Source organism: Numida meleagris, chromosome 19 (genome assembly GCF_002078875.1).
Source record: "Numida meleagris isolate 19003 breed g44 Domestic line chromosome 19, NumMel1.0, whole genome shotgun sequence".
In the NCBI taxonomy this organism is placed as follows: Eukaryota; Metazoa; Chordata; class Aves; order Galliformes; family Numididae; genus Numida; species Numida meleagris.
In genome coordinates, this window is record NC_034427.1 from 3,433,013 (window position 1) to 3,574,177 (window position 141,165).

At 48.0% G+C, this 141,165-nt stretch overlaps 3 protein-coding genes across 13 annotated transcripts in view; 2 read left to right on the forward strand and 1 right to left on the reverse strand.

Annotated features, from left to right (window-relative positions):
* ARHGAP40 (Rho GTPase activating protein 40) lies at window positions 18,748-58,201 on the reverse strand. 6 transcript variants are annotated; one of them, XM_021416521.1, is made up of 15 exons: window positions 58,111-58,201; window positions 35,414-35,616; window positions 30,902-31,119; window positions 29,876-29,951; window positions 29,053-29,204; window positions 28,428-28,593; window positions 27,978-28,069; window positions 27,771-27,848; window positions 27,360-27,519; window positions 26,561-26,643; window positions 25,185-25,391; window positions 24,764-24,904; window positions 22,974-23,134; window positions 22,192-22,247; window positions 18,748-21,393 (listed from the first exon to the last, which is right to left on the reverse strand). In XM_021416521.1, exons 2-15 carry the CDS (start codon window positions 35,592-35,594, stop codon window positions 21,287-21,289), a joined length of 1,878 nt encoding a protein of 625 aa, XP_021272196.1. In that variant the 5' UTR covers window positions 35,595-35,616; window positions 58,111-58,201; the 3' UTR covers window positions 18,748-21,286. The 6 variants fall into 6 exon arrangements, with proteins under 6 accessions (XP_021272196.1, XP_021272194.1, XP_021272193.1 ...); XM_021416519.1 differs by lacking the exon at window positions 58,111-58,201 and adding an exon at window positions 56,588-56,890 and having other exon boundaries at window positions 29,053-29,201; XM_021416518.1 differs by lacking the exon at window positions 58,111-58,201 and adding an exon at window positions 56,588-56,888.
* Window positions 63,309-82,068, forward strand: ACTR5 (ARP5 actin related protein 5 homolog). Of its 4 annotated transcripts, none has more exons than XR_002444158.1 (11): window positions 63,309-64,432; window positions 65,072-65,301; window positions 66,149-66,318; window positions 67,167-67,384; window positions 67,720-67,902; window positions 70,480-70,602; window positions 71,101-71,240; window positions 72,568-72,700; window positions 73,774-74,061; window positions 77,080-81,332; window positions 81,655-82,068. XR_002444158.1 is itself a non-coding variant. In XM_021416524.1 (10 exons), the coding sequence occupies exons 1-9, from the start codon at window positions 64,052-64,054 to the stop codon at window positions 74,026-74,028; spliced, it is 1,833 nt and encodes a 610-aa protein (XP_021272199.1). In that variant the 5' UTR covers window positions 63,309-64,051; the 3' UTR covers window positions 74,029-74,061; window positions 77,080-82,068. The 4 variants fall into 4 exon arrangements, 1 of the variants encoding a protein (XP_021272199.1); XR_002444159.1 differs by having other exon boundaries at window positions 77,080-78,758; window positions 81,052-82,068; XR_002444160.1 differs by having other exon boundaries at window positions 77,080-77,284; window positions 81,052-82,068.
* Window positions 92,722-141,165, forward strand: part of PPP1R16B (protein phosphatase 1 regulatory subunit 16B) — a 49,858-nt gene continuing 1,414 nt past the window's right edge. The window contains exons 1-11 of one of the 3 annotated variants that reach the window (XM_021416458.1): window positions 92,722-92,814; window positions 107,586-107,985; window positions 128,732-128,802; window positions 131,029-131,174; window positions 132,225-132,328; window positions 132,626-132,750; window positions 134,016-134,141; window positions 134,498-134,573; window positions 135,669-135,798; window positions 136,340-136,547; window positions 137,469-141,165. The exon at window positions 137,469-141,165 is cut by the window's right edge and continues 1,414 nt beyond it. In XM_021416458.1, coding sequence (XP_021272133.1) covers window positions 107,739-107,985; window positions 128,732-128,802; window positions 131,029-131,174; window positions 132,225-132,328; window positions 132,626-132,750; window positions 134,016-134,141; window positions 134,498-134,573; window positions 135,669-135,798; window positions 136,340-136,547; window positions 137,469-137,990 — 1,755 coding nt within the window. In that variant the 5' untranslated portion in view covers window positions 92,722-92,814; window positions 107,586-107,738 and the 3' untranslated portion in view covers window positions 137,991-141,165. Of the gene's footprint in view, window positions 92,815-105,326; window positions 107,493-107,585; window positions 107,986-128,731; window positions 128,803-131,028; window positions 131,175-132,224; window positions 132,329-132,625; window positions 132,751-134,015; window positions 134,142-134,497; window positions 134,574-135,668; window positions 135,799-136,339; window positions 136,548-137,468 lie in introns of those variants that run through there. The other 2 variants (XM_021416456.1, XM_021416457.1) reach the window with 2 other exon arrangements.

The window sequence follows — 141,165 nt, forward strand, 5'->3', positions numbered from 1 at the left end:
GCCTTGTCACCTTCCTGGGGAGGGGACCTGGGATGTGACATGAAGAAAATGAGGAGGAGGAGAGGGAGAACATGGCATTGCCCTCAAGGAGCCCCATACACTGGAACATTGACTTTGGGGTCCAGACACCTTTTGGCTGCTGATGGAGCCCGAGAGTCACAAAGAGCCCTCTAAAGGGCACTGGAACCCTTCTTGGCCAGACAGGGCTGAGCAAACCTGGTCTGTGCACAGCATTGAAGCCTGCGATTCTGTGATTTCTCATCCCCAGTGTCTCCATTTGGCTCAGCAGTGAGGACAGCCCTGGGACAGGGCATCCCAATGGATGCTGGGAAGCACGGGATGCTCACAAGATTTGCAAAGAGCCACATCTGGCAGCAACAAGCTGCGGAGGAGCAGCGTGGCACAGCTTGCAGACGCTCACCTCGTGGCACCTCAAGGCCACAATGCCTTCCCACCAGGGATGAGGCCACAGACTGGGTGCCAGCCCCATCCCGGCACGGCCCTCTCAGGGCAAATCAGGAGTTGTGGGAGAGAAAGCCAAAAAGAGAAGCCTCAGGAGTGAGATTTATTGCAGGGCTAATGATATCCTTCCCTTCCCAATGACCTCAGCAAAGAAAGAAAGAGCTGAGTGGCTTTATCTTTATTCAGCACCGTGGTCCTTCTGGGACACTTGACCATGATTGCATCGTTTGCAGTGTCAGACTCGATAACACGCCGGCCGCATCTCTGCCCGGCAGAGAACTCCCCTGGCAGCCAGGCTGGTTAATGGGAACCGACGGGTCCTGCGGCCGCCTGCGCGTTCCCTCGCTTCCTGCTGCAGCACATTAACACGACAAATTAACATTGTAATTGCCTTTTAACTATTTATCGCTGTGGAAAAGAGGGGGGAAAAAAAATGAGAGACCGACCACAGGCAGGGACCCAGGAGAGAGCTTAGGCAGGCAGGTCTCCGTCTGCACCTCCCCGTATTTCTATTTATAGCCAGCCATTAAGCTATGCTAATAAACAGCCAACCACGGGGTATGGCAGATCCCTTGCTTGGGGACAGGAGAACAGCGAGTCAAATATATTCAGTGTGCTCAGCTCACGGGAGCAGCACGCGACTGCTGCCAAAATCACAGGGATCGAGCAGCAACCTTTGCAGCTTCCAGCTAGGTCCATCACAGCCTCATCACGGGAGTATGTACATTTGGCACATAACCCCAGTGAATTAATGAAAGGATAAATAAAACAGGGCAAATTCAAGTCTGATGACTCAGATTTAATCAATTATTTTGGGAAAGGACCATTCACGGCAGTGCATAAAGCTATTTGTGTGGAGAACCCTTTATCCAAATAGCAGCACAACGCATCTGCCACCGATTCGCCTGAGCAATTGCATCAAGAATAGCATTTATTGTCATTCTCCTGCTCATGCAGTTGACTGTTATGCCATTTTCACATGTATGCAGCAGCTTCTAAGGGGAGTTGAATCAAGTCCTCACATAACCTATATATTTAATCAGATTATCCAATTAAATAATATTGCCTTAAATGGAAAGTCTGCCATTCCCTCAAGCATTTCTGGGAGAGCTTTCATTGCATGTTCTTTTGCTTGAAATGCCTGAGCAGTGCTGCCTTCCACAGCTATTTTTAGATACCGAGATGTTTGTAAAGCACCCACCACTCTGATTTCTAGACTCCAATACCTCACGTTCCTCATCAAATTACAGGAGCCAGAAGCGTCACGTTAATCTATCAAGCTACAGAGCAGATAAAAACAATGATTGCAGCTTTGTCTCCTGACTGCAGGCAAGCACGGGAGGAAAAAGTGCTCATTTGTCATGTAGGGAACCCCAGAGGGCACTGTGCCACTGCCCCAAAGCATGGCTGAACGCACCTGGGTGAGGAGAGGCTTGGGACAGGCTATCCCCTGCTGTCTCTGCATCTCCCCTTGCATCTGTCCCAAAATTATGCAGTGCCACAGGTTTGACTTTGGTCCCTCCTCACTATGAGACCAACGCCAAAACTAAACCTACCCCTTGTGGTGCTCCAGCCCTCCTGGGTGGGGATGCTCCAAGCTTAAGTCTTTCCAGCAAGGAAATGCAAGCAGGGCAAGGTCTCTTATCAGCGCTGAGCAGTAAGTGCTGGAATTGGACAGTCTGGGAGGACCTTGCAGGTTGAAGGTTGTTGCACAGCTCTGCCACAAGGAGCAGGTTTTGCAGCAGCAAACCCTGTGAGGGCTGAAACACCTCTGGTCATCTCATCTCATGGTCCCCTCTTTTGATAGACACGCTGCTCTGTTATTGATTTATGGCTTAATCCAATGTCTCCACATCAGTTATTTAGCAATGATCTAACAGGTCACAAATATGACCAGGAAAATGGCTCGGAGGTGTTCCAGCACGGTGGTCTCTGGAGTAGCAGAGGTGCAATGTGGTGCTTCAGCACTATGCTTGAGGGAACACAAACACCATGTGTTACAACAACACAGTGTTTGCCCAAGGGCAAATTCAGGGAAAAGCAAGAAATTCAATCAGGACCACGCACTGAGCAGCCCGGCTCAAGGCTATGCTTGTGCCCTGAGATAGGACCCTGCAGTGGAGCTCCCCTGGTGCTCAGGGCTCTCCCAGCACACCCAGGCTTGGTGTGGAGGCACTGGTAACAGCTTCAAAAAGCTGCGTTCAGGCACCAGGGTCAGCAGACCCATCCCAACCCAGGCAGTTACCTCTACAAGCCACTACAGAGGAGAACCAACAACCCCTTTGCTATCGCCTGCCACTGAAAGGCAATCTAAAATTAATTCAGTAATTAAAATATCTATTCAGTTTATTTGCCCTTCCTATGGCCATGCAGCCCCAGTAAAACAAGCAGGAGGCATCCCCTTCCTTGCACAGCATCACATGGACAGTCCCCAGCTCCCAAAGCTTCCTCCAGAGGGCAACTGGGTGGAAAAGGGGACATTTTGCAGTCATTAAAGTTTCATTTTGTTTTGCTATGGATGAGCTACTGTCTCCAAAGCTCCTGGCGAGTGGAGGAGTGGTAGTGCAGAGCCATGCAATGCAGCCGGGGCTGGAGCAGTCACGATGCTCTCAGAGTGGGGGCTCGGCCCCCTGCCAGCCCCCTCTGCTGTCTGAAGAACAGCAGAGCTAATAACCTCAATTACAGCCCGGTCTCTCCAGGGGTAAGCGACAATGCCTTTGTTTATCTGAATCCTGATGTGAAAGCAAAGATTGTTTTCTGTCTGCGGGGGCTTATGTTGTAGAGACACCAGAGAAATGAGCAGCCTGCGGAAGGAAAAGGAAGGTCAGATGGGCTTTCTTCCAAAATTCACCTTAGATGTTGGCAGCTTTGACATGCCCTAAGTTCTGGTCCCTTTGGGACCCTGACTCTTTTAATTTGGCAGCCAGAAGGCAGCAAGTCACTGCCCACGCTTCAGTCTCAGCTCCTGGACCTGGACCAGAACTTGGGGTGACCTTAAACTCATTGGTGTGAGGGCTCCAAGAGGCTTGGAGCTGTTCTGTAACATCATGTGGGGCCCGATTACCTACATATTTATTTTGTGAATGTATCACATGGACAGGGATGCCCAGAAGCAACAGGAAAAAAGACAGATGTTGCTGTTGAGATACGGCTCAACAGAGCCCCACCTCAGTGGATACTCAAGACCGAAGCAACATTGGATCTTTTGCAATTTTCCTCCTTAGCTACAAATCTAAAACCTTACTGATGTGATTGGAAACATTCCCAGAAATACAAGGGAAACTCAGAAACATCAGGCAGAGAAACTGCTGCCTTCATCACCGCACAAAGGACTGCAATAGAGAGCAGGCAGCATCCACGCAGGGATGAGAAAACCACAGCAGACGTAGCAGAGAGGTTTGCCACAAAGAGAAATTAATGACAGAGGACTTCACAGAAGATGACTGTTGCTACAAAACCCTCTGCTGTATCTAAGCACCGTCCCTGCTGGCAACACGAGCAGCCCCCGCTCCCTCGTGGCTCCCTCCACGGGTCAGTGGGTGCAGGGCCCTGCAGGCCCGGCCAGGCCGTGGGACCCCACAGATGGCTGCAGCTGTGAGGTGATGGCTGTTTTTAGTGCAGCTTCACTTCTTTTTAACACAAAAAGCAACACAGAGTGCTATTTCAGTCCCAGGTCCATTCAGCACGCCCAAGCAGAGCTGCCACCCAGCGTGCTGTCAGCAAAATGCCTTCAGGTTGCGTTTGTGTAAATTGCATTGTGGCTGAGTGTATGTAATGGAAATTAAATTTTTGCAATTCCCCTACGAAGCGGAGGCCATCAGTCAGCACTCGTGGCTGTGTCATGAGTCAAGTATACGTCCTACATACACACTGAAGAATCCAAAATTTTGTTCACCTGCGGTGGCATAAATCCAAAGGGACATCCAGCAATTCCTATTCCCTCTTGCAGACACGGGCAATTCCTCCTGGTGTAACAGTGAAAGTGCACAATGCAGCTTCTTTCTGACAGCCCAAAGTTTGATGGAACAAGTTACGAGGGTGGGGGGGGGGAATCACAGTCACACATTTGGGCTAAAACCTCACAGCAAGGAGCAACGTGGGGTCACAGTGTCCAAGTGTTAGTCTCTGGAAAGCAGAGCCTAACAAGACACACAGCAGCGCAGGTCGGACACCGCTGCCCCAGGCTGAAGGTCACATCTTCCCCTGGCTAAGAGAGCTTTGCAATTTAACCTTTGCCTGATTTCACACATGACCGGCTCTCGAAAAGAAAATTACAGCAGAGCAACTGCGAAGAGAGAAGTACGGTGCCTCTGGCCTTGACTGCTTGCACTGAGGAGACACGACAGGAGGAGGCTGGGCTTCAGCACAACCACCTCACCCTCACTATGGGACACGCTAGCCCCAGAGGCATGTTTTGTTAGCCACAGAAATATCATAGGAACCAGACACACGGGACCCATAAGGAGGTGCCACTGCCTCGTCATTCTGTGGAGTTGCCATTGCTGCACTGCACCTGCACCGTGCACCTCAGCCTGGCCCTTCTGAATTCAAAGCATTTTTCCTCCTTTGAGGAGATTAAAAATTGCACAGAGCTTAGAGCTAGCAGTTCACCCTGCCCACATCCCCCAATTTTTTCAGTAAAATCACAGCAATCTCATACAAATGCTTGGGTTCATCAGCCAAATTGCCTTGACACCTCCTCCAGTCCCAGGACCCGCTCCCTTCCTGTCCCCCATGCCATTCTTGCCACATTTTGGTATTGTGATAACAGCTGTGACATTAATGGCCCAGGCAAAGGCAGCCAGAGCAGGAGAAGAAATAGCAGTGGCCACAGAAATATGAAAAAACCACGGCAGTGACCAGGGCAGGCTGGAGCAGTGCTAGTGCTATGGTATGGGTAGACCTGGCCTTAACGACAGGAGGCTGAGTATACATCTGCACACTCTATCACACTGAATTTTATTAATTTTATGATTAAAAATAAGGTGCAGCCAAATAGCTGTGTAGCAACACACCAAGCATATTAGGCAGTGCTTCATATTTTGAGCTTGGGGAAATTACAGACAATAAAGGATGCTTTCCCTCACCCCATCCCCATAGTATGAGAGAGAAAGGATCTGGGGGAACAGCATGGATGCTGTTGATGTTTCTGGAGACCTCGAGGCAGGGAGCTGAGGAGGGGTTGGCAGCATGCTCTGTGTGTCAGGGAGATAAGCCGGGAGCAGAGCCCTGTGGGCAGCTGATAGCACAACTCTCAGCTCAAGGCTCGCAGGGCTGAGGATGAGGAGCAGGGAAAGATCTCTCAGAGAGAACAGCTTATGATGCTGAGTGGTTCTGAAATTTGTGCAAAGCGCTCTGAGCCTACTAAATAAATCATGTCACCAAGATCGTCTCATCCCTACAGACAACAATTTTGCTCTGAACAGAAAGAAGCATCCCCCAGCTTTAAGCCCAGATCAATGCGAATTGTAATTTAGTTCGTAATTAAGCTATTGCTTACAACCCTAACTATTTAAAAGCCCTCAAGTTTCTTCTTGAGAACATCATCAATTCTGCACTGCCTCGCCCTACATTATCAATAACAGGACATGGATTTTATTAAAATCAATAATTAGTTTTAAAACAAAACAGTCACGCATGAGCTGCCTGGAGCTTTACATGGGACATAAGGTGACTGTATGGACCTAACCTATACAGATTTATTTTCAGTCTCTTTAAAATATCGATTTAGCATGAAAATTTACAGTAAAATTAAGCACCACTGTTCAGAGGAGCATTGCTCAGGCTGGTGGTTTCCAGGGAACTTTCTTCAGAGGGCGTTGTACAGAGTTATTGTATGTTACAACAGTTCAGAAAATTCAACCAAACGTAATGCCTCTTCGTATAATGCTGCACACACACTCTTCTGCGAGAGATCTTATAAGCAGTACAGGCCAGAATACACCAAATAGTATTTGTATCCTATTCTACAGTGGTATCAGAGATGCTCAGAGGGACAGGGATACTTTTAGGCTTGCAATGTCATTTGTAATCAGAAACAAGGCTCAGCCCTTGCAACTTGCCCATCCCAGCCCAAGGCTCCCCTGCTCTGCACACCAGTACTGCTGGGCATGCCCTCATTCTCAGCTCTCTCAGCACTGCTTCCTTCCCTTTCCTTTGCCTTGGCATTTCTGAGTTTTTCAAGGGAAGCCACAGCTCGAACCATTCATGACCTAGTCCTGCAGGGCCTCCAGCTCTGCACTGCTGACTCTGAGAGCACGGGGAGCTGGGGAAAGGCTTCGGCTAGCACCAGGAATGTCACTTCTTCCCGGCATCAGCAAGCTCACCTCCAGCTCACCACTCACAAAAAGGACAGAGATGGAACCCAGCCAGCCCCTCGGTCCTGCAAAGCACTTCAAACCCTCAACTGTCAATAAAATCAGGGGAGCAGAGTCCCCAAGCCTGAGCAGGGCCACTTCCCCCCACCAGCTGGGCAGCAGAGGGGCTTTGCTTTGCAGAATGAGCACACACTCATTTCATGTAATAGCGCTGTGATTTATATATCCAGCCCAGGCCAATGAGGGCTCAGGAGCAGCAATCACTGCGTTTTCAGCCTAGCACAGAAACCCTCCTGTAATTCCCTCTTCCTAGCACATTATCTTTAATCATAGGCATAATAGAGATTCAATTTGAGCCCTCAGCTGCATTTTGTTCCTTATTATTCACAGTGCTGCATTTTCTTCAACAATAAACAAATTTTCCTCCCATTTCATTTTGCACTGATCTACCTCAAAGTTCAAAGAGAACCTTTTCAGGTTCTTACATTCCTGCGTGGAAGCTCCTGGCCAGTAATGAAGACAGAAACTGAGGGCTTTTACCCAGAAAATTGAATTGCACAAACCAGCTGTCAGCAGAGCACCAGCTTTCTTTGTTCTCTGTCAGATAACATCCCTGGAAATGTGACAATTATTTGCAGTCATTTTCAACACCTTTTTCATTCAAAGCCTACCGCCAAGGGTTGCTCTGCCAGTCTCTGCCAGTCAGCGGGTGTCTGGTCCCCCTCCATAGTTTGGTACCAGAGTCTGTGCTCTATCTCCTTACTCTTCACCTCCTCCAGCACCTTCTGAACGAGCAGCCTCTTTAAGCAATGCCAGTAGGCTCAACTGTTTCAAAAGAAAGTTGCCGAAAGGCAAAATTAATCCAGCCTGTGTAAATACACAGTTTTCCCTTAATTGACTCTTTAAGTGCACCTGTGTCGATGCCGGCACCACAGCAATGTATCAGCTTGAAAGACTGAAAGGTCTACACCCCCCTAGAGGCATCTGGGCTAACATTTCATAAATTACAACCATGTTTTCCTTTTCTGTTAATATTTTCATTCCAAAGGTCATTTAACACAAACACACACTCCCAAAGCACAGGAAGGTGAAGGAAGCCGCTTGATTCCCAGACCTGGAAATCACAGACGCTCCATCAGCAAACATAAAATCTCAGTGCAAAGATGTGTCTATCTAGCAGCTAGCTCACTCACCTGCAAACAGCCTATGACCATCCAAGCAGTGGGGATGGGTGGGAGCCACTTTTCCAGCCTCGCGTTTGGCTGCTGAAGACATCAGATCTCTTCTGCTAAGCTGGGTGCTCGAGCTCAGCCCCGTCACAGCACCCCAAGGCAGCTCCTCCAGATTCTGACCTCATAGCACCTGCAGGCCACAGGTTCCTGGGCCACTCAAGCTGCACATTGCCCCAGCGGGCACCGCCAGCACAGGGTGCTCAGTCCCTGCCTGCCTGCTGCCCGAGCAGCACTGGGACGGAGGGAGCCCTATTTATGCACTCAGACCTGAGAGCTTTTGATGAGGGATCCATGACTGGTTAATTCACTTCCACAGATATGCGAGGAACACAGCATTGTCTTGCTACTGTCAGATTAGGCAGAGAAGGTTTATGGGCCCCAACCTAGAGGGTGTCAGAAGCTTAATATTAATTAAATAGCAGATTTAAGGTTATTGCTCATAATCACAGCTGTGATCTGAATTATTGCTTGATGATATTTCCCTTTTGCTTGCTTGCTTGCTGCTTTTGATTGATTATTTGCATTTGCTGGTTTATAACGGGCATGTATTGCTTTGGACAGAGAATTCTTTTTTGATTCTAACTGCATTACATCCTCTGGTCAGATGATGGATTGGTCTTCTGCACAGACCATAAACACCAGCCCGCTCTTGCTAGCACGATATGTATCTTATATTCCATATTCGCTCTTCAGTGTATCCTGTATTCAATCATTCCTATATTCATTTATCCTGATATTATTAGCATTAGCCTTGGGGAACTTGTTTTATAGGCTATTTAGTTTGAATTAAGCATGTACGTCAGTCATTTCTTGTTTCTAAAAATACAGATGATAAACGATGGGATTTATGCCCTTATTCGGCTTTGGACTCATGCCTGTCTATACCTTTAAGTCTTGTTGTTCTTATTACTACTTCTAGCAAAACAATGGCTAGATTCTTTATCAAAACCTTGACACCCATTTCCAAGGGCTTTAGTAGATTCATTAGGCAGAGAAAGAAAAAGCAATTTCTAACTAATAACTCTCATGTCTAAGCACAGGTGTTCTCCAATGAAAATGGCCTTTTCCCGTTTTCCTCCTGTAGGGCTCAGTGACACTTCCCAAAAGGAAATTATAGGAATGACTGAGATATTGATATTTTAGCCACATTTATCTCCATTTCAGGCTGTCTGTACACTGAGAAACTCATTGAACATTCTGTTATTTTTAACTTAATGTGGTCATCTAAGAACAAGTGAATATGCAGACACTAACAGCAGGTAAGTGTCTGATCATTCTTTCACTCAGCCTAAACAAAGTCAAACCAGCACAGTCTTGGTGTAAACTGAACACTTGTAACCTCAGATGGCCTCATCACAAGGTGCAATGAAACCTCCCGACATATAATCAGCCATTCCCCCCTTCTTCTCCCAAAACAGCCTCAACTTCAAAGCTTTATCCCCTTCCCACAAGGCTCGTGGCAAAGTATCGCTCAGATGACACGCTCCTTGGGTTGCTCCCTATCATCCCTGCACTCTTCCTCCCACAGATGACTCACAGAAGCACCTCAGGGGCATTCTCAAGCCATCAGCATCCTTTACGACAGAGGGGAGTGTGCTGTTGCCTGATGGTCTACACCCTTTTGGAGCAAGGGTGAGTCACCATCTCCTATCTTTGGCCTCAAGCCCACACATCATCTCATACAACTGAAAGCAGGGAGTTGCAGGCATAGCATGGGGAAAGTCATTGCTCAGCTCACGCAGAGGGTACTGCTCAGCCCCAGTAATTTCTCCTTACCATGACTCACACAAGTGTTTTTTCTTTCAGGTGCTATTCGTTGTGGGTTTTGTTTGGTTTTGCGTTTTTGTGGCTTTTTTGCTTTGAGTTTCCAACTCACATTGAAAATCATGACGATGCATTTACAGTGCGCCCACTTTGGAGGTGTTTGCTATACGTAACGTGACAGTCCTGTGACTCACACAGCTGAAGCCTGTATGGTTTCTTTACATACCACAGGACAAAGGCATGCATTAGTCAGATCTACAGGATGAGCAGCCTAAAGCACAGCAGAGGATTATGAAACTATTTTGTCACATCTGCACTGGAAGATTAAAAGCTGTCAAATGATTAAAGTCTTGGAAATGGGTTCTCTAGAAAAGTGAAGACTGCAAACAGCTGGGACTGCATCATCAGAGCTGAGCAGTTAATGCTGGTGGACTATCTGCTTTCTCAGCTGTTTTTGCATATTCTCCAGCCACCTGACCAGATACTCTGGTTGCAGGGAAGCCTTAAATCAGGTACAATTTTCAGCTAGAAATTTTCCTCAGCTTGTGGCATGTTTTAGACAGGCTGTTTGGGAAGGAAGGACGGACGAAGTCATATCCCTTAAAATCTGGACTGAAAGCAAAGCACTGGAGAGCAAGAACATGAACTGAAGAGTATATGCACCCATAAGCACAGGCTATGCCTGAAAACACTATGAACAATCCAGATGACAATTCTTGATCTCTGTGACTCCATGAGCAAAACGACCCGCCCTACGCACACACATTGGCAGCATGCCTTTAAATCTAAGGAATTAAAAAGCCAAAAAACAGTCAGCAAGGCGTGTGCCTGCAGCCTGCTGTAGCAGCGGGCATCCCTGCATGGCGTGCTGCAATTCAGCCGCTTGACTATGCTGGGACTCAGTTGCCCCGCAGCCAAACACATCAAGCGATGATTCAGAGATGGCTCTGAGAGCAGAGACATCCTCACAGACAGGGCTGCGGGAGGACTAGGCATCGCATTTTCTCCATTTAATCCTTGCTAGGGCAAGCAAGCTGTAGGACTCGGTTTATTACAGTAGTTCTAAAAATAATCCTTTGATCATCAAAGAACCAGTATTTGTCACCATGCACTGCATTTGCATTCTACTGTGGGTATTTACACGTGCATTAATTCACCAGGTCACAGAGATCGCAGGCTTTAGGACACAGAGGAAGAGAAGGGGGGCAGGCAGAAGGGTGAAGATATTTTTATGCCTGATCTGTCTTAGAGGGACAGGATTTAGGGAGTAATTTTTTTAAAGAAACTGATCTTGATCTCAGAAAGCCTTGCTGAAATGCTACGTGACCAAGAAATACCATTATCAGGTACCCTTGCTTGTAGGGCAATGGTACACCAAGCATCACAGGCAGAACACAGTCCAATATAAAAAGCATTATTTGGGATAACATACATTGAAGTCACAAACTAGCAGTCATGGACCTTGACAGAATTTCTCACATATTTTTCAGTTTGCATCTTCCATTATCCACACAATCACTGAAGGAAGGGCCCCTAAAACTCCAGCATCACCAGTTCAGCACCGAAGCCCATTTCAAATAAGCAAGCTCACACATAAGCTCATCAACAGGTGGAAGACTCCAGATTGTGGTGCAGCTCTGTCAACTGGATAAGGTGAGGACTGGCATGGGAAGCCTGCTCAGAGGTATGGCACAGAGCAGTGGGAGCAGGTCCCGGCGTAGGGCACTATTTCTGGACTAAAACTGTTTGAAAGGAAGAGCTGTCACCATGATTTTCAAAATAAGGATGTCACAGGAAGGCAGCGGATGTCTATTTGCAGCCTCCTCGTTAGAATAATTAGGAAGAACTATCAACTCTACAACAACCCAGGGTCTGCAGCCTGCACTCATGAGCTTCATTTGAAATACACGAACACATAAAACATTTCATGAATTCCTAGGGATTCACGGTGTGAGCTCTCTAATAAGTGAGCACTCAGGAGCATGATGGAAAAAAAGTTAGGACTCTTAAGTAACTCTTCATGCTGGGCACCTGATTTGTAACTGTTGTGTTCTGCCAAACAAAAGGCAGAGCCACCTCTGCCTCCTGCCTTCACAGCTGGTTCAGAACAAATGACAGACAGCTTTCCCACTCAGCTATTCACGGAGATATCCAACAGATAGGTGTTAAATGTTAGCGAGTTGGAGAACGCTTTAATTAAGGTTAATATTTTGAATAGCAAGGAACCATTTGTGGTATTCCGTATTCCATAGGGAAAAGAAGGGGGTATTGTCCACCAAGGAATAATCTGAAAGGAAGCTTCACCAACAGAAGCCAGTTTCCACAACCTGTATATTAATGACAATCTGGCCTTTCCATTTTTCTGAAACTTTTTTTTTACAATTTAAACCTGCTACCTTGAACATGGCAGACACAGACATTCCTGGGCTGTAGAGCCCCACATTTCTTTAAGTGGAGGAGGATACAAAGCAAAGCAATTCAGCTTCATTCTTCAGCATGTTCTGCACTAACTCAAAAACACCAACATCTGTGCTTAAATATCCATAAACAGAAGCAGGAGACAGGTGGATGCTGTTACACATTCCAGCTGACCTGCCCAGCGTCCCATATGGCTTGTAGAAGGTGTTTTCAACAAATAGTATTAGCTCACTTTGTTTCCTACAAGATACTGATTTCCAATATTTTTAACAAGTCCTTTGAAACACGCTGCAATGCTTGCATTTATTGCTTGAATAGGTCTGAGGTCTCAGGTGCAAAGCACTGCCTGGGGCTACACGCCTCTCCGCCAGGAACTCGATTAAAGAAAAAAATCCAGACCAATACACAGAACAATCTTCCTACAACAAGAAACAAAGCTATCTGGACAAGAGATTAGCAGTTTTCTCTTCTTTACCATGTACACCTCCAAACGTTCACTTCTTGCCAATAGTTCAGCAGGGAAATATTGATCTATAAGAAAACAGTTTCTCAAACGAGCCTCTAATTGTGCAGACCTAAAAGCCACGTTATTCCTTGCACTTGTATATGCTCTTTTATTTCAAATGAGCTCTCTCCTATGCCAAATCCGCCACCCTGCCTTGTTTATTATTGACCCGTCACAGTTTAGAAACACAGCTTAAAATAAATGAGCCTGAATGGCACTGGCTCTAGAGTTATTAAACTGCCTAGCATTGAGGAAATTGCTTTTCATAAACATCCTGAGCTCTTCTGCTTTTTTTCTTAAAGTGTTTAATACAGTGTGAGTCCAAGTTAATCTGAATCAGTCTGCAGACTGAATTGCTAATGAGAAGGGAAGATATATTATGGTTCAATATTGAAAGGGAGAAGTTAAAGGAGAGAGCAGAAGAAAGAAAGGAGTTTCACGCCACACATACCACATTCTTGCTGCCAATGCAGATGTTAAGAGCTGACCACGAAGAATAATACGCTGATTTCCACAGTACTGCACACAGCCATAGACATACCATAAGTATTCTGTAGCTAATTCCCAATGTAATGTCTTCCTTCAGTAGCATACAGCTAGCATCACTTCTGTGCTAGTGCTCTTAGGCATGCAGTGAGGGTGCAGCACACAGGCTTGGTCAGAAAGCCCAGTATGATGTCCTGGTGAGTGGCATGGGGACAGCATGCTGCCCTGTACTGAGTGGGCTCGGGGCACTAAGTCCAGCCAAATCTATCAGGGATGTCCACACGAGCTCTCAGCAGCCCAACTCCTCTTTCAGGATGGAGCTCTTTCAACCCCACAGCCATCATCACCCAATATACACCAAAGCTGAGGTTTGAAAAACCAAAAGTAGCAATGAAATTTCCAAATCTCATTCTCATTTTGAGTCCCAGCAGGACAAAGGGATGAAAACCAGCTGACAAAAACAACAACACCACCACCACAACAAACAAAACTGAGATTGTTCCATCTTCATTCAACCCGTGAGTCTGTACCTACACGATGCCAAAACAAGGCTGACACCGCCCGCCATCGCACTGACAGGATGTAAAATCTAGTGAGCCTCTCACTGGTAATGAATTCCTGTTTACAATGCCTCTAAATTGAGGAAAATGAGTATTTCTTCTTGCTCCGGAGCAGCAGGGCCGCAGCCTGTCAGGTTGCTACGCAACCGCGGCCTGCACCAGGCTGATAACACTGGGCATTATGTCCCCGCCTGACTGCTCCTCAGAACAAAGCCCGGGTAATGAAGCTTTCAGATGCTCTTGGCAATGCCTTTGACGGCTCAGCGCGGGTTTTCCTTGCACCAATGTGACAGTTACAGCAGCCACTCAATGTCCCCTCCAGCCACAGACGTCTCTGAAGCCAGACGGAGGAACGCCCAATGGATAGTGATGGGCAGGATGGGAGAAGAGTGGCAAAATGTCTGGCACAGAAAGCCAGCGACCAAAATGGAGGGCAGTCATGCACGCCGTGAAACATGGCCTTCAAATGATGAACCATCGGCTTTACAGACCGAGCCAGGCCTCCTCTGGTTCCGACTCATGGGACTGAGTACTCCTCTGGGTACTGACCCATGGGACATAATACCCTTATCACACCACAGCCGTCTGTGCAGCAGCAGGGTACAGGAACAGCTCAGCTGGAATATGTTTGGTGGAAACTATCTTACACAGCACATATAAGCAAACCTCTTTTCTGCTGGATGAGTGGGTGTATCGAGAACCAGCACCAGAAGGAACATCAGCTTCCCACACCCATGCGACCTCCCGTCCAGCAGCCAGCTGACGCTGGAGCAACCCCATTTTGTAACCGGAGCAGTTTCACCCTCCACCGTTGCCAGACCCAGCCTTCAAGGAGTCAATCACAGAACATTTCTTGAAGATGGCACTTAGTTGCCTTCCCCTTCTTTTCACTGATGGCCAGAGCTGGTTTCTTCTTCCACTGCACACCCACCATTTACCAGCTGGTTTCACAGGACAGCAGAACACAGAAGTGCAGAGCATCTCCTTGGCTCTCCAGTCCCTTGTCCACTGTAACAGGGTTACCTTAAATACATGTGTAGAAGCCACACAATCCTGGAGTGACAAGGCAGCTAGGATGGGCTGACAACACATACAGAGTGAGTTTGTCAATGCTTGAACAGGGACAAATCCCAGCAGCTGACTTTCTAGACAGCACATGACTCCAAGCATTTGCTCTCCTTAGGAAAGATCTGTGAATTAAATCACAAAGCCTGGTGACTGTTCTGCACCCTGGATTATTTAACCTACTTGTGACATGCAAGGGGCAACCTCACCAGAACCCAGGGCAAACCTGCAGTTGCAGAAGAGCTCTTTGAATTCCTATCCAAAGAAGACGACTACACGCAGGTACAGTTACCTAAGAGAAAAGCTGGGGATGACTTCTGTCAGTACAACATCACTGGGGGGAAGGGTCAGGGTGTAAAGGTCAGTCACAAGAGAGCACCCACAGAATCCAGCCCAGCCCTATCAAGGTTCTGGTTTAACAAATCAACCCACCTGGCCATGCAGCAGCTGCAACTGCCTCGCTGGGCAGAGCTGCAGAGAGCACAGCATGAGTGCTTTTTGTTGGAGACAAAATTATCAAATGAGAGACAATTATGTGACATTATCATTGAAAGCAGTGTGTGAAAAAGCTTTAAGCCTGTGTGTCCTGAAGTCTTCAAACCTCTTTCTCTACCTTTGTACTAAATATGTCTCATTTAGCCCGTTTGTTCTGTCCCAGCCAGCAGAGTGAAAGTAGGGTTGATCGATTTGCTAATTACAGTAATTTTATCTTAAATACAGACAGCTGAGTGTTCATCAAGTCACAAATTCGCCTGTTAGTGAGAGACCTCCCCCCAGCTAAATAATTAGGGATAATAGTAAATGGCTCATAATAAATGCAACCCACAACAACGTGCTCAGAGAACAGCACTGAACCAGGAGGGCTATTAGGAAACCCCAGGTCTATTTCTCCTGTTGAAGAAAACAATGCAATATCTTTAATTGTCTCTCTTGAAACCCTGGGACAGCTCTGCTGGTTTGTTACAAGTAAAAAGCAATTATTCCACTTTTTGACTGCCTCTTGTGTCCAGATAATGGCTTACTATAGAGCCATCAGCATAGATGATCAGCAGCACAGCAACTTCCTCTCCTTGCACTGACAAGACAAATACAAATTGCTGAGACAGGAACTAACACAGGCGGGTTACACACCACCCCACTTCTCGATGCCTTTAAAATTCTGAATAAGGCTCAAAATATTCAGTTTCAGATACCTGGGTCTTTCTCCTATATCCAAGAATATTTTCTGATCACAAACAATAAAAGCCCTGCCCAAATCTCTTTCCTATCAAAACCATAAACCAGTTGTAATCTCTGCACATCTGAACTTAACCCTGACTGTTAGAGTCTGAGGCTGAGCCTGTACTTGCACAGCAAGAACTGGCCCCAGAATCACAAATCTGGGGACATAGCAGTGCTTTTTTTCCTCTGTAGCAATCACTGTGCTAGCACGTGTGCATCCACAGCCACGTTCAGAGCCAGTCTCAGCTGCCAGCAGCGGAGGAGCTGCTGATCTTCCCTTGCATGATTACCTCACCAGCTGCAAGACCCTGCTGCATTAAGGTAACATTGACATGGGGCTCCCAACACCCTGCTCCAACATCCATGGATGTTGCCTATGCTTCCTCGCTGGTCACAAACAGACCCTGTGCTCCTTAGACTGCATTTGCAAGACAGGAGATGCTGAAGACAAGAGAAGCCTGCCTTTGTTTTTCAGACAGCAAAGGATAGGGAAGCACTGGAGCAGGTTTCTACTGCCAACAACAAGGTCTGGGATGAGCAAAGCAAGAACAGCAAAGCTAACAGCAGAGCCCACGTGCATTCACGTACCTTCCAAAGACAGAGGTAGGAAGGAGAACAACCAAAAACCCAACAACAAAAAGAAGCACGCTTCCAGAGGTACAGCTACATCTTCCATTCCTGCGTGTTTCCTTCCGTTTTCCCTCCTTTATCCCCTAATTGTTGTTTACCTCTTCAAATATACTATACCATCCAGGCATATAAGGGCAGACAGATGACAGCATCACCACTTCAGGTTTCCTTCCAAGAGTTGAGGATAAATTGATTATTACCCCTTCACATTGATTTGACTTTCCCTTAGATAGAGTTCGATGACAAAACAGTTTAAACTCCTTGAGCTCAGTAGATCCTGGCAGAGTCAACTGACCTGCCTCCCCCAGACAACGAGGAACTGGAAAGGGACAGACAATGCAGAGCTGCTCCAAGAGTTTGTCAGCATAAAGAAAGACCACAAGGCAGCCTGTAGGGTAGAGGGATGGCTGGGAAGAATATGGGAGCTGATCCTGCCACAGCCAGTTCCTGGCTCATCCATCAGCACAGGTGTGCATTTTCTATGTAATATCTCAAAACATTCAACTATGGCCTCTTATTTCTTTCTCCAAGGAGATGTCAGATAGGAACTGTGTGACCCCTTCTAGGAAATAGGAGCTGCCTACAGCAGAGCTCCATCCCCACAAGTCATGGCGAAGAGTCAGGACACTGGCTGCCCACCCAAGAGGAGAGAGCTCCAAGCACACATCTGTTCCCCCATTGGTGAAAAACGCAGCGATCACACCAACGTTTTCAAGGTTAAGATGTGGCCATGCACTGTAAGAACCTGAGTTATAATCATGTCAGTATAATCATATCCAACTGCATCTGCCTCCAAACTGGGCACTAGCTTGCACACACAGCCCTGGTGCACAGAGCCAGACAGGATTTGTAGGGAGCTTGAAAGTTTCATTCCCACAGACACAAGCCAGCAGGCAAACACAGATGGCATTTGCTTTGTTTTCAACAGACAAACAAAGAGTGCACCAGGAAAGGAAAGAAATGGACTTAATCAAATGTAACTCTTTTTGTTTGTTTGTTTTCAACTGTTTGCTGTCATTTACTTACTTTGCTCCGGGAAGCCTATTTATTTGTTCCCATCTGGTATTTCCCTCCAAGAGCTGAGCCTTCACTTGCTCTTGTAAAGATCTTGCAATGCTGCAGAGTTTGTTTTTTTTCCTGAAACTTACTTTTACAGATGTGGTATTTCAGTTCCACTTCATCCACACTAGGCTGAACCAGCATTGGCAAAATTCTTTTATGCCTCTCTGTGTTATCTCAGCACACCCAACTAAGCTGCATACAGAATAAATACTGGGCTTTTGTTCTGAGCAGGGGAGATAGCTGTGTAATGATCAATCAAAAAACGCCCTTGAGGATGAGAGAGATTTGCACTTTGATACTACTGAAGATGAATGAGTGAAATGAGCTTGATATGCTGGTGTTTTCCTCAGATAATTGCTTTGAAAGCTTTCTACCACCACTTGGATCCTCCCTTCGTTCCTTTTGTCTCAGGATAGGATAGCAAGTCCTACTGTCCTAGCATTCTGTCCAGAGTCTTCCTGATATTTTTATCGTTTTTAAATAAATAGCAGTAGATTTATGCCATATTCACTGAATATTGAACACTAAAACATTATTCATAACCTAACCACGCTCTTCCAGCTAGATTCCTGCTCTTCTTGGCCAGAATGGCCCGTCCCTCAAGCATGTATGCAGCTGAGCACATATCAACAGAGAAGGCTCTGAGGGGGTGTGGAAGACTTCTCATGGGACGTGGACATCCTTCCCTCCTCTCAGTAGAACTTCATCCTTCAGAAGCTGCTCACATTTAGTGCTTGTGAAGAGGACTTCAGCCCCCTGTCAAGAGACCAGTTCCAAACTTCCTCTGGGCTTTCTGAACCAACACTGACCTCTTCCTCCTCCTGGACTGATCTTACACATTTACCCCACAGCACCACCCAAAGAGGAACTTCAACTGAAGCTGCAACATGAAAGTCAAACTCACATAGACTCCAGGTATGTCCATCTCTCTTAAGGCAAGAGGCAAACCAAACCCTCTTGGCATTCACAGACTGCTGCCATTTACTGGGCTAACTTATTCCCCCAATGAAACTGGAGCCAAGAGGTTTGACTGCGTTTTTATTGTTCCACCGATTAAATGAATTTTAAATACAGAATTAAAAATCTGTAAAAAAAAAACAAACCCAAAAGTTATGAAAAGCCAGCATCCAAAAGCAGGTTGCACATCAGCGACTGTTTGAAATTCATACTTGCTCTTTGGTACAAAATTAGGGGAAAAAGGAAAGGATATCCATCGCCTGGAAAGAGATGTTTTTTGTTTGTTTTTACATTTCCAAGTATATTTGAGAACTGATATTTGTCTTGAGGTCCTCCAAGCATGTTTATCACAGTGCTGATTCACATTGTTTGGTGTTCAAAAAAAAAAAAGTAAACCCACAAAAAACCCCACCCTGCTGCTGTTCACAGAAGCATCGATGCAGTGTTTTCCATCCAGTATGAAAAAAATTTAAAAAAAATCTAGCACACGATAGAGAAGTGGTGAAGAGAAATGCAAGGATTTGCAAGGCTGCATTTTGGCCTGCAAAGTGTCGTGGAGCAGGAACAGGTTCTTCTGTCTTTCCCAAAACACCACGACACTTTGGGCATTTCCTAGAGAATAACATCTCTGGCATTTGCTCTTCCCTGAGCTTCATCACTGCAACAAAGACTTCCAAAAGAGACAAGTGAATAGGTACCTTTGATTTTTAATGCCCAATTTTATAGCAGCTCCATGTTTCAAGAGACACAGAGCATCCAATCTCAAGGACAACAATCAGGCCCTTTTAGGCCCAATTTAAAAACAAGAAAAAGAAAATAGAAGCATCTCAAGAAGCCCTGACACTGGGGTTCTGGGTTAGGGGTTGTTTTTTGTTTTTTTTTTAATATGCTATTAGGTTCTTAAAAAAAATTACTATGAAGATGACCCCTTAAGTCAGTGCATCTGCATCATCATAACCAAAAATAAAAAGCAGACTGACTCTAACATCTGCATAATTTCAAGACATCAGCATCACTCACACCATGCTCACAACAGGTTAGAAGGAACAGACTGTGGCTCACCTACTTCTCAAGGATGTTTACCGCCAAGAGAAGTTAACCACACAGACAAACCAGAAAATGAAGTGCTCTGACAATAAAAAAAATCAAGACTTGGAGATAATGAATATGATAATGAACAGGGAAAGCTAAACATCAGCCTGAGAAATAAAAACAGAGGAGGAAAAGTTCAGACTGCGATGGAAATGAGTTCAGTTAAACAACAGAAATAACACTGGAGCTTGTCACTAGTGCAGCTAGGAATTGGCAAACGAAATACTTTGAGTATACACTTGCAGGGCAGCCCTGCTTCGGCCACACGAATAAATATCCAACAGTATTTAAAAACAGCATAAAAAAGGATGTCAGGATTCTCGGAAGCAGTGCATGTTCCGCCCCCTGTAACTGCATAGTGGGATCCCTCGTGGGAGGCATTTCAGCATCGCTGCAAAAGAAAACTATTTCTGCACTCCTCTTCCAGAAATGCAGACTCGTTGGAGCTGAGGTCAGATGACAACTGTGCAGTGATACAGTACAAGTGCTCTGCTCTCCCTTTGGCTCTCTTCAGTCCCCAGTGACCACGTTGTGTGGGATGCAAACAGAGCGGTGACGGGCTCAATCTGGTACCCACTGCAGTGAGCAGATGGATGGATGCACAGACCTCTGTTTCACTGCACAGCTTAGTTTTTGCTTTAACAGTCATGTTCACACAGAACCCTCCAGAAAGAGGTTTTCACGTGGCCAGATCAGATTTCTAACCTCAGATCCTTCAGAGTATTTCCTTGGTTAACTGTTCGATACGTAGGTTGTCCAACAAAACAAACACTTGGTTTATTCTGATCAACAGTAACATACACATTTGTTCTTGCATTACCAGCAGACCTGCAAGGGACAGCCATCTCCCCATCAAACTGTACAGCTGAAAGGCTGCTATCCATCCCATACTGTTTCCCAGGGAAAGTCATTTTCTTGTGTTGCATAGATGCATTTAACTGCAGTTATTAAATACAGGATGTCAGCCTTACGTCCCGCCTGGCATTTTTGGAAGCATCCTTTCTCATTCTTCAGTAAGAAACAGTCTTATTAGTGAAACTCAGGGTCACAACTGCTGGTGACGTGCAGCAGCCAGTAGTGGACCTCACTGGAAGTATATAACGAGTACCATGGCAGCATCTGGTTGTCTCTCCTCCAAAACATAGATGTGATCAATAGGAAGAGCAAATCCAGAAGAAACAAATGTGTTTTACCATCTTCAAGAGATGCTGCTCCTCTTTGTTGTAGAACAGCTGTAGCTTTGTTGGCAGGGTGCTTGGAGGGCTTTTTATTTAAGAATAATTATAATCCCACAAATTCTACTATGTAATGATAATTGGTGCTGGTTATCGACTCCCCTGTTCACATGTGCGCTCCTGCACTCACAGCCAGCTGTCCTGGAAGTAGTAAATAGAACTGTTTCTTCTTTCAAAGACACAAGCAACATCCAGGTCTGCGACTGTACCAGGAATATCTCTATGGCTTTCTCTTGCCTTCCAAAAACTTCAGCCAAATGCTGTTTTGCTCACGCTTCCCTTAGAACATCCGAGGATATGATGGGTTTTGCTTAATTATCCACTCAGCATGAGGATTGATATGATACAAGTCTAAGAGGTAAGTGTCTGGATCCAGACAATGTTCACCTGCAACAAGAAATACAGAAAAAAAGCATTTCTTATCTCCTTAGTCCCATTGTTAGTATGTTTTCCCACTAAACTCTGGTATTTGTCCACATTCATATTAACATTACAACCACTCAGAAGCGCTTCAACAAATCTGAAAAAGTTCTAGTTCTTTATATTGAAATGAATGAGCATTTCTTACAACTATACTAAGTCCAAGCTTAAATTGGTGAAAGCTACTCTAATACCCAATCACTTTAGCATCTGAAAAGCATTATAAGATATGTTAGTGATCAAATCCAGTAGCTGAGACCAAAATGTTTTCAGTAAGATGGAGTTTTCTTTCTGCAGATGCTGTTTTAAGAAATTCCTAAGAGGTGGCCAAATCAACATCCTTTGGAACCAGCTGTAACAGGACACAGGAATTCCCTTCTATTTTCAGACCTCCCTAACCTGCTGCTGTTACAATCACATCATTTAAGTTTCCTTTCCGTTTGATGACGTTACCCTATTCATAGAGGAAATCGGTGTCTAATGAACACCATCATCTTGTTTAATTATCCACCTGGAGAAGCCTCCACCCAAGCTGGTTCTTCTGCAAGATAGTGAATCGATGAAGGCAGGCAAGTTATCTATCAGCACAAGAGGTCTGACAGTTGCTCTTTGCTGTAGGTGAGGTTCCCCCACATTTGTTCCTTTTTCTTCCAACTTTTGGACTCGCCTCTGATTCTCATTGTTTTTCATAACTCCCTCCTACCACAAGCTAGACATAAAACCCGGGTATCAAAGCGGTTGTTTTCAGTTACCACCCAGACTTACCAATATTGCCTCCCACTTCATATAGGAGCAAGTTTGTGCCCTCCACAGAGTTGTTACTGCAGAAAGAAAAAACACTGAAGTTAACAAAGCTCTGTGAGAGGCAAGTCAAGTAGTTTAGTCATGTTTCTTCCAAAACAATGGCCAGCAATGGTCAAGGAAGCTACAAGGCTATGCAGTACAGCAACCTTATCAGTCCTCCTGAAGCACGCAGCTGACGCCCAAAGTTGTGCAAAGAACAAGCCAGATATTGGTAATGAGAAGCATGTTACATACAAACGCTCTTCAACAAGCTTGAGAAGTTGTTTTATTCATTTGTTGGGTTATTTCAGCAATTCATCACTGGAGCACAGGAGGGAACTGTAGAGCTTCCTTTAGGGAACCCATACATTAACCTGTGCATGCTGGCAATACTGTTCCAGGCAAGGAATGTGCCCAGGTGATGTTTTTCTGTAGCTCTAGGAGAGCTACAGAGGGTTTCTTTTGCAGGGTCAATGTTATTCCACTTTTCTTTCTCTCCAGCAAGGCTTTTCACATACTGCTGCAGCTCATTTGCCTTCCAGCAGAGCAGGCAGGACCACCACCCTGCTGCCAGCTTGAGCACAGTGACAGAACCACTCAGTTGAACTAATATGTCTGCCCTACCCAATACACCATCTACAAATCAGAGAACAGTCTAACAGCTCAATGTGTCACCACATTAGCTCTACTGGAAGACAGAAAATACAGTTACAGCATCACCTGATACATATATGTTTTTAATAAGCAGACAAAAAGCCGCTTACCTCTTGAGGAGGTTGACTGTGTTAACAATATTCCAGCCATTCTGGCACAGGTTCTTCTGAAACTGCCTCAAGACATCAGCAACTCTAGTAGCATTGTTCAAACGCACTTCCAGCGAATCCTTCAGGAGAAGGGAAGCGTGGACTTTCACAACCTTGGAAGGCTGAACAAGGAAGGCAGAACCAAACAGAGGAAAGTGCTTAAGAATACTTTGTTATCGGCTAAAACATCGAGTTTCAAACAGGTTGGGGAATGTGAAGAATGAAATGCACCCAGCCAGCTTTTCAGAGCATTTATGTTTGCTTCTTATTTCACATAGCAGAGAATGGAAGCATCAAGGTGAGTGTGACAAATGAACCATCTGCGTTTCAGTGCTGTGGTTGGGGAGCAAAGCACGGACCTCGATCAGTGTGTTCTGGTGCTCTCTGCTGTTCAAATACAGCACTGGCACCTACAGGCTTCAATGAAATTAGGCTTGGTCAGAATAAATTTTGAAAACCTGTTTTCCACTAACCTGATAGATTTCTCTGGACATTTTAAAAGCAGGAATAGGAGCCTGGGGAGATGAACAATCTTACAGATTATTTTAGAACCAAAGGTAATTGCAGAAGGGAAGCACTGAACTGTTACAGAACAGAGGTCAAGTGTCATTTTGTCAAACTATTTTCATCAACTCCTCCCCGAACCACCTTGTCAAAGCTTTTGTGCAGAACACTGAACCATTCCAACTGGAGCTGATCTGAAGCAGGTTAATTTTGCAGTTCTACATCTTCTGTAAAAACAGCACTGCACACCGAGACAATCAGGAAGCACTGCTACCACTGCTCTAAGCACGGAGTCATCTGTTGGGCTACCACAACTGTAGCTACACTCAGCACCTTTGAGAGTGACGTGCGTCTTTAACCAGGCTAATCTGGGGCATGCAGTAGCCCAAGTGGTACAGAAGGGTGGCAGATGTACTGGCTTGTGAGAACACAAACTCTTCTTCAGCTCTGCAGATTTGAGCTCTCCGTGTATTACTCCTACTTGTAGGCTTCATCTTGCTCACATCCTTAGATGCCCCAGCATCACCACCACTGCTAATGATTCCTAACGTCCAGCACTGCATAATGTAACCTAGCTGTTACAGACCAACACTAATTCAAGTAACAGTGTTGACCAAAAAAGAACGACTGCAATGATATTCAAATAGATCTGGTAGCAGCATCCATTTAAAAGTCTCAGTTGGCACCAGCACAAGAGGTGGAATACAGCAGTTGCACTTCTCTTAGAAGAGAAGACGAAACATGTTCTCTAACCCCCCCCCCCCCCCAGATAAATTATGCATAAATTATTAGCATTATGGAGCTAAAAGATTCAAAATGTTCTTTTACACTACAGTAATAGTCGAGATTTCTTGTTTTGAGTTTACTAGAAGAATTCCACCTTTATCACAGCAGACATGTCTAAATGTGTGGGACACACAAAGCCACGTGAATTCTGTTTGCATGAAGTAAATTTCCATTATTTTTGCTGCTGATCTCTTTCCTTCTCCTCCTGAAAATATGCAGTACCTCAAGTATTTTTCAGTCTGAAATTTATCCCAACAGCAAGTGTGCTGAATCAGTTTTTGCTGGGTACAGCTTGGTCAGAAGAGTTTGGAAGCTTCTTCTCATGGTTCTGCAGATTTTTCTCCCTCTTGCTATATACAAAGCATCACTCCTTAGAGTTTTTCAAGCTCTCATGAAAGGATTTTAAAGAGAAAATATTTGTTACTTCTGAAAGGAACTGTTTTTTCTGGGTCTTATCTCACCTCTGCTTGATTCTTTTCCACTTTGTCTTTATCAGCATGAATCTTCCGTAGCAGATTTTTTAACCTTTTGTCACAGAACTGGTACCTTTTACTATTGCTCTCATTGAGTTTTCTCACTTGAGCTACCAGAAAAGAGGAGACCTGGGCAGCAAAGAAGGGAGAATTAAAGCAAACCAAGCAGAGGTGTGAATGCCACTTAAAAACCCAATCATCACTTTAGGAAGCTCCTTAAATAGACAAAACACCTAATAGACAAAACACCTACATACCTTGAAAACAGGTAGCCTTGGACTTCAGCCACAGGTTTGGTCTACAAACATTTAACTCCTCCGAAATTTCCCATACTACCCTTTCCCCTACCCCAGTTCCAGCCAGAACAAGACACTGTTGTACCATACTGCAAAACCCTCATGAAACTCACTGTCCAGAGCAAATCCTGATAATGGATCATCATCCGCACCACATCAGCTGCCCCCTCCGCCAGCTGTTTCTCCTTCCCTTCGGGAATCTTGTTTGGCAGCCCTTTGTGCATGAAGAGGTTTGGGGCCATGACTGTGGAAACGTTCCAGAGATTCATTTTGTTGTTGTTCTCTCTGGAAACTACTTTGCTGAGAAATTCAAGTAGAGCCTAAAGAGAAGGGCAGAGGCTCAAGTTATTCGTTCACAATAGCACTCAAGCAATTAGACTTGCAATTGCTGAAGAGAACAGCTAATGAGTACCTTCCCTACGTATCTGTGAGAAAACCCAGTTCTCTAGACAGGAAGTATAGTAGCCAGTTTCTAATACTAGGATAACAACAAATACCTAAACTGAGCAGGGAGATAGTCTGCCCAGCGCTCATGAATCAGAAGAGATGGTATGTTTGGGAAATAGATACGTTCTTACTTCCTGACTGGGGCAATTTACAAACTCCAGTTGTAAAAGTTACAGAATCCAAAGACAACCCTCTCTTCCACCAGTATCCTCCAAAGCTATTCTCAGATGTGGAAAAATAATCCCTTTGGATAACATCTCTTCTGCCCCACACCTTCACCAGAGCTATGATGGACTCCAGATCATCTCTGATGGTATCACGTATTCCAGCTCTCTAACCTTTGCAGGGTGCTAAGTCAGCCTTGGCATCACTATTCAGAAGTTGAACTACTAAGCAAAAAGAAAGCAGCAACAAGAAGAGGCCACACAGTTCTTATCCAACACAGTACCATGGAGATCCTACACTGCCTACAAAGCTGATCCATCAGAATTTATCCTCTCAAAAAGCAGTAGGAGAAAAGGTTTGAAGTGCCCCGATCAAAAAAGGCTAAGAAGCTATAAGCTCAGCAGTATTCTTTGATTTAAAGGGAAACTATCTTTAATAGAAAACAACAACAGCACAAAGCATGAATCAGAAGACTGAATCTCTTCCCCTATATCTTAGTGTACCCACGGACAATACAAGAGCTATGCACCTTCCACTCCCTACGGAAGAGCTTTAGTACACTGAGAAGGAAGAGCATATTTCCAAACATGTTGTAAAAATCCCTCCAAGACCGCATGGATTCCTACTGCTCTTGTGTTTGCACCCAAAAGGCAGGTGTGCTTACAGCTTATGTTCACTGCCCCACCTGGAGACTTCCCTGCTGCCCCCCGCTCCCCCTTGCCCCATTACAGGTCTCCATTTTCAAGTCAGTGAATACATAATAACTTAATGTACATTATCTATATTCCCCTTTCAAAAAGCTGAGAAGAGACCTGTGAATGAAAACATGGAACGAGAACACTGGTTTTCCAGTTAAATCAAGAACAAGTAGACTCACCTTTAGAGTGTTTCTGTTGGGCTCTGGCAGGATCAGGATCAGGAGGTTTAGAGCCTGCAACCTTTGCTTCAGGTCTGGAATATCTACAAAGGGAAAGCAACAACAAGATTCAGGCTTCTGACACGGCTCTTACTGAAAACAGAAACTGTGTTTCCGAGTCACAGACTGAGAGCAGGGATAAGGCAATTACTTAGGGTAGTGTTTTTTATCTGTAAAACTGCATCTCAAATCCTAGAAGTTAATGAAGCTCATACAGCCCTTACGGAGTGAATTATCTGCGTTCTGGAGGACCAATTTGCTTGTGAGTACACAGTCTACCAACAACTCATCAAAAGACTTCACCTTCTACATTTTATCCCAAAAAAATAAAAGTTGTATGCCATTAGCTCAACACATTTAAACCCCTTATCAAAGCACAAGCCTCAAAATAAGACACTTGCAGAACACTGCTGCTGACAGACCAAGATCAGGCACCCTGGCCAGTTGCCACAGCTCAGTCTTCATGTCCTTATTTATCACGTTAGCCTAATTCATACAGTAACACTGCAGCCTCAAATGAAGCAACGTAATTTGTTCAGGACAGTATTCCTGTACAAAGATTTTGTATATAACCAAGCACTTGCAACTAAGACTGAGGTAGACATGTATTACATGTAACACCTCACAAAGCAAGTTCATCTGGCAACGGTGCATATCCTGCTCTGTATTCCCATGCTAACAGCACGCCTGACAGGAGAGCCCAAGGCCAGAAAAAGCACAAACTCAAAAAACAATATAAAACAGCCAAAGAGGAACTCACTTTGCACAGCAGCAAAAGCAGGAAGATATTCTGCTGTGAGCAGTGGGGCAGGCAGCTCTCTTATGAATCTTTTCAGTAGCCCAGATACATCATTCTGGTGGACTTCATCCCAGCGGAAAAGGCCAGTGTAAAAGTCCCTTTCTAGCTTCTGTTCCAAGCTCTAGAAATAAAAAAAAGAATGTATTACATGCCTCAAAACACATTCTATATTCTATAGCTGAATCCATTACGTCAAAAGACCGCAGATACCCCCACTGCAGATACCCCCAGATTTCCCAGTAATGGGCGTTCTAACTGTACAGAGAAGGAAGACAAGGCAATCTGAGTTAGACTCTTGTTGGAGACTCGCTCCAGCAACATGCTCCCTCATCACCTGCAATATTTTCAAAGAGTAGGTAAAGAGCTTTGTACCTTGATTCTAGTCTGGGACCCTGAAACTCTCAAAATGCCCTCTGTTTCAAGTCCTCTCTTTTCCAAACAGGACAGCAGCTATTAAAAGGGGGAAAAAAAGAAAGCTTAGGTACAGAGGATGAGAAGTCAGCCCCTCCTTATCGAGGGCCTCAAAGGCTTGCTGGCTCTGAGGATCAGGAGTGTGAATGAAATTGTAAGAAAACTTACTGCCTGGAGTAAGAGAGGGACCTTAGTGTTGGGGAGCAGTTTTTGGTCATTTTCCAGCAAGGTGGTGAGTGGAACTCCAAAGAGTTTTTTCTCTACAACAGAAACAACATGTTTTCAGTCTGCATGACCGTTAATAATAGCGTCAATGATTCTTCCAGCACTGCAGACTAAGACAGCACATTTTATAAGCGCTGGAGAAAAAGATGAACGCTTAATAGGACAAGCAGATGAGATAGATGTGATAGATGTAAGTGTGGAGCTAGGTCTTGATAGCATAACCCAGCAATTTCAGAAGAAACTGATTAAGGCAAAAACAACTGTCACAAGGTTTCTTATCAAACACTCTCTCTGCTCTAAAACTTGAAATCCAAACTTATAAGAAGATCTCAATGTTAAAAAAAAAAGGCACAAAATGGGAGGAAAAAATATTCAAGACCACATACAACTGACCTGTTGTTTTCAGTTTTGCTGCCTTGTTTCTCTTCAATTCAAAGCCTAGAACATCACAAAGAGCTGTTAGTTCAATAAGGGCCAGCGTGGGGATCTTCTTCATGTCCTGAGCAGACAGATCTCCAATCCTGGTCACTCCTAGTCTGCCCTTGGGGATCTTAAATTTCTAAAGGAAAACACACACAAAAGGTTCAGTACAAGCAGCACTACCAATCCTTCCGACTATCAACTTTTGTTGCATTCTTATCATTCCTTACCACTAACCAAGTATCTACACATTCTCCTATTTTCAACACTAGACAAATAACCAAAATGACTTGTACTGCTACCCAACCCACAGCTCAAGAAACGCATCCTCTTTTTAGCATTACTCTTTAAACATATCGGAGGGAGATCCCAGTTTTCTACATTAATGAAAGCCCAACATCCATTCTTATCAACTTGAACCTTGCAAGATTTGCAGGAAATAAATCTCTGGCAAGATAAGTAATACAAAAGAGACCCATTGCAATACTACCACAGAAGACATTCCCAAAAGCTAATCACACAATTGAATCAAACATCTTGCACCACTCCAGGCAAGATGAGCTAACAAAGCTCAAACACAGAAAATTCCTGTACTTACAGTTAGGACATTTCCATCCTTTATTCTTTTAGATTCAGACAGGAATGACCCTTTGAGCAGGACAGCTGCTTGCTCTGAGTAGGCAACGTCCATGTTGAACACCTCCTCTTTTCCAGGGCTCCGAACTGTGCAGGAGTAATCCTGGGTATCTGCTACAGAGGAGAAAAAATCTTGAAGTTCAAAAAGCTAAAAGGGGAAGCTTAGAAAACAAGTGCATTAAAATAGCAGTTTTAAACAGATTTGGGGATAATCACTTTTGGTAACAAGGATCATATTAGCATTTGAAAAGAGTGCTGTCATAGCACAGTCCTGTGACTGATCAACAGGGTAAGTAAGATTAGTTTAAAATCATAAATAAGTCATAAATGTGATCACCAGGTCAGTAGTAAGACATGAGAATAGCCTGAAATTAAAGGACATACCTATGACCAACTTCTCTTTATGCAATTGTGCATGTTGTTTATAGAATTTCACCTGTTCTTTGCTAGAATCATTTTGTTTGCATCTTTTAATTGCTTTGTTGATGATTTAGCATCAGTTTGAGTGATAATTCCTAACAACAGTAGGTGCTGGAAAAGTTTACTGAACCCATAGCTGTGAGTAAGCATGTATTTAAAAGAAAAACACAATGTTTCAGCATTCCCAGACAGCAAGCAGCATTATATAAAGTAGCACACACTACTTAATGGTAAATGCCTTCAAAAACAGAGACAGAGCTGCTCAAGTTCAAAGCCCAAACAGCATCACTTCTTTCCAGTCCCAGTTCCACTTCAGATCCTGTTCTCTTTTCAATCCTATTCCACATTTAAAAATTCCTTCTTACGTTTCTGAACATTTGAAGTCCGCAGGTTGTGCCACAGCAGATCTGGGCTAGGCTCCTCTTTTTCTGTTACCGTCTCCTGAAAAGTAAACCACAACGTACTCATCTAAACAAAGCAGAACAGAAGCCATTATGACAACAATTTGATTTTGGGAGGAAAAAAAACCAAAATCACACAAAAAGAAACACCAGACATAGCTTGCTACTCTAAGAAAATGCTGCTCAAGCTCAGGACTATAAGATTGCTCTGAAATGAACAATTATTGAATGAATAGTAATTAGGTGATTTGAAAAGCAGGTGGAAAACAGGTGACTAGATGACTTTCATATACAGTATTCATGATGACTTTCCATGACGACTTTCCACACTATTAAGCTAATTTGTAATTTCACATAATCAGCAGCCAATTTCTTTCTTTTTATTAATGCATTGAGGGGCTAACAGTACCACCCAAACTCCACAGGAACTAGTCACTGCCTCTGACCACAAGATCTCCTTCATGCAAAAGGACACAGAAAGCAGACATCAGCTCCTAAAAGCTTCCCATTACAGGCTTTATGGTAACCTACCTTGTCAGGTCTAAAGTACATTTTTAAAAGCACAAGGAGGCATTTGGCAGTCAATTCTACTAATAAAAACCTTGCTTTCGCTGGAACTAGCCAGAATGCAAGGAAACGTATTCTGTTACCAAAGGTTAGCAACTCCCTGTGAACATGTTCATAACACAGAGAAGCTGTTGACTGACACCTGAGAGCTAAAAGAAACCTGCACAAAGTCATCACAAATTGACAGAAGGGTTGATCTGTAGAGAAGATGTGCTGTATGCTTAGAGCTGGCACTCAACTGATGCTCATCATGAAAGAACAACCAATTCATTTAGCATCTGTAGCTAAGTGGCACCGAAAAGTCACTTTAGAATACTGGGTTGGTTTAGTTGCTCTGATTTTTAAGCTCTTTGCCCTGAGCCCAACCAGCTACCACAGGGCAACAGAGCCTTTCAGGAGCTCCCACTCAATCAGCCAACGTACCCCAGAGCCAACCACTCCAAAAATGTCCCGGACATCCCTCACAGGAGGCTTGTTCTTCCTCCTCCGGGAGCGGGAGTAGGTATCCAACCTTCGCTGCACGGCAGCAGCCTGGGTCTTCGTCAGGGTGGAGAGCAGCGCGTTGTCGTTTTCCGAGGCATGGTCCCCAATGAGGTCTGAGAGCCCCGCGTCCTGGAGCCACTCCGCTTCGGCTTCTCCCTCTGTGAGGCAATGGATGAGGAGGGGGAGCAAGAAGAGAAAGAAGAGCAATTTGAGTACTTGAAACATCAGCACATCAGAAGGCTGAGCACCTTCCTCCCTAGGGGGCAGCGAGACATCACTGGGAGTCACAACTTCTGTGGGTTGCCAAGGCTGTTCTCAAAGCTCTTCTTTTATTTGCATGCACTGCCACTACTCCTTTGCTGTTTCACACTTTTAAGTACATTGCTACCCAGACAGTCACTCGACAACAGCAGAAGTGTTATTCCTACTCCACACATTGACTCTGTGTCCACGTCTATTCAAAACGTCACTACAATTAAAGACCACTTCCAAAGTGAAGTGTGAGAAGCCTGGAGACAGTAACAGCAGCATTATTCTAACAAGCTCACCCCACTCCATTCCTCAATATAAAGTTTCTCTTCAAACACAGAAGGATGCCTCCCTTATTGGATGTGCCTTTTGTGAAGTGAGAAAGCGCCCTGAGCAAGGCAGTTACTTGAAATCCCTGGATTTCAAGTAGCAATTCAGAACAAAGAAGCAGTTTAGGAGCTGGCTTCTGCTTTAATAGAGTGAACACCAGAGGGCCTGTGCCTTTTCAGTTCTAGGTACCGCATTCATTCACTGCAGGCAGCTCCAGCACGGCTCTAAGGTCATACTCGGAAAAAGAAAAATCACAACTGAACTGACTGAAAGGGAATAGCTCGTTCCCATTCTTCCTTCCTGAAGGAAAATGATATTTCCTCAACCATCACAGCTGCTCAGGCAAGATTTCATTATTGTTGCATCCATAATGAAGCCACACAGGTCGTCCTGTGAGTGAGCGAGGAGACCACTGTTTCATCACAGCACCTAGAAACATCCTCTGAAAGCTGAAAAAGAGTTGAGTGGAGCAACAATATCCTTTTGCAAGCTGCATGAAAACAGAACTCTGTTCACAGAATCATAGAATTAGCTAGGTTGGAAAAGACCTACAAGATCATCCAGTCCAACCATCCACCTACCACCAATTACCCCACTAGACCATGTCTCTCAATGCTATATCTAAATGTTTCCTGAACACCTCCAGGGACGGTGACTCAACCACCTCCCTGGGCAGCCCATTCCAGCGCCTGACCACTCTTTCAGAAAAGTAGTGTTTCCTAATGTCCAGCCTAAATCTCCCCTGGCGCAACTTGAGGCCATTCCCCCTCGTCCTGTCACTAGTTACAAGAGAGAAGAGGCCGACCCCCAGCTCACTACAACCTCCCTTCAGGTAGTTATAGAGAGCGATGAGGTCTCCCCTGAGCCTCCTCTTCTCCAGACTGAACAATCCCAGCTCCCTCAGCCGCTCCTCATAAGCCCTGTGCTCCAGACCCCTCACCAGCTTCATTGCCCTCCCCTGAACACGCTCCAGGGCCTCCAAATCTTTCTTGCAGTGAGGGGCCCAAAACTGGACACAGTTCAGCACCACACCATCATAAATAGAGCTGGACTTGCAGCAAACTGGCTAACTTTCCTGCGTGGTCTTAACTTTGGTTACTTGTCACGTTCAGTTCCACTGGTCCTGCTCGGCTGGGTACAGCTCCTCACACACGTGTAGGGTTGGACTCTTGGCCCCGTTTAGGAACTCTCCCTGTACAGCTGTTTGTCCTACTTCCACGATTTCACAGAAGCACAGTGAGCAAAAGACTTCTCAGTTATTTTTTCCTTGGGAACTACAGGAAGTTAGCGTATTGCTTGCAAGTTTAGAAAACGTCCAAATCCAGTCATAACAGGAAATGAAGGCAATACACAATACCAACCAGAAGACCATGAATCGGACATCCGCTTGAGCCTAACGCCCCATCTGATGCCAAAGCACCTCAGATGTTAATTTATCCACTTAGTATTTTTGGCCTGATCATGTTTACCGGTAGCACAAAGGGAAACGATTAAAAGAGGTTATTTATGGGGAGAAGAGGAAAGCCAGAGAGGAATGGGCCTGAACTGATAAGTCCATAGAAGTTTGTTGCAGAAGTGGCTGCAGATTGAAGTTTGGAGAGCTGTTAACATTTGCCTTGTGAGATCCAGACAAGCAACAGTCGGGGAGACATGATTGGGAATAAATATGCAAAACCAAAGAGCGTCATTTGCAAGAACTTATTTGAAACATGAGCTAATCAAAACCAGAATTTATAATAATAACTACGTTCCATTTAAAAAAAACTGAATGACAGCCAAGCATTCTGCAACATCAGAAAAAACATTACGGGAAACTTCCCACTTGTTTTTCAAAGGAAGAGGAGAATCAGTCTTTGCAGACTTCTCAGATATGACTACACGTTACAATGGGAACAACAGGTATTTCAGTGCCACCACTGCACACGGTGCATACGTTATCAATCTGCTGTGCCAACAGATCATGAAACCAACTGGAACAGACAGGGAGGAACTAACACCGCTCTTGCCTCAGGAAAATGCTCCTTTTTGCTTGTAGGTGAGGCCACAAGCACCAAACACCAACACCTTTCTGCTGACCCAGTTCTGCAAGGCTGCACGCCTGCCTCCCCTAACAGCTGGTCACAAGGCAGCTTCCCATCATGCCACCCCTGACAATGCTCATGCAGGAGACCAGCATTTCCAACTGGGTCAGCATTTTTGCAATGCCTTATCTCCACGTAGCCTCCATGCCGTCTCCTTATTGCGATTGCTATCAGGGATTTATCACACTAAGCCTTACCACCTCCAGACAGAGCTGCTAGCTGCTGCCCCAGCACGGCTTCTTGGGCCGCATGCAGACAGCCACAGCACCTTTGGCTCGAAGCATCCACACTGCATTGCCACTTGCCAGTGCTCTGATCAGAGACTGCAAAGACATGAAAGCCAGAAGGCACCAGCCAAGCCCGGCTCCCTGCATGCACACCAGTCTGAAGGTTCCCCTCGCTGCTCACGCTTCGAGCACCACGCGCATTTGACTGAACTCCTTCCCAAAGGCGCCCAGAGGCCGAGCACATCGCACTGCTTCCCCAGCCTGCTAGGAAGGCTTCGTGACTCAGAGCATTATTTCGAGTTTGTCCGGTTACAACTGCTGATTAACCAGTAAGCTCTTACCTGTGAGATTAACACACAGCATTAAAGGAAACTTTTCCTTGTGTCTCTGCTTACACGCAGCAAACAGATTGCCTCTAGCATATCAGTATTTCGGATATCCTAGACAGCCTTTCATCTAATGGCATGGGGCTTCTCCTCCAGAGTCTCCTCCCAGACGCACTCAGTTTCTGAGTCACTTCTGTATCTCTTTCAGTTCTAAAGCACTTAAATCCTTCCTGTAAGGACAATGGCAGTGGGCCTTGAAGTTCACAGTGCCTTGCTCAATGTGCTCAACACAGACTACCTTCCTACCCTGTTCTCCAGGGCCCCTTTATGATGCCAGGATAGCTGTTTGCTCTTCCCAAGGGCATCACACTAGGACTTTCACTCAAACATTTCTCCATTACACACATGGCTCTCCCCAGGCCAGATGCACAGCTGCAGGCTGTACAGGCTGCAGTCACAGCCCAGAACGAACACAGGCAACATGTGACCTCAATCCATGGGACCACCTGGTGCTCATCGTCCATCCCTCCTACAAAACCACAGGATGCTATACTTCCCACGTCAGAAGGCAAGTGGTCCAGATTCCAATTATTTCAGGACTTTGGAATCACATCTGTGTGACAGAAAACCCATTAGAAACATCCCGTGTACAAGAAGTGGTCTTTAAAAGAATAAAAAAAATAAAAAATTATCAGCAAGACCACGTGCGGATGTACCCAAGCCATTCTGGACGTTTATTATGGTTCTCTGAACAATGAATCACAGGAGGAAGTCTGCCTTCCACAACAGCAGCTCTGGTAAAAGCCACTGTGGTGAAGTCTCAGATCCACGCACACAAACAACTCCTCCTAAATGCTGCTGGCTGTCAAAGCGTGCTCACCACACAGCCACCTCACAAGGAGAGCACCACACTCAGTGGCAGCTGCTTGAAAAAGTCTGGAGCCTTGAATATATTTCTGACCACTCTTCAGAGTCAGCTTTTTTTTTTTTCCCCTTTCTTTTTTTTTTTTTTTTCCTTGGAAGCTGAAACTAGATGAGGCCAGCACTCCTTTTATGTAGGGAATCAACCATCTTCCAATGAAAAACATATAACATCCATACATAGATACATCTGTGGTTTGATAGGTAACATTCTAACCACGTGCCAACAAGTTTTTCAATCACTGAGGTGCGTAAGAGAATTTCTGAAGATGAATACCTTCCTTCCTCCCCTCACTCCCAACATTTTTGGCAACCTACCCTCTTGTGTTTTGACATCTGCAAGGCTGCATTCCTCTTGCTCGGCTTCAGTGCTCTGTTTAATGTTCTCTACTTCCAGCCAAAAGCTCTCCATTGGCAAGTTGTCCAAGGAATCTACCCTGGAAGTCATGTCCTCCGACAACGGGGAAGCCAAAGGGCTCTTCTGAGGAAGCTGGCTCATTTTGCAAGGACAAGTTCTGGTACTGAAAGAGGAAGAGATAAGGAAGAGAGATTAAGCTACACACGATTCAGGTAGGCATTCACAATACATCAACCTTCGTTGTTAAATGGCTGCAGCCAAACAGAGGTAAGTGCTAGACTTCCTTTTCTTAGTGCTTGGCAATAACAGACAAGGTCGAGATCAAATCCACCAGAGGAGGGCAGATAACTACTGTCCCAACCCACGGGAGGACACAGTCCCAGCACAAGCTTTCCCATGCTGTCCTTCCAGCAGCCTGAGATACCTCCTGTCGTTCCCAGCCTTGCTCCCAGGATCCCCCTCCAACCTTGCACAGACACTGCCTTCACAACCAAGGTGTTTCCAGCTTTGCACATGTGTGCTCTGCTTATCTGGCGAGTCTGACAGCTCCCAGCTGCAGCTCAGCGACCTCGGGAGGTTCGTCCTCTGTATGCAAAAATCAGACACGGCTCCGTACACTGCAGTTCAGTTCATGCAATAAACTGCTCGCATGTTTGAGGCCCTTTTTTTTCCTGCCCAGACCAGATTTTTCAGCTACAAAGCAGTAGAAGAGTCCTCGGAAACCCAAACATACAAAACTTTCTTATTATCCTGCTGATTAATTCATGGCCAGCCCAAGTCCCAGGCTGGTGTAGCTCAGCCAGGTTCTCAACATCTCTGAAGGAAATTGTGAGTTTCTCATTATTTAATAAAATAATGCCTCTCCTAAAACAAATTTTAATTCTCTTCAAAGGGCTGCAAGTCATTGCAATCCTGCTGCACATCTTTTTAAAAGACAAGGGAAAAAAAAAAGGAAGGGATAAGTGTACCCTACTTATAAAATCCCTCTATGGTTCAACTTACAATACACAATTCAAGAAACTGCACACTACAGCAACGCTGGATGGCTTGAAAAACATTACCAGGAATATCTATGAACAGCCAACGCCACCAAACAGAGCAGAACTGCTTTCCAGTTGCATGACAGAAAAACAGATCGAGCCTTATGCCTCGAAAAACCATGATGGCAACACTATCACTCAAATCAATTTCACCTCCCAGCTCCAGAAGGACCAAGAAAATTAGTGGGGGCAAAACATCTGGAAAGTTTAAGTTCCCTTTATGCTGGAAAGCCATTACTAGCAGTTCTGGCACTAAATTAAAAGAAGCATTCCAAATCTTGAAATATTAAATTTGAAGACCTAACAACTGGATGGCACGTGTTGTAGGATACTCTGTGCTTCTGGTTACGCGTGCACTTGCATATTATGCCCACACTTTTCTAACAAGCGTGGAAGCAGCCTCTCTTCTAAAGGTCAAACCTAAAGCGATAACCATCAGTGCAGGAACATCTGGAGCCGGCAGCAGCACTGAGAGCACAACTAAGAAGTCTTTTGTTTGTTTTACAGGGACACAAAAGTTAAAGATTGAAAAGAGCACTTACACCACACAGCCCACCTCTGACAAGGGCAGAGGTGCCTCGTTTGTTTATTATCCATCCTCATCTTTTTACCCTCCCTACTCCTGGATATCCAAATACCAGCCTTGAAGCTGGGATCCCACTCCACAGCCCGGCAGAGCACTTCAATGTTCCAACCAAGATTTTTATTTCTTTTCAGTCTTCATAGTTCACATCCATTTTTCACAGTTCTAATACAGCTACCATCCCAAATCATGATTTTCTCTTTCAACTTTCTACCTGTATCTTTCTCCATTCAGATAAGGAGTTAGGAGATGGTTACAGTTAAGATGAGGAGTCAAAATTTTAGATCACTTGGCTTGTATTAACTCTTCATCTTTACTACTCCTCTGCATCTCCTTGCATTAGCTGACAGCCTTCCCTTAAGAGGATTAGGTTTAAACAAAGCCACCTTGCTACCATCAAAAAACCCATTTCAATGTAACATTGCCATGATAGCCCATTATAATGTTATTACATGATAGCCAAGAGCAATCACCACTTGCAACAAGAGATTAGGAGGAGGATTTTTGATAGTATCGAGGAACCTGGGTTTGGCCAGTATCAGTACGAGGAGCACTATGGCAGCCAAATTTGCACTGAAGAGCAGTCCCTCAGAGCGTAACACAGAGTAGGCTAAGGAACTGTCTCACAGGCTGCCCTAGTTGTTCTGCTAAGGGCATTTAGCAGGCACATAACTACTCTTCTTGTCATAAGATGCTGCACTATACCATAGTGGGTGGGATCTTATAGATCTAAGTAGCTGTATAATGTGCTTTTCCTCCATGCTCAACCAATTCAGAGCAGGCTCATCTAGCATCCCAGGGATCTCCATGGATTCAGGCCAAAACAGAACTGATATCCAGGTTGGCAGAGCCTGCCTGAGAACCAAGCAGCAGCTTGCATCAAGTGCACGCTCAGCGGGAAGCCTGCAGCACACGTAGCTCTAACAATGCCTTCCCTGCACCTGCCACAGGCCTGCCTGGAAAAAATAAAAAAACCAGAAAAACCTACCAACATTTTAAGCCATGTTCTGCATGGCTTAACCCAGATATCCCAGATCCTGAACGCAGCATCCTGGCAATGCTTTGACTGAGTGGAGCCACACTCATGGAAAGCATTGGGGCAGATTTGTGGTGTATGTCTGAGAAGGGTCCCAACGTCCCTACAGCACAGATCATCAGGCGATACTTTTGCCACCAGCTATTTCTGATCTACCAGCACCTTCTGTCCATATCAGTACAACGTAATACTGGTCCAAGGACACAGATTTGTTTTGTTAGACCATAATGAATTGCTGTAAGCACACCTGTCCCTCTCTGTCTTGTGCTTCTGCACCATCCACCGTTAACTTCCTTCCTTCCACTGCTGGTAATTCCCATCACCTAGCAGTCCCTGCACCAAAAAGCTCCCCTGCTAACCACACACTATGTCTCTTGTAGGGGAGACATATTTGAACCACCTGTATGTTGAACAACCCAGAAGCCATCTTAACTCTTTTCTCAGCATCTCTGCAGAGTGATGCACTGGACTCTATTTCACCAAGGTGCAGGATGCTAATCTCACAAAGCAGCTCTACACAGCATTACCAGGATCCGAAGCCCAGCTCTACAGGTGCTAAGCTAACACTATTGTTCCAGTCTCACAGAACAACACCAAAGCAAAAATGAGGCCTTAAAATTTTAAAAATGGTTTATTTTCTGATCTGTCTTTTTTTCCTGAACACACTGCTTTATCAACCCAGCTAGCCAAGTGGAAGGTTCATGTGAGATTCAGTGCACCTAAGAGATTGTTCTTCCTCATTACATTCCCAAGTCAACGGAGGGCAGTCTATGACGTATAAGCATAGCAACAGTTTAGATTTAAAGTGTAGATTGTTGGCTTAAAAGGTTAATCACCCAGTTGCAACTGGGCAAAGAGTAAGTGGAATAATCAGGTTCACTCAGATGCACTGCAAACACACACACAAGCTTAACATTATAAAGTTTTAAAAATTAACCCAGCAAAAAATGAACATGGTGGAAAGATCTAGCTAAGGGCAACCATAAAGGAACGATTCTGGCAGGACCGACCATCCCAGTGGAATACGCTGCTCTTGTTGGAGGGCACTAATTGCAGTGGGGCTCCAGATTCATTCAGCTGCCTCACCTAACACACCTAGTCTGGATTCAACAGCATTACTGGCAGTTATGAGACATGAATCTAGACTGGCACAGACCTCCTATGGTTCATTTTCTCATTTCTTCTACAAATCTTCTCTGACTTGTAACATTTGGAACACTGGAAGCCCTTAATAAAGGCCAACAGAATGCCGGTGGCTCACCAGTCCTGAACTAGAATATGAAATCTCAGAGTAGGTTTCGATCTGTTCCTAGATACTGTCAACACGCCGCAAATATACTGTAAACACTCATGCAACTCTTGGCCCTCTTGAATGTCAAAATAAAATAAACACTGTTGCTATGCATTTGCTCATTCCAGGGTTGAATCATGCCCATCAGAGGCCGTCTCAAAGATCTGTGGCTGCCCAGGCTACATCACTGCTTGCTCAACCTCCTTCCCTCGCTGAAACACCTCCCAAGCAGATGAACAAATAAAGAAGGTTCTTTCTAAGTATTTCACACAAAACAGAAGGTGACCAGTGTAAGTGAAGAAAATAGAATTCCTTTCATACTGTTTCCAGAAAAAGCTTAGGTGAAAAAAAGGCAACACAGACAGAAGAATTAAGTCTATACAAGGCAGCCCTTCCACGCACAATCACCAAGTTTTAAGGACATCCCCAAAAATTTGGAGTACAAAGAAAGACACATATGAAACAAAGAAATAGATGGAAGGAGTCTGAATTAACCTCAAGAGCAAGTCAGGAACAGCACACCAAAACACATCAGTGCGCTTCAGATTCCTGGCACCAAACAAACTCTTCTGAAAGGAAAAAAGAGAGAAATTATTTTATCAACTGGTTGCAGTATTTTGACAGATAAAGAAACTGAGTTGGAGAACAAAAATATGTCAACGTCACTAAACACGCACATCTTACCAGCTTTCAATTTGCTGCAAGGTCAAAAACAATCAAAGAGCACAAGAGCACAAGATTAAAGGAAACAAAACAAAACCAGCAAGTATGCACGTGTAGGAAAAAGCCCCTCTTAATTTGCTTGCAAGATCCTGAGCAAGCAGTTTAAATCCAGCTGAAGAACTCGGAAGGTCAGACCATCACAGTTCACAATGTGATAGATTTTCTTGTTTAAAAGTCAAGCAGTAGGATAAAGGTATCAAGAAACAATGCACAGCAGTGTTTGAAAAAGAACAAAAAATCCACAAGTCTAATATATCAGTATACTTAGATAGATAGATCTTACTTAAGGAATTGGAAGTTTAAATCTCAGTCTTTCTTTCAAATACATAAATATTAATATGATAACAGAACCTGGCTGAAAGATATCAGTGCAGTTGTCAAGACCTCAGATGAAGCATGCACAATTAGCTACATCATTCAGAATTACAATTTGCAGCACACGGATAGCAAGTATAACACAAGAGACGTCCGGCGGGCAAAAGCTCCGTAACTTCTCTACAAACAGAACAGAATCGGTTCAGAAGTCACCCAAAGGACTATATCAAACTGTTGCAAATCCTTCAAGTCTGACTCTAAAGACTGACCCTTATCCTTTCAATCCTCTGGGTTTTGTGGGCAGTCTCCAACATAGGCTGCATCCCCCTCCACCCATGGAGAGGAAGAGCAATACTGGAGTGCTATTCAAGCTTCTTAGATCAGACCAGAAAAGTAAAGACAGCCTAATTATCAAGCTACCGTGGCAAAGATGAACAGAAACTTACCCCATATACTCAGCACGCTTAACTTTCACTAGCTTAACTAAGCCAAGGCTTAGAACCAGAATCAAAGCAATCTCAGCAGCAGTCTGCCACTGCTGACATACCTTTGCGTATCTCTGACCACAGGGGATTTGCTCATACATCTATCACTGACACACACTCCGTCTCAGAGGGTAACACCACAGAAAACCATAGGGCCCCCAGCCCACTTTGTGCTGCTGCCAAACCCCACCTGTGTTTGCATTAAGGCCTTTTAGCAGGGACTTCCTATCCAAGGGATGACACACTTGAAGGTATCTACAGCACGAGTGAGAATAGTTAAGATGTCACTACTACAGTTTGCTAATAAGATTACAGCTTGTTTTCAGTAACACAGCAATCAGTTCATCAAGATCTTCCATTATGCAAGCAGCTCTGGGAGCAGTGTCACTTCAGGTCGTTTTGAAGGAGCCTGTTCTGCAAGAGATAACGAGGACACGCCGGATGGCTCTGCATGGAGGAGTCACTGAGAGCAGGTCCAGCTTTCCCCTATCACCACCACAACAACACGGCCACTCCCCAGCTCCTGTCCCGACATCCCGAGCGACACCAGAAAGACAAAACAGTGGTTATCTGCCCAGCACTGAAGCGACTGAAATCCTTCAGTATTGCAGCTTTTGTGTAAGGCACTGCTTTAGCACTGCATCCTCATCACGGCTTGTGCCGGGCTTCAACTCTTGAGATAACGTCCAACACAGCACTGCAAGTTTCAAATAAAGCATAAGTTGCAATTTACCTGGAAGTAAGTGTTTAAGGGCGAAGAAACTCCTCCTCAACACTCACGTCCCAGCCCTCAATCTGAAACAGGCTTATCTCCACTCTGCCTCCTAGGTGTCTAAATAAGCAAGCCAAGGAAGAGCAAAATTTGCCTGTAATTACAGATCTGCCTGGAGGTCTCTCAGACCGAAACTGAAAGCAGAATAAACATGGGATTAATAAGCCCATGCAGATACAGACAAATCAAAAACAACTAAAGCCACGTTTAGTTCAGTCTGTCAGCTCCTGACAGACTGCTCCACCATGTTCAGATTTGCTTTGGCCTTGGAAGCCACAAGCCATGCCCTCTCTGTTTTTTGTTTCCCTGTAACGTTCCTGCACTGGTCCCTGCCCGCTGCTCACTGTCCCTGCCCCAGCAAGGTGTGCCAAGCAGGAAAGGATTTCAGCACGCAGACATCATGCTGGGAGAAAGGGGCACAGGGAGAACAACAGCTAGCAGCACTGCAGTACTCAGTGCCATTTTGGACTGATCTGTTGTACATTTACGCAAGATTCGTTAACTAAGAGGCTACTCATGCCCGTTAGTGACTTGTCTGTCACAGCCCTGCAGTGCCAGGGACTTCAGCAAGGCTGCAATGAGTCAGTGCCTCCCAGTTACTAAACCCATCCCCAAAACACGTGCCTGCTACCTTACATCAGACGAGATGCACTTCCTTTACTCCCGTCACCTGTGACTTTAGGCAAGATGCTCCACGCGTACACCTCAGCTTCCCATGTTCGGAGAAGAGCAGGAGAGCGGCCATGTAGCTTTCGGAGCATGCCTGGATCCTCTACAAAAGGCATTCTCGACTTGGTTTTGAGATGATTCATTCAAACAAGGAGTTTTTACAAAAGCACAGATTTACCTGAACATCTCACAACTGCATTAATGTTGTACTTAACTTCTTCTCATGACGAAGCCCATCCCAACCAGCTGTGCCTACATTAGAGCAAAGAACGCGCAATGATAACGCGTTGTTCCAATATATGAGAACAGGCAAGGGACTACAAAGAGGCGACAAGAGTAAGCTGCTGGTCAGCACAGAACAAGGAGGGGTTGAGAGGTACACTACAAATCGAGCTACACTTCGTGCATAAGAGGCCTAGGGGTGCCAGAACATGGAAAAATGAGATACAAAGCCCTCACTTGGATTTCTCACATGAGTTATAATGCCTAAGACAAACTGCTTGGCTATTATACTGCCATGAAAAGCCTCCACTCGCTGATGACCTATAAATAGCCCTTAACTGGAGGCCAAGTAGTGAGAGGAAGAAACGCTGGCTGCGCAGAAAGCAAGCCTTCCAAGAATAGCTACCAAGCTGGGAGTGGATCCCAAGCAGCTGCTGAGGGCAAGATAACCCCCTGCAGCAGCAGCAAGCCGGGGTCCTGCCTGCAAAGCCTGCCCCCGCACAGCACAATGCTGGGCACCAGGAGCACTGGGATGGGGAACGCTGGGGCAGCAGCTGCCTTTTGTCAGGAGCACTTTGGGGACGTGACAACACCGCACGCTCCAAACGGGAACGCAGCGAGCATCCTACAGTGACTGCTGCAAAACTGAAGAGTCGTTAAAGGTAATTAATCAGACCACGAGGATGTTCCACGCACCATTTCACAACTGCCTCATCGTACAGGCATATGACAGCTCTGTGCCACCGCAGGAGCGTGGGTAAGCGTGGGACGTATCTCACTTGCTGTCAGGGCTGGATGAATGGATACTAAGTGCCACTGGTAACAAGTCCTGGCCAAAGCTAGTGAGCAAACGGGGTGTTCTGCTGTTGCACCTCCTCAGATCCAACCACAGAGTTACTCTGGCACCAGTACACACACATGCTGGAACAAACCCAGCTCGCTTGGCATAAAACTGACATCGTTAATGGACAAAGAAACCCTGCAATAGTCTTCAAGCATTAGTTTAGCTCTCTTATGCATGGATAAGTTAAAGTAATTTACTATATTACTGCTATGTCGTTCCCCTCAAGATTTATTTTTTTAATCTCGAATTTTGACCAGGATCTTCTCAAGCCGTCCTTTCTTGCTCCTACACACGCAGCCAAAACAGACCAGGAAAAGGGAGAAGCCAGAGAGAGACATGGGGGGGGGGGGTGTGCTGCAGCTGCATTCACACAAAGCCAACCCACACCAATTAGTGCAGCAGGGAGGCATTCTGAAACTTAGCGCAATTTTCAAGCTGATGCAAACAGGCTTTAAATGCAGTCTTAAAGCTGATATCCAGTAAGCCCAGAGAGGATGGGGTTTGTAAAGTGAACTCACTCCCTCTGCAGTTGTTGCACCTCTCAGCACACAAGTTTTGGAGAATATTTACAACTGAGCAGTTCTGACCTTCCCACAGCTCTTTAAGTCACCAAAAAGCCACCAAAGCACACACGTTGCTATGGCTCCTTCACTGCCACCGGAGAAGATGCACACGGTCCCCACGGCAGCCCCCGCAGCACTGCCCCCAACACACACACACCTGCAGCTCCCACCCCCACTTTGCTGCACTGATACCAGAGGACAAAACTATCAGGTTTATACAAAAAAAGGAAAATTTAGCGCATTCGGTTTTCACAATCAAGGCAGCTGAAGCACAGTTTAAGGGAGCATTCTACAACCTGATTGCCTCTGGAAATCTACCTCCTTTCCATCTCCCCTGCCACAGGTCTCTCCCCTCACCTCCCTCCTGCTGTCTGGAAGCAATGAACGCGCACAGAGCCGTGCCCCAGCCCAAAGCCCGTACCTGCAGGAGCAGCTGGCCGGCTGCATCGGCCGCAGCACCACCTGGGGCCGCGGGATGCGGGTCCTGGCAAACCCAGAGCCCCGCTTGCCGAGCTTGTCCATGTTTGGTGGGAAGGGAGCAGCAGTCAGCCCATCCGCACCGTGCCAAGCGCTGCTGTCGAGCCAAGGAGCCCGCAACCAACTGCCAAGGGCTGCTCCTCCTCACCGGGCAGGTGTGCAGCTGATTGGGTACCTGCACCCGTTCTCTCCTCCCTCCCCATCCGCCCTCCCCAGGATGGAGCAGGAGTCACAGTAAATACACCTGGGACTTCAAGGCAGCCCCGCCAGGGCTGAGCTCCCCGCCTGGAACGCAGCTGAAGGACGCGGCACAAGGCCAGCATCCAGCACTCGGCACGGTCGGAGAATAGGAAGGAGCTATTCCAAGCCTGCGCCCAAGCTGAAGCTTGCTCAGTAATCACCGAGTCTCAGCCCTGCGAAAAAGAAACTCCCACGGGCAGCGCTGGGGAGGAGGAGTTGGTCAAAATTTTACTTCGCTTGAGACAGGAGAAAAACCAAATTACCTGGCAGGGAAAGGGGAGGGAGGGAGGCAACAAAACAAAACAAAACAGAACACACTAAGCAACAACAACCACAAAAAAAAGAACACTCATTAAAAAAGCAAATCCAGCATGCCCTGCCATAGCTTGGCACTGAGTAAGTCACGGTTTTATAGAAGACACTGGTGTTGAAAGAGCAGCATAAACCCATGACACCTTCAGAAAGCATTCTGCGAGATCCAGATCCTTCTTTAACGCCTCACCACCAAGCAGTGTAGGAACAAGCAAAGGATTAAAACAAGCACACTCCCCATCTCTCTGCTGTACCTAACAGTTCTTATCCTCCCTCTACTATTCCCATTCTCCCCACCAAATCTCCTTTCACAGTATTTCTATAACTTCCCTTTAACATTTATTATTCTCCATCCTGAAGTCGAAGTTACAAATAAGTCATTTGTTTAAAGTTTCCTTAATGAAGACATGCAAAGTTTCTTTGGCACAGGTAATAACTGCACTCGTTTCCAATGCTCCGGTAAGACTGGATCTATGGGTCAGCCTGCTTTGCCTGAGATGGCTTAAAAGGGCAGCAGCAGCTATTTTGGAGACAATCCCTCATGAAAGCATGCAAAGAAGCAATCTCAGTTTCTTCCTACCCATTAATACAGCCCTTCTCCCAGCTGCAGCATTAGTCTAGCCACTGCAACCCCACCTTGCAAGCATGCACCCCATTTGTCCCACAAGTAACACAACCCAACCACCCAAATTCCCATCAGATCCACCCCCACCCCCTCAGACAGACTTGTTTTAGGGGAGGATTATCCCAGACAGCTGAACTACCCCAGCAGTTCCACAGTCCTTGCATTTACATTCTGTCTTCCATTCCTAACGAGTTTCATAAGAGATCGGATTCACAGCTCAGGTTATCCATGCAGCTTCCCTACATACGCCCCAATCCAAGATAAACAACCCAATATATCATCCTGGAAGTCTCAGCTTGTGAAATCCACACTTGGAAAGAAAGTCCATCCAGGAGCTTTTACAGCAGCACTGAATTATATGTAGGCAACATGCAATCAGAATACATCCAACACTAAGACCTTACTAACATGCTAAAAGCCTTCAAAGCTGTTCTTACGCTTTCATTCAAGTACACGACAAGAGTTTTTGTAGGGCTACACCTGGCAGAAGTGTAAGGCACTGTATATACATTAAATTAGATATATTCTGTTGGACATTGTCTCCTGAGCAAACAAAAACACTTGGACAATGCTCTCGGATATACGGTTTAACTCTTACATTTCCCTGTATGGAGTCAGGAGTTGGTGATGATGACCCTCAGGGGTCCCTTCCAACACAGACAGTCTACGATTCCACGTGACCACACAGATGGCTCAGCTATTGAAAGACAAGAGATCAAGCAGCAGCAAAGCCAGAAACATTTGTGAGCACATTTGGCTCCAGAAAGCTTCAAACCAAGCACACCTTGCCCTAAAACAAGCAGTTGTGTTTCAGGCTGCTCCTTCTTGGTTACACAAAAGCTGCCAGGACTGGAAGTAGATGGGCACAACAGCCCAGTACTGCCTTTCTTTTATCCCTCAGCTATTTTTCTTCTCGTCCCATTTCCTTTGCTAACTCCAGCCAGCTGCTTTGATTTTTTGTTAGATTTTCAGACAGACAGAGACAGTCACAGCTATGAGCTAGCTGCATCGTCACAGGTTCCTAAAGCAACAGCAATAATTCAGCCAGGCTTGTTGCAAAGCTAAGCAGAAATTAAAGGATTCAGAATGAAAATAGAATTCTTCAGTAGTACATTTAATCACTCATATAAAGCAGTAAGCAAGCATTACAGAAAATGTAAGGCCTAATTGGATAATGAGGTGCACGTAACAGCTGTACACCACTTGGAGCCTTGTGCACATTCACTCCAGTCTGGTTATTTGTGGCAATTCAGAGGAATAATCATCCACTTTATTTCCCAGTTTGTGAGAAGAGGAGGAGGAATAGGGCACAGAGGCTCAACTAACTGAGGACAGACTCAACCAGGATAAATATTCCAACTCTGGTTTTGAGTTTCAGTTCACCAGGAGAGACCTCCTGATGTCGTTAGAGATGAGCCAGGCTAACCAGGGCGAGATCATCTTACTCAAATATGGAGACAAAGAGGCATGCCAGCGCTCCCAGCAGTTGCTTTGTTCCCATGAATCACTGGTACCAGCCCAGCACTGCCAACGTCACGGCTTTAGTGCATGAGTTATTTCTGAAGGTATCTATGGATCCTGCCAAACCAACGTGTCTTGACTTGCTCAGGAAGCCTGATTTATTTATTTTATTTCAGGACCAAAAAGGAGAGGGTAAAATAACCCTCACACTTTCAGACAGGGAGGAATTTCAGCTGGGCGTAGCACATGATGTCTGGAGACCCAAAGGCTCCAGGTCCCTCTGCCATCCCAGGGACTGTCAGTGCACAGGCACATGGCCCCAGCAGAGCTCGGTGGCAGCGCTGTGGGTCGGATGGAGCACGGTGACCAGGCCCTGCACTCAGCACCTTGAGGCAGCATTTCATTTGCCAGGCATCCCCCAAAGTAATTTGTTAGCAAGAGAATCAAATGCAAGAGAAAGACACTGCGACCTGAAGTAGAGTGCAAAATCTGAACGCAGCTCCAAGCCCTTTCATACGATCCTTTCCTCCTCTAGAAAGGTTCATTTTTATGGAGTACTGAATATTAGGAAAGCCCAAAAGTAATTTGAACCCCCTCCACTCCATCACAGATCAAGAAAATACTCAAACAGCATTACCTACTCATCACGTGGAGCCATTAAGATTAACAGATTACAGTTTCTGGAGTCACCAAGGCGGTGAGATTATCCAGGTCCCAGCTTGCTCCCAGCCTGCCATGGAGGCAGCACCCAGGCCATGGCCTGGGGCACAGCACAATGCAAAGACACATAGGCTCTCTGCTCTGCCCTGCAAGACCAAACTGGCACCTCCTGGCTCAACAGCCAGCAAGAAGCAGCAGTTCTCTTCCCAGGCCCCGGGAAGCGCAAGGCAAGACTCAATTTGTCATGCTACTGGGAAAGAAACCCCAGCTCCCCCAGGTGTGCCTGTACCAATCCAGCAAGTGATGGAGGTAAAGCACCACGTGCAGCATCACCCCTTGACCCTCCCTGCTCCGCACAGCGAGGATGGCTCAGACCCGACAGCGAACAGGTCAGGCCCTGCTTAAAGCAAAACACGAGAGCCATGAGCCCTGTGTCAGAGCACATAATCTGCTTTACTGCGCTGAGGAGTTGTAACAGAGGATTAGGACGCTGGGTGGTGGGCAAACAGCACAAACAGATGAATCCTAAGCAGAGATTGTGGGCACGCAAGTGCCTTTTAATCTCATGTTTAAAAAAAAATTTTCAAAGGGAAAAAAAAAACAGCATTTAAATGGTTCACAATAATTCAGTTGTGAGAAACTGAAACACTGAAGCCATAAAACATTAAAAAAAATAAAAAGACTTACTGCAAACACCAAAACCCAAATGATTATTTGCATGCAGTTTACTGCCTTGCCCTGAGGCTCGTGGCCACTGGACAAAAGCAAAAGGCAAACAGAAGGCAGCGCGCTGCTGTCTGCTTGGTGCTGCCATGGCCTGGGGGAGCGAAGGAGGAGGAAAAAATCCAGTGCTGTTCATGTACATGTATGTTTAGATCAGTGAACTGCAAAGTTGTCTAAACCTAATTACTACCATAAATGTAATTTAAACCACCCCAAACGTTTCCACTGCTCAAGGAAGAGCTGTGACAATGGAAGGAAGCGCTAAGACACAGCAGCTATTCTTAATACAAAAAACACTTACTCTGATGAATAACCAAGACCTACTTACCGACAGAAATTGAACATCTTTCTGCCTTCTGGGCATTTTCAACTGTATAAAATTAGAAACCACAGCGGATTTCTGAGGATGACCTTGTTGATCTCCCTATTCAAACAACGCCTGAACATTTGCTGGCTGCCAGGCCTTGCAAAAACCATATCTTTCTTGCTGGACGCTGAAGGCAGAAAAGTGACAGGCGATACAGGTCCTGGACTAACAACCACCCAGTGCTTGTTCACTTCCTCTAAACGCAGGGGTCTGCAATCACTGCAACCAGCTGACAGAGTGCCACGCACCATGTGCAAGGTGTGATGGAGAGAGGCAAAAGGGGCAGAGAATCAGCAGTGACCTCGCTGGCTGCAGTGAGTCACCACAGCAAATGGCAGCCGGGTCAGCCCAGCTCTCAGGGACCGGATTCCCATGGCAGAGCTCGCCCAGCACCAGTCATCTCTGGCAGAGGCTGCACTGTGAGCACGTTGCACCTCCTTCATTTTCATAGGAAAAGAAGAGGGAAGAGCTCAAATTCCAAAGTTTCCGTCCGTAACCATTTCACAAACCTCAATTTGATTTCTGACAGCTGGATTTCCCTTTCCCCTTGGGGAAAATGGATGGGGCAACAGTTACAAATAGCTCATTCCTGACGCTCCTCCTATCCGCAGCTGCTGCCCCAGTTCCCAGCCCAAAGGTGTGATGCACTGGGCCATCACCCTGTTTATTTCCTCATCATAATCGCAGGCAGCAGGCTGGGCTCCACAGTCTGAACTCACTATGAGTCAGTGTGTTTTTGGGCATCCCGTAGGAGTTACTGCCCAAAAAATGCCAAGCATCCACTCGTAGAAGAGAAGTCACGCACATGGCTCCACGATCAGCACAAATGCTTCAGAGCTACCAAGGTTATGAGACAGCTGAACAGCAGCTACTGATAGCTTGGCTCAGATAAGCGGAGTTCCAGCAAGGAGTGTCAGACAATGGGAGGAATAAAGCAGGAGTGATCCAATCATGGCTACACAGCTAAGTCAGTTAGACTAAAAGCAAAATGCTATAGGTCCAAGTCTGGACAAAATACAAATGAAGTTTTCCAAGTTATGTCTTTTTTTTTTTGTGGTTTTGTGGGTTCCTTACTTTTTTGAAGGGGTAGAAGAGTGTAGGGTTTAGTATTTTAAATGTGTTACATCTGCTCAGATGTTTTATATCGGGGGGGATCAGCTGAAACTATCTCATATACTACACTGCAATCCATCCTGTCTTACTTAAATTTGTCTTGTTGAATGATTTTAATAAAAACTAAATCCACTTACCTAGCTATTCCAAATTGCTTCAAGATCTAGAGAAAAACAGCCCCCGCAGAGGTTCCCTCCCACTTTTAGATACAGAGCATTTTCTTGGGAATTAAATACCCCTTAGCTCATTTGTGGGTCCCCCTCCAACGAGCGAAGAAAAGCTCACTGATGCTGGCAGGGGGCTTCTGCCTCCCGAGACACAGTGGGGCTGGAACCTGCACCAGCCTGAGCCGTCCACCTCTTCCCCATTGGTTTGGGAACCTCTCCCAGTGCAGAGATGTGAGAGCAGGTCCCTGCATCTGCAGAATGAGTGACTGCCATCCCTGCAGGGACACAGCGATACCGCCCTTTCAAAGGGAGCAGCATTTTTACTCATCCCCCTCACCCAATTATCTCCAAAATAAGATTTAATACGGCCTAGGAGCAGATGTTTTTAATTGGTAGACAATAGTAAGGGCCAATTACTCTGCTCATAAGCAACAGTTGTGCTTGTACTTAGAAGTGCCATCATCATTTATCCTAACAGGCTTCTGTTCTACTTTGTCATGTCTTCAACAGGTCCCTAGGAGAAATTCAAACTTTTCTGCATGGAGAGCTCAGAAGCAACCCATGATTTATATTTATGGGCATCCTCCTCGTTCAACCTCTAGAAGAGAGCTGGGACAGAAACAGAACTGGCATGCTTCTTTAGGAGTGCAGAAGTTAAAAAAAATTAATGGCAGCTGTCACCATTTGTGCTTCACCAGAGTCTCACTCTGCAGTCAGCACGGAGCTTGTCTGTACTAGTTTCTTCTATAAACGATCCAACAGCTGGAACAGAACTTGTTGGGAATGCTGAAACTGATTTCACAACGCAGCTAGCAGCTCTTTCAGAACTATTAGTAGTCAAGACTTCATTAGCTCATTAGGGGTGGATTTGTTTTTCCAAAATATTCATGACCAAATTTAATTACACGAGTCTTCATGAAAACCAGAAGTCTGCAGACACGATGTGGGACTTTAGGGCCAGTGAGGGGAACAGAAGAGCTTGCTGCAGACCTCAGCAGACAACTTTGTCACGCAGGATTTGGGCAGGTTCACTGAGCACTGACCATCCTGAAGGTCAATGGGAGACCATAACAGTGCCTACAAACCAACCCCCGCATGCTGCTTACTCTCACACAAAGACTCACTGCTCTGCCTGCAGGACTGAAGGGATCAGAGCTCTCATATCAACATCAAGTGCTGGTGCAAGATAGATTTTCATTCTTCGATTTACACCCAGCGTACCAGTTCTGAACAACGCAGTGCTATTTCAGAGGCACAAAAGTCAACATCATAAAATCATCCACTGAATAAACACTGTCAGGTCCAACAAATCAAAGAATCACACATTCAATCTGGACCTGCAGTTGAGTTGAAAAAACTAGAAACATTTCATAAAAGTAAATCTAAAGACATGCCCACAAGCAGATGAACTATAGCAACTACGTATTACCTCACAGCTCTACTAAATCCAAACTGACACTCTAGACTACGTGTTAGAACTGGGCTGGTCTAAGCAACCTAACTTTTGTACAACAGGCATTCTCTGGCACAGGCATTGCTTGACTGTGGCTTTTCCCACAGTTCAGGCTGTGGCCCAACACACAGTGCGCAACCACCACAGCTCAGGCTGACCAGTGCTGGAGTTGCACGACCAGGCTGAAACAAGAACTCTACAGATGTTCAGCACGATGAGATGAGGCACACTGCCCTCGCAGCTGTGCAGAATCAATGGATGGGCAGTTTCTGACAACACAGAAACTCCTCAAAATTATCTGGAACAACTCACAGGAATGGTAGAGCCCCAGCTTACACACTGGAAGGTGTAGACACATCAGCTTACCCCAAAAGCCTTTCAAGCAGAGCCAGCAGCATCCTCATGGCTGAGGCTCTCAGGACTCCCACCACAATGCAGGGGCACAGTACCACAACAGAGGAGCAAGGATGAGTTCCCACCATCAGCTAGGAAACCGACTGCTCATAAGCACATGAGTTAGTGATTTTGTAAATTAATGAAACAATGAATGAGAAAATTAACCAGTCTATTGAAAGGGGACGGAGTCCTGTTTGATTTCCACCCAAAGAGCTTACGACAGACTTTTGATTCGTATGGTACATCGTCCTGTACAGGAGAGGTCAAAACAAACCATGATATTTGGCTCAGTATTAACGTCAGAAATAATACAGGGTTAAATGACATTCACAGACTCACAGCTAGCAGCCAAGCGGCAGCTTCTCGACCTTCACAAAGACTAGCATCTCTTTGCTATCTGCTTTGTTTACACTAACAACATAAGCCAAAATTGCACAGATCCCACTAACAGAGTTAACAGAAAACCCTTAAACAATAAGTTCTCCTTGGTTCTACCTCTTCACTTGCACCCTGGTTCATATTTTTTCCTAGCTGATACATAATTCCACCATGTCCTGGTGTTTAAAAAAGCCCTGAGTCCCAAGTGACCTTGCAGCTCTGTGCTTGCTCCAAACTCTTCCTGGCCTGCAAACATCCGGCAGCTCTGTGCCTGCTTTGCACTGGCCAAGAGGGTATAGGCAGTGCTAAGTGAATGAACTCTGCAACTCTTGGATCAGGGACAGCGTTAGGATGAGTGCTCCTAGGAGAGATTCTTCCTCTCCTGCTAATCAAAGGAAATTCTCCATCTACATACAGCTGGCACCTTTATCTACTTTTACCTTTCCTGTGCACAAGCTGGAGTCAGTTCAGGATTGTATTTGACCAAAACAACTGTACCTCAGATCAGCTGCAGGGATGTATATATTGCAGCCTCATGCCTATCTTCCGCTACGAGGCATGAAAGGATTTCCTTCCACTGTGTCAGCCCTGCTGTTTTCAAACATTAACATTGTCTGAGCTTTACCTTGACAGAGAAAAACAACTTTCATCAGCAAAGCTGTATTTATTTGCTGCCAAAAGAGGATATCCTTCCAGTTCCATTATATATTGGCCACCTGCTATGGACCTACCAAGAGCTACAGGCTCCTGTTCACTCAAGAACTTACATTAACTCCTCCTGCACTACAGAAGAGCCCGACAAAGAACAGGTACCACCTTCACAATGGTACAATCATCTCCCCTCCTGGATGATAAAGGATATTTTCAATTATTGTAGCCCAGCAATGAAGCAGATTTCCAAGTTTCAGATATATGACCTTAGCCAGCTGCACGTTTCATTGGACATTGCACCCAGCCTCCCTCCCCACCGCACAAATGTGTAAACCACTTTTCTGTATGTGCTATAAAGTCACCCAACACAGTGATGTAAGGGAACCGACTTCTCACTGCTTGGGAACACCCAGCTGTGAGTGTTACCCTTTGCCTTAGGTCCAGGGCCTAACAGCCATCCAAGAAACCCGGACTCCTATTTTCAGCAATCCTTCTGGGGTTTAAACCAAGGCAACAGGTCAGTATCACCGCCCAGCCATCCTAGAGCCAGCACACTACAGTCTAGCCAAAGGAAGCAGGCTTCTCAGATGTTCTCCATGGCAGATGAAGCCCAGTAAAGATTCACCAAGAACTGAAGACGAAGGAAGAGACATCTGCCATGCCACCTCCTCCAGGAAACAGCCACTTACCTGACCTCAACTAATTGGCATCAACTAAGTCAGAAACCAGGTGCTTCAGAGAGAGAAGAGTGCAGATGTGATACACCCTCTCAGCTGAGGGAACGACGACTACTCACAATGTGTGTCATTATACTGGCTCTTGATTAAAACAGTCTCTCGTGCTGCATTAGGTGACCTGGCAGGGATAACTGAGGAAAAAAAAAAAAAAAAAAAAAAAAACCAATACAATCACTTGATCAGGAGCTTGCTGCCACCACTCCAGCAATGCCCAGGCTGCCCAGTGTGCCAGTGCTGAATAGCAAGAGAGTGATGGTCAGACACGATCCTGCTTTTGTGTTCCCCACTTCCTTGATACTTCCTTCCCAAAACACCTAACAGTAACACGTCGGTACAATCCTCCACTGCTATCCAAGTCCATCATCCTAGGAGGCATGTTCTGTACAAGGGCAAAGAGGACGCAGTGATCAGCACTTCAGTGCTACAACAATCAACAAACAGGAATTCCTGCGGTAGAAACGTGCTTGGGTCTCAGCCAAGTTGTTACAGAAGTGCACGGTCCCAGCTATACAATGTATTCAGGATCATTTCCTATGTCCAGGCTCCACCATAGGATGGCAGTGTGTTCGTTCAGGTGGACCAGCCGATGCAGTATTCAAGTAGTCTGGGACATCTCCAGTTATAAAAAAGGGAACAACTTCATATTAAATAAAAACTAAACGACTAACTCAGACCAGTGAATTAACATCAGCATTGCTAGGCATTATGCAAGAAGATTTGAGGGTCCCAGAGCTTCAACCTCTAAAACTTTAAAAGGACACGAAAGAGAGACCAGAACATGGCTTACTTTGAAAGGCCCCCAGTGAGGACTGCCCTCCTAATTTTCCACGTGATAACAACGTTTCACTCACACATAGCTAGCACAGAAGATTTAGTGACAAAGACCCTCATTTTAACAAGAGCCTCAGATTTTGCACAGAGCTCAACAGCTCAGGCACCAGTGGAATACGCTATGCAGATGGAAACAATTATTTAGGAGGGGAAGAACTCCTGCATGCACAGAGCAACATTTCACTTAAACTGAATAACCTCCCACCAACACATTCCAGACTCTTGGAGTAATCTGCTTTGGGGAATATGCTTTAAGCTACATCAGCTTTTGTATTTCTTTCTCCAAACTTCTTCGCAATCACAGAACGCGCTCCCCTGCGAGCTGACCTAACGGTCTTACCAAACAGCAAATACCAGAAAGTATTATAAACATCTGAACCTAAAACCTAGTTAGAGTCCTACATTCTCAAGCAATGGGTTCTGGTTTCAGACAAGCTTTTTCACTGCACAACAGACCTGGAAGGACTTATCCACATGATTAACCATGCTGCTGACTTCTACCTAAAGTCTAAGGCATAACGTAATGAATAAATCATACAGGCCATATTTGATATGCAGTTAGTTGTTTGTTCTTTTTTTTTTTTCCAGTAATCATTTTCTTGTTGTATTTAATATTTCACTGATAAGCAGAACTTGCACTCCTGCCTGGCACTGGTGAGCTGGAGGCTGGTTTTTTAGTTAACAAATCAAAATCACATTTCTTAGAAAGGAACAGCATTACAGAAAGGAACACTGACTGATTAGAAACATCATCTAATTACTGGCAATCCTTTCAAGTCAGCTGCATGAGGACTATTTCATATAATACGTTGCAGGATTAAAAATAACTCCACCAGTTTTCAATTAAGAATCAATGCCATATGGATTTTACATTCGCAACAGGAAAGCTCAAACACCATGTCAGGACCAAGACATTTTTATAAAGCACTTAAACTGCTCAAGTAGAAGCATGTGGGCCGTAACTTCCCCAAGTAAGCAAAAGTTTCACTGAACTAAGAGCCTAGAAGTTGTACAAAGCCAGAATACACTTCAACCTTAGTCTTACCTTGTAACCTCTGAGTCTTAAAGGATTAAAAAAAAAAAAAAAAAAAAATCCTCCCTCCTCACCCAGCCAGAGCAAGTCACACAGTTCACAAACCATCACAACTCTTGCAAGGATCCTCAGGTCACCGCCTCATCCCCCACCCTGCTTAAAGCAGGGTCAGCACCAAAGAGAGAGCAGGACGCGGAGAGCTTTGGCCAGCTGGGACTTGTGGAGGAGCCACCACTTCTGCAGGCTGCATCTCAGCACTCCCCTGTACTCACAGGGAGCAATAGCTTCCCTTACAGCACACAGGGTCCTTGCCTCTTTCAATTTATAATGCCTTGACAACTGATGTCAAGGACTGGAAAACAACATGTCTGGGTTGCGCCTTTCAGTGTTAAAAACACCACCTCAAATAAAGTAAATTAAGTTGCTCATCACCCCAAGCACTGCGCTGCTGCTGTTGCGCCCTCTTGGGGCGTGAGCCAAATCCTGAGCATTGTTTTCCAGCACGCAGCTGGACACACAAACCCGGATCCTCGGCACCAAGAGCAGATGTCGGCCCAGCTGAATCATCCCAGGTCTCCTCCAGGAGAAGGCAGCAACCAGCAGCAGCGCAGCACCCAGCTGCTGACAAGTGGTGTGTCACCGCACACGGCAATGCCTTACCCCTGCGTGCTCTGACATACTGCTTTCTGGACACATTTATCACGTAAATCCACCAAAACACATTACATCACTTCAGTTTACGTGAAAGCAGAGTCTGGGTCTTTTGGCAGTTCATTCGAGAGTTTTGAGCTCAGAGGAGAGCAAAACTGGTTGCTAACTTTTTCAACACACAATGCTTCCTGACGGAGTTTTAAGAATGTTTATCCAACCCCACCCCTGCAACATGCCTGCAAAGTAAATGCTTTACAAATAAGAAGGAAGAAAAAAAAGGGGGAGATTAAGTGATGTGCAAAAGGTCATAACACACCTACGTCTGGCATACAGCAGAGCAGGCTTCTGGCTCCCCGGAGGCTTCGCCTTGGTCAGAAGAAACTGCCAAAGTACAGCTGAGAGAGGGAACTCTCTGCCAGAAGAAACTGCCACCAGTGCTGTGCCTGAAGTCATCCCCTGGCTTTGGGAGCCACCTCTTTCAGCTTAGGAAGGGATGTACTTGGGAGAAAATGGGAGTGCCCTAGGACAGAGGCTGCCGGGTGCATACAATACAGCGTGCTGCCCCAGGGGAACAGAGCTTACCGGTGAATTAAACCCAAACCCACAGAGGAGCCTTGATTTCAAAGAAGCTTCTATTTGCAATCACTGCCAACGAACTAACACTGGAAGAAGTTCAACCGCTACCCAAATTCTGCAAGCTCCAGCACTCCTACCGATGCCCAGGAAGCAGCTTCTGCCCAATAACACAAAGGGAAACCAAAGCACAAATTCACTGATGCTGTTCAGTTACGTGCAGACCACGAAGGAGCTCAGGAGTCACCCCACATTTGCTGCGAGCTCCAAACGCTGCACAAAGACCCAGGGGCGGGCACTGCAGCCTGACTGGGAGAAAGAGACGATGTTAACAGAGAGGGACCGCAGCACCGGTGTTGCACAGTCCAAACCATCTATATGCCCAGACCCATCTCCGTGTCACATTCACACACCATTCACCCCGTGCAAAAAAGCACGCTTCCCAGAAATGACTGCCCACGTTGCTTTCAGCAGGCTCCACACCCGACAGCCGCACTGTAGCACCCGGACATTCAGCCAGGCGGTGCTTCCCGCAGCTCGGGGCCCTCAGCCCTCCCCGGGCAGCTCCTCGGGCACCGACCTCGCTGCTATTACGGGGACACCGGCAGCGCCAGCGGCCCGGCCGCGAGAAAGCTATTCCGAGAGTATTTACACAGCCTAAAAACTGCTCTGAACACATACTTTGGTGTCCTCGGGCTTTAACACATCACCACGAACGGCAATATTCAGGCAGACCTTCCCATGGGTTACCGGCCCGCCTCAGTTTCCCAACTCCTTCCCCGCGATGATGATTACATCGAAACGCCTTTAACCACGGCGGGCGGGCGACCGCCTCGGAGTACTCCGGCTCCTTTGTGAGCGAAAGCCCATAGCGGGAGCCGAGCTCCTGCAGGCAGCGGCTCCCTGCTCGGGGGCTGCCGTGCAGCGCACAGAGACCGCGTGCAAAAAAGGGAAAAAACACCGAGACCACCAACCACCGGCGCTCTCCTCCCCAGAGCTCAGCAAACAATAGCGGGCGAGGCGAGGGAAGAAGGAGAAAGAAGAGCACGGAAGCCGCAGCCGCCCGCTCCGCGCCCTGACCGGCGGTGCCCCCCGCCCTTCCCTCCCTCCCGCACCGCAGCCCACGCTCCCCCGAGCGTTACCCGCCGCGCTCCCGCAGCGCCCGCCGCCTCCGAGCTTCGCGCACTGCCCCGCCGCGACCCGCGGCTGCCGCTGCTCCGCCTCACCCCGCCCCTGGGAGCCGCCCCCGCCCGGCTCCCCCCGCACCTGCCCGGCCGCGCTGCTCGGCGAGGTGCCCGGCTCTCCGCGGACGGGGAGACAGCGTTTCCTCAGCAAACGGCTGAGGAATGGCAAGTCCGTATATATCTCCTCGAAATAAATGACCGCAGATGCAAAGACAGCGAGCAAACAAGTTTTATTTAAAAGCACGCTGCTCTGCATAAATATTTGGGCGCGTGGACATCTGTGGGAAAGACAAACGCAAACAAGGCATGCTTCGTAATTGCAGGCAGCGGAACCGTTACACAGTCTCCCCATGCAGGGCTGTGGAGAGTTTCCTTCAGCTCAGGATTAGGGACAAACGTTTTTTCCAGTGGCCGTGATGTCCTTGGGATGTGACGCCCTATTTTTAAGCTCTTCTTTTAAAATGGATTTGCGGAACTTGGGCATCGATGCAGAGAGCAAATGGCTGTTCATGAACCTTTAGGGAACAGAGCTGCAGCTTATTGCCCTCCTGCCCATTTCCTTGCAGCCCACCGAGTGCCTCTGGCAGCATAACCCAACCTGCGTGCTGAAAAGGGAGTATTCTGCACAGAAGTGAAGGAGAACACACTCCCTATATGCTAAGGGCTTAATTATTTCTTGTTAAGTAGAGGTAGACTTGTTTCATTCGTTAGACCTGAACGTTGAAGAGCTTTTCCTTACTCTGAGAGCACACACACGGGAGATCAGCAAAGTACTCACTGCAAGAGGAGCAAAATAGCCCCTGCACTTAAGCTTGAGTAGGAATGGCTACTGGGAGCCATTGCCTTGATCTCATAGGTTTGAAATCAACGAATGGTGGTAATAGAAAGAGTACTGGCAGTGTCAGTGTGGTGTTTAACCACTGTGAAAGTGATTTGTTCTTCTCTGAAGTGGGAGAATAGCAGAGCATGCTGCCGAGCTCTGTATGAGATGCTACTCGCTGTGGTCCATTTAATAACATGCAACCAGTCAGTACTGGTCACTTGGAAAGCAGCTGTTGTGACCTGAGTGTATCAGCTTAGTCTTGAGTGCATTTCTTTCTTAGAGAATTAACCTCCCTGTGCTGTGCTGGAGTAGCTTCCAGTGATGCTGAACAGGATTGCTGCTAATGGTCATACAACTACCAGCCTCACTTCTACCTCGAGGCAGTTCTCTGAGCTGCACCCTGTTCTGTTCTCTTGTATCTCGTCCCCCGGATTGAAGTTAACAGCCCTCTGCTTTGTAGCCTTGGGGAGCCCAGGATTCTCACAACATTTTCACGCAGCAAATTGCTAAGCCGAGCCACATCGACAACCAGGGAGGATGGCAGAAGCTGAATCCTCAGGACATTACAGATCTGGAGCAAATGGCTGAGAAAAGTCCAGGTGAGAGAACAAAGCATGGAGCACAACAGCTGGGGAAGGAAAAGGGGAAGAGAACTGTCACGGCAATTAGATTTGCAGAAGATGTTACATTTTCAGTAGGATTTAAGTAATGTGAGACTGTAAGGGGTCATTCCTTCTCTTGTCCACCCAATACAACTAACAAACCTGTTGGTGTTATGTCACACAAGGGATGAGTTTAAACTCCAGTTCTTCAAACTGTTCTGTACAATTGAATGCTTGCATATACAAAGAGTACTAGGAGAACCAAGTGGAAACTTAGCCAACTCCAGGCTCATTCTTTGCTTTTTTCCTTCTAGTTTGTGAGCACCAGTAAGGGCAAAATAATAATTAAAAAAAAAAAATCTTCAACACTGTTTTTGTTCTATCTTAGTAGTATTAGTGATGTCAAAAATCATTTGACTTGAGATATTCCTGGTTCCATGCTAAAGGTCAGCTTCAGGGTGTGCTAGTCAAACAGATACAGCAATAAAAGACAATAGCAGTCCTCAACAATTCTAGCTTAACAAAGCAGCCAGCAAAGCCCATAGATGTAGCCAAGGGTAACTCCACTGCTGCAGTTCAAAATTCCATGCAACATAAATAGCGAGTGACAGAGGAGGCAGAAACTAGCTTTCCCTTCTGAGCCCCTGCTGCAGAGGGCACACAGTCAGAGAACAAGGAAAGAAGGCATACACGACCCTGATCTCTTCTGCTCTTTCGGGATTTGTATGAATTTGTATGCAGTTCTCAAAGACTGTGCAAATACGTATACATACCTTAATAATACACACACAGACTTATACATACGTATGGCAGTTACTCTGTACGATTTTGTACTACCCTTAGTTGGGATACAACAGGAATCATTCCAAATAGGGATGACAGGAAGAGAAAACCTCCTGTTGGTCATTAACCAAGCAGAAACCAATCTTGTAGGTCTCTCTTATTCAAGAGGGAGGGGAGTCAGGCAGAGATGAAAAAAAAAAATAAAAAATACAAGCTGAGGCACAAAAGCAACAGATATGTTAAGATATGTTAAGAGATAGCCTGGTCACACCACTCACCATCACGATGTTACAGGGAACACTCCTTCCCATGTGGGAGGGTCTTATCTTCGGTTCTGAGACCAGCTGTCTGGGATTGCAGTTTGCTTTTGGCTTTGAACTTAGATAGGCAGGTTTGGACCTTGGTTGTCCCACAGGGCCACTTGATTGTTTGTCCTCTTCAAGTTCTGTACTTGTTGCATCATTCTGGTTCTCATCATCTGTTGGTTCACCTTCACATTTAGACTCACAATGAGACACATCAGGAGGTTGTTTCTTAGTTTCTTCTGCAGGAGGCATCTCTTCTAGAAATAGATTTTAAAATCTGTTATGTTACAGTTAGTTGTTGTATCCAGGAGCTGGGCAAGGTTCTTCTGAATCCCTTTCACCTGGAATCAAGGATTTTCAATCCCAGCTAGGCAACAAGAGGCCTGTACAAGTATTTGATTTTAACAAATTAGATTTTAATCAGCAACTACGTTAAAGGTAAAGCTGAGATATGCACCTGTTTTTTTCCCCACTTGTGCCTAGTGTAAAGTGGCATAAAATAAGTGGATATGACTTAATTAGTCAAAAAGACATTAAAGAGCACTGCTCTATTTGGTTTCTTAAGATTGAGAAATACTTTAATGCTGCAGTTCCACAAGCACAGTAGTACGTCGAAGTTTAGTAACGCATGTACTCTTATTGATTGAAATGGAATTTAGATCATGGAAGCCTGATACAAATAACAGTCATCCGAGGGCCTGGTATTATAAAGGTAAATGCAATTCATATAACCTGAAAAAAAGTTTACATCAATAGAGGCATCAATTGCTTATGCTCCAGGATTAGCAAAACCAGCAAAGCTTTATGTCCAGGGGTATATCAGCAAGCCTATTATTAGCCTAAACCAAAGCCTCTTACTAGTTAATGACATGGTAGAATTAAGAACCAGTGGCAAAGCAGAAAGAGATGCAAAATACACAAAGAAATGAAAATGCATGTCCTGCTCCTTTAAAAAAGGATTTTTATCAGAGTCAGCATTAATAAGAGAATCCCTTAACAGCTCCCCAGATGAAATCCACTCCCTCCCCAAAATACACAAAGAAGATGAACTATAATGTTGGCATTTGAAACCATACAAAATTATTGGGAAGCATTTTTTTTTTTAAATAAAAATCTACAAAAGTTATTTGACTTTTATCTTTCTAAGCTGAACTACTTTGGGGGGGGGGGGGGGGGAAGGGGAAAGAAAGAACAGCTAGCAGGAGTTAGTCTTATAAGCATTTTAACAGAAAAACATAATCATTTGATTTTCCATATGCCACCAACAGTACTAAAACCAACAAACAGAAAACCACCAAACCACTTTTATTTTCCTTCTGTGATGAGACTGAAAAATAGCTAAAAATAGCTCACAGAATGCTTTAGAGATGAATAGACAAAGCCTTTATACAAATGCATACATCCAATCAGCTGCAGAACTTACCTTCATTAAGTAAGAGCCGTAGCCAGATCACGATTACAATCAGTGTTAGTACATATGGCAAAGAAATACAAAAGAAAATAGGCAAAGTCAGCTCAGTCACCAAAGGAACTGGAGGATACTTCATTGCTAGCTTCAGGTTAATCTAAGTTTAGAACAGCTTGCTTGTTCTTCACTAACTACCTTTTATAACTCTGATTGCATCACTGTGATGATCACAAGAGGACCACTGGTATCCTCAGCATAGATAGCAAAAGGAACAGCCCTGTGAGGGCAGGGAGGGGGTAAAAAGGATTAAGCAGAGGATAAGGAGACCTGAGAAAACATCTGATTTGATTGTCATTGCTTCAGCCAGTAATTAAAGGATAAATATAAATTAGAAAGCCTTCAAGGCTTATGATAAAGTGGTAGTTAAAGGGATTCTTATATATCTAATACAGGGGGGGATAACCAAGCACTTTAATTGCTCTTTGAAACTGGTAGTGAAGGTAACTTTTGAGGAATCAGTAACGCAGAATCAGGCTTGCAGAGAGATTTAGAACATGATTACTGGCTAGTTAGAAATTACTTATCCCAGGTGCTTGTTTGACATGGAGTACGTATATGCCCCACAATAATATAGATTCCATTTTTAACCTTCTCTGCATATTTAAATCTATGAGTGAATCCATAAGGAAAATACACTTTAATATTTTAATTGCCTTCTTATTTCCCTTCACCCTAAGGAAGGCAAGCTAGTATGATTTATAGGACGTGTCTCTCTATATATTGCTTAATAAAGGAGTTCAGTAGTAATTGAAGTAGGAGCAGATACGTGGCTTTGATAACTTGGTGTTCATCACTTCTGCAAGGATGGACAAATCTGTTAACGTCTGCTATGCTTCACCCTCAATAAAATAAAACAATTTTCTATCACTTGTAATATGGGAGGGGTTGCTTGGCAAAATTAATTGTGTAGCTCCCAGAAAACCATGGATGAGAGCAGCTATGTAAGCACACATTATGAATGATTGCATACATTTAATGTTCTTACTTTTGTGCATGTGTTTTCATGTAGTAACAGCCCCTCAAAATGAGCCTTTTAATCCCAAGATCTAAATGAACTTCACAAATTCTTATAATTCACATTAATAACTCCCCTGCATGACAAAAGAAAGCTATTATACCTACTTCGTGCATGGGGTAAATGAGTGAGAAAAGCCATTAATGACCTGAGCTTCAAGGATGCTAAATATGTACAGTCCCCATTTCACAGAGTGAAAGTTGTCGGTATTTGGTATTTCTGAAAATCAGGATGCTAGTGGCTTACCTACAAAAGCAACAACAAGAGTGACAGCAAGATGCAGAATCCAGGGGGTTTGCTCTAACTATAGTTTTAATGATAATATGTTTCTCTTAGGTTGTTCACATGCAATTTTGTGGCAGTTCTGCAAGCTCTCCCTCACAGCAGTATCTTTGCCATTCTGCCCTCTGAGTAAAGATTTTTTTCCTGACATCTGACCTAAATTTCCCTTCTTTTAGCTCAAATCTGTTCTCCCTCATCCTGTCACTGCTGGACCATGTAAAAGTCACTCCCTGGTGCTCATAAATTCCCCTTGAGTCACAGAGGGCCAGAGCGAGGTCTCCCCAGAGCACTGAGATGGTGCTGCTAAATTAACTGCTGTGTGGCAGTGGAGGGTTTATGCTTCAAATTGAACTTCGCATGGTAGAAGATGCAAAAATTCCTTAATAAAAAGCGATTAATAAAAGTGAGCTCAAGGACCCTCCATCCACAGCCCACAGAGCCCTCCAAATCACTACGTGTGGACAAACAAGCACCAGAGCAGAAATTAGTGGTATTGCATCCATCTGTGGGCTTTATGCGGCCGCATCCCGCCTTACTGCTCCTTTTGAACCTCGTTATTAGGCACTACTGTGCACTGCTTAACGGTCAATGCGAGACCCTGCTGTGGCTGCTCTCTGAGGCGGGCTGCGGGCTTTCCCCACATCCATAACTCCACCGGACAGCCCTCCTCTCCTCGAGGCCCCGCTCCACCCGGAACCCGAGCGCAGCCCGCGTTGCCGCCCGGAGGCAGCGTGGAGCGCTCAAGATGGCGGCGGGGCGGGTGTTCGCCTTCCGCGACGCGCGCTGGGCCCCGGACCCGGTGCTGGCGCCGAGCGCGGCCGTGCGCAGCCCGCAGCCTGTACCGCTGGTGATCGACAACGGCTCGTTCCAGACGCGGGCGGGCTGGGCCGCCTCCGACCCCTCGGTGCCCGCCGAGCCCCTGCTGCGGTTCCGCTCGCTGGCGGCGCGCAGCCGTGGGGCGCGCGGTGGGGCGGGTGCGGAGACGCAGGTGGGCAACGACCTGGGCAGCCCCGAGCCGCTGCGCTGGCTGCTCCGCTCGCCCTTCGACCGCAACGTGCCCGTGCAGCTGGAGCTGCAGGAGCTCCTCTTCGACCACGTCTTCCAGCGCCTGGGGGTCGCCTCGCAGGTACCGCGGGGGAGCGCGGCCCCAGCCCAAGCATCCAGGATCGGTTCTTGAGACAGAGATTATACGTCGATAACTTTATACAGTTTCCCTAACTAGAAAGATGGCCAACTTTCCTAATGTTTTTTGTGCCCGGATGGCTTGCTCTGGATGTGTATGTTGTGTAATTTACCCAGGGCTGAACTAAATCTCCAGTTTTCAGTCACGCTTTGCCTCCACGTTGCACAGAGCGTGGTTAATTGGATCTTTAATCGTGGGGGTTGGGAGAGACCTCTGGAGATCATCGAGTCCACTCCCTGTGAAAAGCAGGCTCCCGGGGCAGCCGGTCCCAGGGCTCCGCCGCCCTCACGGTAAAGTTCTTTCACACGTTTGCATGGAACTTCCTGTGTTGCAGTTTTTGGGTATACTCTTGAAGCCCGTTCTTCATGTTTCGGAGCTTATGGCTTGGTTGAATTAACATGGGAAACCCACCTATAGCCAGGTGCTACCCCCTTGAGTGCTAGATGTGACGTAGGTGTCCAGTAGCCCGGTGCTCATTGCTGTTTGGGAGGAGTTGAAGCTGATCTTTAAAGGAAGGAAAAGTATCTCTGATTTTTTCTTCATCCTTTCTTGTTTTTTCTCCTTTTCTCTCGTCTCTTACAGGGTTGTGTCGAACATCCAATAGTTTTGACAGAAGCAGTGTGCAATCCTTTGTATTCAAGGCAGATGATGTCAGAGCTCCTCTTTGAATGCTATCAAGTTCCTAAAGTGTCCTATGGCGTGGATAGCTTGTACAGCTTTTACCACAACAGGAAGCAGAACTGGCCTTGCAGTGGGTTGGTGATATCTTCAGGTTATCAGTGTACACATATTTTGCCAGTCCTGGAAGGGAGGTGAGTTCTTAAGGTCCTAAGTACCCAGAAAGTTCTTTTTGTCGGTGATAAAAACACCTATTCCTTCAGCATTCAGACTTGCAGCTCCTGCAATACAAGTTCTTACTAGGTCCCAATTTATACCGAAGAGGAAAAACTAGCTCCAGGTTTAGTGCAACTTTGTTGAATTTTGAGTTGAAGAATTGGTGCTGTCCTGGTGTATATCGTATTTTTAGTCTCATACTTCAAAAGCAGATGAGGATATCTGCCCGAAGTACGACCTGGCAGCAAAAAAAAAGTGTATGAGGTTTTAAAGTAGCTTTGAGACAAAAGAAAGCATTCTGTGAGATTTCTGCAGTCCTTGAGACTTTCATCATTCTGATTATGTGGCCATGTTGCTCAAGTTTTGTTTTGTTTTGCTTTGTTTTTTTAATCCAAACTGCAGGAAAGGGCTTTATGACATCTGGCAAAGGCTTCTGATTGCAAAGGCTCACACCTGGCCAATTGCAGAATCTTATGTAGGTCGGAGGGACTACTTTTAGTCCCCTAGAATCATATCTTCCCTTCTTAAAATGGAACACTATCTTTTTGTTGCTGTAGCTAAAATTATTTTTTTCTTGTTTGTTAGTTTGTTTGCTTTTTAAAGCAGAGCCATTCAGAACGTGTGTGCAAACAATAATGTGGTGCATATGGTTGTTGCCTGAGAAAAGCAATAGAAGTGTTAAGACTTCCAGGTTCTTAAACTATTTACCCATAAGTATTCATCTATCTATTTGACCATGTTAAAATGAATAATACTGAATAGAATAGGAGGTCTGTTTTACAGTGAAGGTCTCTTCAGTTTCAGTTGTTTCTCTTGGACTTTCAGGCTGGATGCTAAGAACTGCAAACGCATCAATCTTGGGGGCTGTCAGGCAGCTGTGTACCTGCAGCGTCTCCTTCAGCTGAAGTACCCCGGGCATTTTGCTGCCATCACTCTCAGTCGCATGGAGGAAATACTTCATGAGCATAGCTACATTGCGGAGGACTATACAGAAGGTAGAGAACCAGCTGTAATTTTTTGTTTTGATCAGTAGTGCTCATTGAAACTTAGTTGTGTACCTTATATCTTTTGTTCTTGAAGGGCTGGGATTGAGGTACAAACACTCCACTGCTGGTTTATTTTTCTTATGAGGGTTTTGTAACCCATTACATGGGAAAAGCTTATTAACAGTTTCTGTAGGAGTCCATGAAACAGGACTGAATTTTAGAAATCTTTTCCTTGTTAGTTCAGACTTGTTTGTGAGTGATATATTTCTACAGAGGAAAATGTGTCAGAATGAATTTATTTTATTAGTAGTTTTACTCTGTACTTCCAACAGAAAGCTCAGTTGGTTAGGATTGTTTCTGCATCTGACCACATTTCTCTTCTCTGGGTGTTTTTGCTTATCTGTTTTAACGTTTCCAAAATTGCTGAGGAGAGTTCTTAGGACTTCTGTGAATTAATGAAGTTTTAAAATTTCCATGATGATTATCAAGTATTGGCCACAGAGTTGTGTTTTCTTCAATTTATCACATGCAAAAGAGCCTGTGCTGGTTTTAAACATGTGAGAGCTCTCCCTTAAACTGGGAAGAGAGAAGAGACTGAATGCTTCCCACTTCTCAGTGCTTTGTTTGTTGCATTCTAGAGAAGAGAGTGCTGAGAACCATTTGCACTGAGTGTGACTTGAAGGCAGTTCTCTGAAGAGGCAGCTAAATAAAGGGGTGACTGCCAAGAAGTGGGCAGAATCCAGGGCTGGATTGTTGCCTGCTTTCTCCTAAGTCTGAACTTGGCTTGGAGCGCCTACAGTGTGTAAATCATCCTGTTCAACCTGATAAAATAGTTCTTTTACTTCTCAAATATTCAGAACTGCAGAAGTGGCGGTCACCAGAGTACTATGAGAACAACGTGCACAAGATGCAGCTGCCCTTCTCTAACAAGCTGCTGGGGAGCACTCTGACATCAGAGGAAAAGCAGGAGAGGCGGCAGCAGCAGTTACGTAGACTTCAAGAACTCAATGCACGTCGTAGAGAAGAGAAGCTGCAGCTTGACCAAGAGAGACTGGACAGACTGCTGTACGTACAGGTAATCATGGCAGTTTTCTGTGAAGTCCTTTAGGAGAAGTGAAGGCTGCCCTCACAGCTTTTCCAGAAGGTTCTGCATCACTAAGGAAGCTATGACTGTCCTCTGCCTCTCGTGATAGGGGATCTTTAAGGTTACTTGCAGCATAAAAAAGAATTAATTGATGCAGGGGATGCCTACAAGTTCTGAATAGCACTTTTTTTTTGTGAAGTATTTTGCGTGCTGCAAAGCCTGCACATCCAGAGTCTCTTGTAATGAGGGCAAAGTATACATACATAGTTAGTACATGTTTGATTACCACGTATCATCCATCACAGCCGGCTCTGATCTGTCTGTAGGAACTTCTGGAAGATGGTCAAATGGATCAATTCCACAAAGCTTTAGTGGAGCTGAACATGGACTCTGCAGAAGAACTTCAGTCTTACATCAACAAGTTGAGCCTGGCCATTGAACAAGCAAAACAAAAAATCCTCCAGGCAGAAGTCAGTATTGAAGTAGATGTTGTGGACAGCAAACCAGAGGTATGTTTTCTCCAAGTTAATCTCATTCTTATCTGCGAGAAATGAGTTTCTGTCTTAAAATGTTCCCCATCTGTGAATATCTGTATTATTGATGGGTTAAGGTGTTCCTTTAACACGCTCCTTGCTGATTTGGCAGCTGCTACTCTCATTTGGAGCTTTCCTGTGCGGTTACAGAAATTTAGAGTTTTGATTGTTTAAGAATATGCCTGAAACGAGTAACCCTTCTTGCAGTGTGCTCTGGGACATATCTTACGGTTTGATTCCATATAATTCTGAGCATAATCTCTAGGCTTGCTGACAGTGGTTAAAGTACACCATTATACAAAGTCAGTAAGCTTCCTCAAACATTTCAGCTGGATAAAAGAAAACAGCCCTAAAAGATAAGATCAGTCTGAAGGTACCACTGCTTCTGTTTGTACTTATTCCTGGCAGCATATGCCAGCCAGCATCCTTACTTAAGGATGACTTGCTTATAGGGTTGTAAATGCAACAGGTAACATGTTGATCTTGTTTGTACTGCAAGCTAACTTCCTGCATTACTTTTGCTGAGATAATCTATAATGCATTGGGCCCACTTTCCTTTTTGAGAGAATTGATGACATTGAATTGTAAATACTTAAAACTCAAGTTGTTGTAGTCGTAAGTCAAACAACCACACTCAAATATTGGTAACCTAGTATTAAAGGTATAGAACTATACAGCTTCTTTTGAAAATGGTGTTTGTCTGCCTTTCTGTTCTTTGCTTTCAGATGCAGTTTATGGTAAACAGCCAACCTTTTGCTTTTGTTTTGGGTATGGTTCTGGTGCAATCAAGCAGCATGCTTTATTCTTTTTACTCATCTATGACAGATTAATTACTAGTCTTGGTTGCTGGAGTTTTCTTTGAGAACAGAAAGTTACTTGTCCTCTTTGCCAGACTAACACAGGCCCAGCCCATTCCAGGGGCTTCTAAGAGGTGGTCCAAGACTATTCCTGCATTTGCTTTTAATTGCCTTTCAAGTCACGGAAGATCATTTTTAGTTTTATCTGTGTTTGCTCAGGAAAAGGTAGAGAAGAAAACAGAAGAATGAAGCACAGAGGAGAGTGGGGCCAGAAATAGCAATTCTCATGTTTGTCTCATATAGAACCTGAGACGTAGCCAACGCTAGCTGGTGAGATGGTTCTTCTGGGTTCTATCCTTTCAGGAAAGTTTATGTAAGAATCAAAACGACTACATGTGAGCAAAATGAGGTTAGGTGGTGGATTTTACCACAGCGTTAAGGGATCTTCTTGTCTTCTGTCAAAAAGAAAACGTTCTACAAAGAGATAGCCGAATGCCTGTCGGCTCCTTGTGATTCTGCCAGGTGGTTGTGCCTAAGTTCCAACACGTCTGTTTTGGATCACGCACTCCTCTTGTTTACAAGGTGTAGTCTCAGATGCTGTCATGAATTGGCAAGCCTTCTTGTTTGGTCTGGGCTTTGTGAGAAAGCTTACAGTAATCAGCGCATCCATTTGTGAAGACAGGCCATCTCTGTGGCCGCGTAAAGGAGCTAAAAGCCCATTGAGTTGTCCTAGGGTCTGTGCCAGCTCTTCAGCTCTGTTCTGGTTTTCTCTGTTACTGTTTTTTGTTGTGGTGCTTTTTTGTTTGTTTGTTTGTTTTTGGTTGTTTTTTTTTTTTGGAAGACAAAAATATTGGAGATAACTTCAGGTCACTACCATTAGTTTACTTTACCAATGAGCATATCTTCCATTGGGAGTAGTTGCCTGTCTTTTAAATGAGACAAATGAGATGCTTCAGAAGGTTTACATGGCCTAGCTTTATCTCATCCTGTTATTGCTTGCTAAATAGCACGTCAAATGTTTACATTAAAAAAAACCAAAAAGGCAAAACCAGATCTTTAGCAACAAAATTAGAAATCTACTTAATTATAATGCAGGAATAAATTAGATAATTAAATAATTGCTCCTACTTCGCAGCAATATTCTGTAATCTTGAGTGATGCTTCTCCTTAGGAAGGAGCTTTGGGAGCAGCTTGATGTCTGTGTAAAATGCAAGGGTTTTTTTTTTGTATATCCCATGTGCAAATGCTAAGCAGTTACAAACTAGGCAACTGTCAAAAACTGTGCTAGCTTTTTAGCTAGCAAATATTTGTTTTCCATTCCCACACAAGCGAAGCAGGGAATTAAATGGTAATTATAGAACAGTTAGAGGTGCTGGGAGAGCACCGAGTTTCAACCATCTATTTTAATAAGCTTTAATATGTTATTATGCTAGCAGGGTCCTGGCAGTCAACTTGTTGACTAAGGCTTTTCATTTCTGAGCTGGCTTCAAGATAAAATAATAATAATAGTAATAAAGTTTGAAAATGCTTGATTTTTATTCTTGCAGTGAATGTATTTCTCCCCTCCTGTTTTCTGGGTTGTCATCGTTTCGATTTTTGTCTTCAGTGCTGAAGAACAACATATCTATTTTCAAGCATGGCAAAGAGTTTAGATGTAAAGGAATCAGGGTTACATTTTCTGAAGGTGTCAGCAGAATTGGTGTTGTGTATGTGCCTAGCACATCTGGACTAACATATCTGAACCTTCTGTTTCCAGACCCCTGACTTGGATCCACTGGGCAGCGAGCAGTCACTGGAAGATGTCGAAAGTATTCATGAGTTTGAACCTTTATTTGCTGAGGAACAACCCGAAGTTGAGAAGCCTGTTGCTGCAGTGCAGGTTTGACTTCAATGTCTATGGCTTATGTCAGAGGTTACTGCCTAATGTTTGACTGTTTCTCCAAATACAAACAGTGCTGTCTGCTCGTGGAAGAGTTAAACCCCCTGAACTGTGCACAGTTCAGGAGTCCTCATAATCATGACTGATGGTTCAGAGCAGGAGTATCCCCACTCAGCTCTCTCTGCAGGCTGTGCATGTTGTAGCAGTGCCATGCTCTCAGGGAAACAGTCCTGCTTAAGTTTTTGTGTGTGACCCGTAGCCTATATCACATTCCAGTGTGAACAAAACTTTCAGTTTGTGAAGCTGAGCTTTAGAACTGAGTGGTGACAAATAAGTAGGTAAAAAAAATAGGTTTTTCCATATCCTTTTGGGACCTTTTGCAGCGTGATCCTTTCTCTGAGAGAATATCATCATCTTTTTAGTAGAGAATTTTCTGGAAACTTTGCTTGCTCTATTCTTTAGTGTAATTTTCTGCTTCTCAATCTCATATTTTTAAAGCCCGTGTTTAACCTGGCAGAATACCACCAACTTTTTCTTGGCACCGAAAGAATAAGGGCTCCAGAGATCATCTTCCAGCCCTCCCTGATAGGAGAAGACCAAACTGGTGTAGCAGAAACAATGCAATATGTCCTCGAAAGGTGAGTTTACAGAGATACTTGGCACTTCCTTCAAACAAGCCTTTGTTTGAATACCAGCTTTTGCAATACTGGTTGTTTAATGATGCCTTGAGAAAGTATGTTTGAGTAGTTCTTTTTGGTAGGCTTGAGCATTGAGGGTTAGGGATGCCTTCTGTTCTGAAAACCACATCTAAGTCTCTGGTCATCTGAGTCAGGGGCCTTCAAACTCTTTTCATCGTTCACTCAAAAAGTTTTTAAGTATCAACTGTCAGTGTGTGTGTATTTATAAATCAGATACACGTGCTACTCAACGAACATACGTATACGTCGTAAAACAATAGTAGAAATTGAAAAAGGATGAGATTGAGTATTTTATTAATGCTACAAAAATTAGTTTGGGGCCCCTCGCTACAACAGAGATACTGAGTTGAAGGAACGCATTCAGTGAAGAGTAACAGCACTGGGGAAGGAACCAGAAAACAAGACGTGAGGGATGGCTGAGGGAACTGAATTTAACTTGAGGAGTCTGAGAGGAGATGTCATTGCTCTCACGACTGCCTGAAACAAGGCTGCAGCAAGGAGGCTGCTGGTTTCTTTTTCTCAAGCAGCAAGTGATGAGACACAAGGAAATGGCCTGCAGTTGTGCCAGGGGAAGTTTAGATCAGATATTGGGAGGAATTCCTTTGTGGAAGGGTGGTTAGGCATTGGGACAGACTGTCCATGTAGGCGGTGAAGCTGCCATCCCTGGAGATACTTAAGAGGTGTGCGCACATGGTGCGTGGGGACATGGTTTAGTTGGCAGTGTTAGGTTGATGGTTGGACTTGATAATCATAAAATCCCTGAGGTTGGAAGAGATCCTTGTGATTCTGTGAAAAATACTTCCCACACACCAGTACGTTGTCTTGCACGCATCCCACTTTGAAGAGCACTGCTCCAAATTGTTGCAGAGGTAAGCAAAGAACCAACCCTTGTTAATATCCTTCCCCTAAAACAATGAGCTAGCAGTCTCTCTTTTTGTTAGACCAAAATCAGTGATGTTTGTAAGTTATCAAACCCTAGGAATATATGAGATTACATTTTTCTGTAAGAAAAGTAAGAACTCCAGCTCTGCTGAGTTGTTGATTGATGGGGATACAGCTCGGAGTGCTTTGAGGATTTTCTTCTGCCACCCCCTGAATTTCCAGAAACCTAATGAGCACAGGCTTTCATGCTAGCGAGGTGGAGGAAATTTCTCGAAGTGTGAATCTTGAAGACAAACTGTCAGTGTTTTCCCGCATAGCTGTTCAGTTCAGAGAAATAATGTTCTTGAAAAAGATAGAATTTGTGGGGTTTTTTTTCCTCCTGTAGGTATACAAAAGAGCAACAAGCTGTTCTTGTCCAGAATGTTTTTCTCACTGGTGGAAATGCAATGTACCCTGGACTAAAAGCCAGAGTCCGGAAAGAACTCCTTGAAATGAGGCCGTTCCAGTCGTCTTTTCAGGTATGCACACTGACATGATGTCTTCATGAACATCCTGTTCATCTGTGTCCAAAAATATTTCAGGCTGGGAGTAGTACAGAGTGGGTGTGCTCAGAGCATGGGAATGGAGAATGTTTGTTTTATGACGGGCAGATGACAGCTTTTTGTGACCTGAGAGAATGAGGGTGGAACAAAGATGCAGTTGGTCTTTCTGAATACGTTAGCAGGAGTAGAGTTGCCTTGGAAAAGCTGCTTCAGCCAAAGGACTGTGCATGCACGAGAAAGCATGTTTGGCTGGATGTCTGTAAATTCAGACAGTTACTTTCTGAAACAATCAGCCTTTGTTAGGAATTGTTGCTGGGAAAAACTGCTCGCTTGAAAATTAAGTTACTTGATATGCTTCTTACATGTGAAGATTATCTGGGATAGCAGCAAAAGAGTAGGTATCTTACAAACCTACAAAAAATAAGAGCTTTCTTCTTTCCATTAAGATGTTCTGTACTGTGGTTCCATCAGAAACTTGTCATTTCACAGATATTATTTATAGTACCTACAGGGTGTCTAGTTCAGCCATCTTATAGCTGCAGCAGGAAAGCATTTTATGCTACTGTAATAAGAGTCATTTAAATGGGAACATGAACCTACACCAGAGGAAAAAAGAGCATGTGGAAAGAGCACGTGTAGTCTTTTTCCCACATAGTGTGATTTCTTAGCCTGCAGTATTCCACCCTGCTACTTTAAGCAAGGAGGAAGCTTTGCTGGAGCACTTGATACTTGTTTTGCATTACCACCAGCTCTTCCAGCACTGGCTTCGAGCTGTTAGTGCTGTTGGCTGTGAGTGTGATGTATGAATGTGCCTTGGAAGCTGTTGAAACTCAGCAGTTTCATGGAAGATTGATCTGAAGGTGAAAACATGCTTCAAATCCTTTCCTAATTCCTCCTTCAGAAGCACTGAATTACCAGCTCAAACTGGAAATTGTGATTTGCATTGCATACTGTTGTAACCAGGGTAAAAAGGGCTTTTCTCTCCTGTGTTTAGATCTTAAACAAGTTGGTGCTGTCCTACATTTGATGTTCTCGGATTTTCCTTCCAGGTTCACCTTGCTTCCAGTCCCATTTTAGATGCCTGGTACGGGGCTCGAGATTGGGCAGTGGAACACATGACCCGTGAGGAAGGTTGGATTACCAGAAAAGACTATGAAGAAAAAGGGGGAGAATACCTCAAGGAGCACTGTGCCTCCAATGTCTACGTGCCCATTCGCCTGCCAAAGCAGGCCCCACGGACTACAGAGGCATTGACCAGCAGGGCGCTGACAGCTAGCGCGGGCAATCCTTGCGAGCAGGCGTAGCACCCAGCCTTTGTCACAGTCCCTCCCATGGAGGTAACAGTGCCAAGAAGAAAAGAGTGAGTGCTCTGCAGCCTGAGCTGTGTGTGGAGCAGAGGCCTCGGGCTCGCCTTGCTGGCTGCTCAGAGAGCACGAAGCACCTCACCTGTCACTTGAAAGGGGAGCTGTGTTACTCTGGAGCATCAGCTGGGGTGATTGCAATGGGTAGTAACACTTCTGCAGAGCACAGGGACGTGAATCAACAAGGAGGAACACAGGAAAAACGCATTCCAGAGAAAAATACTGTCTTACAAGCTTTCAGAATAAGACTCGAGGGTTTTTTGGAAATGTTTTGCGGATATTTCTTTAATTAAAATTCACTGGTTGTATACTGCTGTCATTGCACAGCCCGGAAGCTGGGCTTGTATCGCACGGCTCCGTCCAGCAGGTGTCCCCGTTGCTCGTTGCAGTGAGCTGCTGTGAAGCTGTGCTGCTGGAGGCTGCAGGTGCTGCTCAGCCTCCTCCTGCGGCCCGGCCCTCTGGGCTCTTGTCCTGATCGATGTCCATCCTGCTACGTGCTTCTGGTAAACCACTGCATGGTCAGTGGGATTTCAGACGCTTTCTGAATTTGTCAGCTGCTGCCATCTTGGTTAAAAGTCGAGGTCTGAGCACATAGAGCATGGTTCTGCTGTAAAGGAGGAGCCCTCCTTAAAGCACGGACCAGAAGGAATGCTGAGTTTTGTGAAGTCTGTAGGTGATTTTGCAGGAGTGGGGGCTGAGCAGGGCAGCTCTCCATGGGTGGGGCTCTTCTCTGCTGCTGTTGGAAAGCTGGCTGGGAGCACCTGCGTATTACAAAGCTTGTTGCAGCTGATCTGTAGCTGTATTTCATGACACACAATGCATTGGCTTCCTCCGTTAGAAGCCTCTTGGTAGCATGTTGTCCTGAAACCTTTAGTGTCAGCCCTATAATAACAAGGGTGGGAAGGAAGAGGACGGAGCATCCCCTAGCAGAAATCCCTTGCCACGCCTAACGTGGTCTCACAGTACTGTAAAGAGTGCCAACACAAGAGTAGTCAGGGTTGTTAGCTATTTCAGAGGGTCACATTTACCTTTGGACTTACGTTGCTTCTGAACTGTTGGCAGTCTGACTAAATCAGAGTAGATGGTGGTCACCAAAAGTCTTGTTAGCAATAAAACAAACTTTTTGCTTTCCTATTGATGTATGTGTTTCGGTGATTTGAGCTCTTTAACAAGTACAGTAACAAGCATGTATTTGAGTGGTTGTACGTTGCTGAAGAGCACAGGTTTGCAGCCGGGCCCCTGTCTTGCACAGCATGCTGCTGAAATGTAACTGAAGATTCAGTTCTCCCACTGAACGACTCACTGTTGCTTTCCCAAAAGAATAATTAATGCTAAATGCTGGACTGAAATCTAAGCAGACACGAGCAGTTTGGCAAGAGCCCTAAACTGTTAGGCTGGAAAAAGTAAGGCTGTGAGGAAAATATCCAGACCGTAATTGGTATCAGGAGGGTAAGCAGGTGCTGGCTTGCAGTCAGTCCCATGAGAGCTGCAGAGCATCAAGATAAGTTATCTTGCAGAGTCAAAACAAGATGCGTATTGATGCTGAAGTGCTAAGTTTATTGCCATAGGGTGTGATACACACATCTGATAGCAAAAATCTTAAGCAGACCCACAATTTTAAGGAAAGGTGAATCCATCAGACACTGATGTCCTGCACACTGAGGTCACAGCAGCGTGCAGAAGTTCTACATTCATATATTGCTCAGAGGCTGTAATGGGGGGAGTGGTATGTACCTGCTCTGCTGCCTGGCTCCTGAGGCACCTGGCACTATTTTCCCTTTGGCCTCGTCGTAACTGGGAGGGGAGGAGGAGGAAGAAAAGAGAGCTTGCTGCCTCTAGATAGGATCAGCAATCCAGGTTTGAGGCTGTCCCTAGCTGCCTCCAGGCCTACCGCTTTTCAAGAATATTGAGGCAATTCATGGTGTTCAAAGAATGTGGAAAAACATGCTGTACTGAAATGCAGAAATGTTACACCCCACCAAGGCGTCTCTTTTGGTTTCTGTTTGTATCAGTGAGCTGGGGTGGGGTGGTGTCCCATGGCTCTCTGACCCCTTTCTGACCCATCTGCAGCCATCGTGGTGGGCAGGATGCTCACACTGGAGAAACTTGTTTGGGTGCTTGGTTGCTAACTAAGAAATGGCACAGAAAGCTGAAGAATGAAAACCCGAAGGAATATCTGGAGTGGTAACGTTGCTTTCAATGCTTGGCCAAACCGTTCCAACCATTTTGCTTATTAATTGAAAGCAGAGCTGCCTAATGCAGTAAAGAGTTGCCAAGTCAGCTGCTTTGACTGCTTCCAGGAAGAGTGATTTTATAATCTTCTGAATATTAGCTGTTAATTTATTACCTTATCCCTGTAATAACTGCAGTATCTAATGAACTTGGGCAATACAATTGCAGTCACAAGCTGTGCTAAATATGCTGGTGTCATTTAATTGCTCGGAATAGCAGTGTTAAAAGGGTGGACGTTGGAAAATGGGATTGATTTTACCAGTTGAAGTTTGCTTCCCTGATTCAGTTGCTGTAGCACTGCGTGAGTGCTGGTGGTGGCACAAAGGTTGAATGAGCGTGTAGTGCTGAGGGCAGGAGGAAGCAGCATCGGTTTTGGCAGTGCTGTTGGTTGAAGTTGTGGAGGGGAAAGAAAAATAGCTCTGTGGCCAGGAACCTGCAGGTGATGCTGCCGTGAGCGCCTTCGCCAACGCTCAGCGGGCTGTGCAGAGCTGCTGTGTAAGCAGCCCTGGAGTCAGCAGTGTGTTTGGCCGCACAGGTGGCCTGCCAGCTGACAAAGGCAGTTGCCAGCCTGAGATGCTCGAGTGGTTTGTAGCTGGTCCTCAGTGCTTGAAGTTCAGAGCAGCCCGCAACCTTACTGTACCGCTGAGCTACCGCCTAATTCAGGTCAAAGAATACACAAGTACAAGCTGCAATTTATCAGGCTTGGTGAGCTTGGTCTATTTAATCTAAACGAGAGCTCAAACTGGGTTCCACCTTTCACAGGGTCCCTCAGATCTGCTCGGAGTGGAAACACCACGTCAGCGAGGAGCCCTGGAGACTAAACACGGGCCACGTGTCCCACGTCCCAGATTTCCGCCTGAGCTGCGTGCAGGGCTTGCTTTTGGTCTTCAAGGCTTCTTACGTTTCCTGTGCCACGACGACTTCAAACGCGAACCGTTCTCTGCTAAATCTCCGCTAGGACACCAAGGTTAGAACTCTTTGCTCCAATTATTAATCTCCAAAATAGTTAACGTGCTGGGTAAGACAGCGTTTCAGAAGAAAGAGAAGATGCCCGTGAACTGTCACTTAAAATTTAGGATTATCCCTCCGGAGACAGCCTGCAACGATCGTGTAGCAGCCAGGCGTAAAGCAGAACTTTTGAAGCTTGTGTGGGATGAGCAGGGGAGGGCAGACTGCTGTAATGGATTTAACATTATCCCCCAAGTCAGATGGTGGGATTTCCACCCTGGTTCAACACGTCAGGCACGGAGCAGCTGCTCTGAGTCCCATTATTCACTCCCACTGCCAGTCCCCGTGCATAAGCTTCAACAAAACTGCTTGGTCTTAAGTGGTTCAGACTGCGGCTTGCCGGCGTGGTTTGCCAGGAATTCTCCACGCTGCATTTTGCTCTCTTTTCAGGTGCTCAGCTTCCTCTGGTTAGCTGCTGCACACCTTTTGCCCCACTTCTTCTGAGCCCAGCCCTGGCTCTTAGGACAGAGAAGTGCCGTAGGTTTCTGTGTTTTCTGTTTTCTTTTTAATTGCATTGTTTCTTCTGCATCCTTCGGGATCATTTCTTCCCTTTTTTGAGCAGTGGGCTTGCTTTCCATTTCCTAAGGCAGTAGAGGCCATAATGAGAGCACTGCATCGAGAGCCAGGAGGCCTGCCTTCGTTTCCATCTCTATTTACTCCTGACAAGCCAGTTTGTGCTTGTTTGCTTTGACCTTGCCTCTGTGCCTCGGCACCTATAACAGCAAAATTAACCTGAGAGTCATGCTGGTAGAGCTGTTCACACTGTATAGCAGCTGCAGAGAACAGTAAGGGTGGTGGGAAGGCTGGAAAGAGGGCACTGGGGAAGGAGGGAGGTCAGATAAAATCCCGGGCAGTAGGTCCATGTGTGCTTCATGCTCAGGTGGGCCAGGGGCAGGTGGGAGTCTTCTAACCACTCGCTGCTGAATGAGGCATGCAGTAGTGTAAGAATCACTCTGTACATGGGTTCTTTTATTCGTTAGCAGTTGCTGCTGATCACTGTCAGAATATGGAACAAGCTGGGTTTATGGTCTGACTCAGAAGCTTTTACGCTCTCAGAATTCCTGATTTTAGGCAGGACAGGATTTCTTTACCTGTTAATTTAGGAACAAGGTGAAGAACAAAGTGTTTTCTCTCTCTATCTGCCAGGACATAAAATGAATAGAAGAGATGTGCTGGTGGGGAAAACATCTTTCATGTTGTCAGTGAGATTCCTTGTAGGCATCCAGGCTCCTGTGTTCCCAGGAGCTGTGCTCAGGCTGTTAAACCAAGAGGAGGCTCATCCCCAGGGGAAGCTCAGGGCACCGCTCTTGGCAGGTCTGGCTGAGCTTCACAGCGTGCGAGGAGAGTGTGGCTTCATTCAAACCCACTGAATTCCGGAGAAGAGGCTTGTGGAAAACATCTAAGCTCCTTGTGCTTGGAGGATGTGAGGTGGGGTACGTGAACTTGATTTATGGTAATAAAGTAAGAAACGGAGCCTGACTCACTGACACTTGTTCTGCAGCCCAAGCAGCAGCCCGACCTGTCAGGTGAGGAGCAGCCCTGGGGGTGCCCTAGGGGCTGGCAGCGACGCAGTGCTCCCTGCACAGCTCCACACGTAATTCTGTTTGCTCTCTTTATAAATCTGTTGTCAGCACTCCAGAGGCAAAATACCTTTACAATGTCCCCAGCTGTTTTGAAGGATGTATCCACAGTAACGTGGATTCCACCATGGCTTTTTAGGTTCGTGGAGGGTGTTACCAGGTAGATTCCATCTGCCGGTGCTGGCTTTGAGCTGCCAGTAAGCTTCTTGCATAGCTCGACAAGTATTAGGAAAAGCAGCTCTGACTGCTGAATGTGGCAGGGCTGCTTTTTTTGTGTCATCTTTAAACTCAGTTTTATGTCCCCTGGGTTGAACATGTGTGTTAGCAGGATGCTCCTGGCTGGCACTGCTTCTCAGCACTGCAAAATGCATTTCCAGTCCCGACCCTTAGATCACTATAATTTCATTTTCCATGCTGCAGCTTGGTTAAAATATACCCCACTCCTCCTCTCACCCCAGATTCCTGCCACATACCTGGCATTCCTTCATCTTAATGAGATGAGGGAGTGGGGGATTTCACTCTCCTGGAATTTTAGAGGAATACTAAGTGGATTTCTCATGAAAAGCCCCATTTAGGATATAAATCTCTCCAGAAGATAGCCTCACATGGCAAACCTTGCTTTTGCTCGTAATGCAAGCAGTTTTTAGCTCCTTGTTCAATTGCTGCTCTCTGCTTGGGCCGCGGTGCAGATATTGCTGTGATGGAGCGAGCTCTTGGGTGGAGGCTGAAGTCTTATCTGTTTGTGTAGGCAGGGCACCGGGCACCTCCTGCTGCTGGCACTCGGCCTTTCTGCTGGGTGCTGCAATTTGCATAGTTTTGTTCCAGGCTCAGCCACGAATTTACCCTGTATCATGAAGCTGCGTTGGACCAGTTTTCTGCAGCCCGGTCCTGGTGCTGACCCAGGAGGTGTTGGGGCAGTGGCGTCCCACGGCAGCAGGAGCACAGTGTGTTTGTCACAGCGCTCGCCTGCTCCCTCGCTGATGGAGGCCTTGCTGAGGCTGGCGTGCTGCAGCCACCTGGGAACGCTCAGTCCCTGCTGCAGGGAGGCTCCACATGTTTACACATAGCAGTGACAGCAGTGACACGTGTCCCAGCAGTGACAGCGGCGCCAGCTGCCCGGAGCAGTTTCAGGACTGCCCTGGAGCACTTTGCATCCCTGTAGGAGACAGCAGGAGCGGTGTGTGTACAACAGGAAGGGGAGGCTGCCAATAATGACGGCTGGCTGACGCCGGGTAGGCAGTGAGGCATGGAAATGCGGTGTGCCCAGAGCTGTCTGCATGGGATCCAGCTCCGTTGCGGGGCTCTGCCCTCTCCCACACATCAGAAAGGATGGATTAAGGAATACAAATCACAGAGCTCTGCACGCAGGTGGATGTTGGAGTGGCAGCACCACGCTGTGCCGTGAGCTTCTGCCCTGGAGGTGCTGTGAATGTGCTGCAGTCTGTGAGGAAGCTGCTGCGATGAGCGCTGCGTGGCTCTGAGAGTGGCTGTTCTGGAGCCGTGAGGCTGCTTTCATCCCGCTCCACGTGGGCAGGCGGCCACGGGTGTCCTGCTGCCGGAGGAACAGGGGAGAGGAAAGCTTTGATTCCCCGCGATGGACACTGCGGTGCTCGGGATGGAAGGAATCAGGGCCGGGGGCTCCTGCTTTGCTTTTATCCTTTGTGACTGGGACTTCTTGTTGTGGGAACGGCTGTGACCTCTCCTCTGGCTTTGTTTGTGCTCCTTGGCCGATATTGTTCACAGCAGCTTTGATATGCAGCTCCAAGGGGTGCAGGAAGAGCTGAGCCTGGCTGCCCACTGCGCGCTGCGGGCTGGCAGGAGGTGCCCCTGCGCTCATTGGAGCTCCCCATGCCCTGGGGAGGACAGCTGAGCCGTGTGCCATCATGGGCTGTCCCCGAGGTGATGACTTGTGCCCAGCGTCTGCCTCTTCTGGGTGTGATTTTCTAGGAAAAGAGCTGGGAGGCTGCAGAGCTGCTGCGCTGTGCTTGGGCTGTGGGGTCACTGCTGGAGGTGGGAGATGCCCACAGTGTGCAATCCACGAGGGCTTGGGGACAGCAAGGCAGGCCCGGCAGGGACAGCTCACACTCATGGTTGCTGTTCTCTTGGGTGCATTTTAAAAATCACATTGAGTTCTGTTTTTCCACAGCACAGCAGACTCCCTCGGCATCAGAGAAGACAATTCCCAGAAGCTGTAAAACCCTCAACTTGTTTACACAACTCAACATGCACTTTATAATATTGTGTCACCCTTCAACCTCCTCTGCTGTTGTTCTGTGTGCTGGAATCTGAAATACGTGTAAGCCCTGGTTACGCTGTATGCCTTACACAGGCTTGAAATGCTTTTAATTGCAAATTCGCTGCCGTTTCTATGAGCAGTCAACAACTCAATCACAGGAGCCAGCTGTCAGGAACAAGAGTTTTTATCAGGTATCAAATGCAGCCCTATGGTCAGAGATGGGGGCTCAGGTCAGGGGATGGTTTCAGGCTGTGGGGTTTGGGGATGGGTTCGGTGTGTTGTCCCTGCTTCAAGCCGAGCTCTGCCTTGCACGTGCTTCCCAGCACCCAGTGCAGGAAGCAGAGCTGGGTCCAACCTGAACCCCTCTATGCTGCAAGAAGTGGATATTAAAAAAGCAAAAACAAAGCAAACTCCTAGAATACCGCTGTTCTGACTTCAGCATTTTGCACCAAAATAACCCACCACAAGCAGTTCTCAGACGTACCAACCTCTTTCCATTTTTCTGCTTTCCAGAAGGGTGCTGGAGCCACCCCGCCTCCTGAATTGAAGGAAGTCCTTTCCTGAAGTGTGCACAGAAAGGCTCCAGGTTTCTGGCTCAGGAAGTTGCTCCTGGAGCCTGGGGCCGGCGCAGACGTCCCGGTCAGGCCGGTGGAATCGCAGCGAGTGAAGTCCTGCCAAGAGCGGTGACTTCGGTTGCTCCTGCTCTGTTTTTTCTGTGTCAGGGGATGAGCAACCAGGGTCCTCCTTCCTTTTCAGAGAAGGCGCTGTGGCTTAAATCTAGGCCGAAAACAGACATAAACCTACTTTTGTTCCTTAGGCATCCTAAAGACTTTCCTACAAATAAGTCAAAATATGTACGTTTTAAAGTGTTTTGCTCCTTGGGATTCGTGTTTCTACTTGAAAATAAAAAGCTTGTAATTGTCTAAATGTGGCATCAGCTGCTTCCAAGATGTATAATTTAAGAATTTTGAATGTTAGCGCGTGCCTTTAATGTCATAATTTCTTAATACCACTGCCACAACTGTTAAGACATAAGCAATTTGATTATAGCTTTATGCTAAATGCAGAACTATAATGAATACGATCGTGTTTAAGATTCTTCCCTACTGAACATAAAGATAGAATAATCTCTCCAGAGTAAGGAGAACTTCCTCAAAGGACTAAACTGAAAGGTTTTTAGTAATTATTTAGCTTTTGGAAAAAGGAGTTTAAGCTGATAGACAGGACTGAAGCAGGGCCTGAGATGTGAAATGCTTTGCTGCAGAGATGGAGCAGAAGCCAGGTGACCCATTCTCTGTTCCCCAATACTCCCCTTTCCCAGTTGTGATGTTCCTGGATAGAGTCACAGAACCATGTGTTGGCTCTGTCCTTTCTTCTCCTCGCAGCACCTTTCCATGGTGCAGCCAGATTGAAAAGCGTTTGATTGCCAGAGCTCTCTGGAAACCCTCCATTTTTTATTTTCTCCCATTTTCACCTATGTTTACTAGCCATTTTGGGAAGCAGAAAAGGTATACAGAAACATGACTCTCCGTGCTGTTGTGCCTGGCCCCTGGGGATGGTGCCCGACAGCTGGAGCTGGTTCCTTCTGCCCTTCCCAGTGTGACCGCAGCACCTGGCTGCTAATTCTGCTGTCCCTCTGCTATGCCTTGAGCCAGCGTGGAGGCTTGTTTTGGGAATAGCTCACAGCTGAGGCACCTGCACATTTCAGAGGGTGCTTGTGAAACACGGAAGCCTGTGTGCATGGAGATGTTTCCACACACTGCGATGCACGTCAGCGTCGGTGTGGCCATTCATGCTCGTGTGTCATGGCAGCTCCTGTACAGCACCACGGGCATCGTCTGTGCCCCACTGGGAAGCAGCCACAGTGCCCTGATGCCTCCCATGGGTTCTCACATGAGGCTGTGAAGCTGGGGAAGGCTCTGAGGGCAAGGTGTGCATGAGGAGCGGCTGAGGTCGCTGTGTTTGTTGGGCCCAGAGCAGGCTGAGGGGAGGCCTCATGGCGGCTGCAGCTCCTCACAGGGAATGGAGGGCAGCGCTGAGCTGTGCTCTCTGTCAGCGACAGGGCCCGAGGGAACGGCATGGAGCTGTGTCAGGGGAGGGGCAGGTGGGGGTCAGGGAAAGGTTCTGCCCCAGAAGGCCGTGGGCAGGCTGCACAGGGCAGTGGGCACGGCCCCCAGGGTGTGGGTGGTGCTGTGTGGAGCCAGGGGCTGGGCTCGGTGATCCCTGTGGGACATCCTGTGATCCTACGAAAGTCCCACACCATGTACGTGCCCCCTTATCTCCCGTACAGCACATCCCCTGCTGTCCAGGCCTGGGCCTTTATCTCCTCACAAGGAAATGCAACGCTAATGACTTCAGCAGGAAAAGGTTGAAGCAATCCCTGCATGCTTTTGTCTTCACCCCAGCGCCGGGCACCACAGCCGTGCCCACAGGTCACTGCTTTGCTTCAAGGCAGAGCCACAGCCCCCAGGTTTGGTGCCAAGTCACCCCATCCACACCCGCTCCTTCTGCCCCTCGCTGCCCTGCGGGGAAGGGCCGCTCCGCACTCACGTCTCACCCCTGGGAGCATACAGCTCAGCACGGAGTCATCGAGAGGGTGTTGACGTAACGTGATCGAGAACTTGACCTCCAGATTATTTGCTTAAACTTCTGAACGCAGGGGGAGGAGAATGTGTTGTGCGGGGCTGACGGAGAGACCTGCTCATGTCTGCCTGCAGCAGCTCCCTTGGTACCTCAGTGCCCAGCATCCCGCCCAGCTCTCTGCTGGCATTATTAGCAGCAATGGTCAATTAGCTGTACCAGGAAGTGAGGAAGTGGGAGTAACAGAGATGTCAATTTTAGCGCTTTGGGACAAAGGAAAATTAATGTTTGCTGTGCAAAAAGGATTTAAGAACCTAGCAGGGAAAGGGAGGAGAAGGAAAAACTGTAAGCCTTTAAAGAAAGAACTATAGAAAATACTTAACAATGCTCCTCAAGGCTCGCCAAACAAGTAAAATGCATTTTCACCTGCTGGTTCACACAGATTTGACTTTTGGTTCCTGATTATATAAAGTGCTTTTTCAGCACAGGTTTTAAGCTGGGCTTGAAGGTAAGTGGATCCCTGCGCCTTTGTATTGTTCAGGAGAGGAATGTGGTCATGCACTATTGAGAGATGCAGAAATTTGCAGCAGGTCGGGCCCGGGCTACTGAGGGATTAGGTCGCTATCAGCTCCCGATGCTGCCTTAAAGCAAATTGAAATTTTCACTGAAAAAGGAGAGGGGGAAGAAAATCATCCAACAACTGAACTAACCACCCGCCACTGGGCAAGGCAGCATGAGCCACCCAGCCCTCCACCTTGCTTAGTAACATCGCTACAGCAATTAGATGGCCTGCTTGATTGGAGCATCGCTAATTCTTGTAGAATAAAAGAGATTGTGCCCAACAGTGCATGGCTTTCTCTGGGGGCCTTGAGGGTGACCTAGTGTGGGGACAGTCGTGGTGTGGCAAGAAGGAGGAGAGTTTTAGGATGGGGAAAAGGGTGTGCACGCTATTGGGTCATGTAAAGTAACGCATTTTACATCATAAGGGTTTGATTTTGAGTGTTGGTTAGGTGTTGTGGGACCAGTGGCTGCAGGGTGGGACCAGGTGCGGTTGCCAGGTGGGTGTCACTGGGCTCTCTCCTGCCCTCCAGAGCTGCTGGCAGCAGCCCCACAGTGGCTGTGGGCTCCCTCTGCTTTGCTTGAAGGGATTCACTTCAGGTAAGATCCGCGTGCTCCAGACAGAAAGCTATGGGAGAGAAAGCTGCAAGTGTATGTAAACCAATGTTCTTATAACTGAATTTATCAGAAGGCTTAATAGTGACTCCCAGGCAACGTTTCCTGCCTTCTAGGAGAGGAGATGAGGGGAAGTGTCTCAGCAGCTTCAGCCTGCAGGGAATCAATGTCTGTACAGTGGTGAGCACTGCTGTGGCTTGATAGGGCTGGGTGCCAGGCAGGGACCTGCCGGGGGCTGCGGGATGGGGAGCAGTGCTGGGGCTGAGCAGGATCACTCAGGCATACCAGCAGCCCCAGCATGAGCCCTATCCTTCCCGGCCCTGCCAAGCCCCAGCCTGGCAGCGACTGCCTTGGTCCTGGGGATGCTGCCAAGGGCAAGGGACTGTTGTCTTGCATGAATGCACGTGAAGGATGAAGCTGGAGAGGACACAAACAAACTATTCAAGTTATTTTTTTCTGCTGGTGATGGGATGTGGTCTGTATGCCGCGCTGACCTACACAGACATGTCTGACTGTGGGCACTTGCGGTGGCAGTCATGCTGAGAGCAACGTGTCCTGTTCCAGGTTTGAGGCCGGAGGTGCCCTCAGCGTGGTACAGAGACACTTTAGACTTTGAAAGGAGGGAAAGCAAAACATTCTCACAGCAGACAAGAGGTGGAGAGGTACTGCCAGGCTTGCAGAAGGGTTAATGCTGCTGAGCCTTGGTTATTGTTACTGTGCAGCACTCCAGCACTTGCAGCCTTGAAGAGGAGTCCTCAGGGTTATTTATACATCCACAGCAAACAGGTTTCCTGTGGCACCGGGCTGAACCGGTCAGAGCCTTTGTGCAAGGTTGTGACCCATGGGGTGCGGGCCTCTCAAGGGTCTTCATTTGAGCTCATTCAAAACCAAGAGCTGCCTGCTCAGGTTGGCAAAAAGAAACAGGAGTTTTTTCACACCCCTCGCTACGCTCCCTAAGTGACAGCAGCACGTCTCACAGGTCCTGGTGCTCACAAGGAGGACCATTGTTGCAGGGCTGGGAATCCCCTGCTCTGGCACCAGTGTTGCAGCATCACACTGCTGGAGCCCAAGTATTGCTGCTTTTTCTTGGAGTATGATTTAAGGCACAGCAAAGAATCGCTTTCGCTGAGAACACTTGCTACAGCTGCGAGGCTTACTGGGTATAAATCTGCATTTCTGACTTCACTGGGGCCTTTCAGCCCCTCCATACACCCCTAAAGCACTGTCACCAGGACAGTTTAGGACCTCACCAAAGAAGCTTAGCTGTACTATTTTCTGCTATCTGTGAGAGTCGTGAAATGCTGAGCAAAGGCTTCTGAAGAGGAGCTGGGTCACCCAGTCTCCAAACTTCGGAAGCTTTTGAGAGCCTCTGTCCAAGCTGGCAAGGCTGCATGTGGGGGTCCCTCAGCGCGAGGAGACCAACATCTGCTTCAAGCCCTGCAAGAATCCCTGGAGAATAGCACAACACTGATGTCAGAGCATCTCGTCAGATAGAGGGGATCGTCGCACAGGCTGCTGCAGCCTGGTGGGAGAGGCAGAAGCACCCAAACCTTCCCGAGCTCCCTCAAAGTAGAGAGGCTGTGGAGTTGGATTTCTCTTGAATGTGGTAATATAAACATATTGTAACTCCTTGAGAAATTAAGACCACTCAGGTGAGGTACTGCAAATTCCCCCTTCCTTCATTCTCCTCCAGAATAATCCCTCTTAAAAGCCCTTAGGGAAGGTGTGGTTTGGCAGGCTCACAGGGCTGGCAGCTGACCACTTGCCTCAGGGCTGTGCTCAGTGCTGCACGTCTGCACTTCAGGCCTGCCAGCTTGCACCAAGTCACTGCAGCAGTAACGCAGCTGGGATCCTGCACTGGGAGCTCTGGGGGGGTGACGTGGCTCTCACACTCGGGCTTTTATCCCTTTGCCTGTGGGTGGCATTAAAAGAAAGAATTGGAATGCTAAGCAGATATCAAAACTCAGAAGCATCTCACGTGCTTTGAAATAGCTGATCCCAACTCCTTTCATATTTCTGTAGTGCTGGCTTCCCTTCCACCCTCGTGTTTTCCCGAGGAGTCAAGCAGTTTAGTAACTGCTTATCTCCTTGCTAACGAGTCAGCACCTCCAGCACTCTCAGAATGACAGATGCTTCTATGTTGCTTATGTAATGTAAGTGGAAAAAGCTCCGTTTTGATAAATTCATCCCTGGCAGTGTGGGTTCTCACTTGTGCAGTCACCTCTGTGGCAGCTGGGTAACTGCACGAAGAAACCCCACTGCTGCCAGCAGAGCAGCTCCCTGCAGGGAAGAGGGGATGCAGTGTCAGGGAACACTTGGAACAAAGCCCTTCCAGATCACACAGCCATTCTTTGAATGAGAACTAGAGTAATAGGTTTGTCTCTACAAAATGAGGTGTGTGAGAGCAAAACCCACCTGTGGCAGAGCCACAATCTTGCTCTTCGTTCCTTTCCTCCTGGTATTTCTCCTCCTTGTGAAAGACATCCCTCTGCCTGAACATATCAGAAAGGCACTCTGCAGGAAAGTCGTGTCTGCTATCACCTCGCTGGTACAGCTGGAGACAGATGCTTAACAGGCACTCAAGCTCTCAGAGCAGGAAACTTCCCATTAATATTGATTAGAAACAATTTTTTCCTCATTGCAACTACTACAGCACGGTGTATGTTGTCATTAGCACTTCTTGCTACAGCCGTTTTTGGGTTTTGCTTACTCATTAGAATCTGATTGAAAGATGGTCTTTCCTTTCTTCTGTAGCGTTACCAAACCTGGTTAACAGGAGGCGTATGGAAGCAGAGGTACTGTAACTCAGCCTGCAATACTGGAGCCGTGTTCAGCCTGACTGCTGGCTGCAGTGGGAAAGGAGGCAGCTTTCTGCTGTTGCTAAAAGCTCAGTGAAGGCCCCAAAGGTCTGAGCTGCTGCAGAACAAACTCTGAGCTGGTGGCAGGAGCCAGGTGTGTGTTCCAGCAGCCATCCACGTGCAGGCTTCCTGCTGCCTGTGCTGTGCCTGTGCAGCAACACCGTTGTCAGAGCACCTGAGCAGCTGGGCCACCGTTCTTAGGGAGAAGGAACTCTTGAACATGGAATGTGCATTCAGACCCCAGAGATGTGGTCCCTGTTTTGTCCCAGCTGTAGCTTTCCGTGCTCAGGCCCTGATTCAAATCCTGCTAGAACAAATAGGGCGACTTTCATTAACTGCAGAAACAGGATCTGGGGCCTAAAAGAGAGACAAAGACTTGTGACACGCCTGCTTCTGGGGAGGCTTTTATGCCCTCAGCTATCAAATGTGCGCTCTGCTGAGCAGCAGCATTAAAGTTGCATGGCTCTCCGGGATCTCCATTTCCTGACGGCTCCAGCCCTGGCTGCTCCCCACGCTCTGTTGCCCCAGCGGGACGGGACCCCCATGCAGCCCCACGGGAGGGCAATGCAGCACGTGTCTGCCAAAAGCCAGCGCTTGGGTTGTGCGTCAGGAAACCTGCTCGCTTTTTTTTTTTTTTTTCTGTTCCCAGAGGTTCTGAGGCCAAGCTCAGATGGCATTCATTAAACTATTGTATATTAAACAAACGTCGGGCACGCCCTTAAACACCCCGGCTCGTCAAATATCCGAGTGCCACTGGGGATTTTATGGCTAAACCCCGTGCACTCTGTGTACACAGCTTATCGGATGATATTTGCTTATTCTGGGGAGAAGGCCCGCAGATGAGAACAATTACGAGGTCCAAGTGCAGCGCACAGAGATAGTTTAATAAATTGCTGATCGAGTGATGTCTGGCAGGAGAAGAGAGGGCTCTGAGTGAGGTCAGGACATGACAGCTGGGTGGAAAGCATCATAGCAAAGCTACGGGCAAAATCATACTGAGCAACCCTTCCCCACAACGTGAATTATGGGCAGAATGGTATCTTCAAGGATAAAACCCAAGAAATTCAAGGCCATTATCATGGGCAATGACTTACTTCAGTGAGAGGAGGGAGCGGGCACAGCTGAAAATAACTATTTTATCTTGAAGCAGAACCATCCCTCAGTAAATGCAGCGCCGGGGTTGTCCTGGGAGTGTCTTGCTTTGACTAACGTGAGCTTTTTTCCCCCACAACACATTGACCCTTGGGCTGTCCAGAGGCTCTTCCTTCTGATTCAAAGCCCCTTTGGAGCAGGAGAGTACTTTGGAGCTGTCATCTTAAATCCCCTGCTAACAGCCTCTAATGTTAGCACGAAGAGGCCGTGCAGCACCAGAAGCATTCTGTGCCTTTGTCTTGACTTTAAGTTGGATGTAGCCCTTAAAGCCTTTCTCCCAGGCACACAGACACCGGGTTAAACCAGCTTCCTCCTGACCTTCAAAATTTCCAGCCAGATGCAAAGTTTGCACCTCGAGACAATCTTCCTAATTAATCTTCCCACCCCGCTGTGCAGAAGGTAAGTAATAGGCATTAACTGCAGCCTGAGGATTGGAGGAGAGGAACAAGGTGCAAAGCTGTTATAATGCAAAAGCTCTTCAGCCCTTGAACCGTGCTGGAAGCAGAGAGAAGATCATCGTGGTGTCGTCCAGCTGGTCTTCCCCCAAAACTGCTCGGGTCAGTGCTTGCCCCATGCAGCTCTGCTCCTCAGACCGTGGGTCTTTGCCCATCAGACCGCAGCATTTCATTCCTGCCAGGGCGTGAACCCTTCCAGCACACACATGGGTCAGCCTGGCCCTGGCTCTCTGCTTTGGAGAAGTTTACTCTTGGCCCTCTCCTGGCTTCAGTGCCTGCAGTGGCCCTTCCTCTGGGGAAATCTTGGATGTTAGAAGTGTTGCCTTGTGCTGGTGTGAAGCGTTTTACTTATGGAGAGCTGATCTTCGTGCCCGCAGAAACAAGGAGAGATGGATGCAGGCAGACAACCTGCCCCTCTGTCCCTGCCTTAGTCTGTATTTCTGCTGTCACTTCCAGGTTTCCCTCAGTGCCCTCCTGCCTCCTCTCTCCTACTGATTTCCTTCCTCCAATTCTCCTTTATAGTCCAGCCCTGGCCGTTCCACGTCTCTCTCTGTAAGACACCGAGAGCCTTCCCATAATATTAGAGGTTTGTGCTCGGCTGGGGCAGGTTTCAGCAGACAGTGACTGCTTGGGGCTTCTGGAGGCCTTTTCAGAACCTCTCACCATCAGCCTCGCATTGCGGTGATAGTGACCACCACCATCACACATCAGGAGACCTTGGAAGGTCGTGAAAGGAAAACTTTGTTAGGAAATTAAACCTGTAGTCGTGGAAACAGAAAATAAAGGGGAGAGGGAACACAGGGCAGTGCCTTTGGATGGTGCACCGTGGGTTCCAGGGCATGGGGCTGCTCCCTGCTGTGACGAGCTGCTCCTGTGTGAGTATACAACGATGCAGTGACAACAAGCACATCAGCTCTGCATGCACACGGAGCGTGGGCTGGGTTTTACCATGCCCTCACTTCGACACTTGTGACCTCAGCACAGGACTGGCAGCTCCTCCTGTGCATGCTGCAGGCTCTGCTTGCTGCCCTCCACCCTCTGCCGCAGCACTGCAGCTTTCTGCAGAGCTTTTTCTCTCCAAAAGACTCAGTTGGACGCCGGCGCCTGGTGTGCTCCCTGAGCAGCTTGCATGTTATAAAAGCATGAGAGAAAAACCCTCTTCTCAGACCTTCCCAGCAAAGAGCAAACTTACCCGAGCAAGGAACTCGAGGGCTCAGGGCTGGCTGTGAGCTTGGGCTGAAGGCCGGAGGAGCAGGGAGATGCTCAGAGCTGGGGCTTGAAACGTGTTTCATGCTTTTACTCAAGCCTTTTTATGAAACTACTGCTTTGAAATATCTTACTTTTCTCAAACCAAAATCTTTGCAACCTCTTTTTTTTTTTTTTTTTTTTTGATTGCAAACATTAGATTACCCGACCCAGTGGGATTTGGATGGCATTAAGAAACAAACAGCTGCATTTCTGTTCTATCTCCAAATCTTTGTGTTGGCAACTGAAGGGAGAGCTTTGATGTGCAGCGAGCAGCAGGGGCAGAGCCGCGTGTCCTCCCTCGGCCCTGCAGCTCCTCCAGCCTTCTCTGCTCCGGGCACCACGACGGCCTGCAGGCACGGTGCTGCCCTTCTCTTCCTGATAGCAACGCTCATATCCCACTTTAGAACAGAAAATGAATCTTTGTGTTTTCGGTCCTGTTCAGATGCGTTTCATCTCTCCGCACTGACTCACTGCGCTGGCCCGGAGCCAGTTTATTTCTATGACTCCCCCATCATTATCATACGTGCCTCAGAAAGCAGCTGTGCTTACAACACATCTTCAACAAACAAACTGAATTATGGGCTTCAGAGCGTGATCCCGAGCCGCCTGGCTCTCCTGCAGCCCGGGGCTCAGCTGCCGGCGTTGGAGCATCCTGCACCCCAGAGCCTTGGGGCAGGTGGGGATCTCAGCGTGCTCCCAGAGCCACCACTCACCTTTACCCTGGCTGAAGGTTTTCCCATTCCTTCCATGCAGCACCGTTGTGGATCCACTGGGGAGGAGGACATAGTTGTAATTCCTTCTCGTTAGCTTTGTTTTCCAGATGTTTGCATTTATAAATGCATCCCTCAGACAAGTTTGTATGGTTAAGGCACTTCTCCATGTGTCACTGGTGACTCTTACAAGAGGCGATGGCTTTAAGCTGTGCCAGGGGAAGCTCAGGTTGGATATTAGGAAAAATTTATTCACCAAAAGAGCGGTGATGCACTGACACAGGCTGCACAGGGAGGAGGAGAGTCACCATCCCTGGAGGTGTTCAGGAACCATGGAGATGTGGCACTGAGGGACGTGGTCAGTGGGAATGGCGGGGTGGGTTGGGGTTGGGCTTAGGGATCTGAGGGTCTTTCCAGCCCTAATGATTCTGTGATTCTTGAAGTGCAGCTCTGCCGGGCTGTAGTACGTGAGTTGTGAGATGCCATCAGATGGGACTCCCACCTTGAAGGACTTCCATGCTCTGGATGCTCCTCCACACCCCGGTACAGCTGTAGAGACACGGATTCATTACCCATGGGCACTCAGCCCTCCTTGTCCGGTTCAAAGGAGCGAGCCACATCCCAAACCAAGGCTATCTGCTGCGCTAGGGCCTTGTAACACACCCCACAGCTCGCTGACCAGAGCCACCTCCTGCTGCTCTGTCACCTGCAGGCATGCGGAGGCCATTTCCCAGAAGGAAATGGGGCTGATGGTGATTAATCCTCCAAACCTACCGAAACCCATTGGGCCCTGCAGAAAGCACCGGGGCCGGATCTGACGGCAGAGTGAAGCACCAGCCCTGCAGGGTAATGTGGGCAGCACGGTGCTTGCTGGCTGCGCTCCCAGCGCTCTGACCCGCCTCACTTTGTCTGGGAAAGGGGCACAGAATTTGTGCTCGTGATCCGTCAGTTTCAGTGCTGTACACGCTGGATGTGAGCGCTGCATTGGAGTTTCTCCTTAAAATACCGCTGTCTCCTGCATCGCTTCGCGCTGTGACAAACAGGAACCGCTGCCACGCTCGGCTACTTCTGCTGACAAAAAAGGGGCTAAGCGGCTCCTAACCCGGATATCCTCCACGGCCTTTCAAACTTCGGCAGCCGGGGTTAGACCCTACCTCCAGCCGCGCTCGGCAGCCTCAGGAAGACCGAGGGACGGCCCCGTTCTCCCAGCTAAACCTGAAGACCCTTAAAAAAAAAATCCAAGCAACTACAGCGTATCGACCAGCGGCCGCGCCCCGCATCTCCCGGGAATGCTGCGGGGCGGAGCGGGCCAGCACGGCCCCGCACCTGCCGGGAAGGTCCGGCCCAGGGGCGGGCAGCGCCGCTCGGCCCGCTCCCCCCCGGCTCCCCCCGCTCCCCGCCCCGCCCCCGCGGCGCGGCCCCACCTCGGGGCGGAGCCGGAGCAGCGGAGGAGCGGAGCGTTCGGAGCGCGGCGCTGGGCCTCGGGAGCCGCCACGGGTGAGTGCGGAGCGGAGCGGAGCTGGGGGTCGGGGCGGGGGAGGGCTCCGTGCCCGGTGCTCCTCGGGCCCTCGCCGGAGCGGGGCCGCCCCCGCGGAGCGCGGCCGGGGCGGTGCGGGACGGGCAGGGCCGAGGGGTCCCCCCGCCGCGGGGCTCCGGGAGCGGTGGCCGCAATCACGGCGCGGAGTTGGGGGAACTCGGCTCGCTGTTGTAACGCGGCGCTGCTCGCCCCGGGGGCTCCGCGTAATCCCGCGGCGAATTTGTCTGACCTTATCTTGGACGCGGCTGATGATGGAGGCGTAATTGCCTCTTTAAGGCAGTTTGCTCCCGGGAGAGACCTGCTTTGGTGCTTAACGTGCCTCCGTACCGGGGGTCATCGTGCAGAACCCGAGGGGCTGAGGAGGTGCGCCTTGCCTTGGTTCGCTGTGGGGTTTTTGCTCGTTGCTTTTGGAAATTTTCTCCCCTTTGGCATAATTCAGGTGTGGATGCAATGTTCTTGAGGCAGTGTAAATATAAACAGCTATAACTGCTGGAATAGCACCGGGGCGCTGGCTGTGGCTGTGGCTGTGAGCGGGGGAAGGTCCTGGCAGCAGTGAGCGTCGGCCCTTCCGCACCGGGTGCGATGCACTAGGGATGCTTGAGGTGACTCTGACAAGAGAACAAGTTCTCGCTCAGATCTCTGCTTAACGGTTGTGGAAAGATCTCTTCTGCATCAGGGTGATTCTGCTGGAGGAGGAGGATGTTTCTAAGTACAGAGTTGAAGAAAGTGGCCTTTCCCAAATTGTGGAGGGGAGCACAAAGCTGAAAAACAGCAGTCTGCGTTGGGGCCCTCCTGTGCTCCCCGAGAAGCACCCCAGGAGCAGCACGCTGAGCAGCAGCTCGGTGGGCTGCCCTCGTGCTCACCTTGACCTGCACTGCCCTGGTGCTCCTCGCAGGCAGAGCAGAACGGGGCTCTCACTCGGAACTGAACTGCGTGGAGGGGTTGGTGCCAGCTTCACTGTGCTAAGTCCTGAGTGTGAAGAGCTTCTTTGGATTTGTGCTGTCCTTGCTTAATCTCTGCCTTAAGAGTTGGACCAAAAACTGTGCGTGATGCTGTAAATTCTCTTCCTAGGTTATTTTTATGGGTTTTGCTTTGTGTTCTGAGATCTCTTGTGGGGTTAAAGAGCTTATTTTCATTCTGCCTGGCAGACACGTATGAGCATTTCATAACTGAACCGAGGTTTGAAGTGTTGAACTTCAGATGCGATGAACCCCTGAGATACTGCTGCTGCTTTCTGACATCAGGGGCGCGTGCCCGGGCTGCCCGCTCCTAACAATGTCTTCTTGTTGGGTCCTTCGAGCTGGAAAACAGCCCTGTGTGAGTGTGCTGGTACCAATGGTACCGGCTCCCCGTGGCCCCGCATCGCTTCTGCAGCTGCTTTGTTGGGACCTCGTTTTCCCTCGGTTTAATAATTTATAAGATGCCTGTTGCCTCTAGGCACATTTCATCCAGTAAGAAGAAAAACATCAACCAGTGTTTACTGGACTACTGGTTGCAGAGGCTGAGGCTGACAAATAATGGAGCCTTTGTGGACGGAGGGATGTCGCGTTTGTATCTTATGTAAATGAGTGGAAGAGCAGAATGTGTCTAAAAGATCTTCTGGAGACGACGTTCCCTTCTTGTCCCCATCCCTTAGAATGTCTCCTCTCCTCTTGAGGCGAAGGGGAGTCTTAACTGTGACCTTCCTTAACCCGACATTGGGTGTGAGTCTCCTTCTTTGCTTTTATCTGTGTCTGACTCAAGTTTGGAAGCTCTCTGGTGCTCAGTGGTTGTGAGTGAAGATAGGAGATGGAGGGCCTGCATCTGCGCAGGATTTGTTTCCTTGGCTGGAGGGAGGTCGGCCTCTCTGTGGGCAGTGAATTGCCTCTCGCGTGCGGCAGATCCTGCGCCATTGGATTGCCCGTTGCAGCAGGGAAGGTTGGCTGTCTCCTTTGAAACTGCTCAGTGGTGATTCAGTGACTGGGCGGACAATCATATCCTGGCTAATTGCCCTAAGGAGCAGATCTCGTCTGCTCTCAAACCGGCTCCCTGCGTTCTTCTTGCAGAAGCCCTCTCCTGCCCGAGGTGCTCCTGCTGGTTTCAGTTCCTCTGATTTTTTTTTGTCGTGGCACTGAAAATGACGCGCAGCAAACTTTCTGTGAGCTGTAGCTGGGGGTACAAGCTGGAAGTGCTACAATCCCAATGCCTCTCCTCCTCGTCCAGGTGACGTGGTGCGGTGGAGGGACGCGACCCTGCACAGGGCACGGCAGGGTGCAGGAGCACCGCGTTCGGCCGCGTTGCCCCAGGAGCTGCGGGTGCGAGCAGGGTCAGCCGCTCGCTGTGCGCTGCTGCTTGAGTTGCAGCACCTCCATGGGCGGCCCTGCCAGCTGGCTCTTCCTTCAGGGATGTTTAAAGAGGCTTATCGCAATCTTACTAGAAATCTGTCTTCTTCTGTTAATCTGCAGTCTCCTCATCTCCTCTCCACGTGCTCCTATCTCATTCATCTCGACAGCGCCCTTCTGCCGGCTGCTGCACATCGACGCCGGTTCGCTGCCGTGCTCCTGCTTGGGCCGTGCTGCTTTGCACACGGCTGCTTCTTGCTCTCCAGTGTAGTCTTTTCTTTATGTGTGTCTGCGTGTGTGTGTGTATGTGTACATATGTGTGTATGTAGAGAGAGATCTGTATCTACTTAGATATCTACAGAGATAGGTATCCGCGTAGATATAATCTATATATCTGTGTAGACAAATAACTAGTATAGCATGTGTATAAATAAATATAAATGAAGCCTAATAATAAATATATAAAAAGAATTATAGATATAATTTTGTATTATTTTTAAGGTGATGCTGGTGCTTTTGTGGCTGGGGTGAAGGTGAGCAGCCCGATGCCTGCTCCTGTGCTGGGTCCTGCTTGGCCGCTCAGTGCCAGGCTCACTGTGAGCCTGAGCTCAGTGGGAGCCCTTAGCACCTTGCTGGGGCATGTCCTGCTTTTTGGGGTGATGCATTTCTTCCTGCTGGAGCTTCTTACAAATCTTGCAGCAATGTGTAAATACAGTGGCTGGCAGAGCAACATACCCGCACAGAAGAACGAATAGCTCCAGGAACACTGAGCCTCGATACCTGTACAAAGCAAACACGTCTATCAGTTGATATGATTAGGTGAGCTGCAGGGTTGCTTGCTCTAGAGGCCTGGGTAGGAAGTTCACGGCCTTTGACAAAGGTTCTGTTGCCATCCCTGCTTGTGGAGACTGCCCTGAATCCTACAGCCAGCAGTGGTGCCCCTGCCTTTCCCTGCCCTTCCTCCCGCACAGCATGCTGGTGCTGCCCTGGAATATTGCTAGCTGGAGGGAAAGAGATAATGTGTGTTGTTTTTTTTTCTTTTTTTCCAGAATAGTCAGCTGATGGAATCCCATGGGAAGGGGTTGCAAAGCAGGAGGCAGGTGGGTGGGCATCCCAGCTCTGTGCCTTTCTGTAATTCAGTGGGAGAAGGCTGAAACACGAAGTATGCTTGTTGGGTACTCTTTTCTGTTTGCATTTGAAAGAGCTTGATAGGCTGTGATTAATGAGGCTAAACAGAACTTTGATAAGTGGTAAACTCCAATGAACCTGAAACAGAAATGGCTTTATAAGGTGGCTTTGCTTCCACGCAAAGCACAGATTGTGGGTTTCGTACAGCGCTGTTTGGTTTGGAGCTGGCGGTGTGTAGCATGGGCCGTTCTCCTGTTGTACAGAGGGAGCAGCAGCTGAAGGATGTCCGTATGTCCGCTGTAGGGGTGGCCATTGTGCAGCAGCTCCTGTGTCTGTGCAGACCCTCCTGCTTTCTTTCCTGCTCTAGGTTAATGTTCCCAAATTTGGGTCGTCAGATCTGCATCCCAGAGCCCCGCATGTCCCCGTATCCAGGCTCTAATTGAGGATGCTCTAAAAGTGGTGGGCTAGCTACCATGGCCTTGCAGATCGGAACCATTGGCCTAATCTATTTTTAAAGTGAATTAAACTAGAAAAAGGCAGTGTCACTCTAGAGTAAGGAGCCACCTGGGGAGTTAACCCAGAATAGTTGTTCTGCTTTGAATTCGCACCCTATCTCATTTCAGAAAGACTTTTCTTTCCATATTTACGAAAGCTTTGCAAGCACAGAATACAGGGCATGCTTTAAGCAGCCTAAGGAAAATAGCTTATTGTTCTTGAGGTGTTCCCTGCATTGCCTCCTGGCCGTTCGCTCCCTAACGTAGGCATCCTTTTCCCTAATCCTTTTCCCCCTTTCTTGCTGCCCCCTGCAGAGATCAGCTCTCCCTCTCTGCAGCTCAGCACAGCATCAGGTGCCTGTATCCAGCTGGTGCCGATAACCTGAGCTGCACGCTGGGGCTGGGTGTAAATTATTAGCAATGCCAGACTCAGCTCACGTTGGCCGGGAGGAGCGGGGATCTTTGCGTGGTGTTTTGAGTTGCACCGAGACGCTTTGCTGTTACGCTGCTCCTTCGGATTTGTCAAGCTCAAGTTAAATGTATATAATTTTAACATCTCATGATTCTTTGGGGGCTGACTCATGTTTTTTTGGCCTGGGTGAATCATAGCTCTTGAACTCCATTGCTAAATTCATTATGCAACAATTATAGGGTTGGAAATGCCACCCTAAGTGCACACAAACAAGCTGGCAGCAATTTTCGCCTCCTTTTCTCTCACCCCGTGTTGCCAAGAGATCTCCCTCGTGAGTTTGCTCATTAGCTCTTAGCACCGTGCTGCAGGTGAGGGGCTGCTCAGCACCCTGCGTCACGGCACTTTACCCTTGAGCTGGAAGGTCCATTGTTTCTGGAGGGAAGAAAGAGGTCAGCCAGGAGGGGAGGCTGGAGGTGCACAGCTCTGCTCATCCATGCTGGTTGCTTTCCCTTTGTTGCAGATGCTATGTGCAATGCTGTGGTGTAGCGATGGCACCTCAGATGGTCGGTATGGGGAAACCCCAAGGATGAGGCATTGCTCTGCAGTAGCTCCACGTAGCAATACGGGAAGCTGGCAGCATCACACAGGTGTGAACTGTGTGTACCTACTGGCTGAGCAGCTCAGAGGTCAAATACCTGTCTGAGGAGAAACATGAAGGACGATGTGAGCCCCGTACTGGCTGAGAAGCACCTAGTGAGAGCCACCATTGTCTTCTGTACTATCTAGTGCTAAGCTGAGATTTGTACAGGGCTTGGCTTCTTGATACTGAGGTCTTGAGCAAATGTTCTTCTGGTACAGAGTGTTCAGCTGAGGTAGGGATGAAATGGCAGGGTGGGTGTCTGGGAAGCTGCAGAAAATCTCCCTTGAGCAGCAGTTCTTCCCAGCAGAGGTCTGGGCCTTCCATCGCAGTATTTTGGGGAAGTCTCTCCCCTGATGAAGTCTGTGTGTTTGCACATAAGAGCACAGCCACGCACTGAGCGCATGCAAAAAGACTCCCCAGGAATGTGGTCATGGCACTGAGCTTGCTGGAGTTTAGGAAGCATCTGGACAACACTCTTAGACGTATGGTCTGCGTTTTTGGGTGGTCCTGTGTGGAGCCAGCACTTGGACTCGATGATCCCTTCCAACTTGGGATATTCTGTGATTGAGGTTTCCTAGAAGAGGCGTGGCTGAGCCTTGTGCTCATGGATGGATGAGGAGAGGGACCCATGACCTGGGAGCCCCGGTATTTGTAACTGCAGAAGCAGGAGAAGCAAAGAAACAGCAACACCACTGAGAATGAGAGCACTGCCGGCAGTGCTGGTACAGTGATGGTAGTCAACTCAATGCAAAGTATCCTAAGTCATGTTTGCAGAGTAATAAATGGTAAACATTTGATGAAACTGTGTGTAAGAGCAACTGTATTGCCAGCGCAACAAGTCAAGCCCATGGGCCACCTCTGACTGTGGCCAAGAGTAGATGCAGAAAACATGAAAAGTAGGGCATGTATGGTGACGTATGGGTTGATGACTGTGCCTAAAAATAAGGTACTTTAGAAACATAAAATATGCCTTGCAAGCAAGGCAGCGGCAGGCTGCTCCGGGTGTTTGATTGAAGACTGAAGCTGGTGGTGCTAGCGCTGCAGAAGGCTGCGTATTGTTTAAATCTGCTGGTTTGCATCTGAGATGAGGCAAGACGAGCTGGGCCTGAGCTGAGCTGGGAGGCAGTGGTGGGGCTGTTGGTGGAGATGCTTTCCCTTGGCCAAGGCCAGCGACGTCCTGCTTCTCGTGCAGGGCTGATGCTGGTCTGCATGCGAAGGAGTCTTTGTCCCCTTGAAGTGTTACGGTGCAGCTTTCTGAAAGATGCACTGAAATGCTCCCACGGGCGTTGAGAGGACGGTCACCCAGCAGTGATAGCATCAGGTGGCACTGATCCTCGCTGCCATTGTTGTGTGTGGGCTGATGCTGGTACCTATAGCAGCTATACAGTGCCGCAGGGAAGCCTGACCCTGTGTGCCACGGGTGTTGGGTCGGCAGCGTCAGGGCCTCCTTCTTGTCCCAGCATGGGCAGAGGAGGACAAGGGGCTGAAATTTTTGGCATGGGGGAACAGCGAGCACGTGGCTTAGTAATGGAACAAATAGGTCACTGTGGAGTTCACTAGGGCAAAAGGGCAGTGCCGTAGGCTACAAACTCAGATGCGTGAGCTGCGTGGAGCAACATTTTGTGCACTGTAGTGTGGATAGATTGTTTTTCCCCAAATCTCTTTCCTGGAAGAACCTGCAGGCTCCCTGCAGGTGGGCAACGCCCCCCCACCCCTGCCCTCAACAAACAGGGGATGTACAGGCACCTCTGTGTTGCGTGGTTAAGATCTCTTGAGGGTCATTGGAACGGTTATAGATGAGCTCAGTAATGTCTGTCAGCATTAGAGCTGAAGGCATTTGGTTAACAATAATTAAATGCTGCTGCTATTTAAAAGGAATGAATCAGATGGTGGGGAAGAGCATCTTCTCCTACATCTCCCTCAGAATCAATAGTGCTCCTGGCAGGTGTGCAGCAGGCACCTTCAGATCCCGTCAGTCACATCCATGCCAACCACGGAGCAGCTGAAAGCATTGCGTCACCCCGGCACCGCTCTGTTCCCACAGTGTGCTGCTGTCATGGCCCGTGCACCGGGTGACATCCGTCCTGCAGCTGGGGATGCTGGTGTGCAGAGAGAACGTGCCTGTTTCTGAAAGCTCCCAGGGCTGCATGGCTGCAGGTAGCGAGGAACCACAAATGGAAAATCCATTCCCTTATCTGGCTCGGTGCTGTGCCCCAGAAGGGCTGTTCCCTCTATTTTTTTTTTTTTCCATGTGCCAAAATGTGTGTGAGTGGCTTTAAACAATAAAAGGACTTTGGTCAAAAAGCACAGCAAGCAGGCGAGCAGCGCTCCGTATCTTACAGGAAGGGTGTGGGCTTCTGCAGGGGTGCTTCTGAGGTCCTGATGGAAATCAGCCTTATTTTTAATCCCTGTCTTACTCTACAGCCTGCTTTGTGGGCACTTGCTGCTTTCAGATTCCAAATCTTCCGAGTTTGTAGCCTGCGATGTCAGCAGGGAGGATCGGGGTGCGCAGGTCCGCGTGCATTGCCTGTTGCAGGGCTGGCACGAGGCGGAAGCTTTCCCCAGGAAAACAAATTGGAGGCAGCGATACCGCTGTCACAGATGGGTCGGGCTGCTCCCTGCATTGCAACGCGCACGCATATCATGTGCTGTGGAAAAATAAATGGAGAGCCGAATGGGAGACTTATGCCCTCAATTAATTTCTCTTCCACGTAATCAGTGCTGCTGCGTGCTTTTCCTTCCCTGCCAGCTGCCTGGCTCAGGGGCCGGGTCTGCCTCGTGCGAGGGCAGCTGGGATTGGGTTCGTGTTTGCACAGAAGTCCCGCTCTGATCTTCCTTTCTTTGCCTGGGGGCAGGGATCCCACTGCTCCTCTGATGCTGGAGATAAATTCTGTTAGCAGATACTCTTCTTTGGGAGAGCAAAGGGGAGCAGTGTGTGTAATGAATTCCTGAAGGAATACAATTTCCTCGTCTCTGAGCATCGTCTCCTCTGGGGCTGTGAGGTGCTGCCCTTGAGCCGGTGCGTGGCTCGGCTGTGGGCAGAGGGAGCTCTGCTCGTGGCTCAAAGCACGCAGCCCTAATCGGAGAAGACAAATCGATGCAATTAGCGCGCGGTCCCTGAAGATTTGCGGGCTATTGAACAGTTTTCTCTATTACACAAGGCTTGTTTGCTGTGTGCTTGGAAACGAAGCCCTTGGACTTAGTTCTGATTTGAGCTCGATTCAAACTCCTGGCTCAGTTCTTCATGTTCCAGCTGATCGACGTGTCCCTGTCCCTGCTCCAAGCCAGTGACTGGAGCCCGGAGTGACCTGAGAGCAAAAGGCACAACTGAGATTTCATACTGCAGGGCCAGCGGGGGCTGCTCGAGGTGGAGCAGCAGCCTTGAGAGCACTGCATGGACCAGAGGCAGAAGCTCTGCAGAGCAGCTCTCGGGCTTCTCATAGGAGCTTAGTGGCCACCACGTGCACATCTGGGGACCGCTGCCAGCTTGCTGTGCTTGCCGCTGAGGAGCAGCGTGTCCCCACGCAGCTCGGGCAGGGTGGGCTGCTTGGCACAGCGGGCCTTTCTGAAGGGAGCACAGAAAATAAGCCCGCCTTGAAATACTGCTGGGGAAAAAGAATGTATATTGTAGTGGGTTGGGTGTTCACAGGAAGTATATGGTGAAAATATTGAGGGGGCTTTCCTCAAACAAGCGCCAGTGTTATTAAGGGTGGAACAGTTGGGAGGAGAAGAGAATGAGGCGCTCACATTTTTCTATTACCAGCATCAGCTCCAAAGAGGATTTTGGACTCGCTGTTTCACTCTTTTCTTTTCCTCCTTACTCGTATTTCATTCCCACTGCTCAGAAAGAGCAAGCTGAGGAGGGAGAGATGATCTGAAACTAGAGATAAAGCGGCCAAAGCAAAATGTTTTTAATTCTCCGGGGAAGAATTTAGCTTTATATTTCAAGCTTTCTGTTCAGTGAGGAATTACATCGATTCACCTTCACCAAATTCGCCTCTGCATTGAGCAGCAATGGAACTTCCCTTGTTGCAAACAGGTAGAACAGTATCTGCGCTTCAAGAAGGTAATTGGGGCACGGATTAAGTTACTTACTTTGCATACAAGAAAGCTGTGGGAAAGCCAGGAATCTTGCCCCAAACTCCCAATTTCTGGTGAGATCTCTCGCCCAGAGGACTTGTATACCCTCTCCTCCTCACCAGAGCTTTGGAGCAGCCTGGGAGAATTGCATCCCCTGAGGGCTCTTGGCTGAAATCTTTTACTTTTTATTTTTTTCAGACAGCATTTCTCTCCCCTTTGGCTTTCTTTCCCTTCGTTTGCTCACGCTGGATGTGTGCTGCTTGAAATGCTGTAGATGCTGAGTGAGGAAGGGAGCAGTTTGCTTCTTAGATAGTGGTGAAATTAAGTCAGGCAGCAGTGATTTTCATAATTCTCAGCGCTCTGTGTGGTTACCCTGCAGGTGCTGCGGGGTCTCAGCAGGGTGCGGGAACAGTTGTGTGGTGCCTGCGAGAGGAATTAGCTCCCAGAAGCCATAACTGGATTGAGATGTTCAAAGCCCCATCCTGCCTGGCCTTGAGCACCTCCAGGGATGGGGCATCTGTAGCTGCTCTGCCGCTGCCTCGCCACCTGAGTCATTGCGTGGAGATCCAGCTGGGGTGCGGGTGCAGCCTGCCTGGCAAGGTGTGATATCGGAAAATTGCACATTTCAGTTGCTAATTCAGAGCAAACCCTTGTGAGGCTGGGAAGCTGCATTGCAGCCTTTCACCGCAGGCTTTCTGGCATCCTTCTCCCCTGTGGTTTGTAGGAAATATGACTTTCTTGTGGCATTGCAGGAGGAAGAAAGCGTTTGGCGCTGGGATTCCTTGGAGGTGCCATGCATCTCTGTGCTAGCTGTGGGTGATTTGAACTCCCAGTTCAGTGCCCAGCCTCTGATGTCAGGTCTTCTGTCCGCTGCCATTGGGCAGACCCAGCAGCTGAGTCTGTTGGTACAGGTGTGTGAGATTGCAGTGGTTTGGGCAGTGTTTCTTGGCACTATGTCCTTGTTAGTGATGTTCTGATGAGCCATTTGCCCAAAACATGGGAGGTGAGGGATGCAGTGTTCTAAGAAAGCAAGGAACCCCAGTTCTGGGCTCTGGTCATCCCAACAAGACCCTCTTGTCTTGATGTGTGCTGTGCTTATTTTAAAAAAACAACAAACAAAAGCTTTTGATCCTTGCTCCCTCATCACCCCGTGTTCTTGGTGGCTTTCTGGCGTCTCTCTGGTTGTCTCTGCATGCTGTTTGCAAGTGATGAAGAACTGCTCTGCTTTCTCCAGATCATGTGGAGATCCTCACCAGTCACCTAAGCCGTGATGCAGAATATGCCTTGTATTGGTGAGCGGGGACAGTGCTGGGGGTGATGCATGAAAGAGGAGCCTGTGAGTTCTTCACTGGTGCTCATTGCTGGAGGATGGGCTGTGGTGGGCTGGCCACCATAACAGCACAGCTGAGCCTGAGTCCTGTTGGGAAAGTGAAGGGGAAATTCCCCACCTTGCCACAGTGTGCAGGAGTTGATGCGCGCAAAGTAAATAATTGGGCAGCTGCGTCTGCTGCAGGCTGCTTATGTGCTCAGATCCCTGCTATAGGCTTTCATGCTTGGTTTCCAATTCCAGCTGAGAGAAGATTAACTTGAGGTGGAGAGGAGAGGGCTATTTCTGTCGCTTTTCACGCCTCTGACGTGCCTTTATGCTGTGAACACAGATGTTGCACCCAGTCCTGGGCCCAGTCCTGCAGGTGTCTTCCCTCAAATAATCCAGCGAATAAGAGTGATCTCTTCCACGTCAGCAGAGGCTGGTCTGTACGTTTCCCCTTTACTTGAAAGGGGCACAACTTAAAGGAATTCTTTGGCTGCCAAACTACTGCCATGTGTCCCGTGCAAAGATTGCTCTGCCAGAGTTTGTGTGTTTATATTTATCTTTTTTCTTTCTTAAAAAAAAAGAAATAAAGTGGAATAAAAATTAAGTCGCTTGATGACACTTAGGTGAAGGACTCTTGCAAGTGCATGCACTCTGCTAGTGTCATGCTGTGCTTTAAGCAGCTCCTCAAGGAGATGTGTGGAGGATTTGCAGGTCTTAGCTCTGCCTTCTCCGCCAGGGAGAGCAGGGTGTGCTCTGGTGTCACCAGCAGCAGGGCTGCTTTCGTGGACCCAGCCTCATCCTCAGCAGCACTGCAGCCACGTGTGTGCATGCTGAATGCTTGGTAGGATGGAGTTGGGGGCAGCCCTGGAGCAGAACAAGTGCGCTCTGCTTATCTCTTTGCAGGGTGTAGATATCAGCCATTATATCTGATGTGGGAAAATGTTTGTATACAGGAGGTGGAAGCAGGTTGAGCATGCAACACACAGGGTTGGCAGCTTAAATAAGAGTCACAGAGTCATAGAATGGTTGGGTTGGAAGGGACTTTAAATCATCCACTCCCACTCCCTGCAGTAGGCAGTTTGCCCCTCCCAGCTCAGGCTGCGCAGGGCCCAGCCATGGCCTTGGGCACCTCCAGGGATGGAGCACCCACAGCTCTGGGCAGCAGTGCTGAGGCCACGCCATCCTCTGAGTGAAGAACTTCTTCCTAACATCTAACCTAAATCTCCCCTCTTCTGGTTTAAAACCATTCCCCTTTGTCCTGTCACTGTCTGCCCATGTAAAATGTCAGTCCCCTTTCTCCTTACAAGCTCTCTTCAAGGGAGAATCGGGGTCTTTTATAGTGCAAGTGAATAACCAATGCCTGAAACAGTCCTCTGAACCTATTGAGATGCATCTTGTATGCAAGTGAGCCACATTGTACAGGAAATGCAAACCTTTTTTCATTGGTTGTGTTTACCCATGTTTGCATGCCCTTTGCAGGCACTGCTTTCTGACACTGCTGGAGCAGGTCCTTCCTGCAGCCTCAATACAATAGTGTGTGTCTCGCCTTCCTCCTGGCCCCAGCACGGCTGTGCTTGCTGCCCTGCATCTCACAGGATGTGCTCGGCTCCGAGCTGCTGAGCTCATGGAAACAGCAATGCAACAAAGTGCTGTTTTTCTTTTTTTTTCCTTTAAATAAAACAGGAACCAAAATGCACTGCCTCGAAAACCGCAGACGCCCACGCAGACAGCTTCTGTGTCACTTTGCAGGTAAACAAATGCTTGGGCCTGTAACTTTGCTGTAATTAGACTGCCCAGTGTGTGTGACGAGATGTCAGTGCACCACTGACACAAAACCACTGTTTTTTGGCACAGCAAGGAAACTGGGTCCCTGGAAACCAGTGTTGGAACTGAGGTCTTTGTGAGGCTTTTGGGATCTTTCAGACTTAGAGAGGTGAGACTTAGGTTGAATATAAGGAAAATGTCTCTTACAGTGAGGACAGTGAGGCACTGGCACAGGTTGCCCAGAGATGTCGTGAATGCCCCATCCCTGGAGACACCCAGCACCAGGATGGACCAGGCTCTGAGCAGCCTGATCTAGCTGCAGATGTCCCTGTTCGTTGCAGGGGAGTTGGACCAGTTGGCCTTTAAAGGTCTCTCCAACTCTAAGGATTCTATGATTCTGTCCGTGGAGGGTGCTCAAGGCCCTGTGCCCAAGTCTGGGAGCTGAGCTGTGTCCCCTTCAGGAAGTCCTCCCAGGGAACCTCTCTCCTCCTTTAGAGGTTGACTGGGTGGTTGGAGGACGGGCTGGTTCTTGGTGCTGAAGCGGCCTTGATGCTGGTGGGAGCAGCAGATACCTCCTAGTGTTCATTCCCCCTTTGCTGTTTTGTTCATTCCTGTCTGTGGGCAGCTCATCTTTCCCTGTTTTTGCTGTTGTGATAGCAGGAAAGCTGAAACGTGGGTGAGCAGACCAAGCCATGCTTCTCCTTGCCTCGTAACTCGGTGTCCTGCTGCACCTCCCAAATTCAGTCCATGAGGAAAACTTCTAGCTTTTCTTAGGTAATCAGAGAAACACAGACATAGTTTATATGCTTCTGAAAACCTGCAGAATTGGGCCGTCATTTCTACTTCAGGTGTATTTTGGGGCATATTTATTCATCTTTCAGCAAACAATGGTGGAAGCGGGCTGGGAAAGGCTCTGGGTGGGAGTGCCGATGCGCTATGCCGAGAGGCATTTCCTGCCCTTATCTCTGCCACTCGAGGTATTGTCAGCGGGCTTCAGATCTGCAGCCCATGTTACTGCAGCGGAGATCGCCAGAAAAGATACCTGCAGGAACACCCACGTGGGCCTGAGCCGGGTTCATGGGAGGTGGGAAGAGCTTCCCAGCAAAATGCTGTGCTTGGAAGGGTGTCAGTCTCCAAACGAAAGGTTTTTGGGAAGAGGGCTGCGTTGGTGCCCACGCTGTGGAGCTGCTGCTGGAGGGCATCTTGAGCAAGTCCTGGAATTGCTTGGTGGTATCTCTCTTACGAAAAACTTTGCAAGGTTTTGGGTTTGTACCTGTGTGGAACTGAAACATTATTATTACTATTATTAATTTAGTTTTGCAATCTTGAGTTCTCATGGGACATAAACAGTTTTATTTTTGTTCACGTCTATTCCCAAACCCTCAAAATAAGGTTTGTAGGGGCTACTGAAGCTGCCCTTGGCCTTCTGTTGGCCCTTTGCTGCGTAGAGCGACCTGCCTGTGCGCTCTGGCTGAGTTTGTTTGTTTTCAGTTTTCAAACCAATTATCTCGTGGAGGAAGTGGCATGTCTCGCTGTCAGAGCTGAGGTATTTATAGGTGAGGTCAGACCCCGGTGGAAAGTCTGTGGCAATATTTGAAAGGACTGGATGTCTCTGCCTTGTGCAATTCACTGGGATGCAGTGGATGTGCTGCATGGTTTGGACATCTCCAAGCAGCTCCTCGGAGCTCTGATATTGTATGTGGTTATTTGTAGCTTGCTTTGATTTGCCATGGTACACATTCAGTGGGTCTATTTGGAATGGACTTGTTCAGTTCACTTGCGGCATTGACTTTATTTCATGTGCATCTTTCCCTGTTGGGCTGACCCTTAAATCTGGGGCACGCTTCCTTCTGCTGTGCAGCAGATGATGGGTGGTTGCCCCTGGGCCTCCCAGCTCACTGCTCTGTGGGTGCTGCTGCTCGGTGATCTCTGATGCTGTGGTTGCACCATGAGCCCAGGTCAGTGCTATAACTGTGTTTGCTGCTGTGAGTATGGAGACTGTACAGCAGAACTAGAACTGGGCTACGGCATTGTGGAGAAAGTGTCTGGGGAAAAAATGAAATGAACACAAAACCCGATGTTTTTAAGTAGCTGAGGTGGTTAAAGTGTAGGTAATACCTTCCTGGGAGCCATATCCTATCTGTCTGCCCTTGGCTAAGACTGGGGTAAGAGGGGGCCAGTGGAGCACAAGTGATGCTTGTGGCAGATGGAAACCTGCCTGGGGATGTGTCTGTCCAGAGTTGTCTAGGGAATGATGTTGTGAAACGCTATGGAAGAACTTCTTGTTAGCTCACTGAAGCTTTGTTCTGCTCATAAAGGAGGGCTACCTTGAACTTCAGTTGTGAATGTATTGTAGGTTAGAACTGCTACTTAGTTAAGAAGGTTTTGCTTGGGTATTTGAAGTGGGTGAGAGGTGGAATCACAAAGGCCAGTGAGAAGAAACAAGTGATTAAAACGCAATTAAATGAACCTTCTTTTGAGATGGTAGGTGTTGCCTGTTGAGTTTTCTAGTGGGCTGATCTTAATCATTTGTCTGCGTGGGACAATGAGATCCCTCATACTTACCTCTCATTTCAGGCTTCCACCGTCTTCTCATCAGACTGCGATGGGTCCTTCCCAGCTTGGTCCCAAGATGCTGGTATAGCACCAGGCAGCTGCGATCGAGAGGACCTGTGGCAGGACACCGTTTCTAGCTGGGACGTCTTCGGCCCCTCTCTCCCGGCAGAAGCGATGGATGCCCACGTGGACCTCCTGACAGAGCTGCAGCTGCTGGACAAGGTGCCCACGCTGGAGAGGCTGCGGGCGGCCCAGAAGCGGAGGGCTCAGCAGCTGAAGAAATGGGCTCAGTACGAGAAGGAGATGCAGCACAAGAAGCGGAAGCATGAAAAAAAGAGAAATGCTGTAAACCGGAAGAAAGTGTCTTTTGAAGCCAGTGTTGCTCTGCTGGAGGCTTCTCTGAGGAACGACTTGGAGGAAGGTAGGGTGCTTGCATCTGGCAGATGATCCTTTTTTTGGCCTGTGAGGTCCACATAGCTTCTCAGTGTGCATCCATGTTGACATCCATGGGCTGCCCTTGGCATGGTGTTGTTCTCTAGAGTGTCCCTGTCTCTGGCATAGCAATGGATTGGGGCATTCAAAGCGCTGAGAGTCACCAGCATTACCTGGAATGACATCAGGAGTGGGTGCACAGTGACAGGATGGGGCAGGAGTTATGACCGAGATCTGGGAAAAGGAAGGCAGCTTTCATCTCTTTCCTTTTCACGCTTTCCATTTACAGAAGGTGAGAAATGCTTCTGTGCCTTCTGGATGTGCCTATTTGAGAGGCTTTTCAGAAGTCTGTCGCGGGGATTTACATGTCAGTGTAAATCTTTTCAGCTTCCCTGCTTGGGGGATTGATTTGAGAGCTACACGGGTATATAGATTTTTCCCCTATTTAACATAATGAAAATCATTTCTTTGCTTAACGCTTCCTGTAGAAAAGAAAGTTCCAAATTGTTCAGGAATTGGTTTAATGGCACCATTTTTATTTTGCTTGTGTTTAAAATGAAGGGAAGAAGAAGATGTCTAAAAGCCAATCCCAGTTAGCCTCAGCAATGCACGGGGGAAAATCTGTGAGCTCTGGGAAGCCAGGGCTCTGGCAGTTGTTTGGAAGTGGGGCAGCTGAGCTGAGCTCTGGTGATGCCACCAGCACTGCTGCTGGACCTGAGGGGTCCTCAGCGCTGTTGGAGGGACAGCAGAAGAGGCTTCTTACTCACCCAAAGGAGAGAAATGGGTCTTTGTTCTTGCAGTGTCTGCTGCAATTCTCCTGTGATTTTTATAAATGAAATACAGAGAACTTCACTTCCAGTGCAGTAACCATTTTAACAAGAAGTCTTCTCTAGGAAGAGGGCTTGGGTCACCAATTACACACAGTGGGCAACCACCTGCTTTCCTATTGCTGAAGGTACTTTCAAGAGAGAGAGATTTGTCTGCCTCGCCTCTTCCTCCTTATCTTGGGTATTAACACCATCCTTGCCTGGTTTCCTAACAGCCAAGTCGCTGTGTACCGCATGTTACAAAGTCCACGTTAAGGTAGTGGGCTCAACCCTACTGGGAACTGAGGGCAAGTACTCTACGGAAAGGTAAAAGTATTTCTCAGAGAAGACCTGAAGCAGTCTTAGGGATTGCTGCTCTGCCAGGTAGTGAAATCAGTGTGATCTTCCAGATCTACCGGTGTTGCACAGTCTAAGGAAGATGCTGTGGAAACCTACCCAACTGCCTTATATCTCTGCTAGTGAATGTTGCTCTGGTTTCTGACATCTTCTGCAAGAACCAGTGCATGTGGGTGGAAGGCAAGAACCTGGTCTTGTAAGGAATCTGACCAGGATTATGTCCCTGTTTCTGAGATGGCCTTTCGTGCACCACTTGTCCTTACATCCCAGCACTGCTTGGAAATGGAAGGATTAGGTGGTGGACCACATTTGGTGGTTACAAGTGTTTGCCAAGCCCTGCTTTGAGGCTGTGCATGTGTTTGTCACCTCTCCCTGGGAGAGCAGACCCATGATAATTCCTCGCTTTAAAGGTTTAACAATTGCTTCCAGCTCTCTGCTCCAGGGAAGCCATGTTCCACACTCTGAGCTGTTCTGGCCTTCCAGCAAAGCCCCAAAAGGGAAACCAGCTAGAGCTGTGTTCTGAGATTATATCTAGTGGAATCAGCTGAGATGACAGATCTATGACATGGATTGCCCATGCCTGTGTTGATGGACACTTGGCAGGGTGTGGTTGGGTTTTGGATGCAGCTGTCCAGCTGCAGGTAGTCACAATGCTGGGCTGCAGGTACCTTGTTGTCCCTCTTCACTCAGCAGTGGTGCCTCTGCTCGGTGCTGGGGCTGCCATCGCGTTGGTTTTTTTTCTCAGCAGGCCCAGGTGGCGGCTGTAGGCCTTAACCGCGGGTGCTTCCCCTGCGCAGCTGGATTTCTCACATGCCTTGAGTTTATTAAACTCGATTGTTTTGGTGGTCAGTTAAGTCCTACAAATAGCCTGTGGGCAGGTTCTGTTCCTCTGTGCTGTGGCACCGGTATAAAGGGTAGGAGGGGATGGCAGCAAACCTAGATGCCAAACTGGGAATATTTCCTTACTGAATGCTGGAGGCTACGCGAGTGAATTCCTGGCCTTCTGGAGGTCCCTGGGGATGATTTCAGCATATGAATCATCTTTTGTTTCCATGTGGGAAGAGGAGGGGGAGGAGAAATATAAATGATTTAAAAAGTTGAGAAGCTCGTGTGAGGAAATTTAGAGCTGGGGGTGCCGTTAGTGCTCATCATATCTTCAGTGATCTCCGAGCAGGCGTGCAATTTCCATCCTTTATTAATATTCGCTTTCTTTATATAACTTTCTAACTTTCTCACTCCAGAGGTGGAAAAGTGGATGACATAGGCACTGTGCAATGAATTTGGGATGAGTGGAGCTGAGGAGCCAGTTAGCTTTCTCTCAGGAAGGCGTGCTGTGCTGTGGCGTGGCCTGCTGCTGGAGGAGGGCCGAGCCCAGTAGGGTGGTGGCTCTGAAGGGAAAACCCGATCCTGCCCTTCAGAGCAGCCTCAAGTCCCTGAGCCCAGGTCATGCCAGCTGTGGGATGTAGCATGATCATGTGGGGCAGTTCTTGGAGAAGGAGCCATCTATATGGAGCCCTGCAGGTCCATGTGGGACAGGCTTAGGGGAGCCCCCCATAACAGGCACTGCAATGGGTTCCTGTGTGCCCGCAGTTATCTCCCTCATCTCTGCTTTGTTTGGGTAAGGACCAAGCCACCATGCTTCCCATTTTGGGACAGCAAGGTGGTGAAATAGGGCTAAAGGAGGTGACACTGACAAGGAGTGTGGGCAGGAGCTGTGAACATCTCCTGCGACAGATCTGTCAAAACGTCCCCGGTTTAGCAAACAAGCTGGTGTGAACAGCTTGCTGGGATCTGCTGACAGAACCAGGCCTGGGGCTGCCACCTGCCTCGGCTGAGGCCCTTGGCTTGAAGCTGAAGGACCTATGGACAGCTCTGAGGGGAGAGTGGGGATCTTGGGACCTATTCCATGCTCCTCCCACAGAGGAAGCTGGACCATTCTCTGAAGGAGCATCACACTCTGTAGCTATTTTAAATGACAATATACTGAAGCCCCAAGCCCAGCTCTAGGCACAACCTGAGCTGGCTGCAGGATGATGCTGTAGATGGGTTGGATGGGTGAGAGGATCGCAGGGAGATCCAGGAAGATCTGTCAGTTGTGTCTGCTGTGAGACATGAGATGGGTAGGGACGGGGGTGAAGCTAGCGTAGGGGAAAGGACCCCAGGCTAGCTGTGTTGTAGCAGTGTCGTGCTAAGTTTCTGTTTTAATAGTTAGGAAGGAGAAATGCTTTATAATTCAAAAAAGCTTTGGAAGCCACTGTACTAATTGCCAAGAAATTGCAAGGGCTGCCGAAGTCTGTGAGGTGACGGATGGAGGCTGGTCCCGGGGTGGTTGGTGGCTGCTGCCAGGCTGTCGTGTCAGGCTTTCTGCATCACTGAGCTGCTGCAGGAGCGGTCCCAGGGAGCAGGAGAGGGGCTGGCGTCCTGTAAATGGAAGATGGAGCTCCCAGAGGCTGCCTGGGGGGGATGTGTGGCATTTTCTGCCTGGAAGTGCTTTTCCTCACTCAACCCATGTGCAGGGGGAGCTTCTACCGCATTGGCGGAGACTGGAAGGTTCGCCCTAGCTGTGGGCAGGCTGTGCTTCTTTCAGGGAACCAACTGAGAAATAAAGCACCCGAAGGACCACCTCACCTTCCCGCAGTGCTGAAAGTGCCCTGGTTTCTCCTGCTGCCATCCCCATGGGCACTTGTCCCCATGGACGCAGCTCTGGCAGCGTCAGAGTCCTTCAGCTCCCGTCTCCTGCGAGCAAAACTCTGTCAGGGCAGAGAGTTACGTCAAACAGAGCTTCTGGAGGAATTTAATCCTGCAGATCCTCATGGTTGATGCCTCAGAAGAGGAATGAAAGCTCAGTGTGGGTCCTGGTACCTGGCAGAGCAGTTCCCGTGAGCAGTTTGGGGTTTGCTGAGGCCTCCCCCTACCCCACCACTTGGCAGTTAGGAGCTGTGCAGGGCAGGCTGAGCTTGGCTTTCATCTCATTGAGAAGATTTTCCCCGGGAGGGTATAAGTATTGCACAGCTTATTTGTACAGGCACATCCCCCATGTTTCCCTTCATAATGACCCTTAAATCTCCTCAGTGCTCGGTAATGCCGAGGGTGACAAGCCCTGTGTGCGAGAAGCACAGCTCTCCCCAGGCAGCTCCTTTCCACCTTTCTGGAATAAAACCAACCTTGTCATTGCAAAGGCACTTTAAAGAGAGGCCCTAATTAGTGTCTATAAATTGCTTTCGTTAACCTTTCCTAGCTGATGCGATCTGTTCCCTTGTTACTAAAAACCTTTATGAGGTGCCTTAATTTTCCACCCACATTATTAGTCTCCTGAAGCTTTTTACATGGAGTTCCTGTGTCCAAGTCTATGAGCAAGTGCATATATCTGTCTCGGAAGATTTTTCTCCTGGGTTTTGTGCCCTTTGAAGAGCTTTGAAAGAAAGTGCCTTTTATTGCCAGCAGTCTGAGTGTATACCTGTGCATTTGGGGAACGATTCGAGTCAGAAACGTAGAGCTTCTGCACGACAACAAAAATGTTTCTTGAGTCTTTAAACTCCATTGGTGTGGAAATGAAACCCCTTTTCTTCAAGGAGCTGCGCGTGGGAGCTCCTGGCAGCGAGGGATTTTGTTAATTCTGTTCATGGCGGCTGGTGTGTCTTCCAAAAGCAGATTCACACACTTGGCCACATTTAACTTGGCTTTTTTCAGACAATCCCAACCTGATGCTAAGGCGGGGTGGCTCGCATATGGCAGCTGACGAGATGGCATCTGGGGGCACGAGCAATATTGAGTATGCAACTTTCTCTGTTGTCACAACAAACGGGTACTCTTTATTTATTAATTTTTCCTCACGACTTTCTGGAATTTCAACGAAGTGGGAAAATTATTTCCGTAAGAGCTAGGAATGCAAACTTTTCTTTTTGGGAATTACTACTGAAAGTCCATCTCTGGGTTTCCTGGGATGGATCTGCCTCCCCAGCTTGAGAGTCAACTGAAACGTTTTGTTTCAAATCCTTTTCTTGCAGAAGTTTTAAGACGTGAGCAGAAATACATGCGTTATCTGTTGTTGTTTTTGCTCTAAATTTCTAGAGTATCAATATCAGCATGTGGTGTTTCCTGGCCAAAACACGACTGCAAATGTGCTCTGTAATAGCGCATCCTGGCTGTCCTTGCTAGGATATGCTAGGACGCAGTGATATAGGAAGCCTCACTGGGATTTTTATTATTATTTTTATTTTGTAGCCAAAATGAAACCTCCAAATGCTTGCATACCTGCCTCCTGCTCGCCTCCCTGGGTGCAACCACCCCTTCACGCTGTGTGTCGGCACAGGGAAATGGGTGGTTTTTGTGTTCTTTCAGTTCCTGACTTCTATACTTAAGTGTCTCTACCATTTCTGATACCACGGAAAGTCTTTTTTTATATATATATATATATCCTGCAGTGATCTTACAAGATGGGCACCCAACGTTGGATCAAAGCTACTTGTCCCTCTAGGAAGGTGGTTCTGTTTGGATTCAAGGTGTTTTAACTCTAAGTGGGATTGGCCGATGAACTGTTTCTTTCTAAATGTAGTTTAAATCGCTTAATCTGCTTCTGAAATTTGGCTGTAATGTGTTCTGGAGGTGAAAGTCAGAAACCACCTCCTTGGTTGCACTTACAGGCTATCTGTTCTTAGGTCTCTCTTATTTGGAACAACATGCTAAAAAGCCCAATTTCCTGGCAGTGAATGGCCCTTAGCCAGACCAGGCTGCATAGGCCACGTGTTTAAATCTGGCACAGCTTTTTGGTGTTGCTGATGGTATGGCTGGTATTGCTTCCTCATGCACCTGCAAGGAGGGAGCGCTCTCAAGGAGGTCCGGGGGGTGGGGAGCAGCTGGGGCTCTTGGCACACACAGGCAGGCTACGTCGGGTCACCATCTGCTCTCCTGCCCTGCCCAGCCAAACTGGGGGTGCCTCTGCTGGGGCTCTGGGTGCTCATGCACGCAGCAGAGCGCTAATTCTCCAGCGTTTAACCTTTCTGTTCTCTATCCTGGCTGCTCTGCTTCTGATTGCGGCGGGGCGGCCTTGAGTGGCTGCGCAGTTGTTGTTATCTGTGGGCTGCCAAATGTCAAAGCCTGAACTTCCATATCTGAGCTCATTAATATTTGCTGATCTATTGCTCTAATTTAGAGCTGGTGACTTCCCAGCCTGTTTGTCCTTGTGATTTCCCTGGAAGAATCGCTGCCTGCTTACTGGCTGTGGGTGGTGGCTGCTGGAACGGGTCATGCCACGCAGCACGTCTGGCTTCCATAGGGTGAGGCTGAGGGGCTGCTGCTTCAGCTCCTGGCTCTGCGGGGCTGTGACATGGAGTTTCTTGCGGTCGATGCGTTTCTTGCCTGCCTGGCTGCCTTCCAGGTGTGTGCCATTTCCTCTGCTCAGGTAACTGTGTGTTTTGTCCCCCTCCAATAACGAGAAACAAGAGAGCGTGGATAACAGCTCAGTCAGAGACCTCTGCTATTTTCTGCGTAATAAGCAGCAGCAACCTGGAGTGAAATGTCGGCTCTCTGCCCACGTTGGCTGTGACCTCCCCAGCCAAGGCTCTGCAGAGCTGTGCTGATATCTAAGCCAATCTTGTCAGAAGCGTGCAAGGCGTCAGCGCGATGCCTCGCTGCTACATGGCATTTTGCAGCATCACTGTGTTTGCCACCGGATCTGGGTCAAGGCACAGTTCTGTGGCCAGCTCTTCTTTGCAAATAAATGTTGGTGGGGAAATGAATATTTTTGGAGGTGAAGCCTTCTTGCAGGACCAAGCCATTCGTGATTGATGCTTGCTTTACCCTGCTGCACTTGAGAACACGATATGTGGATGTCATGCATGGGCAGGAGGGCCTTGGCTGCAAGCTGTGGCTGTGCGTGGCTGCAGGCTCTGCTTTCTGCCCCCTCTCCTGGTCAAGGAGAACTTTAAAAGTGGATTAAATCTATTTTTTTCCAGATTTAAATTCCTGCCTTGCTGGATTGAGGCCAGCGTTGCTCAGCTGGTGTAGGTTTCTTCCTCCTAGAATCATGGAAAATAGAGGTTGAGCGGGCCCCGGGAGGTCATGTAATCCACCTCCTGCCCCAAGGCAGGATCAACTGTATCTAAAATGCTTGCTAATGAGGCTGGAGTTAGGTATCTTAGTGTATTTATAGGCACCTCCACAACACCAGAGCACATACACCTGTGCAGGCAGTCCTGCTTCTCGCTCAGCTCTGTGTATTCTCCTCACTTGCTTGTATTTATCCTCCTGTATTTTGCTTTGCATCCCATCCTTACGCGTACTGACTGTGAGTTTTCCTGCTTCCGTGAAGAATGCTCTAATTCTTTCTCTAACAGCAGTTGCTATGGCAGCTGGTGCAGGCAGTGCCTGATAACCCAACACAGAGCGGCTTTTGCATACACTTCCACTGCTTGGTTCTTCCTCTGGAGCCTGGCCAGATTTTTGGGAAATCTTATCACCTGCTGCAAATGCCTTGACAAAAGGAAATATATCAGATTCTAGCACACCTATTAAAAATATCCTAAGCCTTGCCACTCTCTAACTCATCGCTCAAAGGATGCTAAATAGGCCAGGAACGTGCTGTTTAATTCTGTCTGCTGATGCCTTTGTAATCAAGAGCCGAGATGCAATCAAGCACCCTGCACTCCTTTTAATTCGGGGAACAAGAGCCCCTGTGTAGCTCCAAGGAAGCAGATGCAGTTTCCACTGAGGTCTCTGCAATTTGCAACTGCTTATTGCTGAGTTTGGCCTCTGCACTCCCTAGATGGCACGAGGCAGAGTGGCTGTAAGTGTAATACATGTAGGAAACTGGCTTAAGTCATTGTTCCTTATGCTCAGTGTGGATTTTGTACCAGCATCCATCCACGTGGCCACGTTTTTCAAGCTTTGACCTTGGCTCCCTGTTTCCCGGCAGGCTTGGCTGCCTAGCTTTCCATAGAGTGGTTGGGTTGGAAGGGACCTCAGAGATCATCCACTTCCAGCCCTGACTGTGGGCTGGATGTCCACGTCAGACCAGGCTGCCCAGGGCCTCATTCAGCCCGGCCTTGGGCGCCTCCAGGCGTGGGGCACCCACAGCTTCTCTGTCAAAAATGTTTTTTTCAAAAGAGCGAAATTGTACTGAGAAAATAATCTTGAACGAAAACATTCATATAGCGGTTTTCCTGTGCTGAGGCATCTCCACTGTCAATGCAGAGAGGAGGGATCTGACCTGGGGGCTGTGTCCGAGCCCAGGCAGTGTGGGCTCTGTGGGGAGCAGGTGAGGCCAGGCACACAGCCTCCTGCACACAACTGGCTTCAACCTACTTAGCTTTCTGTGACTTCCGAACTCTTCCGACCTGGTTTATTTTCTTTCATTTCAGATGGATCATCTTTAATTAGCAAACTATCAGGCCAGAGCAGGACTCTTCAGAAACAAATGGGACTCTTCTTTTTGTTCAAATCTTGGCTTGGTAGCCTGAAATAGCAGCCTTTAGGAAGGGCGGGCTGTGAGTGCTCGCAGTCCATCCTGCTCCTGTTAGATGGGCCAGTGCTTGTAGAGCTTTATGTAAAAAGGCAACTGAAAGGGATTCCCTGTGTGCTTCCGTAGCAAATCCCATAACTTTAATCCTGTGATTGTGAAATGGCCATGTACAAGCTGCCGCTCTCCCCTCTGCCCCAAATTATTCTCATCTGTGACAGTTTTCCATCGCTCCTCAGAGTGAGGAGAGCTCTCACTCCAGCACTGGTCAGCGTTTGAGCTGCAGCATGGGTTCAGGGTTTGGACCATCATCACAGATCCTTTTCCTCTGCGCAGCTTTCCAGCTGTGGGTTTCTTGTGCCATCCCCCAGTTCTGGGACGCAAACATGGTGTCCTGACCACCTGTGCATCCCCCTGGAATGGGCACGGCTCCAGAAAGCAGCAGAACAGGCAGGGATGAGTGGGACATGGACAGAGTAGCAGCATCCTCTGAGACCGCTGTCTGACCGGGCCCAGGCAGGGAGCTGTCGGTTTGGGGCAGAGGGGAGAAGGGGCTGTTCAGCCTGCCAGACTTGGTGCTTCTCACATTAATGCTTCTTGTGTTAATGAGCAGCCCCACAGCTGTGCTGTGATTGGTGTTGTTAATGATGGACCAGTGAAGCAGGAGGACCAGACACCCAGCAAGTCACTGAGGTTGCACTTAACCCAAATTAGCCCTGGGAAGCAGTGTTGGTGGCTGTGAGCAACGGGGAGCTCACCTGGGGCTGCGTGGGTTGGCTGGAAGAGGCAGTGGCTGCCAGTGCTGGTGATGGGAGTTGGGATCTAACTCCCTTCTGAGGGCGGACACGGTGCTGCTGCTGCACGTACATTGTGCTCCTGGACGATGCAGCACCGTGCACAGCCCGTGCTGAGCTCAGGGGAGCCGAGGTGTGCTTTGCTCAGCCCCAGCGCAGCTTTGCTGGGAGCAGGATGCCAAGGGCTGAGCGCAGTGCCCCTGCATAGCCCTGCCTGCTGTCTGAAATGAGCCCAAGCCATAGGCTCCGATCTGCGGGTACGGGAGGCAGACTGCTGTACGAAGGCAGAGTGACACTGCTGGCAGGCCATGCACATCGCTTGCTCTACGTAATTAAATTTTTTTCAGGCCTTCTTTATGGCCTATTTTATTTGGACTCGGAAAGTAAGCTGTGGGGAGGGAGACTGTCCTTATTTCAATGGGTCTACCCCCAGCCCTTAAATGTGGGCCAGATCTGCTGGTCCGTGCTGCCTGCTTTGTGCCACCGTCATAACAACCATAAATGTCACTTGATAGCTGATTGCTTCACCAGATGGATCTGGATCGGTCTCCGTCCCCTTCCTAATCGGGTTAGTTTTGTTTTGCTCTACTCTATTAGTAGAAACCCAGCCTGATGGAGCTCTGTTTCCATCCGTGTTCATTCAGCTGATGGCTCTTTCCATCTTGGCTTTACCTGAGTTGTCTCGCACAGGTGACACTGCCATATGACTGTAAATCTTCGCTAATATTCACTGGGATTATTTTTTGCTCGATGTTTTGTTTCATTTTCAGGCAGTTAAGTTTTACGTTAGCGAGTGTGCTTGATTTAAGGAGATGACAATTGCTCCTAGCTGTCAAAAGGAAAACACTAATTATCCATCATGTTTTACTGAGCCTCTCTTGAACTGATTTCCCGTAGAAAACACCGTTTTCTCATACTCCATCTTCAGGAATTCTGATTTCTGCGAGTTCTGCTCTCTTGATGATGGGGACTTATCTTTTGGGTATAGAAGAGAAAAAAAAAAAATAGCTCAGGGTTAAAACATGTGGCAGCCCAGAATTTAAATCACCTGGCTTTAGGAGCACGAAAGCATCTCTGCTGATGTGCTGTGAAGTCACTGCCGATGTGCCTTGATTTGCTGTGCTTTCCTGGACACAGCAGGGTTTGGTGAGTGCTGTGGGCTGTTTGTTTGCTTTGCATAGGGCTGAATTTCAGAACAAGCCCCGTGTTCCTGTGAGACAAGATCAGGGCGGTTCGGGGAAATGCAGCTGCAGTGCCTCGCATGGGGCTTGCTGCACACCACGCTTCCCCTGACTCAGAGCGGCGGGCACCAGTCCCCTGTGGGTTCCTGGGCTTAGAAAAGCTGCTGGTATATTTGTTAAATAAATGGGGTTTCTGATGAGCTGTCCTTGGCTGCAGCCGCATGTGATGTCTCGAATCCGTCTCGCTGTGCTCCTGGTGTTTCTGACACAATCGTGGAGAGAACATCTTCCAGAGAGCCTTGCGTGGCCGTTTCCTGCCTCCTGGTTGTTTTGTTTTGCTCTTGCATGAAGTCGAGCAGCAGTCAGCAGTTCTTATCAAATTCACGAAAGGGAAGTGGTGGTGGAGGGAGCTGCATCGCCCTGCGTGGTGCAGCAGCAGGTGGGAGCAGTCGGGGGCTCTGCACAACGGGGCTGCCCTCCTCGCTGCTGTTCGGTCTGGAGATGTGCTTCAGCAGCACCAAACACCTCCTGATTTCCAGCAAGGAACGGAGGCTACATCCCTGCAGGTGCCCAAGGCCGTGGATGGGGCCCAGGCAGCCTGATCTGATGAGGGGCAGCCAGCCCACGGCAGGGGTTGGAGCTGGATGATCTTTAAGGTCCCATCTGCCCCAAGCCATTCGATGATTCTGTGATTTATCAAAGCTCCTGCATTTTCCACAGTTCTGTTGAGACCTTCTCCCTGCCGCCATTGGCGCAAGGCAGCGAGGTGCAGCTGGCAGAGGAGCAGCCTGGTGCTGGTGGTGGCACAGGAGGTGGTCCTGCCTCTCACCCTGTCCCTTGCCTTCCACGCAGTGATGGCTGCAGGTTAACCAGTTCGATTTCCTGGGGTCAGCCTTGAGAAATAGCCCTCACGAGGAGCAGCTCCGTGGGGGATTGAGGCTCCAGCAGTAGAGAGGTTAATGTGGTCTGTCCCGACAACTATCTGTGCTTTGTGCCAAGCCTGATCATCATCTCGCTGCTTTTAGCCCTGCAGTTGTTCTGTCCCGGAGCGCTGCCTGCTCGGTGAGGACCGCACGCTTTTTGCTGGGAGGTCAGCCCTTGCTCCAGCGCTCCCTGATGTGTGCTTCAGGAGGGAGCACTGCGGGTGCCTGCCCTCCTTGTGCCCTTATCCAGAAGGACACAGCGGTTTGTGCCGGTCCTGCCAGCACAAGGTGCTCTGTCCCCTTGCCAATAGCTTGCATGCGTTTCCCTTGGGCAATCAGGGTCTGTTTTCACTCGCTCTTTGCTGGCAGTCTGCTTCTTCTCAGATCTCCCCTGCGCTTACAGAAGCTGGAGGAGAGGTGATGTGCTGGTGGGGCTTGGAGCCGTGCAGAGCTCACAGCTCAGATGACCGGCAGCAGGAGAAGCGTGCGGGGTCAGCTCCAGCTGCACGCGTTCTCTTTTCAGAGGGGAATAACTAGAATTTGGTTTGAGGTTTGTAGATCAGGTTTCCATTACACAACGGTACAGTTATCAGCTGCTCGTGTGACACGCGGGCCTTGCTGGGTGCCCCGGTCTGGTTGGCTGCTTTCCCCCAGAGCAGCACGTTGTGGTGAGGTGTGCAGGAAGAAGCAGACTTCTGTGCTGCAGCACTGGCTGGGATGGGAGAGGAGGCACAGAGCGGGATTTGCTTCAGTCTTTGTAGAACATGGGGAGCATCTCAGAAGTGTTCATTCCAAACAGGTGTGAGAGGTGCAGGGAGTACCCAGGGCGTTCCCCTGGTCATTGTCACCTTTCCTGTATTGAGACAGCTGAAAGCACCCAGCTGGAGCCCGTTGCTCCTGGCTTCTTGTAGTATTGAACATGTAATAAAAAACTCCCTGACGTGGGGAATCCGCTGGTGAAGGAACTCTCTGGTACGCAAGCAGGAGCGGAATGAAATGGTTCGTTAACAAAGCTGGTTTTAATGCAGCAGTTAGCAAAGTTCTTCTGTCACTGTGGAGAGGAGAATGGTCCTGCTGTTGCTAATGGCAAAAGCTGATGGGGAATTTTAATGACTTAATTATTTTGAAAATTGTGTCTTCTTGGGAAATGCAATGTACTTTGGCAAACTGAAGCTTTTCTCCACTGTTGCAGAAAGGGAAATGGTCGTTCCTCTGAGCTTACTCTTTGCTGAAGAGGGAATGGGAGGCAGTTGACATGCAATGCTGCGGTGGAGTTTGACAATCTATTTCGTCCCAAGACAGGAGACCACCTGAAGGGACACAGAGAGAGAAGCCAAGTGACGTGTCAGGCGCTGAGGCTGCTTCCCCATGGGCTCACCTCCTGGCAGCCACGGAGCTGTAATGCGTCAGCCCTGCTGGGAACACTCGTGTTCTGCTTATCGAGTTTGTGGGGAGCAGAACTCGGGTAAAACTTGTGAGAGGGGGAGTTTGAAAGGGTCCTCAGCTCTGTGTGCAGGTGGCACAAACAAGAGATGAGCTGGCCTGAATGCGGAGCTCTACATGTCAATTAGAGACCAACCCAGCTGGTGGCCCACTGGTTTTGGGACAACCTGAAGATCTGTTGTCTTTGTCTCTGAGGGCTCATGTAAGGGGATCTCAAACCTTCTGCAAAGAAACCAGGAGATATTAAGGAAACAAGGTTTTTCTCCTATAGATGCTCAAAATAACGGAGCTTAGAGGTGGATTGCAGGGCTAGCAACCTGCAGCAAGTTCACGCTGTGGTCTTTGTTGAGCAGAGCATCCTCAGTGGGATCAGCTTTGGGGTCCATGAGGCGAGTGGTCTCCAGCTTCAGCCCTGGGCTGGGGTTGCTCGTGTCCCCTGTGTGCAGCAGCCAGCACGCAGGTTTCTCTGTGAGCCTCCTGCCAGGTCTGTCTCATTCATTGCAAATCCTCCAGTGGCTGTGGAAGGGCTGCGTTTCTGCCAAGCCTGGGTATTAATTTCTGATTCAACTCTTAAACATGTGAACCAGTTTCCATGCAACACTGATTACCTTTGTCGATGTTTTTCAGGGATTATCTCTGCCTGCTCTGACAATGGCTTGTGGTTACCAAAGGCTCAGAGAGACGAGTCCCTGTAGCTCTCCCACTGCTTCCTTTTTCCATAGCCTCCAACAGCAGCGTGCCGATGTGCTGAGTTAGTAGTGGGTTTGGTTGCACTGAAAACAAGCCTGCAGCATGAGGCACTGCGCTCTGCAGATATTTCCTGGAGTTAGGCTTGCTGGGTGCACAGTGGTACCAAGCTGTGCCGTGCCTGCAGGCCAGGTCCCGCTGAGGGTGGCTGGGTGCTTTGCAGCTGCTTGGTGGCTGGGACAGATGCCCGTGCTGGCGTCAGGCTGCTGCAGAGCTGTGAGCACAACAGATTCAGCTCCTTTGCTTGGTTCTCAGGGCTGACCAGCGGGGAGGACAGCAGAGGACAGGAGGAGCGCTCTGCCGTGCTTGGAGCTGGGGCTCGCGGTGCGGTCACAGCCGTGCCATGGGCTGCCACTGTGACCTTGGCAGAGAAAGCCGAGCCTCCGGAGCCTTTGCTCTAACACAGGCTGAGGTGTCACATCTGTGAAGCAAGGCTAACGCTGGTGGTAAAATCCCAAGAGAGGGCCCGGAGCTGCCTTGCTGCTGGCAGCAGAGCTTGCAGAGCTCTCTGGATGAGAGCTCCGCTGAAATTCAAATCTATGCGTCACTTAAAATCTGCTGCTGAATAATTGCGGGCTGCTCCAGCAGGAGGGCTGCAGAGGAGCAGCCGGTACTTCCCTGGTGCGGTTCAGGGCGCTGCCTAACTTGTGTGAAAGTGTTTTTTCTGTAGTGCTTGCTTTTTAAAAGGAAAATGCAGTCATTTCTTTTTTTTTTTTTTTTTTTTTTTTTTAAGGAGGGACTTTCTACTTAGAAGTTTCCTTTCCAGCATCGCAGCATTTCCAGTAAGAAACTGCACTGTCAGGTGGGGGGTGACGATGCGGCAGGCTGTGCTGTAACTCGTGTCGTGCCCCAGTCCCTGTGCAGGCAGCGGTGGGTGGCACCAGGGGTAGGGGACCCGGAGCTGCTGCGGCTCCTGCTGCGGCTGCGTGGCACAGGGCTGGGTCAGAGGGCTCTGTGGCAGAGCACATCCCAGCACACTGCGCTGGGCAGGCACTGGGGCCGCAGGGAGGCAGTGTCTGTGGGGTTTGATCTGGTGTCGCTTCAAGATCTTCATCCCAAGTATCCTCTAGGACGTGGAGGCAACTTCTGGGGAAGCAAAGAACCTAAAAGCACTAATGAATGTCATTGCGGGTACTGGGGAGGGTACCAAAAAAAGAAGGTACCAAAAAAAGCCAGAGGCAGGGGAAGGCTGGAGGTGCTCGTCAGAAAGGGGCTCCGAGCTGGGGAGGAGCTCTCCCTGTTGGGAATTGCTCTGTGCTGATGCAGAGCAGCTTGAAAAGCACGGGGATGCTTCCCCTCCAGCACAACCGCTTTTCCGTTACTCTAAATAGAAAGTTTCCTGTTTTATAATGGAGCCTCTTGAAAGCATTCCTGTTGTTCAGGTCAGTGTACAGCTGCTGAGCTGAGCCCATAAATGCCTGAAACACGAGCTGGGGAATGGGCTGTTGACTCTGGAACCTAATAACACTGTTAAAACAGCAATAGGAACTATTTCCTGCTGTACAGAGCAGGTTGGAGTATCCTGTTGCAGGTCCTGCAGGCTGGCTGTGTGCAGAGCTTGGGGTGGTTGTGCAGTTCTGCTCCTTGGGCCCTACTGCCTGTTGTGCTATTGTGATAATGGAGCAGAGAGCCCTTTGTGTGCTGGGATAGCTGGAGAAGTGTACCTCCTGACACCTCTGCTCCCTTTTACTGAAATACTTCTTAAGCTGTAATTGCTATTAAAGCCAATTAATTTTTTTTGCTGCCTTTTCTTTTTGCCCTGAAATATTGATTTTCTAACAGGCTTAGTAGAGACATCACAGGCGATGCCTGCTGCACGTCTCAGTGGATAGGTTTTGGTCCCATACATCAGAAGTAGCCTTTGAACAGGTATTTAAGTGCGATCCTCTGCGCTGCTCAGATGAAAGTCTTTAATGTTGTGTTGCCTGAATGGATTTGCATGTGTCACCATGGCTTCAGGGAGAATTTTTGGGGGGAAGAAAGCTGGAGGAGCCCAGAGCAGTGGGAGAAGAGGAGATTCTGGAGAAGCATTTCTTGCTTCTGTAGGTGCCCTTCATCTAACTCTGCCTGAAGCGGAGGGGAGCAAGTCGTGCTCCGTGTCTGCACACCGAACCCAGCGTGTAAGGAGCCAACTGCAGGTGGGGTGCAAGTTCCTGTGGAGCTCCCCAGGGTCGCTGCTGTCTCGCCAGGCTCCAAAGACCATCCAAAGAGATTCATGGAATCATTAAGGTTGGAGAAGACCACCAAGATCCCCAAGTCCAACCCCAGCCCACCCCACCATGCCCACTGACCATGTCCCTCAGTGCCACATCTCCATGGTTCTGGAACACCTCCAGGGATGGTGACTGCACCACCTCCCTGGGCAGCCTGTGCCAGTGCATCACCACTACTTCTGAGAAGACATTTTTCCTAATATCCAACCTGAAGAGGGCCAGTCCCATCTGCACGCTGCCTCTTGCTGAGCACCACAGCACCCCAAAGCCCAGCACTGCTCTGCATCTTCTGAGTCTCTAATGGAGAACCTGACCTTGGTCTCCTTGACCCATAGCTCTATAAATCTGACTTAAAGGTTTTATTGAGGCCTCTTCAGAGTGTCGCAGTTCTTAGAAAATACTCCAAAATGCCTCTTAGAGAGAGAAGAGGCTCTGGGCCACCCAGGTGTCACTGTCACAATGATGGTGGGGAATCTGCTTTCCTGGCTCCCTGCCCGCAGCAATCCTGCTGAAGGCAGCTGATTCCAAGGGTTATATAAAACACTCATCCCTTCAAGCTCATCATCTGTTTAAAAACCATACCGAAATGATTTATTTATTCTTCCGATAACAGATGAGGCATGAGAATGGAGAAAATAATCTCCGACTTCAGCTTCCTTTTATGTGTTTAGTATCTCCAGCATGGACCAAGGTCACAGTTAGCTCAAGCAGGAGAGGAGGACGAGGATGTTTTTTAACGCGATGCTGCATCTTAGGAGGGCTTGTCAGACAGCAGCATCCTGTAATTTTTATTTTCTCTATTGGAATGAATTTGGCTTTGTTTCTGCTGCACTGCTGGCTGCAGATGGGTAGCTTGCATAGCGTTACTCATCTGAATAATCCCAGGTGGATGGCAGCCATAAAAGAAAGATGCTTCAGCACCACTAGCGCTGAGTGGATTATGTGAGCCTGAAGTCCTGAAGACACAAAACAAGAGAAATGCGGGCTGCAGCAGGGCCTGGGCAGCGGCCCATCGATCAGAGTGCTTTGTCTCTTTGGGCAGTAGTCCCTGCACTGTGTTATTCTTGGTGCATGGTACTGTGATGATGGATAGGGGTCTAAACACGGTGCAAAAATGGTTGAAGTAGACACTAAGAGGGGGAGAAAGCGTTGGACTGTGTGCATTCAATAAACGCGTGAGTTGCCAGCAGCTCTCACTTGGTGTGAATGAAAGCTGGCTGGGAACCAGGCCGCGGTGCATTTGCGCAGGAGGCGGCCGCCCCGCTGCTCCGTGAACGTGGCACGAGGCAGACAGGGCTCTGCTGGCCCCTTCCCAAACCTCCCCGCTTCTGTGGGCGTGCTGGAAGGAATGCGTGTGCCCAGCCGTAAACCAGGTGGGAGGTGTCTGCAGGCCGGGAACCTTCCCAAGAAGGCTCGGCCGCGATGGATGTCTCAGCTCAGCAGGCAGAATGGGCCCTACTTATTTTTAGGCGTGCGAAGCGTTTGAAGCGATCTGAGTGTGGGTTTTGTTTTCTGTCATTTGTTTTATGTTTCAGAAAGCCTCAGGGGGCTGCAGTGTTTGTCCCCGGCCCGGGGCCGGCTCCCAGTGCGTGTTGCAGGAGCGGAGGATGAGGCTGAGCGCAACCATCCCGGCGGGGCTCGTGAATGGGAGCATTGCAGCGTGCTGTGTTAGAAGCTAGGTGCTTCGCTGGCAAAGCGCTCATTGCCTCGGTGCTGTTTTTCTGGCTAAGGTTCCCCCGTGTAGCAAACATCCCAGCCAAGCCGCCGGGCTCAGCGTTGGGGGCTCTGCCCATCGTGGTGCAGGGGGCAGTTGTTCCAGTGGGGTTTGTGGTCAGCGCTGTGTTCGGGTGAGAGCGTAAAAGCGTGCGTCGGAATGCAAGTGAAATGTCTCCGCATGTACCCCCAAAAAAGCAGGTACGAACGCATGAGAATCTTTCCACCGCCTTCGAAATCTCGGTGCAGCAGTTTCTCACCGTGACCTTTAGGAGCGGAGAGCCAAAAAGTGAAAGAGTTTCAGCATCACCTTCACAAAGAAGTCACTGGGTGCGAAGGGCCCACGTAAACCCGGGTCTGGACGAGTGCAGGGCCATGCACAGGTTGCTCGCTAAGCTGGATGGTTTGCCGCTGTATTTTTGGGAGGAATCTCACCCAAAAAAGTGTATTTTGGTGTTGTGTATTTATTTATTTCTTACTGGTTTCCCTCCCCCCACAGTAGCGCTGCCTTTTTCTTTTACGAGCTAGTAATACTTGGGGTATGCAGGCGCCAGGTACAGAAGGGAGCGTGGCAGCACCCGGAGCTGCGTGGTGCAGCTCAGTGCTGCAGGGGGATCTGTGCTGGCAGAGGCATTTTTCTCCATGGGAAAGCCACTGTCTGCTGGAGGAACTTTTCTGGAACGGCTGTTTCTGGTATAAGCTCTGCAGGAATCTGCAGAAGTGAAAAGCGATGGTGCCATGATAGCTCATAAGGTGAGAGCTGGTTGCCCGGGGGGGCTTTGCAGTGGCTTTTTGCTTTCCCTCTGATGGATGGGTTTGGAGCAAGAAGTGAGGCTGTGAGAAGCGATTGGCTGTGTGCAGGAAGGGGGGGGGTCTGCCCGGGCTGTCCCAGGGTGTGTGATGGAGGGGGTTACATCCTGCTCTGCTCCGGGTGTATTTTCACAGCTGCTGTGGGAGCTCTTTCCGTGCAACTCAGCACAGATGTGAACGATCAAATACAAATTGAAGATTGATGCACTCCACCTTGGTGTGTGAGAGGTTCAATTAGAGGCAGAGCAGGCAGAATAATGGAAAATACATTTGAGTGATGGTTTGGGTAGTATAATTTGCAATGAATTATTCACAACCATTTGTTCACCCCACTCTCATTGTGATCGTTTTCAGGCCTTCATTCGCTGCGCCTTTGAAACCTCCTCCCACAACTTGTACCGAAGCGAATCCCCGCACGCAGCCCCTTCTCCCCACCCACGTGAAGGACAGGTTTGAAGGAGCTCAGCGTTTCAGCACCGAGCTCCCTGTAAGAAGTTAATCAGAAGTGTTGAGGTTGAGGAGTTCACGCCTGCGATGTGCTGAGGTTTTCCCCCCCCAGCAGTGACCAGCTGCTGTCGGGTTATCCATGTCCCTGTAGCTGCAGTGTGGGTTTCCTACTTGTGTGGCCTGGCACGGGCCAGGAGCTGGGAGGGAAGGGGCTGAGTTACACAAAGCTGCTCCATAACCAGGTGGGATTTATGCCACTGCATCCTCCCCGTGGAGCGACAGCACTTGCAGGTTGATCTGCCAGCGTCTACTTGTCCAAATCTCCGTAATCAGCTGAAACATGATTATGGGGCCGTGCGTCGTTAGTACACAGTGGCTCTAAGATGGCTGAGGTTGAATTAAAGCCTGAATGGCAGAGCATCCGCAGTAAGTAACAGCCGAGCAGACCCACAGGGACGGCTGCCCATCGGCCAGCCCTCACTGCAGAGCCATGGGCATCGCATGGATGCGCTGGGTCAGGGCTTTGATTGCGGCTGAGCGCGTGGGCATAGACACGGGCTTCCTGCGCTGCCCCCGAGCTGGAAAAAACAGCCAGGATTGGGGCTTTGCAGCGGCGTGGGGTGTGTTTTGTTCTTAGCTGTCTTTTCTTTTTTTTCCTATCGGTTTTCTCTCGAAGATCTGAATGCCTTCAGATTATTTCCAGCAAGTGGAAACATGCCTCAGACCGGTGGCATCCGTACAAAATTTCACTTGGGTTTCGATTTGACTGTCTTGCAAGTGTGTCTTCCGCTGAACAGAGCTTCGTTCACCAGCGCTGCTCGTGGCCTCATTTCCCAGTGCTCCCCTCCGGCTGCCCTGGGATGTGTCAGAACAGAGCTGCACGGGGCTGCGGGGCTCACCGCTTTTGCTCTCGGTTATCGTTGCCAGCACTGAAGTTTACTGCCCTTGTAGCTCTGTTAGTGCTCCTTACTTTGCAGCTCTGGTTTTGCTCAGTGGCTGTGTCCTTGCCAGCAGATCAAGTGGGGCTGGAGCATCTGCTGCTGTGCCCGTCCCGAGGGGAACCGCTACGAGCTCTGGCTCATGCCTGCGCTGGCACTGACATCTGGGGTGGGAAAAGCATTAGCTAGTGAAATCTCTGGAGAAAAAGCAAGGAGTGAGAAAGCAAACAGAGGGCAGGTGTGGGTCATCCCGACCTGTCAGTGGAGCTGAATTTGAAGAGTTTCTGCTATCTCTGTCAGATTGCTTCCTCTGCCTTATTGCTATTACCCCCATGCAAGAGCTGCACCCCAGAGCAAACTTCATCTTTTACCTAAGGGCTAATGGCTTTTCATGTGCTTCCAAAATTTGCATTTTAATAGAATAAATCTTAGCCTTTCCCCCCAAAGCAGCAATAAGAAAGTTAAGCCTCTGGCATGCTTTCCTCAAATACCCAACCACTCATGCAAAGTGTCCAGAGCAACCCCGGTGTATTTTAATGGGCCAGGGCCCCCGAGGGCATTGGGCACCTTGTACCAACCAGGCTGTTGGCTTCTGGAGGCAACACCTCATCCTCCCACAGTCAGATCTCTCTCGTGGTTGAAACCCAGACCCTTATGCTCTCTGACCACTTCGGAGTCCTTGCAGTGTGCAGAGGTTGCACTCGGCTGTCGCAAAGCAAGAGATGAAAACGTAAATTGTTCCGCACACCCACGTGGAAACGGGAGCTGCCATAAAGCCTCCTTTGGCTGGAGGCTGGGCGGAAAGCTGTGTGCTGCTGCTCTCTGCTGGATGGAGCCAGCAGGGCGCCCAGGGCTGCTCAGAGGGTGGGTGCCCGCTCTGACCGCGCTCTCCTCTTCCTCCTTGCAGTGTGCTACCTGCTGAAGAGCAACATCAGCCCCGACCTGTGCAACGAGGACGGACTGACCGCGCTGCACCAGGTGAGGCTGCAGGACGGAGTGCTCCCAGGCGCTGTTGCTTGCTCAGAGCTGGGTCGCTTTGCCGCGCTGTGCTGGGCAGCGGGCTGAGACCCAACACGTTAACACACATTGATAGACTGTGGACCGTCACTTTGGAATGGGCTGAGATAAATGATGGAAGAGGTGTTGGAGGAGCCCCCCACAGCTCTCTGTAGGCTCAGGGACGTGGGCTGGTCTGTGCGAGAGGGCGGCAGATGATGGCAGTAAAGCACAGGGCTGCCATCCTGCTGCGAGTCTGTGTCCTTCCTTGAAGCCTCCCTGCCCTGAGGATTTGTTATCCTTCCTACAGCCCCATCCCCACCCAGTGATCCTTGGCGCTCAGCGCCAGAGCCTCAGTGTCATCGATTTTAAATCTCTCAAAACACGTTCAAAAAGACAAGTCTTTGGAGAGGAGACATTGATTTATTCTGTGCAGGGCGCACAAATCTGATGTGCAGAGTTTCTACACTGGATTCTGCTTGTAGTCCGAAAAGTTTACCCTGCATGCCTACCTAATACATAAGTCCCACCTACCTACTGCATAGTCATAGCATTACGTAAACGCAAGGGTACATAACATATTTGAATGTTCTGCACTTTGGGGGTCTTTGGTTGTTGGGGGAGGTGTCCCCACTCCTCACTTCATCCATGTTTGGGCACAAGGACACCCCGTCCCTTCTGGTTGGTTGCTGTTTTGGACTTGTGCCTCACCTCAAGGATGTCTGTCCTTGTTTCTTATTTGTGGCAGTCTTGGATCTTTGAAGAGAAACATTCCATCTCAGGAGGTTGTTTTTCCTAAAAAAAAAAAAAAAAAAAATGCGGGACATCTGGAACTTAAGGCAGAGCTGCAACCTTGAGCAGAATACCTCAGCCGGGCAAAAATGTTCAATAATTAGCTCAGGGGACTTCATCGGGACAGTCCCCACAGTGCCATGGGGCTGTGCCTGGCAGCCACCGCCTCCACCCGAAGCAGCAGTGCAGCTCTGGAACGTGGCTTTTCTCCATTTAAACAATCCCACTGACTTGGGATTTTCATCTTTTCTGCAAGTTGCTTTCTGTCCTCAAAGCTGGATGGATGTTGGCCTGGAAAGGCCAGCTGGCTCCTAGAGGGCACCCAGAGGGGCTGGCAGCCTCTGCTCCCACCAGCGGCTGCTGAAGCCCCGAAGTGCTTTGTCTACTAAAGGGTCGGTTTTGGTAAAGCTTCATTTGGTGGTCGAGGTGGGAGCTTTGCCTTCATGAGAATTAATTGAATCCCTGAGCAGGGAGAAGCTGCCAAATGATCACAAATGCCCATTAGCAGTGGCTTCCAGGAAAGGATGCAGCGTATGCTTCTGTGATAACTTGGCTGCGTGACAGGCATGAATTTAGCTTCACTTTCCCATATAAATAGTAAACAGAAATAGAAATACACACAGAGTGCTTGTCGCTGCCGAGATGCTTGCTGTGGGTGCAGGCCAGCCCTGGCAGCCCTGTGCTGCAGTGCGTGGGTCTGCAGCAATGCACAGCCAACGAGCAGGCTTTCTGCACAAGCACAAATCTTGTTCTTGTGTCTCACAGGCACGTTCATGTCACAAAGCGAGCACGAGGTGGATCAAAGCAAATTCTGCTTTCCCCAGAGGAAGGCAGTCAGGGCCTTCTTGCAGGCTGCCTCTGAGCTATGGTGTGAACACATTGAGGATGCTGAATTTTTCAGGACAGATGCCCCATGGAGCCCTTCATAGTTCTGGGAATCCAGCTTGCATCTCTTCAGATAACATTGGTGGGTAGCATGAGCTGCTGAGAGGTCTTCTACTCATCATATGCCACTGTGTGGGATTTTCCCTAAGAAAAGGGAATGTCAGCTTGTCAGCTCATCGCTTGGTATGTGGCCATACTGGTTACCTTGAATTTCTGCTGTGTTTGCTCTTGAATATGGAAGACCCAGAGGAGCAGCTGTATGCATATGTGCTGTTGTTCCTCCGCTGCTTCAACCCCAGACAAGATGCTATAGAACACAGGTAACCTTCAGTCCATCCAGCACAGGTGTTCTGCACGGTGCCTTTCTGACCTGGGTGTACTGAATGTGATGCTGGAGATGCTTGTTGCCAAACACTGCAGCATAGAGTAGGTCCTCACATCCAGGTACCATGGTACAACTGAGCAGGTACGAGCCCTCTTCTTCCCAAGGTAAAAAACCAATCCAGTCTATCTACGTCTCTCCCTCAACAGTGCTGCATAGACAACTATGAAGAGATTGTCAAGCTTCTCCTCAACCACGGGGCCAATGTCAACGCCAAGGACAACGAGCTGTGGACTCCCCTGCACGCAGCAGCCACGTGTGGTCACATCAACCTGGTGAAGATCCTCATCCAGCAGTAGGTGGCTTGTTGTGTCTGTCCCTTTTGGCAAGTCTCATTTCACCCACAGCTTCAGTGGGTGGAATCTGGGACTGCTTGGGACCTCTCGGAGGTGGTTATTGCCTGCTCCCAGCTTGCTGGTGAGAACGCTTCCTGCGCTGGGGAAGAGGAGGAGGAAGAGCAGGAGGGCTGAGGAGACGCGGTAAAACCCCAGATGGCTTGACTCAGTTTCATGAAGCTTTTGGGGCTGAGCTGAAATTGGCCAAATTTGGGGTAAAAAAAGGAAAAAGGAACTGGAAACTAAATGCAAGTGGATACTGTCTGTTGTCTTTTCAGTGCTGGTAACTGTAAAAGTAGATCAGAGATAATTAAGGACCACTTCGTAGATAATATAAATGACATGGTTCAGAGGGTGCTGGAAAGTTTCTACCCTGAGTTTTTATAAGAGGCTAGTGATCAATATAACTGGCTATTTTCCTTCCAAACAGAGACCTCCTGGAGTTGATACAGAGGCTTAGAGAAGTGCTTTAGGAAAATCAGAAAAATTAATCCTGATAGTGGGTGATTTTTCTGCTATTACTTTTTTTTTTGCCAGCATTCCTTTGGTTAGATGGGAGGCTCTCTCCACCATTCAGCCCATATCTTTTACAGCTTCTCTGTTCCTTGTGAACTTTTCATTCAAGGACTGCCAGATGCCCAGGTAACAAGCACCTGGTAGTTACTTGGTATGGTTATCCAGAAACTCAGCAAATAAATCACTTCTACCGCTGCGAAGCTGCTGGTGTGTTCAGTGCCAGGAGGAGCATGAGGACCAGGAGCAGCTCAGTGCCTCGTGTACCCCCAGCCCATGAACGAGGTGCTGCCTTTCGTCCACTTTTGGAATTTGTCTTCCCCATCCGTAGCTCCTTGGCTATGTTTTAAGCCTTTCTTCACTGACATAAAGCTTGGTGCCATTTGGGCAGCTAGCAAAAACCAGCTGGGGTTTAGTAAGCGTTTATCTCAGTGTGCGGCACCGCCTGCTCTCGGGTGTCCCGGGTCCTTTCCGTTAACGCCTTTCTCCCCTGGCAGCGGAGCAGACCTGCTGGCAGTGAATGCGGATGGCAACATGCCCTACGACCTCTGTGAGGATGAGCCAACCCTGGACGTCATTGAGACTTGCATGGCCTATCAGGGTAAGGGGATCGAGAACATGCAAAACACAGAAGTGGGCCAATGCAGCACTAAAAATTACCTTCTCGGCTCTCGATTGGCCCCTCAAGAAAAGCAGAGAGCTGTGCCTGGCGGAGATTCCTGGCCCTTGCCTCTGTCTAGTTTCTCTGATTCCTAAATAATGATGAGGGTGAAGTCCCTTCACCTCTGAAAAGGGCGTGAGGCCGTGCCAACCAACCGGGACTCATGGGTGTACTTTTACTCAACCACTGGAGACAAAGACCCTTCCCGACTCTTCTCTCTAATTGGAATTTTAACAGGAATTACGCAGGAAAAAATCAATGAGATGCGGGCTGCCCCGGAGCAGGTCATGATCTGTGACATTCATGACATACTTGCGACTGGCCAGGACCTGAACAGGACTGACGCCCAAGGTGCCACGCTGGTGAGTGAAACCGCGTGGCTTCGTCTCACCTTGCTGCAGCCTGGGGGTGATGAAACCTGCCCCGTGGCAGGCAGCTGCACAGAAACAACGCCGACAGCTCGCTGAGAGGAGCGAGGAAGCTGCGTGGATGGTTTTCCCTGTTTTGGTGTTGTCGTGTAGGAGTAGTGAGCACAGCTCACGAGCAGAGCCGGCATCTTAGTGCCTATCCCTGCGCTTTTTGAAGCAAGTTAACTGTTGTTAGCTATTGTAGCAACTCTCAACATCAGATTCAAGCCCTCGTTTGCTTGTCCGACTGCTGCTGAGTGTTAACTGATTCCTTGTTAAGCTGCGTGACCTCTAGAGGGTGGGACCCAGTGCCATAAAATGTATGTAGAAATTAATTGAACTGCCAGAAAGCATTAGGATTTGTTTCCAGAGGAGCGTTTAGCTTCCTGTGGTGGAATCCGTGTGGAAGATTTTGAAAAGAAGCTTTTGTGCTCCTTGTCAGCACAGCTGAAAAAGAATGAGCTGTGAGTGGAGTTGGTGCCTTCAGAACAGTGCCCAGGTCAAAGGCAGCAGCAGGCAGCAATTCTGGCACGAAGTGTCACAGTGGAGTACAGAAGTCTGTTATCGATGTCTCCAGAGCAACGGGCGTAGTTGGAGGCTGGGATCTGAAAAAGTCAGATTCCTTTAACTTAAATTAGGCACAGATGTAAATGTTTCTGATTTTCAAATGGTGAAAGCAGTCAGGATGGATTGGAAGTGCACTTGCACAAAGGGAGCGCTGACCAAAGCAAGCAGAGCCATTGATCAGGAAATGGCATCTCCAGCACTTAGTGGGGAAGAAGAGATGTCTTCTGGCATGGGGAATGCAGAGTTCACAGCAGATGATGTTCCCCATTGAAGGCTTGCATTTCGATGGTGCTGTTTGCTTACAGACTGGGAAGCACTTAGGAGACCTTGATTTAAAATAGAAAATGATGTATTTTTAACCCGTATGTGTAAGCGGTCTTAAGCACTTGCCTTTCCAAACAGCATTACATGCAGGTAGTGCTGAGTTTCAGTCTCAGGAACAACGTGCTTTTGACCTGATGGAAATGCATCTGCCAAATTTAAAATGTGCTGCCTGTGCAAATTTAGACTGAGATGCTATGCACAAAATTCCACTGAAATTTGCTGTAAACAAACAAACAAACAAACAAACAAAAAAGAACAAAAAACACCAAAACCCAAAAAAACATTCACGATCCTTGCAGGTGGCTCATGCTCTTTTCCTTGTCTCCTAGCTGCACATAGCCGCAGCCAATGGTTATCTGCATGCAGCTGAAGTCCTTCTTGACCAGGGGGCAAGCCTGGATGTGAAAGACTGGGACGGCTGGGAACCTCTTCATGCTGCAGCTTTCTGGGGACAGGTAAGGGCTGTGATGCAAATGTCAGGTACAAGGGTGACATTGCTTTCTGCCTGGACAGACTGTGGAGCACTCTGCCGATGGAAGCAATCTGTGATAGGACTGGGCTTGCTGCATGGTGACAGATGATAGCCCTGGAGCTCCAAAAAGAACCTCGTGCTTAGAAAGCTTGGGGAGAGTATGTTTGTGTGGTTGAATGGCGGGAGCTATGTTTAACATCATACACGCACCAGAATATTTTGAGGCGAGTTGAGTATGCATACCATCGCCTCTTATCTTTTGCCAGCTCTTCAGTTTTGAGGCAGAAAATGATTGCCTCAAATACTTCTGTCAGCTGGGCTTTCTTTCCCTTCCTTTAGATGCAGATGGCTGAATTGCTCGTGTCCCATGGGGCTAGCCTGAGTGCCAGGACGTCTTTGGATGAGATGCCAATAGGTGAGTTTACTAAGATGAGAAAAGGAGCTCAAAGTAACTAAGAAAAGCATTTAGAAGCTCTTTGCTCTATGCTTGCTGTGGTCTTCAGATGGTGCTTTCAGAAGCATTCGCGTTTCGTTTTTCAGGTGTCTAGAATCAAAGCATTTAGAAGCTCTGTAGGGAATTTGAGGGGACTGAAGTTTTAAAGAGCCTACTTCATTATTTCTGAAAATAGTTCCTCCTACTCATAAAAAAAAAAAAAGGAAAATTAATTTCTTGAGCACAAAGCCTTTGTCTTTTTTGCACTCGTGTCATCCCCCTATCCCTGTGCTTTGGAGTCTCCCTGCTCTTGCTCTGTGGTCTTGGACTTGCCCCACAATGGCAGGGTTTGGAGCACCACTTCTGAAACTGTTGAGTGCAGCCCTAAGATTTGTGTGTCTCCAGCTCTGCCTGGATGCAGTGAAGTGTGGCAACTTATTGGGGCTGGAGAAGAAAAACACGCACGATTCCTGGAACAGATTGGAAGTAAAAGTGCCAAAGTGCTAGCACCTGACCGGGTGTATTACAACCTTCTGCCATATTTTCTTTTGCCAAAAGGTTTTCTGAGTCATAACTGAAAAATCCATGTGTTCTCATTTTGAAGGATGGAAGTTCTTGTCTCCTACCCTGACCTGCTCTGCTTTTGTCTATTCTCTTTAATTTTGGAGGCCTAAGTAAAAAAGCTGCACCCAGGAGAGGTACAGTCTGGTAATTAGGGAAACTTATTTTCCTTCCACCTTGAATTATTGAGATGCTCAATATATCTCTCACCCACTCAGAGATAAAGGCACAGCCTGCCACCAGAGGTAGGACAAAGCCTAGATGAATAGCTGCATCATTGCAAAGCTGAGCCACAATGAGTAGCTCCTGCTTTCTGGTCCCATGTAGGTGTCCAAGCCATTGTGCCTACCATCATTTGTTTGGAGATGAATGTGCCTAAGCATATTTTGCTTAATTTTCCCTCCTTCCTCCTAGCATTCGGAGTTTTATTTACTAAGAGGGCATAACTGTTATCATGGTGTTTATGGCACCACATTTGAATGCTCTGACTGATGGCTTGGTTTGCGCGTCCCTTAGATCTGTGTGAGGAAGAGGAATTCAAAGTATTGCTTCTGGAGTTGAAACACAAGCACGATGTGATAATGAAGTCTCAGATGAGGCACAAATCCTCCCTGAGCCGAAGGACCTCCAGCACCGGCAGCCGGGGGTGAGTGGCCAAGATATTATCTTCAGACGCCATTTGCAAATGTCTTTATAAGACCTTGTCTAGACATCAAAGCAGTCCTGCAGACCACAGAGCTCCCTGAACAGCCCCTGGGGCCTTTCCCTCTATATTTACTCCCCTGGTTGCAGAGTAGAGCCATGAGGTGAGCTGTGTGAGATGAAGGAATCATTAAGGTTGGAGAAAACCACTGAGATCCCCAAGCCCAACCCCCACCCATCTCACCATGCCCACTGACCATGGCCCTCAGTGCCACATCTCCATGGTTCATGAAAACCTCTCACTTTCTTTTTTTCTTGGAAATCACCCACCTTTGCAGTATTACATTAAAGATCTTTAAAATTCCTCCCACCTTTAATATCCGCACAAGTGCCTTTGTCTGCCTTGTGTGGGTGCCAGGAAACTAAACTGATGTTACATTCCAGTGGGAGATGCTAGGAAGCGCGGGGAGAAGGTGAGAAGAGCTACAGGGTGAGGAGAACTTGCATCCCTGCTCACAGCCTTGTGCTCCTTCCCCATCTGACAGGAAGGTGGTGAGGAGGGCCAGCCTCTCCGACCGGACAAACCTCTACAGGAAGGAGTGCGAGAAAGAGGCCATCGTGTGGCAGCAGCTGGGGGCGGCAGAAGAAGGAAGGAACTCGGGTCTCATTGGAGAAATTGGGGAGACTCGGTCCGACCAGGAGAACACAGACCCCGTAAGGAATCTCTTCTGTCTTATGGAGTCGCAGCAGAGGGTGGGTGATGCTGCTCCTGGGATGGGAGGTGGCTGAAAAAATTTGTAAACCTCCTCTGTCAGATTTAAGCAGAAGACCAAATTTAGTATGAACTGGAATATCCCACTCCAGTGGAAAGGCTGCTCTGGATTGACATAGAGAGGTTTGCATGAAGAGGTTTGAGATACGGTCCTAGTGAACCAGTGTCCAGAAGAAACAGAAGTCTGTTGTGACATATGCATTTCTCTTTAGGGCTAACAAACTGGTAATCACAGAGGAACTGCTGTCTTGCTTTGCAGTTGTTTGATTTTACTTCAGTTATTATTGTGTTATATTAACACGTGTATTTCTCAGTCCATATTTTTTTTTGAGTCCTTTCATGCCAACATAGAATTATGGTATTATAGAATCACAGAATTGTTTCAGTTGGAAGGGACCTTTAAAGGCCATCTAGTTTAATGCCCCTGCAGTGAACAGGGACACCCACAGCTCCACCAGGTGCTCAGAGCCCTGCCCCCTGGCCTTGGGTGTCTCCAGGGATGAGGCACCACCACCTCTCTGGGCAGCCTGTGCCAGTGCCTCACCACCCTCACTGTAAGAAACTTTTTCCTTATGTCCCATCTCAAGCTCCCCTCTTTTATTTTGAAAGCATTCTTCCTTATCCTGTCACAGCAGACTCTGCTAAAGAGTCTGTCCCCTTTCTTACAGCCCCCCTTAGATACTGAGAGGCCGCTATCAGGTCTCTCCGGAGCCTTCTCTTCATTTCTGTGTTCCTGGCTGGGGCTCATGGCAGTTTGGAGTTGGTGGGTGAATTCAGTGGCTTTGCTGCAGTACCTCTGGTTGAAAGAGTGAGTTTGAGCTGGCTCAGGAAGTTGTCACAGGGATGACCTGTACCGTGGAGAACAGGGGGAGGTGCTCTTCTTTAATGTCTTCTTGTTGCAGAATTCGTTGCTGGAGAACTCTTCCCTCTTTCCGGAGTTAGCAAACAAAAGCACCCAGTGTGACTCTGAAATCCCCCTCCAGAATGGACTCATGGCCTCCGCCAGCACTTACCCGTACACCTTCTCCAACGGCGACGTGTGGAGCATGCACGCCGACCCTGACAGTAACCCAGGCCACGTGCTGCCCTACGGCAGCCCCGCGCTCCCCGACGCGCAGCAGTTCTGGGGCGCCTACAAGGAGCAGGGCCACCAGACGCTCTCTGAACTGAAGCGGCAGCGGGCTGCGGCCAAGCTCCTCAACCACCCCTTCCTCAGCACTCACTTCGGCAGCGGCGTGGGGGGGGTCGCCGAGAACGGGGGCGAGGCCAAGTCGCACCTAATCGCATCCAGGACTTCTCCCTACAGCTCCAATGGGACCTCGGTGTATTACACGGTGTCCAGTGGGGAGCCGCCCCTCTTGAAATTCAAAGCTCCCATGGAGGAAATGGAAGAGAAGGTGCATGGCTGCTGCAGAATTTCCTAGTTCCACATGTTACTCGCCTCGGAGGAAACGAGAAGGGAGTGGGCTGGTAGGATCTATCGCCGCGGCCAGGTTGTTTGCATTCCAAGGGGAGAATCTGGTTATGGACATCCTGACTGTGGCAGTCTCCTTCATCTTGAATTGTACTTTACCCTGCTAGTTACTTCCATTGAAGTCAAATGAGTAATGCAGGTGGAGCAAGGCTCTCAGGAGAGGAAGGGATATGCATCAATATGATGTTAAAAAAAAAAAAAAAAAAAAAAGGATGCCTACGTCTTTCTCCGTGGTTAAGAAGGTATGGTGCACTGTCTCCCCATCCTTGGGAAGTCATGGGATGGCTTGGAAAGAAGAAATGATCTGAATTAAAATCTTTGCATCTGAGCCTCTTGCTGCAAGCCACCAAGCTTCCTGAGGGTAACAGTTCAGACCTGAATTTTCACTCTTAGGTGATGCACGTATCCTGGAGGGGGGAGGTCAGCCCCGATGTGAGGTTTGCAAGTGGACAGAGCTGTTTTCCGTGCATCTGGATCCTGCATCTACAGGGGCTGAGCAACAAGCAAGTGTAGATACTACGTGAAGATGCTACGCTTGCTGTAGGAAGTTTGCAAGGTGTTGTCTCCTTGCAGTGACAGCTCACCATCAGAAACTGCGCGCTGGCTGGGTCCTGTTCTGCTCATCGAAACTCACGCTGCAGACTGCCATCAGGTTTTAAGCAGAACTCTTCCTGGAGCAGGCGTCACTCAGCAGGCTTTACAACTGACGTTGCAATAAGGGGCCCAGGCAATAGAATTTTACTGCAATAAAATACTGACAAAGGTCTATATTGGGATAAGTAATTTAAAACACTTATTTGTACTATTTAGACTTTGATTTGTTTAAAACTGAAAGGACTTTTGCTGATCTCACTTTCCTATGGATTGTTTGTTTACTCTGTACGCTCAGCACAGATACTTGGGGCGGTGTGCTTTGTGTTCTGACTTTTCTGGATTTCCAGAACCACAGGGCTGGGGAGGGGCGAAGAGGAAGGGCTTGCCTACACTAATCCAGAAAAGCCTGGAAGCATTTCTAATCTCCGTAGGTGTTACAATACTCGTGTTAACCTGAAGTCTTTGGCTGATGAGTAACTTAAATCATTGCTTTGGTAGTTGAACGTTGCAGCAGGGCAGGAGACTTTTTTGCCTTTATTTCCAGCTTCCATGCTGATGTCATCAGCATCTGTCAGAACAAGGCTCGAGTGCCTCTGCGTGTCAGGGAGTTGCCGTGCAGCACTTAGCGAAGCCTCTGCTGCAGGGAGGTGGGCACACCAACACCGGTGTTTGAATGCAGTTCGTGTTGGTTCAGACGTACATGAGAAACTCTTGCATGGTATAATGTGAGGTTTTGGCATTGGCTTTGCCAGCAAATGTTAGTTTTGGTGTACCTGGTGGAGGTGAAGGAAAAATGGCCACAGCTGAGCTAACGAGTTCCATCTGCAGAAGCAGTTGTTTGTAAACGTTCAACCCTCTTTCTGCACAGAGGAGCTGTTGCACACATCAGTGTTTGCCTGCATGAGTATGTGTTGCCTTGGGCAGCTGGAATCCCAGGCTGAAAACAGCCTGCCTGGGTCTCTGTAAGCCAGCAGTGGATTGGATCCTGCTTGAAGCAATGCTGTTGTGCTTCAGCCAAGCAACAGAAAATGTGGCTCCCACCTATCAGCCTTTTAGCTGGCAGCTGTTAGACATCGGTGTAACATTCCTCCCCTCAGCAGCTTTAGGAACAAACTGGAAAGTTGCAGCAGTTGGTCTGATTTCATTTTATTTTTTTGAAACTTTCATCCAGTTAAAGGCAAAGGGGTTCCTTGTCTGTTTGTAACAGAGAAGTTGGGCTTTTTCTAACACAGCGCCAAGCAGCTTGCACTGCTGAGCTCCTCCGTGACTGGAACACAGCAATATAAGACCAGAAATACTTCTTGTGCTTAACTTCAAGGGAAATTAAAAGCCACTCTCTGGTAGAAAGAGGGTGATTTGGTAACTAGACAGCCTCTACAGCATCTGTGTGTTGTTAACAGTGGGTCTTCTGATCACCTGGAGAAAACCCATCTGGGATGGTACCAAGTGTAGCAGGTGTCACTGAGTGGGGGAAGATGATCTTTCAGGTGCCTCTGCTCTCGCGTGGTGCTGGGGGTTGTCTCCTCACATCCATCCCCATGAGAATTCTGGGCTCAGTGTAAAAATTTTTGGTGCTGCTACTCTCTAGGTGCAAAATACATGGTGCAAATTCAGCCCAGCTGATGCCTTCCTTCGTTGTTGGGCCGTTCTCCTTCTCAGAGCAGTTTTATCCTGTTGAGTGTAATCCTCTCTAACTCCAGGCAAATGAAAAGGAGGCACTTGAACCAACAGCGCTGAGTAGTCTGAGGTTTGCTTTCACTGAGAGCTGTTGATAGATTAAAGCTGTAGGAAGCCAGTCCATTTTAGACAAATAGATTTTAGTTAATTGGTACTTCACCCTGTTTATATGTGAAGCCCCAGGAATTTTTAGTTCTAGCTGTGATCTTGAGCAAAGCAGCAATTGATTTACTATCAGGAGAAAGATGCTACAGGTTCTAGATTATTCATCATCTCCTTAATTGGTCTTTGTGTTGTAATTGTGAAATTGGCCATAATAAACTCTTCCGGCATTACCACTGCAAGCTAACGTGCTCCGAGAAGTCTGGTGCTGTCTGGTCGGATGGAATCGATTCTCATTTAGACAGGACAGTCAGTAATCGATAAATGCTCCAGAATTTGTTTCTTAGCCACGTCTTTATCCCCTACTGGCTTTGGGCTGAAGTTGCATCAAGGTGGCACTTGGGAGGACTGTGGAAGAGTGACCTAAAGTAGATCCGCACCTTTGTGTCGGTGACGTCCTGGATGTGACGGTCAGTGCCTGCAGAGCGCTGGCAAACAAGCTCAGGGAAGGCTGACAGTTCTGCCTGCAGAGCTGCTGGGTGTAGGTCTGGGATGAGCGATTCTGTAAAACGGGTATTCAGCCTGCTTCTGGCAGCGCGTTTTCTAGAGGCCGACTTTGGGGGGGATTAATAAATGCGTAGGAGTTCTTATATGTGCATTGTGGGAGCTTGCCTCTAGGAGCAGTGCTCTTAATTGTAAAACTTAGCAGTGTTGTAACAGTAGTGCTTTCTATACCTGTGTTTAAATAACGG

What these genes read in the sequence shown, in the direction of transcription:
- ACTR5 (XM_021416524.1), top strand. Translation starts at nt 64,052, where the DNA reads ATGGCGGCGGGGCGGGTGTTCGCCTTCCGCGACGCGCGCTGGGCCCCG. An exon ending in TGCGGAGGACTATACAGAAG is followed by an intron (nt 66,319 to 67,166) that starts GTAGAGAACCAG and finishes TCAAATATTCAG; the next exon opens with AACTGCAGAAGTGGCGGTCA. An exon ending in AGCCTGTTGCTGCAGTGCAG is followed by an intron (nt 70,603 to 71,100) that starts GTTTGACTTCAA and finishes ATATTTTTAAAG; the next exon opens with CCCGTGTTTAACCTGGCAGA.
- ARHGAP40 (XM_021416518.1), bottom strand. Translation starts at nt 56,724, where the DNA reads ATGACTTCAGGCACAGCACTGGTGGCAGTTTCTTCTGGCAGAGAGTTC. An exon ending in GACTTCAAATGTTCAGAAAC is followed by an intron (nt 29,205 to 29,875) that starts GTAAGAAGGAAT and finishes TCTCCTCTGTAG; the next exon opens with CAGATACCCAGGATTACTCC. An exon ending in GGTCCCAGACTAGAATCAAG is followed by an intron (nt 27,520 to 27,770) that starts GTACAAAGCTCT and finishes TTTTATTTCTAG; the next exon opens with AGCTTGGAACAGAAGCTAGA.